Below are 144,179 nucleotides of genomic sequence, written 5' to 3'. Positions count from 1 at the left end.
CTGGAAATACCTTAAGTGGCTTTTATTTTTCTTGATTCAGTCCAAACTGCTAAACACCTACTTCTCGTCCTAACCGTTCTAGCCTTAATTCATATTCTCAGTTAAACATGTATTTAATTCATATTCATATTACTTAGTTCATACTCTAAATTCTATAGTCTCTCTAAAGGTGGAGAAGAATGCTACACCATAAGCATTCTCAAGAAAGCCCTCTCAAGGGGCTCCCTCTAGCCAGCAATCCTCTATCCTTACATTATGTAAGACATCATCTGTACCTCACAATTCTGTACTCAGTTCCACACATTGCCGTATTTTACTCCACAGTTTTTCTTAAATAAAAATGTTCAGTCTCCAATTAAATTTTAAGTACCTGGAGGGCAAGCCTTGGAGTTTTTTCTTTTATCTCTGGTAATACCTATGACAATGTCGGGCATGTTGTCAGTACCCGATAAATAAACATGCATTAGTTTCACTTGAAAGAGATCAAAGAAAGGGTATTTTTCACATCAGTTCAGTGTGGAAGGCCAGTGATTTGCTCACAGTCATACATTACAGTGTCCTACTTATCAAACTGTCATAAACTGACTTAAACCTTAGTAATTGCTGGGCTCGAGGGCTTGGGAGAAAGTCAGCACAGAAGAACTGCTAGCGGACCGTGGTTTTACATGTGAAAACTATTCTTTTAGTTCACTAAAGATGAATCTACTAACAACTGCAGCCTGAAAACTGTTTTTAGCTAAGTTTCACACCTCTAAAACTTGCCAAAATGTCTCAGCATCCCATCCAAATTTCTGGATAAGTAGCAGATTAGCCTACTTCACCTCAACTACCTTGATTAGTAATCTCAACATTTGCTTATTTTTATCCATTATTGTCTACTAGACACAGATTGTGATGTGATATCAATAATCAGTCTCTTATTATTTTTGTTTTTTGTTTTTTTCCCCAGAGGAAATTATTCCAAATGTAGCTGTAGATGTGGTGCATACATGGGAGGAGGCAAGGTCAGGATCCTCCTACTTCGCGATCTTGAACCGGAAACCTTCAGTCTCTTATCATGATCAAAAAAATCATTTTCTGAATGCATAGTTGAGTCTATTAGGATGACCAGAAAGTTCGTTCGTTCATAACATCTTACAGAAAAACCCAAACAAACTTTTTGGCCAACCCAATATTTTATAGTCAACTCAATTGTGTAGATTTGGACAAAAAGACAAGAAAGCTGTTAACAAAGAAAAAACCTAAAAAGAAGAAAATGGAGCTACACAAGTCAGGTATCCTCTGAGAATTTTGGAGTAAACTGTCAAAATGCCATCTTTGACACTCCAAAGAAAAATCAGCTAAATTAAGAACCAGAGGATAGGTCTGGAAACTTGGAAACACAGACAATTCTACCCCAGTTTTAGAAGTGGGGAAGGGGGGACTTAAATCAGAAAGAATTGATCTGTTATTCAGTGAGCAGAGAAAAAGTCAGTATCTTCTTATTACTAATAAAGCCCTGAATAAGCTACTAATTTGGAACTGGGGAAGTATCCAGCTGAGGAGCTGAGATATAAAGATTTTATTTTTAGTTTCTAGAGAATATTAGGATCGGGTTTTTAGATCAGGTCTTTATGCTTTATTTCCTTGATTAGAGCACTGCCGTGCTGCTTTTTAAACACCGATGCATGCCCGTGGCTTTAACTTGGCTCTCCCAACCAAATTAGATGGTCCTTATTGTGATAAATTACATTATTCAGGGTTGTTAGTTGCTAACAACAGCAGATTGGCTATTGAAGCAGAAAAAGAATTTAGTCAAGGATAATAGGTAGCTCTCAGAATCTTCAGATGAGTCAGAGGATAGGTTTATAGGCTGGCTAAGTGACCAGGCACAAAACCTAAGTTACACCATCCTATGGCCTACAGGCCACTGACTTTGTCCCAGATCAAGGGCCTCAGCACAGCAGCTCACACCTCAGAGACCAGCCATGCTTTCCACCTCTGCATTCCCAGTTGGCAGCTTCCCAGCCAAGCCAGGATGAAAACCACGTGCAAGGCCTCTACTTCCTTTGGGGTTCATTCTAAACCCAAGTCCTGCACAAGTGCCTCTCATTTCTATTTTCTAGGTCACATGCCTTTGCTTAGGATACTGTTGCAAAGGACACTGTCACGCTGAGCCATTTTGGACCCAAAAGGAAAAATCTGTAACGCTAATCCTGTCTTTATTTAAAATTTTGTCCATCATTGAATTTTGAATGTTTTACTTTTTAGAAATTTTTTTGTTTTTTTAAATTAATTTTTATTGGAGTATAGTTGACTTACAATGTTGTGTTAGTTTCTGCTGTACAGCAAAGTGAATCCGTTATACATATATATATATATATATATATATATATATATATATATATATATATATCTCCACTCTTTTTCAGATTCTTTTCACATATAGGTCATTACAGAGTATTGGGTAGAGTTCCCTGTGCTATACAGTAGGTTCTTATTAGTTATCTATTTCATACATATAGTAGTATATATAAAATCTTTTTAAAAATATCACATTAAGGACTTCCCTGGTGGTGTAGTGGTTAAGAATCTGCCTGCCAATGCAGGGAACATGGGTTCGAGCCCTGGTCCGGGAAGATCCCACATGCTGCGGAGCAACTAAGCCCATGCACCACAGCTACCGAGCCTACGCTCTAGGGCCCACGAGCCACAACTACTGAGCCCACGTGCCACAACTACTGAAGCCTGTGTGCCTAGAGCCTGAATTCTGCAACAAAGAGAAGCCACCGCAATGGGAAGCCCATGCACCGCAACGAAGAGTAACCCCTGCTCGCCGCAACTAGAGAAAAGCCCACATACAGCAACGAAGACCCAACGCAGCCAAAAATAAATAAATAAATAAATTCATTTAAAAAAATATATTACATTAAAATATGATCTATCTTGATTACTGAGTTTTTTTGATTCTCCCTTAAATTTGTTCCTGGAGGTGAATGCCTCCCTCTCCTCATCTTGGTCCCAGCTCTGACAAAGAAAGCTGGGAGGGTGAGCTTCTGGATAAAAGTCCAGATTCTGGACTGAAAGGTGATGTGGGCCACAGAATGATTGTCCCCAAAGACGTCCATATTCTAATCCCCAGAACCCACGAATGTGTTACCTTACATGGCAAAAGGGACTTTGCAGACATGATTAAGGATCTTGAGATGGGAAAATCATCCTGGACTATCCAGGTGGGTCTTATCTAATCACAAGAATCTTTATGGGAGGAAGGCAGGAGGGTCGGAGTAAGAGACAAGGAGACGTGGCGATAGAAGAAGAGGACAGAGAGAGAGTTGGAGACCCCGTGCTGCTGTCTCTGATAACGGAGGATGGGGCCTCGAGTGAAAGAAAATGGGCAGGCTCTAGAAGCTGAAAAAGGCAAGGAAACAGATTCTACAGATTCCGCAGAAGGAATGCAGCCCTGCCAGCCCCTTAACTTTAACCCAGAGAGACTGATCTTGGATTTCCAATCTGCAAAACTGTGCGACAACAAATTTGTGGTTTTTAAATCACTGAGTTCGTGGTAATTTTTAAATAACAGCAACAAAAAACTGATACAGGCAGCAAATTCTCCAGACGTTATAAGAATGCTCAAAATGCATGAGGCAGTCAGAGAGCATGACAAGTGCCCAAAGCCTGAAGATTTTACATTTTCAACTTATATTTTCATCTTTTTACTCAAAGTCCCATATACTGCCATAGTGCCGCAGTTCTTGCAGCAGGGTTACAGACAAAGAGTATTTGTCAGGTGAAATGATGAATTCTCCACTTGGCTTCTATTGATTCACCAAGTGTCTTGAGTCATTTTGTGCATATATGTTCAATTTTCCTAGGTTGATTTTCAGTTGTTCGAGCGCAGGAGTCTTGTCTCTACTGCTTTCCAAACATTCAAGACAGAAACACAGAGTCTAAGCCTTTAGTTTCTTCCCAAGAACAGCAATAGCAACAAAATGTCAGAGTAGTTTTTCTCCTGTTTTTTATTAGAAAATAAAGATTCTCTGTACTTATTAAAAAACGGCTTTAATCTTCTCTGAGTCTCCTTACTGGAATAATAATAGTAACAACAAAACCTACTTTAACTGCTTGCCTAAAGCTTTGTTTTCCATGAAAAACTAAAACATTGTAACACTATAAAAGAGAATTTTCCTGTTTCTTAGAAAAAAATTGTGTTCTTCACCTCAGGATAAATAGAGTACACTGTGCTTTCAGCAACTAACTGAAGCCTCCGTTTGTGCATTTAATAAAGATGGTCTCTAATGTAAATACAGATTATATTCTGAAAGTTCATTCATTGGCCAGTCATTTAGAATTCATTTTAACGTAGCAACAATACAATTGTTAACATATACCAATTTTTGCAATCTCATTGTAAAAACATGGAGAAAGTTTTATCTTTGTAGATGTTCCAGCGCTAATTGCATCTCAATGAGGGATCCAGTTTGTCCAGAACATAATTTGAAGAGTGCATAGCATCATGTGCCCTGAAGAAGGAAACAGTTTTGTGTGATAAAGGAGGCTGAATGAAGTGAAGCCAGGCTCAGGGCTGCCTGAGGGAAAGTTTCTCTGAATGCAGAGATGAGAATGACTCAGGAAGGACAAATATCTTCTGGAGACAACATGTTCAATGTTTCACAGAGTTCGCTAATGCTGTTGCTGTGGGTGCGTTATTTGGGGGATGGGGAGGGATGAGGTGAGCAGGTATTATGTGCCACATCAAACCTGGCAAAGGGCAAAAACACATCACATGTGGAAACTCCAGGGTTATACTCTTTTATAACCAGATTCACTAAGAACAAACGAGAGCCTCATTTCCTGGCTCCAAGCCCCACCTGAAGGGTGCTTCTTATCCTTGAGACCTGAGCTCTCAGCTCTCATTTGAGGGAAAGGGATGGAAGGGGGTAGGGACAGAATAAACCTAAACTGGAGTCACTCTAGTAGAAAACACTCTTGAAGATACACACACACACACACACACACACACACACACACACAGCACACACACACAAGTAGCATCTTCTCAATATAAAATTCTGAATGTTTCAACTCCATAAAACACAACTCTAGAGAATATAATGCTAAAGGTGGCCCCAAGAATTGTGCAAAGAGGTGACCCGGACATGAAGAGAAACTTGTTTTCACTTGAGGAAATTTGAGTCATGTTGTGTGTGAAAGTGACAAGAAAACAAAAACTCGAAAATTGTTACATCCTCATTCCTAAGTCAGGAAAATCCTACAAGCTCCCTGGGGTTGGGCTGTGTCTTGAGCCGTGTGTATCCTTGTGGTCCCACATGGAGTCTAGCACAACCTGATCCATCAACAAATCTTGTTCATTTTACCTGCCAACCTTATCCCAAATGCATCTACTGCCCTTTATCTCCACTATTACTGCCAAATCCAAGTCACAATCATCTGACCCGTAGACCAGGGACTTCCAAAACTTTTGGATCACACATGCATCAATAAAATATTTTTGAGCACACACACACTCCCGTTATGTATGTTGGTTTATTTATGAATAACATATCTACAATGGTAGATATGCATATTACAGAATGGAAACCTATTATAATATAGAAACAGAAAGTTGAAATTTAAATATATACATATATGTATATGCACGTGTAGACATATGTGTGTGTATCTATAGATATAAATATATAATATTTTCTTTCTCTAGTGGTTCCCCACCACCACCACTCTCCGGGCTCTGTGTTCTCTGCATTGCAGCATAGTCTACTATAATTGCCCCTTAATTGATCTCCCTACTTCCACTCTTGTCTCCTATCATTCATTTTCCGCAGAAAAATTAAATTAGGTCATGCCATTCTTCCGCTCGTAACTCTCCAATGGCCTGTCATTGCACTTAAAATGAAATCTAAACTCCTTCTGCTGACCTACACAGTAGTCCGTGATCGAGAACCTGCCCGCTTCCCCGAATCCCTGTGCCTGAGCTTTGTCACATGGACCTTCTTTCTCTTCTCCCAGTATGCCAAGGCAGTCCCCCCTATGGGGCTTCTGAAGCAAACTTCTCTCTGCCTTGAATGCTAGGTCAATCCTAGGTCATCACAAGCCTAACTTCTTCTGGTCATATGGACCTCACATAAATGACTCCTCCTAAATGAGACTACTTAAGTCCCCTCAAGTAGGGTACTGACCCAGTCTAGCCCATCACATTGTGGGGATTTTCAGCCTGGCACTTTGCCTGCTATCTGACGTTCACTGGTGCAGATATGTTCATATGTGTATGTATTTTCATTTTCCATTTCCTTGTTGTCAAATAAGAGTAGAGAACTTACCTATCGCATTGACTGTGGTGCTTGACTCATAGTAAGCCCTCAATAAATATTGGTTGAATAAGTGAATTAATGGAGTACTTCATTAATAGAAATTGGATGAACTCTTGATATGAAGTCAGTTGAATCAAGCAGAGTACAGTTTTATTAAGCCTATTTTTACTGAATTCTTTCTTGTCAGCCACCTATGAGGAAAAAAAAGTAGGTGGTTTTATAGAAATAGCCTGACTAGGGCTCAGATTTCTTTGAACACCTACAATCAAAGGAGTGTGAGTCTAACAAGGGAATCACAGATTTCCAAAATTAAACATCTCTTTGAAAATAGGCAGCCTGCCATGCCTTGGAATGGGAGCTCTGAAACCCCATAACTGAGCCCTTTCTAGGAAACCTCAGTGATGTGAGTATTATTCAATGGTCTCTAATTGGCTGTGCTCTTAAAGGACCTTAAATAAATAACAGGCCTTATCTGATTTGAATTGTAGCCAAAGGTTGTCATTTGAAGGAGATAATGTTCTAGTGAAAGATATCACATTGGGAAAGGAATATTGAACTATTCTCTGCTCCTCAACAAAATATTTGAGGGGAAAATGTTAACTCATATGTTCCTATTGAAAAGAATTAAGTTTTGAAAAAACTAGGCTCACTGGAATGCTAATATTGAGACAAATTGTTAAAATAAATCATCAAAAGACAAATATTCTGAAAGGGTCCAATGTCTGACCCTATGTTATTATTTTGCAGACAGAATTCCCATTCAAAATCATGACTTGTTTGTGGTGTGAAGTAGAATGAGAATTCACTATTGTAATCAGCTCTAAGCAAAATTGTGTATTAGGCAGAGTTGGAAATCTAAGTCCCTAACCTAATTCACACACACACACACACACACACACAAACACACACACACACACACACATACACGTGCACATGCCTCATTCAGTTTTGAAAAATCCAGGAAAGCATTTGGTATGATTTATTAACATTTTAATATAAATTTAAATCAGTATCCTAACTCTTCCAGAAATATTTGTATCTGTCTCTTTTTTTTAACTATACAATAAAATATTTTGTCTCTTTGACAAAGATATTTTGATATTGAACAGTGAGTTGAGGGTGTTATTTTGGAGTTAGAACCCTACCGCTTTCCTGAAATCATGTCATTTGAATAGCCATTTAGTGGTTCTAAGTGTGTCATTTTGGAAAAACAGCTCTACGCACCCAGAAGAGAGTTCTGCCCACATCATCCAGTCGGATAGAACCATTAACAGAAATACAGACTCAAGAACTTCCACCTGTCGTCTGGAAAGCAAAACACACCCACGTCCTCATCCACCTTCTTTTGACTAACAGCTCAGATAATGCTGCTGAATTCAGTATCAGTTTCTTAATTATTCATTCTGACTGTGCCTCAGTGAAAACAAAGACATTTTTATCCCCCTTGCTTTCTCACATTTTCTTTCAAAAGAAAGATCTTGTCAGAAACTATTATGACTTGTTAGAAATCTAGTGCTTTTCAGCGAACTAGGTGCTACTCAGAACACAGCCTAGGAAGGGCTTCTTATGCAAAGAACTGGCATCTTAAAGAAGCAACCTGGACAGAACCAGGTAGACCCAACTGAATAAAAAAAAAAAGAGAGAGAGAGAGAGGAAAAAAGCAGAATTTTGGAATACACTAGAAATGACACACAGCCTCACACAATCTATGGGCTCACCCCGCTCTCACTGCCCGCCTTTTATGCAGATCTGCTTGCAGTCAGAGCCTTCTATCTGGGGTGGTTTCAGGCCTACAGATGAGCTTCTTAACTCTCCTGCTCTCTGACTGCCAATCACCACCATATCTTTAGCAGGGAATCTGCTTTGTATTTTGGGGGTTTTTTTTGTAATTCCCACATGCATCCCAATGCCTGCCACAATGTCAACACCTGATGAGGGTTGGACAAAGTAAAGTATGGATGCTGACTGATCCAGGAATCAGTTTGATCCAATCAGAGCCCTTCCCTTAAATTCTAAAACTTGAAACTGCACACAGCCATTACCTTCTACATAGTACAGCTTCAATATGTAGACCCAGAGCTGCCAGAGCTTTGGGGATTGCCATGAGAAAGAAGCCAGTCTGAGTGAATGAGGCCAATACAGAGAGAGTAACAGAAATGGGAAAGGGGAGGGAAGATTCCTGGTGGGATTTGTGTCTTGCATCCACTGTGTCTGCACCCCTGCCCTTCCCGTAGCTACACAAGCCTTACAGGAAATCCCCCTTTTTGCCTAAGCTATGGTTGAGTTCATTTTCTACAGTTCTCCATGAGAAGGGTTCTAAGGATCTTAGCGTGTGTTCTGTTTTCTCAACTATACTACGAAGGTCTTGAGGATAAGAGCTCACCTCCTATTGTTTCAGAATCCTCCATGGTACCCACTATGGCATTTGGTACACAAAAGGCATTCGGTCAGGGTAACAGTCAGTCAGTGTAACATTCACTGGATTTGGTCAGTGGACACAGAAAATGTGCTCAGGGTCTCTCAGTGCCATGTTGAAGCAGGATAGATAGATGTAGGAAGCATCTAGATAGGCATGGAGCTGGGACAGTTGAACAACAAAACTGGGGTAAAGGCTCCTATGGTGGCCAGCCTCCATGGAGGCCCCCAATGATCCCTGCCTCCTGACATTCGTATCTTGTATAGTTCCCTCCTGCTTTGTGCCAGGGATCGTCTATGTGACAAAGAGTATACAGCAGAGTGACGGGCTGTCCCTTCTGATAGTTGGTTATAAAAGGCAGCTTCCATCTTAAGTGTTCTCTGGCTTGTTGGCCAACTTTCTAGAGTATCACTGGCTCTGGAGAAAGCCAGTGAGGAACTGGGGCCTGCCGCCACCCCATGAGTGAGCTTAGACATGGGTCCTGTCACCCAGTCAAGTTCTGAGATGACTGCAGCCTGGCCAACATGGTGGCTGAAACCGCGTGAGCATCTCTGAACCGAGCCCTTGAGCTGAGCCTCTCCCAGATTCCTGACCTTCAGAAGCTGGGAAATCATAGATGATTTTTGTTTTGTTTTGTTTTGTTTTTTTAAAATTATTATTTATTTATTTATGGCTGTGTTGGGTCTTCGTTTCTGTGCGAGGGCTTTCTCTAGTTGCGGCAAGCGGGGGCCACTCTTCATCGCGGTGCGCGGGCCTCTCACTATCGTGGCCTCTCTTGTTGCGGAGCACAGGCTCCAGACGCGCAGGCTCAGTAGTTGTGGCTCACGGGCCTAGTTGCTCTGCAGCATGTGGGATCTTCCCAGACCAGGGCTCGAACCCGTGTCCCCTGCATTAGCAGGCAGATTCTCAACCTCTGTGCCACCAGGGAAGCCCCTGATTTTTGTTTTAAACATCTAAGTTTAGGGGTAGCTGATAACTAACACAGCTTCCATGATCCCATAAATAAGTTAAGGGACCAAAGGGCTCCAAGATGATGATACAGCTCCAAGGGATTTCACAACCTCAGCTGTCAGGGTTACAGTGGGAGCCAGAGAGGGAAAAACACACAAAACAACAACAACAAGACTAGGGAAATGACGGCAGTCAGAGGTTTTGGAGATGAGTAGAAATGGAAAATCTCAAGGCCATTTTTGTTATGAGCCAAACAAGGATTTTGGAACCAGGAGATCAATATCGAAGCGAGAAAAAGACCTCTGAGGTCTCAGTGGCTCAGACTGGCAAGTATCTAAAACCCCAAAAGGGCATAAGCAATCAGAATGTAAGAGAATGCTTCCTCCTAGGATTGGAATGCTTTGCTCTGGACCCCATTGCATTTTGCATTGAGTGTGTGTGTCTACCAGACACCACAACAGAAAGTTACAATTTATCATCAGTGGGTCATTTACTGCTAGGGCAGGGGCTGGAGACCTTCAAGGCTTTTCTTTAAAATGTTTTTGGTAATTTACATTTTCTACCTATCTAGTATCTGACACTCTCCAGAACCCACCAACTCCGTATCTCCTCAGCGCAGGGACTTCACCCCCGTCAGTTCCTCGCCACGCTCCCTCTTGTGTTTTCTAGGCCTGGATCTCCTGTCCTGTCTTTCTTGACTTCTTCAAATTCTACTGATTCTTTTAGACTCAGTTCAAGTTTCTTGTCATCATGAAACATTGACCAGCTTTCTAGCCATAGCGGTCTTTCCATTCTCTGAAAGCCTCTAGCAGCTAGAATGTAAACCACAGAATTTGATGCTTGGTTATATCCTGTATTATTGACTTTTCCCCAAAATGTCTTGCCTTCTCTAAAGACTGTAAGATACAGTTCTTTGGTAGCATCAAGGTCAATGTTTTCCAAATCCAACCACATGTCAGATTCATCTTTGATGCCTTTTAAAACGCTGCTTTAAAAAAATGCAGATTTGAAGTCCCTACCTCGGATTTAGTGACTAAGAATTTGGGGAGTGAAGTTCAAGGAAATATTATGTTAACAAACTCCCCAGATGATTTTTATGATGCTAATTTAGGAACATTATTAAATGCTCAGAAACAATTTTTTCTGGTGAACTGACTCTTTTGATATGTCCCACTGATCTTGCTTAGAAGTAATGGTAGATGCTACAGAAACAGGAACACAGAGGCATAGACCTAACCAACTGAAACTCTGTATAAAATCAATTTAGCCATTCCCTACATAGTCAAAATTAAAATCTTTAGACATCCAGGGTAGAGGGATGATGGATAGGTATATGATAAAGCAAGCATAGTAAAATGTTAGTGGTACTATCTAGATGGTGGGTATATAAAGCTTAAATTAAAATTCTTTCGGATTTACTGTCTGTTTAAAATTTTTCATAATAAAATGTTGGAAAAATGAAAAAAAAATCCCACACATTCAGAATATCTGACCCACCTAAATTTAGTTTCACTGGATCATTTCCCTTCCTTCCTTTATCCTGAACACTCTTGATTATGGTCACAAAAAAAAAAAAAAAAAAAAAAATCTTAGAAGAAGAAGCATTTGTCATGAAGAATATGTCTCTTGGACCTGAGCTTAGTTGGATATTTTATGAAGGAAATATTTTAATCTTGCAAAACATCAGCTTGGACACTTGGGCTGTATATGCTGCTTTAGATGCTTTGTTGTAGCAGTCAATCTGCCTCAAATAATTCCATACTAAAGGTAAAAATTATTTTAATTAATTTGAGGGGTTCAATGAAAGATGTGACAAATAGTATGTAAATTATTTATGTTGTTCAATAATATTTTAGCATCAGCACCCACGAAAATGATAAGCTGTGACAACAGTGGGTATGTTTTAATAGATAGTTAAACTTAATATAAGTACTTATCTGTTGATCCAAGACTGAATATGTTCTATTGCTAGGTCAGTAAGTAGGTCCCATAGGCTAAAATGGACGGTGCCAAGAATAAGCAATCTATCAAAACAGATAAATGCTGTGTGATGTCAGATAAATACTGTATGATATCTGATTAGCTCGAAGTGCCATTTAAAAAACTGTGAAAGCATGCACCCCAATGTTCATTGCAGCACTATTTACAATAACCAGGTCATGGAAGCAACCTAATTGCCAATTGACAGATGAATGGATAAAGATGTGGTACATATATACAATGGAATATTACTCAGTCATAAAAAGGAACGAAATTGCGTCATTTGTAGAGACTTGGATGGACCTAAAGACTGTCATACAGAGTGAAGTTAAGTCAGAAAGAGAAAAACAAATATTGTATATTAACGCATATATGTGGAACCTAGAAAAATGGTACAGATGAACCGGTTTGCAGGGCAGAAATTGAGACACAGATGTAGAGAACAAATGTATGGACACCAAGGGGGGAAAGCCGCGGGGGGGTGTGGGTGGTGGTGGGATGAATTGGGAGATTGGGATTGACATGGATACACTGATGTGTATAAAATGGATGACTAATAAGAACCTGCTGTATAAAAAAATAAATAAAATAAAATTCAATAAACAAATAAATAAAAAACTGTGAGAGAAGGCGTGAAGGGGTTCTCTGTGGAAAGTTTAACATGTCCATGGCTCTATGCTGCCTTGATTATATTTATGAGTAGCTCATATTAATGACCATATTAGGACCATATTGAAGAATTAGATATGTGCTCCCAACGGAAATGTTAGCAGACATGTTTTCGCAATCTCACTTACAAGATGGTTCTAACAAAAATGTACATGTGCCAACAAGTTTCCTCCCTGAAATGACTCTACACATTTTTTCTCACTAAATATTCACCAGTAGAGTACTTTCCTGCCAACAAACTAAGTTATTTAGTATTCCTCAAACACAACTTGCACGTTCTTGCCTTGGTGCTTTCAATTTTTTGTTCGGCCAAATACTCTATTACTCTCTCCATGTTCTCCCCACCTTCACCTCCTCCAGCACATTTTGTACCCATTCACATGACTGCTCCGCTGTGACGCCTTCCAGACCACTTCACTCCAGAGTCACTGTCCCCTTCGTGGATTTCTTTCTTTCTTTGTTTTATTAAAGTACAGTTGATTTACGATGTTGCATTAGTTTCAGGTGCAGAGCAAAGCGATTCAGTTATACATATATATATATATATATATATATATATATATACACACATATATGTATATATATATATATATATGTTCTTTTTCAGATTCTTTTCCCTTATAGGTTATTACAAAATATTGAATATAGTTCCCTGTGCTATACAGTAGGTCCCTGTTGGTTACCTATTTTATATATAGTAGTGTGTATCTGTTAATCCCAGACTCCTAATTTATTCCCCCCTGCTTTCCCCTTTGGTGACCATAAGTTTGTTTTCTATGTCTGTGAGTTTATTTCTGTTTTCTATATAAGTTCATTTGTACCTTTCTTTTTTTAGATTCCACATATAATCGATATCATATGATATTTGTCTTTCTCTGTCTGGCTTACTTCATTTAGTATGATCATCTCTAGGTCTCTGAATTTCTTTGATGCACATTCTCTGCCAGCCTCATTTGGAAAATCATGAGAATTTCTTCCTCTTATATTTTCTAAATCATCACTTATTCATGATTCATCTTGCTAATCATTTGGAATCTTTGGAGAGAAGACTTTGTCTTATGTGTCTTGGCAAGCCCAACATTGTCTTACAGCTGCGAGGATGACAAGGTATATCTGTTGCTTGATTATTTGTTTATTTGTGGAAGAAGGAATAGGAAAGAGATGTAGAAGTAAAAGGTAGCAGATACGAAGTGTTTGCTATCTGCCAGGTACTTACTGTTCATGCTACTGTTTGAATTTTATATCATTTAATCTTCTCAGTACAGTGTCTTATGTGATAGATTTTCTTATGATCCCCATTTTATGAAAAGAAGCACGTTCTCTAAGGAAAATTTGCTTCTCTGCATCACTGCCCCATCCCACTCACCCCAGGTTGAGTTCAGCGTTGCCCAGGGCTTCTGATGAAATCTGTCCTACATGAAAATCTGGTTCAACTGAAAATGGTCTTATCAGCCTTGTGTCTAAGCCATGAGGCAAATGCGAATAGCTTGGCCCTACTTGTTCCCATTTAAAGATTTGTGATAAGGGACAATAAAAATATCAATGTTAACAATAGGTAGGGAAACAAATTCAACTTTTAAGAGAATAAGATATTAGAATATATATAATATTTTGCATAAGGCAAAATACATTGAATTATTAAAACCAATTTCCAGGATAACCTCAACTTTAAAAAAAAAAAAAAGCAAACGTATTTGATTGACAAATACCTGTATATTTCCTGCAATAACTGAGTTAAATATCAGAAACTCCATAGCAATCACAAGTTTTGTTCATCTTGCTTCAGGCTACAACCTAAAAATGCAACCAAGGACATTAAACTATTCTAAAAAGCATAGTAGTGATCATTAATCATTTCCATTTTAAAAGTAGAGCTATTCAAGGCTCTAGAAAGCCACACAAGAAAGTGAAACTCACTTGTAGCCTTATATATACGGCTAAAAGAAGAGCCTTTAAAAACAAAACCACTTTAAATGAATTGATCTCTCTAACCCTCCTTTAGGAGTTGCCAGGATATTCATAACATATATGGAGATTAATTATGAAATAATGTATCCAGGAGTTTCCCTATATTTGCATAAAAATTTATATTAATAGTGGTAGTGTTCCCTTCTACAGCACCTGCCCCTGACTGTCCCAGTTAATTAAAGCTTACACAGTGACCTTAGCCTTGGGCAATCCTTTGAATCATATAGCCTACCGGTGTCCTCTGTACCCAGAGAGGTTGTGCTGACAGTTTTATTTCCCTGATGAACTGAAGTGATTGAACCAAAGAATGCAAAATAAGCGGTCCTCACCCTGTCATTTTCCCTCACAGTTTGTCCTTTGGTGAAGATGTAACTATTCTCTCTAGGTGGCTCAAAAGAAATTAAGAACCGATAAGATGACAGTGTTTAACAGGAATATTTGTTAAAGTGACAATGTGGAGAGGGGTCTTAAGAAATAATTTTGGAGCCAAAATTTAAATTTATTCTTAAATGACGCATGATGTGGTTGTAGTTTCATAAATGGTTAAACCGATTGCAAAGCTGCATGAGGAAAGAAGGAAGGAAGGAAGGAAGGAAGGAAGGAAGGAAGGAAGGAAGGAAGGAAGGAAGGAAGGGAGGGAGGGAGGGAGGAAGGAAGGGAGGGAAGGAGAGAGGGAGGGAGGACCACAAGTAACTATTGCTAATGACCTGAATTCTCTCAGACTATGTTCTCATATGGCTTCAGTCAGCACAGCAGGGCAGCAGGCCTCCAAATCCAAGTCTATCTCCAAAATTTAAGGAGAAAGGATATTTTGCAGAAAGAACAATTGAGGTGCTGGTGTGATGTCAGCGTCCTCCACAAAGCAGAGTGATGCAGGACTAAGATGGCTCTAGACCTTAAGCTCTACACTGACCATGGCAGCCCACTGGGCTTCCAGGGTCCTATGCCTTGTTCACTAAGAGCACTAGGACCCAGCCAACGTTTCAATTGACTTGAAAACCACTCTTTGCACTGGTGAAAAATCATTTCCTACATCCTAGCTGCTAATTGATACATCTCTCAGCCTAAATTTCCAGAGATTTGAAATAGTAAGTAAAGGAAGAGTTGATTCCTCGTTATGACACTTCAAATGCTAACTATTCAACCTAGAATGTGGATTCTGAATAAAGTATTTCAACTGCCTCTAAGGTGTAGATTAAAGATAAATTTAACACAAGTGCATTACATTATTTGTACACTAGGAAACATTATTATAACAACAAGTTATGGATTCCTTGGGATCTAGTGAGAGAAGAACCAAGAAATCTGAGTGTCAGGGTATCAAACTCAAGAACTATTCAAAAAAACCTCTTTTAACAGCCAGTACTGCCTATCTGAGTAGAAATATTTGTAGAATATAAAGGGGAATTTGTCAAGCTACTATAGTTTCTTGGCAATATCCATTGGTGTAATTCTCAGCACACCAAGCAAGCCCCTATTATTTGGTCTCTTCACATGACCAATGTCCTGGCAGAAGTGAGGGTCCTATGTAAAAAGGTAATTCCAGTTATCCTACCAGATATCTGAAGATTATACATTATAAACTGCTGTTCCGGTTTTTAAATCAGCATATTTTGAGTTTGGTTAGTGTGGCAGGCTCAATAATGTTCACCCCTCCTCTCACCAAAGATGCCCGTGTCCTAATCCCAGAACCTGTGAATATGTTCCCTTACATAGCAAAAGAGATTCTGCAGATGTGGTTAAATGAAGGATCTTGAGGTGGGAAAATTGTCCTGGATTATACGGATGGTTCAACATAACCACAATGGTCCTTACAAGAGGGAACCAGGAGGGCCAGCATCAGAGAATTTGATGTGATGATGGAAGCAGAGGTCAGACAGTCAGAGAGGACTGAAGATGCTACAGGGCTGGCTTTGTAGAGAGAGGAAGGGGCTATGAGCCAAGGAACACAGGCGGCCTCCGGAAACTGGAAAAACCAAGGAACCAGACCCTCCCCTAGAGCCTCCAGAAGGAGCCAGCCCTGCAGGCACCTTGACTTTAGCCCAGTGGGACTCATTTTAGATTTCTGACCTCCGTACTGTAAGATAATAAATTTGTGTGTGTTTTTTTTTAATTTATCTATTTATTTATTTTTGGCTGTGTTGGGTCTTAGTTTCTGTGCGAGGACTTTCTCTAGTCGCAGCGAGTGGGGGCCACTCTTCATCGCGGTGCGCAGGCCTCTCACTGTCGCGGCCTCTCTTGTTGCGGAGCACAGGCTCCAGACGCGCAGGCTCAGTAGTTGTGGCTCACGGGCTTAGTCGCTCCGCGGCATGTGGGATCTTCCCAGACCAGGGCTCGAACCCGCGTCCCCTGCGTTGGCAGGCAGATTCTTAACCACTGCGCCACCAGGGAAGCCCCTAAATTTGTGTTTTTAAGCCACTGAATTTGTGGTAATTTGTTACAGCAGCAATAAGAAACTAATACAGTTAGTGTGATTTATTTCACAATCTGATAACTTCTGGGAGAACTAAAAAACTGGTTTTCTGAACGACGAAAACTGGGCCCTGGGCCTGTGATGAACCCCTGTGATGTTCTCTCTTTTCACATTCTCTCTCCTCTCTTTTTCACTCTCTCTCCTCTCTCTCTCTCTCTCATCATGATCATCCTCACAGCCTGAAAAAATTAGAATGTAGGGATTCATTCTAGAATTCTATTCTTTACTTTGAGCAGTCAGATATTCAGGTGTAATGAAAGAACACATCACTTCCATAGAGTTTTCCTATCCTCAATTACTTATAACAGAAAAGCAGCCCAGAATTTTAAAAACTAGCCAAATCAGGTATAAGACATTCCACTTACGAAATTTCCTCTATCTTATCCCTAGGAGGATATCTCTGGGCCTAATCAGTCTTACGTAAGATTGAACAAGCTTACTGATCTAATTGTCTAGCCCATTGTAAAATCTGAAGCCACAGGTTCAAAATAAGGAATGGGGAGTGGATTGCTAAAAGAGATCAAGTATTTGCAAAAAGAAGGGGGAGATCACAACCTGATAACACGAACGAGACATAAAAACTCTTCCTAAGAAAACAGACCCCAGAATTTAGGAAGAAAAAAAAAGGCAGCGGCCTGGAGCCATTTAGTGAAGGACCAGCTAGGGTTCAGTTCAGCTACACAGCTCAGCTAGGGTTCCAGACACATGAATGTGTTAAATCACAGTGCGATATCTGGGGTTTCTTATGATGAGTCTAAGTTATCAGTATGGCATTACACCGTGGCTTTTATAAAATGCTTAACAGGGTAATTATAAATATAATTAATTATATTACTTAATGCTTAACAAAGTAAGATCCCTTAATAATTCACTTTAATTATATGTCTTAATGCTTAACAGTTAAGACCCATCAATAATTCACTTAAAAGGAAGTCTCTCATTCCCCAACTATGCCAAATAAAGTGTTAAAATATTATTAAATTTATTCTATGCTAATTAGTAATACTGAGAAATCAGAAGTCCTCTTACTCTCCCCCTCACCTTTTTTTCTGACTCTCAGTAGTTTTAAAGATCGAAGAAATCCTGACGCCAAAAGCAAGCCCCTCCTCCATCCATCAGCTCCTTTGTGGTATTGCCACCAGCCCCGCAGGAGATGATTTGAAAGCACAGCATCACAGGCAGGATTTTACTCAGCCTAGAATTTGGAGAATTTACCTGGCAAGCTCTATAAAAGAGGTCTGATCCTGCCCACGGAAGAGGCGGGAAAGGTGTAGCAAAAAGCACTTCAGGATAGCTTCAAGTACGCACCATGGCTGAAAGCAGAAAGCGATGAATAGTGCTGAATCCTGGAAAGTTTAATCGGCTACTGAAAAAGCAGACTGAAGAACTGGAGATTTTCACACCAAGAGATGTATTATTTGAGCTCCTTACAAGTACAGCCCTTGGCTGGTGTCTGAGACCTTGGATTTCTGAGGAAGTGCCATCACTTTGACAGGAGGAACTCACCATGCTTAAACTGTTTGTGAAAACAGTGATTTATGTTGACCATTTGATTTCCTTCTGGCAGTCTGGAATTTTGATACATGCTAGGTAGAGGGTGTCTACATGACTAGCCCCCAGTAAAACTCTGAGATCTGAATCTTTAATGAGCTTCCCTGGTTGGCAACATTTCACAGTGTTGTCACAACTCACTGCTAGGAGGAATGAGTGCATTCTGTCTGACACCACTGGAAGGGGACCATTAGAAGCATGTACCTGCTTTCCTCCAAACTTCATTCCACGCACTTTTTCCCTCGCCTGATTTTTCTTCATATTCTTTCACTGTAATAAATCATAATTGTAAGGGGAAAAAAAAGCACTTCCATCATCAGTTCACATCTCCTGAGATTCTCAAGACTTGGAGCCCAAGATCAAATCATCAGCAGGATGCAGAGATGTCGTTTAAAGTCAAGTTTTTAAAAAGTCACTTTGAAAATTTCAGCCCTAAGCGTAACTTCCTTTTCCAAATGAAAGTTAAGCCAATGTACATGACCCAACGGGTTTGCAGATGACCTAAATCCTTCAAAGAGAGAAAATAAAGTCATATTTTTGGCAGTGACAGATCTCCACCACCCTCAGCCCCGAGTTTCCTCATGCAAGGATTAAGCCTATGATTTGGTAACCATCACTTTGCATATTGTAGAAAATGGTACGTTAGGCAAGTGCTTAATATTCCCCCAGGACTTTGCTGGAGGAAGGAAGTGGGTAGCGAAAGGGCACGGCAATAAACCAGAGTGAAAAGACCCATCAGACAACAACGTGGATAGCTCCACGTCTCGGAACCGCACCATCTAGTTTCTCATCTCCAGGCTCCAGACCTTGTCTCACTGAGCAGCTACAGTAAACCCAATATTAGAAAAAAGTGCTGTTTCTCAAGCTTCAAACTCAGAGGAGAATATGAGTGAAAAATCAGATATCAACTTGGCGTGCAGGGGTATGGGGATTTTATTACATCCTTTCTACTCAGGCTTACAGACTTCACGATCACATCGTGTCACTCCCCAAGATGATGTTGGAGAGCCCCTTATACATCAATTCATGTCACTTAACATGCGATTTTTTTTTTTTTTACAGTAGGTCATTTTTGGTTATTTTAAATATAGCAGTATGTACATGTCAATCCCAAACTCCCAATCTATCCCTCCCCCCAACCCTCCCCCCTCATAAACATAAGTTCATTCTCTAAGTCTTTTTGCATTCTTCTATGCAACCAAAAGTTCTGGTCACTGAAAATATACTGGTGAATAAGTGTCACAGAGTCCTTGCCCTCAAATAGCAGAGAAATTGAGCAAGAAAAAGAGGAAATTACAATAAAATGTAAAATGTGCTCTGACAGGAGTCATATGGGGTCCTATGGGAGTTTATAGGAGAAGCTGCATCAGATACAAGCTGAGAAGGATAAGTGAGAGTTACCAGCTGAAGGTGGAAGCCCGGGGAGGCTTCCAGTATGGCGCCTGCGGGCACTCGAGTTTGTGAATTTCTGAGATAAAACATGAAACGTTTTTGCCATTTAATCTACGAAATCATCATCATCCTTTTGGACATTTGGGCGACCATTATGTGAGTGACCCTATAATGTACCAGGCAGGCATTTGGGGTTCAAAAAAGTATAAAATATTATTCCTATCCCCGCAGAAGGTTTACTGTTGTTTTGGAAAAGGTGCAAAAAGGCAATCAGCAAAAGATTTGAATAAGCATTTCTCCAATGAAGGTATACATTGAAAAGAGGCTCAACATCAACAGTCATTAGAGAAAAGCAAATGAAAACCACAATGAGATATCACTTCACAACCACGTATTATACAAACAATAAGAAGCATTGACGAGGAGGATGTGGAAACACTGGAACCCTCACACACTGTTGATGAGATGTAATATAGTACAGCCGCTTTGGAAGATAGTGTGGTTGTTTGTTAAAAAGTTAAACATGAAGTTACCATATGACCCAGCAATTCCCTCTTAGGGAATTATCCAAGAGAAATAAAAACATATGTCTACACGAATGTTCATAGCAGCACTTCTACTTCATAATAGCCAAAACAGTAGAAATAATCCAAATGACCATGAACCAGTGAATGGATAAGCAAAATGTAGGCTATTCGTACAGGATATCTGTATGTATCGTTCTGAAACAGTGAATGAAGTATTAATGCAAACTACAATGATGAACCTCAAAAACACATGCTTAGTGAAAAAGCCAGTCCCAAAAGACCACATATCATATGATTCCATTTATATGCAAAGTCTGGAAAAGACTGATCTATAGAGATGGAAAGATCATTAGTTGCCTGGGGCTGGAGGTGCAGACAGGAAATGCCTGAAGACAGACACCCAGGAGCTTTCTGAGATCATAGAAATGTGCTAAAATTGGATGGTGCTGATGGTCTCATGACTGCAAATCTACCAAAAATTATTTAATTGTATGCCTAAAATGAGCGAAATGTATAGGATATATTATACCTCCATAAAGCTGTTTAAAAGGATAATCATGGGGACTTCCCTGTGGTCCAGGGGTAAAGAATCCGCCTTCCAATGCAGGGGACGTGGGTTCGGGCCTTGGTCGGGGAACTAAGATCGCACGTGCCACAGGGCAACTAAGCCCGCACGCCACAACTAGAGAGAGGAAACCCACATGCCGCAAGGAAGATCCTGCATGCCACAACTAAGACCCGACGCAGCCAAAAATAATTAATCAATCAATCAATAAATAGAGATAACCATATATTGTGAAACATGGTAAATGTCAAATCAATCGTTTAAAAAAATGGTCTCCAAACTTTTAATATCATCTGATCATGCACCCCGCTCATTAAAAGTGTTCATTGTCGATGTATATGCATTTATTTCTTTACAAATAATGAAATGAAGTAATGTGTTAGTATATTATATGGAGCATAGAATATACCCCAAAAGTAAAACTAAAAGAAGAGGAGATTTAGGATACATAACCAGGTAATATTTTAGTACAAAATTATTGATTTGATCACAAGATTCTTAAGAAGAAAGGAATCTAGGGGTTAGAATTAGTCAGCAAAGTGAATTCTAGAGTAATAAACATGTAAGTGTGGAAAGCTTCCAAAATTGACTGGGGTTTCTGTTATGGACAAGACCACCCATGCATGATAAACCCTCAGAATATTCATCAATTGAAAATCATGTCCAAAGTGATGCTGTGTTTGCATAGTGAACAATGGAACAGCCATCAAAATAAACCCAGCTGTTCTGAGGATGGCAAATATTCAGGAACATGGAACGGCGGGCGTTGTTAATAACAAATGTCAAAGGGGAGAGTTCAAAAGAAACGAACAGAGAAAGGAAGTTGGAGGAAGGATTCATATGAAGAGGAAGCTTCCTATGCAGTGTGAACTTTTGCTTCCAGGTGGGATGGATTTAGTCACATCACTCTGTCTAAACCACCTATTGTGACCAAAGATTTCAGTATAAGAAAGAATGGGCCAAATATCTGTGGAGTTACAACAGCTGTTAAATCTTTAAACGAGTTTGCTACATCTATTGGTCTTTATCCTTAACCTTTTCCCTTGAGGTTTCGCATTACAAAAATAATGATTTTTGTTGGCTTTGATGTTTATAATGTGGTACCCGCAGTGAGTTACAAACAATAAATGAATATAACCAAGACAGAGGGTTCTTATTACTAAGTTGTAAGAGACAGATAAAGTTGGATGAGGAATTTAGGGCCAGATCCTGAAGGGCCTTAATATTATGGAGTTTGGACTTTTTGTCTGTAGCCATCATGGGGGCCATTGAATGTTTTTTGAGCACATGGCAATCTAATTCGTGTGGCTTTTGAAGGAATTAACAGAGTGCCATACACAGTGCGGACAAGTGTGGGGAGAGATGAGAGGTAGTATTCTAACTGGTTAGAATTCTAACAACAAAAAGCTCAGTGCAGGCTGGAATTAAGGGCCTAGATCAAGATGGGGCACTGAGGACAGAAGGAAGAGAACAGCAGAAAGTGAAGAATTTCTAGATGGCTGTTGGTGCTGTAGGAGTTTATAAATCTTGGTGCCAAAAACTCTCCAGCACCAGGCGAGAGGGCAAGTTCAACTGAAGTGTACAAAGATACTCCACAAGCTCAAGCTCCACTGGGTTTCTCCGGGCTAGATAATGTGGCCCGGAGCACTTTGAAGCAGGCCCAAGAGCAGGAGGTGCTCTATCTTGTTTAGTTCAAAAAGTATCTGCTTATCCAGTCCTGCTTCATTGCTTCTCAGTGGACTCTTAAAGACACAGAGGAAAGTATTGAAGGACATGTCATCAATTTTTTTAAAGCACCAAATAAAATCATCTTACTTTGGAAAGGGGCACTTCCTCCCCATCCATATTTGAGGAATTTTGTAAAGGGGACTCAAGTAAGAATTAAAAGATCCATAAAATCCCTATCTAGTTGACTTGATTGTGTTGTGGTTGACAACTGTCTCCAGACACCCTGGGAGAAACAAGGGCTGTTATTTTCAGGAACCTGATATCTACATGTTCTGTGTGTGCATGGAGGCTGTACTCCAGTGACCAAAATAGATACAATAATTCCTACAACTTAAAAAAAAAGAAACCTAATTGTCCACCCATGTATTTCTATTGTCACTATGGAATCACTCTGGAGGAAATGTACTTGGAAGTCTGTCCTAATATTCCTTTTTCTTACTTGCATACATAAAAACACAAAGGTTTGGATTTTATTAGTGAACCAAACTGAAAGAAACAAACGTAAGAAAGGTAATGTTTTCTATATTACCTGGTAATAAAATTCCAATTTTTAAGGTCAATTTATCTACCAGATTTATTTTTCCACCTTCCGACATCTTTGTATTTTCAGGTTGGTTAATGGTGAAGGTCACTCAGTCAAATTGTAGAGCTTGGCTTCCTTCATCTGAGTAGTCATAGTTGCTAGACATTTGGCTTCTTATAGCGTCTGTTCTAAAGATCACAACCATAAAGGTCTCCTTCCATCTCTCACCTCCCTCACGGAGTCACCTCTCGGTGAGTCTAAAGAAACATTTTCCTGCTCTAAAGATCAAGAACAGAAACTTCTGGTTATTAATCAGGTCATTATTTAGTTTCCCTGGTTTGAAATGGGCAAAGCATCCCTTTTTGGACAATGTATAACCTCCACTGTTGCAAAAAACAAAAATTGAGAATTTGGTACATGGTCAGATCAAGTCATTGTTTGCTTAATGTTTTTTATTACAATAAAATAGAAAATCTTGGAGTGCAAGTCTGTATAACATCATTATTCTAGACTATTTCAAGATAGGAAATTAAACTCCAGCCTTGAAATTATCTTTCCCTACAGGAAAGTCAGCCATCATTTTTCTTGAATATTCTCCCTTCTGACCTTAATGAAGAATTTATAGGACACCTCCTTCTGGAAGTATGATCACCACACTACAGAGTGTCCCCCAAAAGGGGAACCCGGAAACTTGAAGAGCAACCAATCCCAAACTGGCTGTATTCTGGGGGTTTTGTGCTGAACCCTGGGGATATGATGAAGTCCAGGGTCATCCAAGCTGGAATCTAACAGGAAAACCTTTACTTAAAGCTGAGACCCCAAAAGAAAACAAGAAATACATCATGCACAAAAGGAGACCAAAGCCAAAATGAAACAAAACAAAAACTACACACCCATCTCAAAGTTGGTGTTGGGTAAATGAAAAAGAAATCTCCTTTAGGATTTTATAATGGTAGTCTGGCCCTTATATGAGTTTCAGTCTAAATGTACACTGTCCATGTGATCTAAGACATCTCAACAGAGAATTGGATTAAAGTAGTCTCAGTTTTATTGCAAACAGAGTCAAGATATATCCTCTCTAAAAGATCTCAAGTTCAAACCAAACCTCAAACAATTGCCGCTAATAAACTCCCAAGGGAAATGCGCAGCTCTCATTCAAACTTCAGGGTACACACAAGGAACAGGCACCTTAATGAAAATCAGCAAAAAAGAGGAAGCATCTGAAACAGACATACAAAATTTTAGATATTGAAATTATTAGACACAATATAAATAATTATATTTAATAGTTTTTAAGGGACGTCTTTAAAAAGAAGCTTTAATATATAAGCAGGAAAGAGGAAAATTTTAAAAAACAACTTCTCAAAGTGAAAAGTGTAATAATTAAAATGAAAGCTTAATAAATGTGAATATTTGATAATAGGAAGGAATTATCGTTAATGATTGTAAGTGTAATAGTAATATGCTGGGGAATGTCCTCATGTTGAAGCAATGCAGGCTGAAGTATTTATGAGTCAAGGCTGATGATATCTGCTACTTATTTTTCAAAGGCTCTAGAAAGGGAGACAAATGGGAAGATAGATCAATGGGTGGATGGATGAATGCACAGGATGGGAAGGGATGGATAGAAAGATGGAGAGATAGAGGGCCAAGGGATAGCTGGACGGATCGATAAATTGATGGGTGGATAGAGCAAATATAGGGAAATGTTAACAATCTGTTTAATCTAGCTGAGTGGATATACAGGGGTTCACTGAACTATCCCTTCTGCTCTCCTGCATCTTGAAATTTTTCAAAACAAACGTTGCAAGAAGAAATAATCTGTATGAAGAGAGCAAAGACCTCCTTCTCAGTCCTGGAGTCTTTTCTCCTTCCAGAATTCCCCATGCCTTTCCCGTTTCCTCGTCACCTGAGGCTGCCCTATTCTTTTCTTCCCAGACAGCAGAGAAGAAAAATGTAGTTTCCTAACTTCTCAGCGGGCACTTCTGGAAAGCCGTTCTTTACGGGGAAATAAAACTAAGTTGTCTAAGTTAAAACTTCTACTAATAATTATTGAAATGTAGACATTTGGCTTTGTATAGAGTCTGTTCTAAAGATCACAACCATAAAGTTCACCTTCACCTCTCACCAATTGTATTTGCTGCCATTGGAAATTTCCATGATGCTTCTCCTTCATTCTTTATTTTATTTTATGTATTGAAGTATAGTTGATGTACAATGTTATATAGGTTACAGGTGTACAACATAGTGATTCACAGTTTTTAAAGGTTATACTCCTTCATTCTTTAGTGCAAGTCTAGAACTCAGCCAGTCTTTCCCTCCTTGCAAGAGGGCACGTGTGCATGTACACACAAACACACACACACACACACACACTCACGCACACACATTTTCTGCTACTTCAAATCAAAGCCCAGCTGGTCCTATGAGAATTGAACAGAGTGAGGTGATGAAGCAGACCACACAGTATATTTGAGACTGGATCCCTGGAAGGGATGAGAATTCCTTGGCATCTCCCCAGGGAAAAGTAAAGTAAAACTGTCATTCTCAAATACTCACGTAATTAAATTCACGTAAAATTAAAACCAAAATGAAACCTTCCTCTTCATGTTAAAAGTAGTTCACTTAAGCAGTCCATGTACTGTCGGCTGCTTCTGCTACACATTATTAAGTGACTGAAAAGATTAATTTTAGCAGAAATCACAGTTCAGTGGTTATTAGGCTAGCATTAAGCAAATAAGCATCCTGCCTCCAAAAGAAGCTGATGGCTGCTTGGCAGAGGGAAAGAACAGAATCACCTTTTTCTGCCACAGGCAATACTATAGCATTCATATTCCATGTTTCAGTTTGCAGCTTGCATATGTGTCTTCAACTCGTGAAATATTAGGAGAGGACCCTTTTCAGGAAGTGAGAGTCTGAACATGACAGACATATAATCTCATCTAGAATGACAACTGCCTCGTTCCTAAACCACAAGTATTCATTTCCATAATTTGCAATAATCTGCCCTGTGCATACCAAAGCGTTCTAGACAGAACCAGCAGTAGCAGGCTGGTCTTCAGTCCCGCAGGCTTTTCTGTTAAAACCAGATCCATAATCAAATGCTACGAAAATATATGCCCTCAACCCGAAGTCAAAAATACGAATGCAAACTCTATGAAAGTAATGTTCTCCGGGAGAAGATACGTGTAAATCTAGTTTGCACATGGAAATCGAGGTTGCTTTGCTTCCCTGCACATTATGCTGGAACAAAGATAAACAACTTCTTTGACCTTGACCAGGAGCTGGGAGACTGTTGGCGACACCGAATGACACAAGCTGGCCTCAGACATGGGGCGGGAAGAGCGTGGTGGAGATGGAAGAAGAAGGTAAAGAAACAAAGGGTTTACAGCAGGGGTGAGCAAACTCTTTCTGTAAAGGGTCAGATCGTATATTTTCAGGCTCCGTGTACCACTGGGTCTCTGTGGCAACTCCCTAACTCTGCCCCTTGGAGTGTGAAAGCAGCCAGACACAAGCTGTAATGAACAGGCTTGGCCATGTTCCAATAAAGCTATTTACGAACACTGAGACATGAATTTTAGATAATTTTTGCATGTCGCGAAATAGTGTTCACTTTTTAAAAATTATTTTAAAATGTAAAAACCATTTCTATTCTATCCTTGATAATTTGCCAGGTTATGGCACTTTGTTCTAACAACCTGAACAGACTAAGACTGTATGTCTGTGTCCCAGGTATGGAGAACCACACCTGGCAATTTGCAAGCACTTAAATCTTCTTGAATGAATGAATGTATAAGTGATACCAATCTATTTGGGTTTAAAATAAGAAAATATGTGAAGACAGTCTGACACTTTCAAGGGCTTTGACACAACTTTTTACTTGTTCATAGTTCATATGGAGATCATAAAAAGAAATTGAGTATGCATGATTCTGTAAACTTTATGATCCTGCAGCTGCAAGTTTAGTCTCAAGCATCACGATTTAGGATTTTTAAAAAGCCTGGGAAGCCCTTTCATCTAACCACTTCCTGTCACAGAAGATAAAGGATTCTGTCATTGTTCTTAACTCCAATCCATCCAAAAACCCTAATTTCAGGGGTCTCACTCATGAACTCCGCTGTCTTGGTCTACTCAGGCTGCCATAACAGAATACCATAGACTGGGTGGGTCAAACAACAGAAATATATTTCTCACAGTCTTGGAGTCTGGAAATCGAGATCAGGGTGCCAGCATGGGTTTTGAGGAGGCCCCTCTTCCTGGCTTGCAGACAGCTGCCTCCTTGCTGTGTCCTTACGTGGGAGGGAGAGAGAGAGAAAGCTGGGGGTGTGGGCAGCTCTGTTGTCTCTTCTTATAAGGGCTTTAATTCCATCGTGAAGTCCCCACATGCATGGCCTCACCTAACGCTAATTACCTCCTAAAGGCTGAATCTCCAAATACAGTCACGCTGGTGGGGCAGGGGTGGGGGATGGGGGGGTGGGGCATGGCACAAACACTCAGTCCATAACCTCTATCTTTTGTGTTTCCACCCTTCTCCTTGTAGTACCAACTCAGGTAATTGCTCAACACTAGTTAACTCTACAATCCATCGATCCTACCACTTTTCAATGCCCTCCTTCTTCCTGGGGTTCTCATTTCCCTACCTAGCTTAAATTCTACAGTCTCTCATTTAAAGCATCCCCTTAAATACGTTCTCAACCACCAGAATCTCCTTCCACTGTCCTGTAAGTTGAATGTTGTCATCCTCTCCATCCCCATTTTAAGGCAAGAAAATCAAGGCCCAAGGAGAAGGGGCCAGCCAACATTCAAGCCCAGACTTCAAAGCCTCCACTGCTTCTTGTTTTATTAAAGTTTATTCGCCTGGTCATTTAGCACAGTTGGTTTACTAGTGAACACACTAGAGAGATGGTTTAACCAGTGCAACTCCTACCGTGGCCGGCAGACTAGTGCCCACTGGAAACATTGTTACCAGTCTGCCACCCGGTCGTTTCAGAAAAGCTGATGCTGGCATTTGGTGCATCATTTTTTTTTTAATCTCATTTTTCTGGTAGTTCATTTAATTGTATTTTATAGAAGTAACAGCCCAGGATGGATTTGAAATTAAGAAACAAACAAAACATTTTTTCAGAGATAATTTTTAAAGCTCTAGTTTGAACAACTAAAAATGCAAGTTAATTTATCCCAGTATGTTCTAGATTCCAATTTTATTAAAAGAGAAAATCTGTCCTCTGCAATTATTGCATCTATGAGCCAACCTATTCAAATTAAATGATACAGATAACTTCAACATGGAAACTCAATCCAAAGCGTTTTGAACTGAAAAATTATTAAATATCTTTCCCAATGTTTTTCCCCAACTCTTTATATCCCCCTTGTTAGAAGTCTTTTCACCTAACTATGTGAATGATGATCAAATGGCAATATTTTCAATTTCATGAAAAACAACAGTTTGACCTCTTTTTGCCTACTCTACCATATACACCATACTTTTTCTCATTATTGAAATTTAAATCTACTAATTAGAGCAAATCAATAGTACGTGATCTCATAGTTTCACTTGGATCAGGGCTTCTCAGGATACCTGGAAAACTTGTTAAAACACAGACTGCTGTGCCCACCCCTGGAGATTCTGATTCAGTAGGTCCGGGATGGGCCCATGAATTTGCATTTCTAACAGACTCCCAGGTGGTGCTGGTGCTGTGGATATGCCAACAATATTTGGAAGAAGCACCAAAAACACCAGGTTACTTTGTGAATTCAGCCGAAATATTCATTCATTCCATTATTTTCGTACGGTAAATATTTAAAAATACAATTTAACAACTTAAAAATGTTTTTAAACAAATTCAGATTAAAATCCAAGGTATTTGAGAAACATCAGGTCCTAAAGGTGACTCTTGCAAATGATGAACTTGACATACTTTCCAGCACGTAGTATTTGACACCTTGTAGATGTCCCATAAACGTTTGCAGAAAAGAAAGGAAGTCAGGAGTGGCAGAGAGCATGGGACCTCACCTAGTTCAATAAAACAACTGGGAATGGAACTACTGTTATTTCGGATCATGCGTGCTCTAATCTATTCCAGTATAATCATGAGTGCAATGCTACACCGGATTTTGCCAAATATTCTATTCCTTTAATTTGACTCCTCTTTCAGTTAAAAAATATTGCCTGGGCTTCCCTGGCGGCGCAGTGGTTGAGAGTCTGCCTGCCAATGCAGGGGACACGGGTTCGAGCCCTGGTCTGGGAGGATCCCACATGCCGCGAAGCAACTGGGCCCGTGAGCCACAACTACTGAGCCTGCGCGTCTGGAGCCTGTGCTCCGCAACAAGAGAGGCCGCGATGGTGAGAGGCCCGCGCACCGCGATGAAGAGTGGCCCCCGCTTGCCGCAACTGGAGAAAGCCCACGCACAGAAAGACGAAGACCCAGCACAGCCAAATAAATAAATAAATAAATAAATAAATAAATAAATAAATAAAAATTTAAAAAAAAAAAATCTCCTATAAAAATATTGCCAAAGAATATCCTCAGATTGTTCAAATATCACAAAACTCTCCGAGAATGGTGATTCTGAGCTTTCCCACGCCTCTTCCCCGGGAGCATACCAGAACACCCTGTCCTTAGGTATGTAGCTTTGTCTCCAGTTCTGGTAGCAGACACCCTCTCTGTCCATCTCCCAATAGGTGTAGTGAAATCTTCTGGATTAGCCCAATTTGGCAGGCTATTGTTAGGGTGTATTCAACCTAGCAAGCTGATGTCTGTATTATCTTCATTACTTGGTAATATGCAAAATACTTCCTAGTTAAATATTTTATTTTAGGCCATCTCAGATTGATCATCAATCTAAGACCTCCATTACAATTCTTCTGCTACCTCTTGCACGTCTGTGCAACTTAAATAAACATTTAGTTTATGCTAATCTAGGGTCAACTTAATAGCCTGCCACACACGTATCAGCCATCTGTGCCGTATTGCCAACATTCTTCCTGACATCTATGGGTTACACCTCAACCAAGGTTTCCAGCGATGAATTCAAGAGGTTACTTTTCCATATTTTACTGCCTATACCTTTTATAGAAAAGAAAATTGAGGCCTAGAGAATTTAACTAATTTGTACAATGGAACAATACTTACAAGCATTATAGCCCAGGTCTCACTCTCATTCTGTTTATCTGGTTAAAGAACCACATCAAATAGATTCAGCCAAAGTCCCTGTAGGTAGGAGCTGTGGAGAGGGTTGTGGGGCGAGGAGAAGGAAGTAAATTATAGTCCTGGGGAAAAAGGGAAAAAATTATATATCTATGTAATTATAAATAGTATGAAACAAAATATAAGAAAAAGTTAAAGTATGGTGAAAAATAATCATGCATATTTCAAGGAATACAGGACAAAGAAAGAAAATTACCTTCTATATGAGACTAAGGCAGAAATGTTCCCAAAAGGGAAAAAGAACTAAGAGCAAGAAATTGATCATATATTGGTCACATTTATACAATAACCTTTAGATTGTTTAAAAAAATCAACCTCATTTTTGTTTTCTCTACAAAACAGTATGCGTCCCAGAGTAGGTACTTAATACATGTTTGTTGAATTGAATTTAAATTACTCAGTTTGGAAAGATTATTCCTTTTTCTTAGTGCTCGGAGGGAAAAATCATTAAATGGATTTTTATCCTACCTTTTATAAATGATTCTATAGTGCTGGCCTAGTTGAGGATTTTCCTTTGTAAGATTATTACGTTTTGCTTCTAGTCTCTTGTACCTCCATTCTGTGTTTTGTACTAAAACTGCAAGTAAGAGAGATTCTCACTTGCCAGGTCCCTATTGTCAAATTTCAAAGATTTCCGCAAACAGGTTAAGTGTCTTGAAGCCAACTCATTTCTTCAAGGAGCCAGCTGAACCCTGATTTTTGCTTGTATGATATTGCTGCCCTTGTTCTATTTCAACCACCCCAGGCAGAGAATAAAATTTTTGCTTGGCCTTCAATTCCATGTTTGTATTTATTTAGAGTTTGCAAATGCCTTGCACATTATTATAAACAAGGAAAATCTTTGGGGAACTTTAGAACTCCAGTTGGAGAAATCATTTCAATCAGAGCTTTCTCTGGTGGGTAGGCTTAAAGATCCATTGAAGATCCCATCAACCTTTAAGAATTTTTTTTATACAGTGTTAAATTTCCTTGAAAAGTTTACATCAAGAAGTCAAACTTCATGTATTTGCCATTTTTCCAAACAAGGATTGTTGTCTCAAAAGGCTTAGACTATGTCTTAGAACTCATTCCCACTCATATTTCACAAAATTATCTTAAGCAACAAAATTTCACGTTTGAAGGAGACTTTCTTCAGCTTTCTTCTTCTTTAAAGTTGTCCCATGATCAGGGTGGGGGGAGAGTAGGTGACAATAACTTTCCCATCTTGGGTGATTTTCCATTTATTTCAATGCATGGGACTCTTTTCCTTCGCCACACACATGTGCATAATAATTAAAGTTTAGAATGGGTCAGAGAGGCCATCTGGTCCCAAATTGACTGATGAGAAAATTGAGGCCCAGAGAGATTAAAATCCTCTCCTCAGAGGAGGAAAAGAGCCAGAATTTAAAATGAAATCTAATGACTCCCAGATGATTCTTTCCTCTGCTTCTGCATTGTCATTTATCTTTTTGTTTACTACCTATGTCTCATCTTGCCAACTAGATTATCCTTAGCTTAGCCCAAAACTAGTCAATGAGCATCACCTCTGTTCTTGGTGTCATCCTAGATGTTGGAAGTAAAAGATAAATGACACCTTCCTTTCACTCAACAATGTTTTCCTTCACAGTACCTGTGATGATGAATGTTGAAGAAAATGAGGACCCAATCCTGATGTTCATTCATGCACTCCTTCACCAAATATGTACTGAGCACCTGTACTATGACAGGTATTGTTTTAGGTACAACAGTGAATAAAAATAATAAAATTCCTGCTCTTGTAGATTTTATATTCAACTGGGAGGAGAGGCAGGAGATATGTCTGTTGGTGAAAAGTGCTGTAAAGAAAAACAAAGGGTGAGGGGGAATAAAAATGATGGGGGTCCTATTATAAATGGGCCAGAAAGGCCTTTCTGATAAGATGACCTTTGAACCAAGACCTCAAGTAAGTCAGACCAGCCCAACTGTTTGGCTGGTTTCCATCAGGCCTGTGCTATGACTGGGAATGAAAAGGTGTGAGCATAGGGGGTATACAAAATTAGATTCCTTTGGTTTTATTATAGATTTAGTCTTTTTAAATTATTTATACAGATGAAATTCACCTAACATAGAATTAACTATTTCAACACATACGACTGGGTGGTATTTCACAGTGTTCTGCAACCATCACCTCTATTTCTAAAAGATTGTCACCACCCTAAAAGAAAGCTCTATTCCCAGCAGCCCCTAGTAGCCCCCAATCTGCTTTCTGTTTCTCTAGATTTATCTCTTCTGGATACATCATGTAAAGGGGATCATACAATATGTGAAACATTTTGTCTTGGGCTTTTTTCTCTTAGCATCATGTTTTCAAAGTTCATCCACATTGTGGCACATGTCAGTACTTCATTCCTTTTACGGCTGAATAATATTCCATTGATTGTGTAAACCACAGTTTATAGATTCATCCATAAATCAGTATTGGTCTGTTTCTACCTTTTGGCTATTGTGAATTATGCTCCTAGGAAATTTTTTGTACAAGTATTTGAGCACCTGTTTTCCAGTTTATTATTTTTTTGCCCCTCCTTAATCCATTTCTGAGTCTGTTCACAAGTCACCTTTGAAACTAAAAAGATATTTTAAATGACCCCACAGTGATGAAGGAACAAGTATAGTTGAAGCCTCTAAATGAATGCCTGGCACATAAGAAGCCCTCAATAAATGGCAGTTGTTATTATCAATAAAAATAATTAAAAGAACACTATGCTAAATAGCACACAGTGAATGCAGACTTCATAGAGAATTCTTCCAGTCTGGAGGGTAGAAGTGAGTGGGGACCCAGATCCTTGTGGGGAATCAAGCTTTTCACAGCCTGTCCCTATACTCTTCATCCACCTCATCTACCTCCCAGTAGCTGGAGAAATTGGCTGGAATTTTTTCTCAGCATTCAGGTCATTTATCTGCCATACTCTAAGATATTCGCTAGTCCCCAGATTTGCCAGTGGACATGCTCTGGGTTTTGCCCTGAAGTTACACAAACCTTGTTGTGAAAAGCAAATGGAAAGAAATTGTTGTGTTCCTGATTGTGTAACTTGGCATTAAGTGAATCTCTAATTTATTTATTTAACACGCAACTGCTGACATCATTGCCTGAAGCAATATCAAGCAGGTCTGATCCCAGCCTATTTGCCACCCAGAGTCAACACCATTTAAATGCATTGTGACAATAAAAATTCCATTTTTATCTAGAGCTAAATATCTGCTCAAATAATCACTTGATCATTTGAAGGGCTAGGACTTGGGAGATGCACTAGAGTTCAGGAGTTCCTAGTCCTTCTGTGACTTGTTTTGACCTCCAAGAGCATAATCCTGGCATTGTGCTACTTCCCCATTATATTAAGGTTACTTTATATGACCCTATGTACCTCATCAAAGGTTGCAAGGCTTATCCTGTATTTGTTTACCTAATCTGATCAATTCAGTCAACACGGCTATGAGTTGTACAAGTCGCTACTTAATTAAGACCATATTTTACTTTTTAACATCAATTATGCCTTCTTTTTTTAATTTCAACTGGTTTCTTTCATGCATTACAATATTAACAATGTTGGTGAGAGAAAATGGTGACAATTGGACTAACTCTGTAATGTGTAGTTACTGGCCAATGCCAATTTAATATCCTCACAGAAGTGGCAATTTTAAGAAAGCCATGTTTTTCTTAAGAAAATAAAACAGTTCTCTTTACAATAATCAAGATCCCTGTTCCTACATTTGCACTTAGAGCTCCTCTACTTGCAGAAACGAATTCTGGCTCTTCCCTGTAGAGCTGTCTACCTTCTCCATGTATCATATTGCAGACAGAAGGAAGCTTTCAGAAAATTCTCCCCAGACATTAAAAGAAAAACACAGCAACAAGAGGCCTTCACTATCTCAGGGCTGAGTGACCCAGCTGAATTATCATCAGAGCTTAGACCAAACTCCAAACAAAACAAATATCGTTATAAGCAAAATTTCTCTACAAGAAAAATATTTTGCAACTTTGAAACCTTGTTGCCATTGACTCAGTAAACTGTACCATGCAGACAAACAGAGGTACAAATTGACTCTGTGATGCTACAATCTCCACCTTCCCACTAGAATGTCTTTAAGAACAAGACTTTGTATCTCTGGAGCCTGGTGATTAATATAGTGATGCTGAATAAATTTGGAAATGAGTACGTTCTCAACGCACGTTAGTTGCAGAGCAAATAGGTTCAGTAAATTCCTCTTCCTATATGTATATGTATAACTGATTCACTTTGTCATACACCTGAAACTAACACAACATTGTAAGTCAACTATACTCCAATAAAAATTTTAAAAATTAAAAAAATTTTAAAATGGAACAAAATATAGTAATTTTCAGTAAAAAAAAAGAAAAAAAAGAAAAATTCCTCTTCCTAGAACTTGAAAACTCAAGGAACAGACAGTTGTCAGTATTGCCAAGACTATTAGAAGTATTTTAATCCTTTATTTGCAAATATTGAATAGATTGTTCTGGAAAAAAAATCATTTTGTAGAAAGAACTGTTTTCATTTATTTCAAACTTGTTCCACTATCTTTCTCCTCCCCTGGACAAAAAAATTGTTTCACAGAAGAAATTATACCTTATTCATTTGTTTAACTGCACCAGCTAGCATAGTGCCTATTATTAGTTCCAGGATAATTTCTAGCATTTCTAATTCCGTAAGAACTTCTGTTATTGCTAAACTGAATCTTTGAGAGGTTAATCAGGAAATAAGTCAGTAGGGTGGGATGGCAGCCCCACACCTAAGAGCAATTACTGCTTGGCTGAGGGTTTTGCACAGAGGCAACCACAGTCCCGCTGAATCCTTTGTTGAAGGCACTCTCTCCCATACAGCACAAGAGCGAAGGAGAGGGCCTGGGAGATCTGGGCCACTTGGATTTAGAAAGGCCAGAAGTCTTTTCCAAGTCCTGTCTCCATGGTGTGCAAACTCAGAGACATTATGTCATGTATTGGTTTCTCAATGGAAGTGAAGTTTCTTGATGAAATTCCACTGCTTTCCCCTGAAATAAAAATAAACATATTTTCTGAAGTGCAAGAGGATCTGCTAGGAATCTTTCACTATAAGGTTAGGATTTCTGAGACAGAGGACGTTGCCTACAGAAATGTTTCCAGGTACCAACCCACCCCTTCAGCCATTCTCAGCTTAGCATATCGGACTAATCTCAAAGCATCCTACCTAGTGCCTCTGGACCTCCTGGGAACGGTAAGGGCTACAGAGAAAGAATACAGGCCCGTCCTACACCAGGGACCCCGAGAAGCAGGAAGAGCTCCTTTGGAGGTGAATGAATTTTCTGAAAGTTGTGGTATAGTAGAAAGAACACTGGGAGAGAAAGAAAGGAAGAAAGTGGAAAGGAGAGAAGGAGGGAGGAAGGAAGGAAGGGCAGGAAAAGAGGGAGGCATGCCCACAGATCTGGTGCTCATAGAAACCTTATGAGTAAGGCAAGGCAGGGGGTTTATTTCCATTTTACTAATGAGGAAATTGAGCCTCAAGAAGGTTGTTCAGTCAGTATCTCACAAGTAGTGGAGCTGAGACTTGAACCCAAATCTTCTGATTCCTGGTCCTGTGGTCTTTCTGCTGCAGATACTACAGCATCTTTCTTTCTTCATTTTCCTTGTTTGTGTCTACTTAAAATTTCTGTTGAAGATCGATTGGCACCTGGATGAAATGGCATGGGTACAGGGACATTCACTCTGTCCCTGGAGTGTCTGTGATCAAGAAGTTTGGCAGCTCTTCAGGAGGAGAATGAAGAAATCAATTAACCCAGGGATTCCCTAAGACCACAAGACAACTTGATACAGCATGATCCTGATACAGCGTGATCCCAAGGTATATTGTCAAGTGTAAAGTAAATGTGATGCGTATCAACCTGCACAGTATCAACCCAAGGTCCCCAGGGGGGAGGGCATCTCAACCAAAGGAGGAAAAGTCTATGGTCTCCGCTATGACCTGCTGGAATCCACACTCTTTTGCCTCCCCCTCCAGCCCATTTAGGGTACAGGGCTGTGAAAACCACTCCACAGTGCTCCTGGAGCAGCTCTCGGCAGAAACCTGGGCTGTGTCTCCAGAGTGAGAAATCCTCTAGATAGAACACCTGGGAGGAGCCCAAAAAGAGTATATTCCTTCAGGGAGCAGTTTATGCCGGGTAGATGTCATAGAGTTATAACAAGAAAAGAGGACTCCTCGGCAAGAAAAGCTGGCGGCAAACAAACAACTCAGAGTTGTAAGACTGAGCAGAGAAAAGTAAGTGTCCGACACGTTTCAGCAGAAACCCTGGCACAGCAGCAGAAGTAGGGGTTTCAGAAGCCGGGTCTGAGCAGTGAAGAAGTGGCAACGCCAATGGGGACCTCAAGGCAGTGACTCAAGCTACCAACTGATTGCTTAGCAGAACAGTGGAGGACCCTTTGAAATCCCCAGAATTGCAAGGCTGGTGTAGATGCGAAGATTCAAGGCTGAGAGGGGTCCAAGGGGAAGTCATGAAAGAACATCCATGGTGAGCAAGGGCCTCCCTGGGGGTGACACTGGCCAGGCACCAGGCAGTGGGACTCTGCAATGACCGCATCATGGAGGTGATCACCTGAGGGTTCCCATCAAGGCAATGAAATGTTTTGCTTTCCTCCCCTCCCCTCAACCTGTATAATTAAACTAAATTTGGCACAAAGCTTAGTGCCACAAAGCCAACTCAAAGCTGATAAAAGATCCCCGAATAATAGCCTGGGAATTTTTTACCCAAGGCTAAATCTGGGGGTCCAAGGCCAACATCAGAGGGGATGAAAGGAAGTTATTAGCAGCAGAGTGGCTATGTGAGCATTCCAGTGTTTACTGAAGGCAAGAACTTTGCAAAGGGGTTCATATGAGAGGCTGACAAATTCATATTTGCCCATGGAAACTGTTGTCAGACCAAACGAAAATTTCAAGAAAATGTTTCTCATGACTGATATAATGCATTCTAACTTTCCTATTTCCATGATTTGATTAAAATGTGTGTTTGTTGTGCAGTAGGCATGACCATAAGTACATTTTATTTAATCTGAATTCTATTCCTAACATCCTAAATATGCCCCAGGCCACATCTTAATAGTTTAGGGAGGTTTACAACCGCTGAAGAATATTAACTAGAGCTTTCTTTTCTTCCATTATGAATTAAAGTTTTTAAGAATAAATTATGTATAAGCTTTCTTTTCCCCAATGTGCCATTTATAACTAAAGAATATATACAATTCTTTCGGGAAATACATTGCTGTCCAGGGTTATATTATTATAACACACTCCTATTATTATTATATTATAGTATATATTATAACATTTTATTGCACAAGACTGCTATCGTAATCTAGCTTGAAGTGGTGTCTTGATACACATCTTTGTCCTTAATACATCTTATTAGACACAGGTCAGGTGCGGGGAGAGTCAGGGATGGAGTGAATTTCTTTTTTTTTTTCTTTTTTCTCTGGTCACGCCACACGGCATGTGGGATCTTAGTTCCCCAACCAGGAATCGAACCCGTGCCCCCTGCAGTGGAAGCGCAGAGTCTTAACCGCTGGACCGCCAGGGAAGTCCCCTGGAGTGAATTTCAAAGATAGAGGAAGCCGAGGTGACAGACTTGAATCAATGGGCCAGATTGGTCATGCAAACTGTTACTTTTATCCCACACATTCTAAAATATTACATTAACTAACATAAAAATTCAGAAATCCCACATAAAAAACAAAATTGAGAAGCAGGCCTGGCAACTCTGGGCCTGCCTTCACTTATAACAACCATCTGTGGGAACTGAGCATCAGCTAACCCCGGAGCACTTTGTCTCAGTCCCCACTGGGCCCTACGTGGCTCCTGTAGGCCCCTGAGTCCGCAACCCCTGGGTTCACAACTCCTGAGCTTGCAACCTCTGAGCTAGAGGATGAAGCAGTGTTGTTAGGGTGTGAGGAGAGGTGAGGACAAAGTAAGAGCTGTGGTGGGAGGAGGGTGAAGATGAAAGTCCCAGGTTTTGTAGACTATATGTATACAGCATATAAGGCACATGATTTTACAATGTGTTGTGACACCAGAATGTTCTGCTTAATGTCAAAGGCTGGTTGGGGCTCTGCCCTGGTACCTAGAGATGCGAAGAAGAAACAAAGGTCATGCTCCTTCTCACAATGTAACCAACGGGAATGAGCATCTGGTGGAGGAAACGAAAAGAAACTGAGCTGGGAATGACACTGAGCATAATTTAAGTTCTCTTTATGATTTGCTCATCTTTACACACATCAAATATTTTATTGTGCCCCATAATGCAAGCTTGCTTTCAAGGGCTCTTGAGAAATGTTGGCAGAGATTCCTTAAATTCCCTCTCAATTCTTCTGCTTTTATCATTTCAGTAGAATACAATTCTAATAAATTCTTACATTTTATTTTTATTGAGGTATAATTGACATACAACATTATAGTAGATCCAGGTGTACCACATAATGATTAGGTATTTGTACATATTGTGAAATGATCACTGCAATGTGTAGTTAACCTCCGTCACCACACATAGTTACAGAATTTCTGTGTGTGTGATGAGAACTAAACTTATATTTTAAACAGGAAAAAAAAAAGGAGTTCCTCTAATTCAAAAAGATACATGCACCTCAATGTTCATAACAGCACTATTTACAATAGCCAGGACATGGAAGCAATCTAAATGTCCACTGACAGATGAATGGATAAAGAAGATGTGGTACGTATATACAATGGAATATTACACAGCCATAAAAAAGAATGAAAGAATGCCATTTGCAGCAACATGGATGGACCTAAAGATTATCATACTAAATGATGTAAGTCGGACAGAGAAAGACAAATATCATATGATATCACTTATGTGTGGAATCTAAAAAAAAAAAAAATACAAATGAACTTATTTATAAAACAGAAATAGACTCACAGACATAGAAAACAAACTTATGGTTACCAAAGGGGAAATAGGGGGAGGGATAAATTAGAAGTATGGGATTAACAGATACACACTACTGTATATAAAATAGATAAACAAAAAAATAGATAAGCAACAAGGACCTATTGTATAGCACAGGGAACTATATTCAATATCTTGTAATAACCTATAATGGAAAAGAAGCTGAAAAAGAATATACATATATGTAAGTATGTGTAACTGAATCACTTTGTTGTATACCTGAAATATTGTAAATCAACTATATCTCAATTTTTTAAATTTAATTTTATTTATTTTTTTATACAGCAGGTTCTTATTAGTTGTCCATTTTATACATATTAGTGTATACACGTCAATCCCAATCTCCCAATTCATCCCACCACCACCCGCCTGCCGCTTTCCCCCCTTGGTGTCCATGCATTTGTTCTCTGCATGTATGTCTCAATTTCTGCCCTGCAAACCAGTTCATCTGTACCATTTTTCTAGGTTCCACATATATGCGTTAACGTATGATATTTGTTTTTTTCTTTCTGACTTACTTCACTCTGCATGACAGTCTCTAGATCCATCCATGTCTCTACAAATGACCCAATTTCTTTCCTTTTTATGGCTGAGTAATATTCCATTGTATATATGTACCACATCTTCTTTATCCATTCCTCTGTCATTGGGCATTTAGGTTGCTTCCATGACCTGGCTATTGTAAATCGTGCTGCAATGAATATTGGGGTGCATGTGTCTCTTTGAGTTATGGTTTTCTCTGGGTATATGCCCAGTGGTGGGATTGCTGGGTTGTATGGTAGTTCTGTTTTTAGTTTTTTAAGGAACCTCCATACTGTTGTCCATAGTGGCTGTATTAGTTTACATTCCCACCAACAGTGCAAGAGGGTTCCCTTTTCTCCATGCCCTCTCCAGCATTTGTTGTTTGTAGATTTTCTGATGATGCCCATTCTAACTGGTGTGAGGTGATACCTCATTGTAGTTTTGATTTGCATTTCTCTAATAATTAGTGATGTTGAGCAGGTTTTCATGTGCCTCTTGGCCATCTGTATGTCTTCTTTGGAGAAATGTCTATTTAGGTCTCCTGCCCATTTTTGGATTGGGTTGTTTCTTTTTTTAATATTGAGCTGCATGAGCTGTTTATATATTTTGGAGATTAATCCTTTGTCCATTGATTCGTTTGCAAATATTTTCTCCCATTCTGAGGGTTGTCTTTTCATCTTGTTTGTAGTTTCCTTTGCTGTGCAAAAAGTTTTAAGTTTCATTAGGTCCCATTTGTTTATTTTTGTTATTTCCATTACTCTAGGAGGTGGATCAAAAAAGATCTTGCTGTGATTTATGTCAAAGAGTGTTCTTCCTATGTTTTCCTCTAAGGGTTTTATAGTGTCCAGTCTTACATTTAGGTCTCTAATCCATTTTGAGTTTATTTTTGTGTATGGTGTTAGGGAGTGTTCTAATTTCATACTTTAACGTGCAGCTGTCCAGTTCTCCCAGCACCACTTATTGAAGAGACTGTCTTTTCTCCATTGTATATCCTTGCCTCCTTTGTCATAGATTAGTTGACCATAGGTGCGTGGGTTTACCTCTGGGCTTTGTATCCTGTTCCATTGATCTATATTTCTGCTTTTGTGCCAGTACCATATTGTCTTGATTACTGTAGCTTTGTAGTATAGTCTGAAGTCTGGGAGCCTGATTCTTCCAGCTCCATTGTTTTCCCTCAAGACCGCTTTGGCTGTTCGGGGTCTTTTGTGTCTCCATACAAATTTTAAGATTTTTTGTTCTAGTTCTGTAAAAACTGCCATTGGTAATTTGATAGGGATTGTGTTGAATCTGTAGATTATTTTGGGTAGTATAGTCATTTTCACAATATTGATTCTTCCAATCCAAGAACATGGTATAGCTCTCCATCTGTTGGTATCATCTTTAATTTCTTTCATCAGTATCTTATAGTTTTCTGCATACAGGTCTTTTGTCTCCCTAGGTAGGCTTATTCCTAGGTATTTTATTCTTTTTGTTGCAGTGGTAAATGGGAGTGTTTCCTTAATTTCTCTTTCCAATTTTTCATCATTAGTGTATAGGAATGCAAGAGATTTCTGTGCATTTATTTTGTATCCTGCTACTTTACCAAATTCATTGGTTAGCTCTAGTAGTTTTCTGGTGACATCTTTAGGATTCTCTATGTATAGTATCATGTCATCTGCAAACAGTGACAGTTTTACTTCTTCTTTTCCAATTTGCATTCTTTTTATTTCTTTTCCTTCTCTGATTGCCATGGCTAGGACTTCCATAACTATGTTGAATAATAGTGGTGAGAGTGGACATCCTTGTCTTGTTCCTGATCTTAGAGGAAATGCTTTCAGTTTTTCACCATTGAGAATGATGTTTGCTGTGGGTTTGTCATATATGGCCTTTATTATGTTGAGGTAGGTTCCCTCTGTGCCCACTGTCTGGAGAGTTTTTATCCTAAATAGGTGTTGAATTTTGTCAAGAGCTTTTTCTGCATCTATTGAGATGATCATATGGTTTTTCTTCTTCAATTTGTTAATATGGTGTATCACATTGATTGATTTGCGTATATTGAAGAATTCTTGCATCCCTGGGATAAATCCCACTTGATCATGGTGTAGGATCCTTTTAATGTGTTGTTGGATTCTGTTTGCTAGTATTTTGCTGAGGATTTTTGCATCTATATTCATGAGTTATATTGGTCTGTAATTTTCTTTTTTTGTAGTATCTTTGTCTAGTTTTGGTAACAGGGTGATGGTGGCCTCATAGAATGAGTTTGGGAGTGTTCCTTCCTCTGCAATTTTTTGGAAGAGTTTGAGAATATATTTCAATTTTTTAAAAAAGATATGAGAAAATAGAACAGCAACTGCAACAGAAAAAAGAGCTCCTGAGACCTGTGGCACCACTTGCCCCATGCTTGATGGACTCAGACTGTGGTACTTCTGCCCATCCTTTACAGTTTTTCTGTCTCCTCTCTCTACGCACAACCATTACTGTGTAATTCACCATCTTTCTATTCCACTCCCTTATTTGCAGACTACTATCTAAGCAAGGAACTGAGGCCTTCTGGAGAGCAATGTCTTGCAGGCTGTGTAACAGGAATTTTCTTTGATTTCTGCTCATGGTTTTCTTTGGCTTATTTCTGGGTTCACATCTCATGAGCTTCCATAAGCCTGACCTCCCAAGGTAAGAGGAATGTCACAGTGCTAACACGTCCACGAATTGAACTGTTGGGTCTTCATAAAATGTACTTAAAATGCTTCATTGGTTGAAAAAACAATTATTTCTTTAAAACAAAAACTCATTTTATTGTTCAAAATATGCATGGGTGTGCCTATCAAAATGCTTCAGTTCTTAACTGTTTATGATTTTAACTCCATATATCTACTCACGAAGGATATTTCCCCCAACTTATGAGTGACCCAAAATAACAAATATACTTTTTTTCAAAGGCTAGAAAATGAATAATAAAAACAACTTTGGAAGGTCCAATCTTATTTCCATTCTTAGTTCTACTGTGGTTTGATAGAAAAAAATATGTAAACTAGTTCTTCTGGAAATTGCCATTAACACAGCAACATTCTTAGTCTGCCATCTCAGGAGAGCAGAGAGTTATGGCAGCAATGTCGCTCTTCCTATAATGCATGACTGTCAGTCAACACTTTGAAATGATCACTGGTGTTTTGTGATTATTGTGCATTCCTTCAGTGTGTTCGTTTCCCCCCTACTTAGATGAACTTACATGCACATGCAAACATACATACACAGAAACGCTTTCTACCGATTGTCACTTGTCCACATATAAACTTAAAATAACCTAAAGTTCGTGTCTGAATCTGCAATGTCTCAGTCTAATTCCTTTTTCCTCTTTTTATCTCTAATAAATATGGCATATCAAACACACTCTTATCTGAGCCCACTATCTATAAATAATAGCCCCTCCCAAACCATATTAGTACTTCTCTAGGATATTGCCCTTCTAGAGGTCTGATTAGACAAACAGGGCATGGAGTTCCAGCCTTATTTCCAACATGAAAAATAGCCTTTTGTTTTAAATTATGATTTTTCTCAGATGAAAACAGTGAATTTAACTTATGGTGACCAAAGCATAATTCCTCAAGGCAATAACTGAACATCTCCCTTATTCTGGAAGTCAAACTTTTGGAAAATCTAACCATCTTGAATACAGATATGATTGCAGAAATAAGTTAAGCATTAGTGTAGAAAAAAATCCAGATCATTAAATCAGAAAGTATGCTTAACATTGTATTTATTTAGCCTGCGGCTTGCCGAGCACACACCAAGCATGTTTATGCCCAGTATTTGTTGCTTCCCCCTTGCAATAATTCAGATCAGAGAAAAAATTACTTTCAAATAAAATGGCAGTTCAATCAAGAACAAGTAAGGCTTTAGGGCAGATTTAAACTAAGACACTAGCCATAAATCTACAGAAAGTCAGGATATTAGAAAATAGCAATGTAAGAACATATGGAGGCTGTCAAACATCCATCTGAGACTGAGATTTCTATAGAGTAGAAATATAGCAAAAATGTGAGCAGCACTTTCCAGGGGCCTGACACTCTTAACCCTATTCATCCCCACAAGAACCCCAAGGGATAGGTACTCATTTTACAGATGTGATTGAGCGTAAGTAACTGAGCCAGGATTATCAATGGTTCGAGTCAGAACTAGACGTCAAGCCCAGTGAGGTGAAACCCCTGCATTTGTTATTAACAAACTGTTACCATGGTACCAATGACCAAGAGAAATAAATCTTTTCTTTTTACCTGTTGATGTGGTTTTTTGTAAGGACTTTGAAATGCTAAAATATGGAGTGTGGTACTTTCCTGAAAAACACTCTGGCCGTATGTCCAAGACTTTATGTTTTATATTTAGGTAAGTTTCTCTCCTCTGGTATATAAGCACATGAGCTGAGTATTTAGGACAAGGCCTTACCATCAGACAAGGAAGACAGTCATCCCTGCAACAGGATTTGATATGTCCACTTCCCCCACATATCTCTCCCATCCACCGAGTACACTGCCTAAAAATTGCACCCCCTGAAAACTTGTGAAATGGCCATATATTCACAGTTCAATAGAAATGTGTCTTCAAATTGATTTTTCCCTTTCTTCCACAGCAAAGGGCACTGGAGGATGGAATGTTGTTACAGCAGTGGCACTCGAGAGTTATAGGAATGGTCCACAACATGCACCCGACTCTGGACAGAGGAGAACAACAGCAGTTTATTAGTCACGTGTACTCACAGTCTCGGGAGGGAGACGCTGCTCCGTGGGGCCACATGGGAGGTGCACTTGGGAGCAGAGCGAAGGAGCAGAGGCTGAAGAAGCGGGCTTTGTAGTAACAAGAGGGTGGGGTGGCTCCCACGGGAGGGTGCGATGGGCTCATCTGAACAAATCTAGGGGCTGGCAGGGAACTGAAGCCTGCCACTCAGGGAGAAGCAGGACCAGTGCCTGGTCCCCATGACAAGGGGGGCTGTTTGGCGAGGGCACCTTGCCCACGGGAGCAGAGAGCAGAGGGAAACATGCTTTAGGCCATTCAAGCACCTCCCAGTTTCCCCTAGATGTCAAGGCAATGCATAATATTGGGCCTTAATTTTAAGCCTTACACCACAAGTGGACGAGTATGGAGAGAAATGGAAGAAGAGAGATGAGAAAAAGTGGAGAGCTTAGTGCCTGGAAGCTGAATGACAAAAGGCTTGAAACTGAATGAAAAAATTGTTTGAAGGGGTCCTGGAGGCAGCTCCTAGCAAACTCTTCCGGGAAGCTCTCAAGGGCAGAGTCTGTACAGAGAGGTAGCAAATGATTTGTTTCTTCTTAATTATTATTGCTGTGTGAAGTAGCAACAAGCTAGTGACACAGCCAGCTAAAGGAGCTCTTTTATATTATTTGAAAGAGGACAGTATGTGATTGGATTCATCTTTCTCTTTTCAGCTGATAGTGTTCGCAGCTTAGGTACAATAGGAATTATGTTCAGAGTAGCAGGAACACGGACAGTTTCTGTTGAGCACAGACACAGTTTGGTCATTAATTTCCATGCAGTGTGGTGTCCACCCTGGGGATCGGCAAGATGATGTTAGGTGGTTCCTGGAACCAACATGAAATAAAACACACAGTGGTTGCCTTTTCAGGGTTCTTCAATCCAAATGAAAACCAGGTTAAAGTCTCAGTTTGATCTACTAGTTCTTCATCTCCGCTCTTGCACTGACTAATCTCCTCACTTGAGTCAGTATACCTCCCATCCAGAGGCTGTGTCAGCCCACGCCATCTGGCTAGAATTCAAGTCTTCAGGTATCTCCTATTTATGGCAAATTATAATGGCTTTCCATTTTGATGGTGAAATAAATGTTCCTCTTTAAATAAATATGACTCAGTAGAAATAAATATCCAGTGAACTAATTTGAAGAAAACATTTAAGTAAACAAGTCCAAGTGTTACATGAATGTAGCAAAACTATCAACTTTGTATGTGAGTGACTGAAAAAGAAAACATTGAGTTCGTTAGAGACATTTTTAATATATGTGTGTGTATGCATACATGTATATTTATTAGATACATATATATCTTGATCGATTTCAAATCTCCTTAGTTCTGACAAAGAATAGTGTTAAAACAAAAAACTAAGAAGGAACCAAAAAGTATCCAAAGTGCCTGGTTTTTTTTGTAAAATAAGCAGTCAATTCCCAATGATAGTACCAAGATTAAACATCTATTTCACAAAAGAATGCTTTTTCCTAACTAACTGAGAGTTAACATAATAGATGATCAATAAGTACTCTAAAGATGCAATGGTAAAGGAAGATAATAAGCTTTATTCCTCACGGTAATGGAATATATGTGGTTCATAGAGTCTGAGTTCTTACCCAGAGATTAGGCGAAGAACTCTTCCCCAAAACTTTCTATAACACCCTTGTTTCAAAATTTCAGCACATGGTTCTTCTGTTGGGTGACACCATCACCAAACACTCAGAAACGTCAAGAACATCCGTCTCCCTGGCGTTCACGTTTCATCTCAGGACATTATCAGGAAAAGTTAGATTCACTGTGGTGTAAAGATTAGACCAGAGGAGGGGGACCCAGAAACAGGCCGCCTGCCACTTAATGTGGGAAATGCTCTGATGCCTGTCAGTTCAGGGATAAAACTGAACAAAACTCAGAATTCAGAGAATTTGGTAAATTTTGACCAGTCCAGGCAAATAGTGTGAGGATGTATAGGGTGGAATAACAATAACAGGATTCTCTGCACAGGTAAGAGGGACAGGGGTCCAGGTAAAAGGCAAAGTTCAGAGATTCTAGAGGCAATCTCTGTAGAGTCTGTGAAAAGCCCCTTTTGGCTGCTGGCTGGGATCTCGCCACTAGCAGTGGGCTAACACCTGGCCTCCCAGGCAAGACGAGGACTGGCAAGACCTAGGAAGGACCTCAGTTCTGGAGGAGCACAGTTTAGGAAGGCATAGGTTCTGGGATAGGCTGCTGATTCTCTTATCCTAAGTAAGTCCAAGGGTAGACTGGGCTTCAAAACCAGTCTTCAAAACCAGAGGACTGGCCACAGTGCCATCATTAACCTCAATGTTAGGCTACGTCTTCCTAAGTCCCCTGACAGGACTGAGGTCAAGAAATGGTCCCCTATCTTGGAGGCAAAGGTGAATCTTCATGTGGGAATGAGGTCTTCCCAGAGGCAGGCAGAAGAGGGCTTCAGAGGATGAGAACCTGGCAGGGGCTGTAAACGAATGGAAGGTGACAGTGTGATCTTTCCATTATTACATGGAACAATCATGACCTGTGAGGGTCAGTGGTCCAACCTTCTAAATCTTGTAGGTTATGCTCTGAATCAGTGGTTCTCGTCCAGGGGCAGGGATGACATGAGAGTCTATTCTCCTTGAGAAGATCACTCAGTGATGAGGATTCTTACATGCCCCAGCATTCTATAAATCTCTGCTATGTACAAACCAGTTATGCAGCCTTAATTTAACTTTTTTGTTGTTTTTTTTTTTTTCCTTTGGCCGCGTAGTGCAGCTTGCCAGTATCTTAGTTCCCCAACCAGGGATCGAACCCACACCCTTGGCAGTGAAAGCGCTGAGTCCTAACCACTGGATCACCAGGGACTTCCCAATTTAACCTTATTTCTATTTTAGTCGTATGTGAATGTTGGGGGTGGAGGGTATGTTGGGAATGGTTAGCAATCCTTTGAGAAAAAGAAAACAAAAATTCTCTATGTATTAAAAGATACAGAAGCTGTCATTTAGCTGTCTTTTGTTGGAGGCCAAGCAATGTCCGTTCAACATCTCATGACTTAAGCCTAGCAATCATTCAGATACAGACAGCAAAGCAGAAAGCCTAGAAATATTGTTTTAAGTACCAGACTGGAAAAAATTAGATACACACTTATGACATACATTTCCAGAAATCAAGAATTTTCAATTGTATAAAATAAATAATATTAATTATTTGAAATCCCTTAAGACCTAGCTATTGATGTGTGGAGCAAGGACCAGCAACATGGGCATTCGTTGGGAGCTTTTTAGAAATGATGAGCCTTTGCCCCAGTGCAGACTTACTGAATCAGAATCTGCAACTGAATGCGGGTTCCAGGTGATTCATATGCAGGTTACGTTTGAGAAATACTCTGACATATATACTAGTACCTTCCCCTTTTCAGCTTGCTCAAAAAGGAAATTTTAGAAAATTACATTTATTTCTTATGCAGAAAACTCTCCATTATAGTCGCCATTAGTTATCTCTTAAGTATAGTTCTTAATTGGTGAAGGTAAATATACTAAGGAACTACTTCCTATCTCCACGCCTCCACCTCAACCATTTCAAAAAGGTGAAAATTCCCTTATACTTAGCAAACCCATTATCAGAAACACAAGTGGGATGAGGAATGGTGTGAACAGCAGGAGGGAAGCCCACACATTCAGGAAAAGCCCTGGGAGGACTGGGGAGAAGTCAAAAGGCAGGAAAGATAGGCTGGGGAGAAGTTGAAAGCATGCAGTATCCATGATAAATGCACATATGGTTGGGTGTTTGGCTTCATAAATCACAAAGATCTCTGATTTCTGACTTTGCCATTTGACTGGGTGCTCAAGTGGATAACCAGCTTCTTCTTCATCTGATTTGCTAGTCCCCAGTTGGTATGCTCATTCCTGGGCCCTGTTGGTTTTCAGGCATCTAGCCTGTCTACAACTATTACCCCTGCACCTTTATCTTCCTAAGTGATCTTCCTCAAAAGTCACACAAGACTCTTCTTCCAGCTCTTCCATAAACCAAATTGTCTCAAGGAACAATGCAGAACCATAGTCTAAGATATAAAAAAGGAGCCAGAATTCAAATGCAAGGTATCTTTAGGCTCAACCCAACAAAATCACCTGAATCATCGGCAATTCTTTGGCCTCCTTTTGCCTTTGGGAGTGGTAGTGGCTTGTAGCTGGTATGAAATCTCTCGTAAGTATGAACTTGTGCTTGCTTCAGAGAATTGGAAGATGGGGAAAGTTGGAAGAATTCTGATTAAAGCATCAAAAGGACCTCATGTGAGTGACTCTGAGCTATGAAGTATAGATGGTTGGGCAGCCAACAAAATGGTGACCTTTAAAAAGAGTAACCAAGATTTAATCTATCAACTTCTCAGTTGATAGATCCAAATGTTTCCTCGAGGACTAAGATTATAAGAAAGTATCAATCAAACTAGGTAGCATGACTAGCCAGAATTTCTCTCTAAAATCAGATGCCCAAGATAAATGAAGAAACTAGCAATGTGAATATTTTTTTAATATAATAATCCACATGCTTTATAACCTTATACAGATTATTTTCATTGTATTATACCTTTGATAAGTGAACAAATTTAAGGATAATAACAGGATTTTTTCTTTTTAAAAGTGCAACATAGATGGAGCACCTTTTTGTATGCTTTGTGTAAATGAAGAATAAGTTGTTTTTAATTACTGAAATATAATGAAGATACAGGCATATGCACAATACATGATATAATTGATGGAAATTATGAACACTGTACATTTTTTTCTGTCAAGGAAAATACTATATTTCATAAAAAGAAAATCCATAAGTGAATCATGTACGTTTCCACTAGAAGTTACCGAATCATCATGCATTACATATAGAGAGAAGGTAACATGTATGTTAGTTTACAGTAGGGGCTTTGCCAGAATAAACTCACTCTCTAGTTACTTAATAACCCTGATGGATTGATTATAGAATTAGTGTGTAAACTCCTAGTTCCTTGTTTTAAAAAGATAAAGTTATCCCATAATTATTAGTTGTCTTTAGAGAGACTTAGAGAATTAAGTAAGGAAATGCCAGCTCTTCTAGTTGAACTTCCTGTGGGACCTTCAGGAAAAGTCTGAAACTCAGAATACAGAACAGACATCAAATTTCCAGGAATCCACGAAGAACTCAACAATAAATGTTACTTTCTCCAAAGAATATCAAGCAAAGCAGCTTGATAGTCTAGTTGCTTTCTAATTTCTTTTCTTTTATCCAAATTTAAATTGAATAATAGTATTTTCAGCAAGATCGCTCTAAGGCCATCCGCTCATTACTGTTCAATCCACAGGAGGGCTGTTGGAGGTCTTTTGGACTCTGCAGAGATAGGAAGCTCAGGGAGGCAATTCCGTTCAACATCTTCATAAACTAATAACGCTTGGCTTCAATCTGTGGTTCACAGATGCATGGTTTTCATTTATAATATTTGATTTAGGACAAGCGCTTCCCTCCCTTCTTTTCCAAATGCTAGAGATTGCTATATATTAAATTATTAATAAGAAAACAAATTATGTTGTTATCGTGTCATGTACTTGTAACAAATACCAAATACAGAATTGGCCTTGTTAGTTGAGAAAGTCAAAACCAGCCATGCACGATGCAATTTCAGTGGTTCTAGGAAGATCCTCGTCAATAATGCTGCCCTGCCCACCCAAAGTCACCCCACTCTTCCCCAAACAAATACCTCTCCTCTGCCTGACCATTTACCTGAAATTGGACAGTTGAGATTAATTTTTTCGTAAACTTTCTGTCTCATCTTAAAAGGCAAATAGGTCTGGGAGAGAACATAAGTGGTCATATTATATAAGCCACTTACGTCTCAACAAATATTTTAAAAATACTAAGTGAGAAGCAACATTCAAAGTACTGGAGATAAGAGAATGAGAAATTATGTTTCTGCCCTCAAGTCACTCACAGCCTAGTGAGGGAGCTATACGACACAGAGGATTTGAAAACGTCCAGTGAGTCTGGATTTTAGGAAATATTTGGAGAAACAGAGACAAGGCTGCATATTTTCTTTAGTCCACCACTGGGTTCCAGGTACTGTGCTTCAGGTCCATTATATCATTGATCTTGGTGACAACCCTATGAGTTGGGTGGTATTATTATTCCCATTTTACAGATAAGGAGGATGAAACACCAAGAGGTTAAGTCACTTGCCCAAGGTCGCTGAGCTCAGAAAGTCTCAGAGACAAGCTTCAAACCAGGAGTCTGCTAACAGCTTCTCAGTGCAGGTTGTGAAAGAGGAAGGGTCAAGGAGCACAAAGGCACGGGAGGTCTTCGGAGAGATGAGAGGTGTGTGCCGAGCCCACATGGAAAGCAGGTTCACCCACGTGTGCTTTGTTTGAGGGCCAGCCTGCAAGGTCTACTGAGGCAAAGTGGAGAATACCTCTTTGGCCATTAAGGCCAGAACTTACTGTCCTCAAAGGGAATGTTAAAGCTTAATCTCTACATCTCTCATCTCCGGTTACCATCAGTCAACACACAGTGTAAGCTACCGGGGGGCCCCATTTGCTGCGACATCGTCCTCCCCATAATGCACTCTGTTTCCCTGCCTGGACTCAGCTGCGCTCTCCTCCCCACCTCCCAGACTCTGCCCCAGAAGCGCAGCGTCATAGCAAGCAGAGGCCTTTTGCCCTCCATTGTCTTTTTGGAACGTCCCTCCTCCCTCCCTGCCTTAAAGGGAGCCAATGAGGATGAGCTCCCTCCTTGCTTCCTACAGCAACTTCCAGAAGTCTGGTCTGCAATGGTCCTGTGCAACACAGCACCAAGTCTGCCTCGAGGCTTCTGCCCTTTGACCAAAGCATCCCCTCCCCCTCACATTTTCATGGGCTCCTGCTTACTCCTTCTCTTTCCCCACATCTTGGCCACCAGCCTCCTGGGTGGCATTGCCTTCCAAGCGGACAACTTAGCTCAAGTCCTGGCCTCTCAGTGTCTTCACTTCCTCTTATTCAATAACCCACTCACCCCCTCAGCGACCTTCTTCCTCAGTCACCAGGAAAACTGTCACTGTGCAAAACTTCTCCACTTCCAAAATTTCCACTTCAAGTGTCCTGCTCCATTTCTCAAACATGCTTTTCCAGCCACTCTTACCAAGACTGTGGTTCGACTTCCCCACGGTGTTTATCGCACGGACTGCTTTCCTTTCTCCCCATCCACCCACCCATCTCCTGGTTCTTCACTCTCTCGGTCTTACTTCCATAGGATCGCCACCATATCAACAACAATCTTGCCAGTTCCCTAATTGGGTTTTGAGGGCTGGGTTTCTGTCACATGCACCTAGAAAAATCCAACCCTGGAGGCCCCCAGCTGTGCTCTTTTTATGTGTCTGCACCCAAGTAGCCAAGGAATTCTGGGGAAGAGCAAGCAACGGAGCATCATTACTCATCGTTCAAGATCAGCCGTCTCCAATGGGCCCTCAAGTGTGTCTCACCACCTTACTAAACTTCGAGGGTCACCTTGCAGATCTTCCTTCTTCTGCATCTTCAAATCTCCTACTAAGCTTTCTGCCCAGCACCCCAGCTGGCCCCCCTCAATCGCAGTAAATACTCTTGCCTCAGAGGAATAGTCATGACTTTTTTGAGAACAGGAGAGTAATTTGGACCCAGACCTGATGCAACACTCCTTTTCAGTAGTTGTATGGCCTTTTCTGGCTGTCGTCATGGCAACTGTCAACTCTCATGGCACTGGTGGGTGTGTCTTTAGCATGCTAATGTATTACAATGGGCATATAATGAGGCTCAGGGTCTACTGGAAGTCAAATCTTTCACCATCTTGGGCCTAGTTGGTTCTAACCAGTTCTTGTTTTGTTTTCTTTGCAGCTTCCTCCTGAAACTTAGATAAGAGTAGTTGGTTTCCATTTGAGGGAGACGCAGGGGTATGATTCTGGGGCAACAGCCTTGGTAACACTTATGTACTATGTACTGTGCTAAATATGTCCTTTGATTCTCTCCACAAGCCCCCAAGACAGGCATATTCTCTAGTTTTCAGATTAGTATATTGAGGCTTTGAGAAGTTAAAGCTGTCCCAGGTCACAGAGTTAACTAAATAATAGAGGTAGGATTCCAGGTCTTCACCTGCTATACACAAGGCAATTCATTTTCCCTCCTTGAGTCATATCTTAGTTATCTCAGTAAACTAATTCGAATATTCTCAGGGAAACCATCTTGGATTTTGACATTTCCCCCCCACCCCACCCCCCAAATGGTTTCCATGCCTTGCATGTGTGTTTTATTTTTTTCCTACAAACTAGGCTGTCTCATCTAGGATAATTTGGGTCTCAATTCCACAGTCATTGCTTTTGTATTTCCAAGGAAACATTAAGAAATGTCTTCCCATTACATTTTCCTTTACAATTTAAGTAGGATAGACAAGCCAGAGCTTACAATCCCAGCTTTTTTTAGGAACTGAAGCCTCTGTTGTGGTTCATTGAGTATCTATCAAGAGCTGGTTACTTCCAGCTCTTATTAAAAATATTCACAGCAACTTATTATTACTCCTTTTTTCCCTAATGAGGTAAGGGAGCCTCAGAGATGTTAAGTAATTTACTTAAGATCAAATAATCCACAAAAACAGATTCTAACCCAAGTCTCTTTGCAAATCTTGTCAAAGTTACACTATCTCAGTGGATTCCCAAAGAAGGGCTTTATGAAACTCTTCCCCTCCCTCTACCTCCCATAAGAACTACTGGTTCAGAATCATGGCTTGGTGCCTGGAATGTTTTTATTTCAATACCTTAGAAAATTTTATGTAGTCGGGTTTTATGGCATTTCAGAACCACTGCCCTGAATTCTGGAATAGAGTTTCTGGAGGTGAAACCTTTAGGATTCCCTTTTAATAAGCACTCTACATCAAAGACTGCTTCAAATTATGTTAGATTCTGAATATATCTTCCCTTAATCTCCCTGTTATTCTTATAGATAAATAGGGGTGGGAGGGGGGAGAGGAGACGTAAGTAAAGTATAGGTAAGTTCCAAGTAAAGTATATTGTTCTTCCTGAACAAAGAACAAATAAATAATAAGCATTGTGCAAAGTAAAAAACAAAACAGTACACTTAAAGTGTATTTAAGGAGTACACATTTAAAATGTATATAATTTTTATAGTTCTGGCCCAGTGTATGTATTTGCCTCAGTGTGAATTCAGTGGAAGGAAGGTAGGAAGGAAGGAAGGGAGAAGGGGAGGGAAGACAGTGACCATATCACTTTAGAATTTGATTAGTTGACCAAAAAATGTAGAAGTAGGAGACTTGATAGGAAAGACAAAACGCAGAGGAAACAGAATAAGGAAGAGAGGAAATAAAAGACAAAAAGAGCTATAATGAAGTTCTGACAAGCATCAGAAATGTAAGCAACTCTTCTTTGTCTTCTAATTATGTTATTTTTCGTTTTTTGTTTTTTTTTTTTACTAGTGTATGTGTGTGTGTTTTATTTTTATTTTGAAAAGGTAGAATTTGCTCTGAATGTCAAGGCATTTTCAGCTCCTGCCAAAGAAGGCAGTTGAATAGGTAGCAAAATATAGTCTCTATTATGCTCAGCAAAAAAAAAAAAGAAAAGAAAAAGAACCAAGAACCCTCTGGGGAATTTGCATACTAGCCAGACTCTGGTGGCTGCGGTGGGTGGCTCTGGCTGACAGGCAGCTCTATTCTTAGACGTCTGGGCTGAGGCAGAGGGTAGCACGGAAACTGTTCACTGCTGCTCTAGGACCTTCTTCTAATCGGAGATTTTAATGGGGTTCACCTGTCAGATCAAATTTCCCAAACCTGCGCAAAAGGCAATTGGAATCAGACATGTCATTTCCCTTCTGCTCATGGCAAATGTCCAAGCAGGGTCCTTTCTGTCAGTAAAGTACTAAAATGTAGTCTTTCTCTTCCATTAAGAGGATTGCTTTCTTTTTAAGGGCTCAGGGATTTTTTTTCTTTTTTTCAATTTTCTTCGGTGTCCTTTTTGTTAACAAAAGTGTATTACAAGTGAATGTGTTTTCCTCCAGGTTAAAAAAAGTGCCTTTTTCCTTTGAGTAACAATGTCATGGGCCTGACTTTCTGGATGTGTGGCTCTTAAGTACAATCCAATAGACATTCAGGATTAATTTAGTCAATTATAAAGCAAGCGTCTTTGGTACCTATTCCAACATATTTTCTACTTGAATAAAGTCATAGCTTAAAAAGCCAAAAGATAGTGAGGTTGCCAGTAGGCTTTCTAATGATTGAAACTCAGTCTTTAAGATATATTTTTTTAATGTATCAGATTATTTATGTAAGTTAAAAAAAATAGATTTCTTTTTAAGTTTTAGTAGACCTTCCCACACCCATGACTTCAGGGAAGCCCGCAGCTTGTCTGGCTTTCTTTTTGTCATCTGAAACTCTGCCTCAGAATTAGGGAAATACATATAAAGCCATATTCAAGATGAGAATTCCCCAATACATCATTTTTGAGACACTTTTACTCTTACTCTTTTAAATCCTGGGCTATATAAGCAAAAACATATGTGAAGAAAGCAAATATGAAAGCTTTCTAGATGATTCTAAATTGGTGCTTATTGCGCTATCATTTTGTCATTCGACCATTAAAGACATGAACCTGAGGGAGTTAAAACAAAAGAGGTGGATACATTATAGAAGGTTAATTAATTTATAAGTGAATGATATTAAATGTGAATTTTCCTGGACTCAGAGGGAAACTTGGGGGAAACATAAAACTACCTTCAAAGGGAACAAAATGAGGAACAAATGTGATATTTGGACCTTAGGAGAATATGAAGGTCAAGTGTACATGAGATAGAGATATATGATATTGCTATTTGATTTTTCTATTTCAATGTGTACAGTTGTACTAAGTATTCTTTTTCAAGAGCATAGTTCTTCTTTAAATAGATATTCCCTCTAGGAATTCAAATATGCAAATGAGTGGAAGTATACAGCTTCAGAAGGAAAATTGCTTTTAATAAAATGAAGACTGAGAAAAACTTGTAGAAATGTACTGAACCAATGGTTCCTGGATTTCGAGATTTCATATGCTAATAAAATTTCTATCCTTAAAAAGGCATGCAGCATATAGGCTCATAAAAAGAAATAGCTTTTTTTTTTAAATCAAAGACATATACCTTTATGAAAAACTCTCTACATTACTCTCTTAACTTTTTCATGAACAGAAAGGGTAAAAAAATGTGACATCTTAGCCAAATAGCAGTCCCTGAGCTAAACATTTAAAATATGAACTACTTGGCTGACCAAAAACAGTGTCAGTTATAAATGAAACAAATTTTGCCTCCTTTTATAAGGATGCATAGAAAAGCTCATCCGATTAATCCCACAAATATTAGTGGCATGGCTATTTGGTATATTCTTAAAATTATCTTCCAAGCATCTGATTTCCATTATTGTGTAAATTAGTTAAAAATAAAGATCAAAATAACTGTGCTGTTACTCTGGAAAATAGAAATCAAAAGAATGGAGATCAAGCTCATCAATCTTGAGACAAGAATTGGATAACAACAAAATAGTTAATTCTCTAAATAGTAGATTATTTTCCCATAAATGAAACTTGACTGAAATTGCTGTATGTCAAAGCTTTATATATGTAAAGGAACAACATAAGATGGGTGTCTCAAAGCCAGCTCTGACAGTGGACATCAGTTGATATGCTGAATGTTTCAATGAAGAAACATTTGTGTTTCAATATACCATGGTATTTCATTTAATGAAAATTAAGCTTTCAGGATGCTTTATGAGAACAAAGTGTGTAGTTGCTGGCACCTAATCATTTTCCCAACTTAGGCAGCTAAAGAATGTCTAGATCCCATCAGTACCTGGCGGTTGACAATATACACTGGACCTGGGTCCGACCCCACTGAAAGGAAGGACGCCCTCTAAGAATGACAAATGGCATCCCTGGATGGTGGCCATGTGTGGCCTCTGCCTCAGTGGCCAGGGACAGGCTGAAGATGGCCTGCTCTTAGGGTTGAGGCCAGGTAGGATCACCATGGCACACCCCAGCTCTTGAGGACTGGGGTCCATCCTTATCATGCAGAGGCAGTGTCAGCTGCTGGACAGGACACCCAAGGTAGAGGGACAAAGCTGGTCACTGTGGACAAGTTCATTTCAATTCCTGTTACGTTTCCTACCTGCAGTATGTCCATAGGCACCCAACAAGTGTTAGGTCCTGGAACCCTTTCTTCTTCGTAAAGCAGACGTTAAACACGCATGAGGTAGTTAAGCCAAACATGTGGGGAGTCTCCAAATAACTTGCCAGTTAAGCAAAGTCTGTGCATTACCTTCACTTTATTTAAGATCATTCATGAGAAGGGAGCAATCGAGGTTCCTCCGAAGTTGAAATGGATGCTCAATGTTGTTCCTTCCTGACTAAGCCCATCACTCCCACACGCAAAACACATTCTGCTGAATATACAATGTCAAACTAAGTTTTTCTTAACTATGGTAAAATTAAATGTCATGAGCCACAGTTAGGTTAAAACTCTGATTTAAATATTTGGAGGACCACATTTCTGATACTTTTTAATTGCTGGAACACCTACTAGAGGTAGAAAAAAGAAAAACCGCTCAGATTTTAATTCTCCCACAAAACAACTTTAAGTGTAAACAAACTAGGAAAAATGCCTCCTTAGTTTCGTTTATCCCTAAACAGCAATTTATAGTGATAAACGCTAATCCAGGAGGCTGATTTGATTGTTCTAATCACCCAAAATCCTAGTGAATTTTTTTATTAAAAGATGAAAAGAGTGAATTTATATGACTTCCATCAAGCACATCTATCTGCAAGAAATGCGTGGTATTTAAGTAACTATTTAAATGTCCTCCATGGTTCATAGAATCTGTTATCTCCCCACTACCACGACCAACCCACCCCTGAGCTATTTTACATCTGCTAGGACACACCAGTAATAATTTGGACATTCCTCTGCTATTTTGCTTACCTAAAACAGTTGCTTGGTGGTTAATGTGTTTACATATTTCTTGTTTGTTGTGCTTTCAAGCATTAAGAGTTCAAATTTATTTCACTATAGAAACAAGAACCAAAAGTGCCAAAAGTTGATCACAGATATGAATTAAACCCAACAGGGATATTGGCCTAGTATCCAGTTTCACCATTTCTTCTTCGCCAGTATTACCCACTGGCAACATCTCAGGTGTGGTACATACTAGACTACTGAGACGATAATTGGAGGGGACTTTTTTCTCCTTTTTTACTTCACCATGTGTAATGTAACCCGTTAAGAACCGAAGAAGGTTCATCCTCACCCACTATATCACTAGTGTCCATCTGAGAATTAATTCCAGTATATTGGCCCTTCACAAATTCTAAAGAAAATTTTCTAGGTTACAGGGTGAAACTGTATTTACTACTCTAGGTAATTACCACCCAATCCCACTCTCCCCAAAACCTGCCATTTAGCTGATTCAATCATGAGAAATCTTTGTAGTGGCTAGCATTAAATTCATTTTTAAGTGTTTTATATTTGAGATTTGGTTTCTAATATCCAATCGGAAAGACCAAAATCACTACCGAGAGATTAGAGACAATTCCTTCTTTTCTTACGTTATAGAATTGATACGTGTGCCTGGCTTCCCCATAAAAGCCACTGCTGACACCAATTCTCCAGCCCCTTCCCCACCTACAGAACACATGAGCAAACTGAGGGTCACTATTCCAGCTCTGCGGGAGAAACCGAGGGACAGAAGTGACATCACATCTGTTGGTATATACCTATCCATCCTATAAAGTCGTCATCAGACATATATACAAACTATTAAATATTTCAGAAGTAAAAGGGGCTTTGCCTTAACCCTCTTGTAGGTAGAGCAGAGAAGCCTGCAGGTTGGATGTGACTTAAAAGCCATGAGTCATCAGTCAAGTCATTAGTCAAGGCAAAATGTGAACAGGAATCCGGTCACTGTAAAGGCCAGTTCCATGCTTGCTTTCACCCCACTGCTATCTCATGGCCTGCTCACAACACTCAGGTCCCCTTTCTGGGCTCTGTCATGACTACGGTACATAAACAGATAAAACGAAACAATCTTCAGTGGCTTCACCACTTACATACGTGTGATGTTTCTATAAGACCTTATAATTCTCTTCTACCCAGCCTTCAAGTTCAAATCCATTTATTGTCTTATAATGTATTTTATTCAAAATATCTGTGACTTTTAAGTAAATTTTAAATTAAATTAAAACACCCACATTTTTTAATAGGGTGTATCTCCACAGACACAGTAAGTCTTCAGTTTACCTTCTTCCAAGATTTACTGACACAGATCCAGCTAATTTTTTAAAAAGATAACATTGAGGATCCTGCTTTATACTTCTATCCAAATATACCCATGAAAATGCCCAATACATTGTTCTGTTCTCTACTGAGGCGATTACAGAGCAGGGGGCAGCGTGCCGGTGGTAAAAGAAACCAGTAATCCTCGTGACTTCAGTTTAATTGTTTAACTTTATTACTGTTGCACCATTTATACAATTACATATAATTTCAATGCATCCATTGTACATTTTTTTTGTTTTTTTTTTATTTTTATTTTTTTCCATTTTCCAATGAGTGGTGTGTTGGTGTCTGTGACACAGAATGGAAGAGAAAACTGGAACTGCAATGAACGCAGACTTTTTTTTTTTTTTTTTTTCATTTCCACTGACCAATAAACAGAACTACAGGTGCACCCAACCACGGACATGCATTAACTCGTCATGAGAAATCTAGGGAGGCTAAGTAGGATGAGAGAATGTTTGTTACTCCCAAAAAGACCTGGGAAGGAAGAATGGAGTATTGGCATTGAGATACATGTGGACAGGCTACGTGGGCTGTCTGAAAGTTGGCATTCATCCACAACATTAAAAAAATATCAAAATAAGAAAGGCTGTAAATGAAAAAGAACACACAGAAAATACTGCTTTCATAAAGATCTGATTGCCTCGGCACAGGCCCTGCGGGCAGAATCAAACGCATCACTCCCAACTCCCCTTGCAGAAGACAAGATGCTCAGATCTTAGTGGCGGAGTGCATGTAGCAGCAGTTCAGGTACAAAAGATGTACTGTACTTTCAGACATCGAGCTTTCAAATCCAGGACTGATTGGTAGAGTTGACCGAAGGTATATTAGATATTTCCCCACAAAAATACTATTTGGATTCTCCCCCCCCCCCTCCCTTGATGGGAACACATCCTTATTCTTGGGCAATACATATCATTACTTCCAATCTGAAACAAGTTAGTATAGGCGAGAGAGAGAGACAGAGAGAGAGAGCGAGAGAGACAGAGAGAGACAGAGAGACAGGTCGTCGTTAAGCGGTATTCTTCTTTTCCACAGGCTGTCCTTGTTACTCTTTCACTGCTACGGTTTGATCAGAATTAGCTGCCGGGGTCTCGGCGGGTTTGACCTCGTCTGCGGGGGCTGCGGGGGCCTGGGCCTTGGGCGTGGGACTGGGCGCTTCCGTGGCCGCCGGGCTCTCCTTGGAGGATGGGGCAGCCTCAGTGCTGCTGGGTTTTGAGTCTGAAGCTGGGGCCCCGTCACCTTTCGTCTCCTGCGCGGCCGGAGCTGCGGGGGCCTCAGTCTTTGCGGGTTCCCCTCCCTCCTTGCTCTTGTCATCCTTGCTGGGGGCCGCGGGCTCCGCCGCCTCGGTCTCCGCAGCCGTGGGATCGCCGCCCGCGGCGGGGCCCGAGGCGGCCGCCGGCTCCTGCTCAGCACCCTTCGGGGGCTCGGGCTTCCCCTCGGCTCCCTCCACCTGCTCGGGCTCTGCCTTCGGGGCGTCTTCCTTGGCCGCCTCTGTGTCTTTCTCGCCTTCCTTGTCTTCGGGCTTGTTGGCAGCGTCCTGGGCATGCTCCTCTGGCTTCTCCTCCGTGCCCTCCTTCACCTCTGGGGTCTCCGCAGCCGCCTGGGTCTCATTCTCCTTCGGGGTTCCCTCCTCTTCTGTCCCGGCTCCTTCTGCCTTCTTGTCTTTGTCCTTGGGCTTCTCATCATTCACATTGTACCCCTTCTTCTTCTTGCTCAGCTTGCCTCCCATCTTGGAGTTCTGTAACAAAACATAACACAAAACGAAGAGAGAGTTACTCGCGGCTCTAGACCAAATGTCTGTGTCCTCCCAAATTCATAGGTTGAAATCCTAACCCCCAGCGTGAGTGTATTAGGAGGAGGGGCCTTTGGGAGTTGCGGGTGGAGACCTCATGGATGGGATCAGTGACCTCACAGGAGATACCCCACCACAGAGCTCTCTGGCCCCTTTCCCCATGGGCCCACGCAGCCAGAAACCAGCCATCTACAATCACAAAGCAGGTCCTACCAGACACCAAATCTGCCTGCACCTTGGTCTGGGACTTCCCAGCCTGCAGAAGTGTGAGAAATAAATTTCTGTTGTTTACAAGCCACTCGGTCTATGGTAATTTGTTATAGCAGCCCCAGTGGAGGAAGCTGCTTGTTCTGTTTACAAAGTAAACAGCTCAGAACACTACTGAACTGTACACTTTAGAAAGGAAAACATGGAAAATCTTATGCTACATGTATTTTGCCACAATTAAAAAAAAAAAAAAAGGAGTCATAAAAAAAAAGTAAAGTGTCTAATCATAGTAAGCCAAGGACATACCAAGCTGAGATCAAAGAAGCAGTGATTAAAAGAAGACTAAGCTTGTCAATTGTAAAGAGAAGTGGTGCAGTATTTGTTTTATCTGCTTTCCGATGTCCGGCTCAAACACCAAGTCTTGAACAAAATGGCAGTGACAGCCATTTTAGGTCTATAGTAAAGCTAGTAAAAGGTGTCATAACTTTAAAACACTTTGCAAAGAAATGGCACAGCTGGAAAATCACAAATTTCAAGAAAATAATCTCTAACTCCAAACTCCTTTCAAACTCCATCATTCATATATATGCACATATATGCACACACATCTTCAAAGACCAAATGCAAGGAGGATTTAGTCTATCTCATTATTAAGAAGGACCCATTAAAGGAAAACTATCACGCAGAAAATGAAAAGCATGGTGTTGCCAGTTACATTTGGTTTGTTAGTTGTGTCATACTTGTATTCATTGCTTTTCAAGGTATTTTCGGCTTAAAAGAAATAGTTCCATGGTAATATACAAGTGTCCTTCATTATCAATTTCCTGATGAGAAGTCAAACTAGATACGCAACTTCAATGGTCATTAACAGCCTATTTCACTCAAAGTTAAGTCTCCAACTTCCTGGAGGTTGACACTTTTATTCTATGAATATATTTGGATCCTGAATTTTTCTCCTCTGGTACTAAAGCATTAATCCAAATCAGTAATCAATTATAAATTTAAAAATAATAAATTCAATCCAGGACCGTTGTCGGAGCTAAACAGGCACTCCATTTCTTTTTGTTCAAGTGTATTTTTACGGCATCATATATCAGTGGGAATCCACTGAAATGTTGCTCTTTAGAGGAAAATCTGTTGCCTTTCCTTGATGAAGCATGGCAGAAATTATATGGCAATATCCTCTTTAGTCCACACAAATAAGTCCAGGAGAGAAAGAGAGAGAAAAAGAGAGAGGACACACGCCTTGCCCTGTGCCCCATGTACTGGTGTACAGGTGAGACCTCTGGTTCTGTTCTAGTTCAGGGCTGTCTCCTGGCAGAATTATACTGTACTCTTTGACCAATCTTTTTTTGTGTTTTTTTTAAAGTATTTTCCATTTAGAACAGAAAATTTGCTGCTTATACATTCCATTCCTTGGAATCATGACTCAGGACAGTGATAACCTACAAAATATCTTATTTAGAAGCCAGGTGTTAAGTAGAAGAGTGCTATTCTTCAGTCAAAATTTGTCTCACCACTCTATACGTGAATCTCCTGTTGGAAACTGGGGAAGAAAAAAAAAAGGAACAAACCGAAGGATGACGAAAATACTGCTCCAATTCTCAAGGAAGGCCTTTATTACGTTATCAAAGTAAGAATTTCTCTTACACATTTCTTTCTAAAAAGAGAGTGGCTTTTGGTCATAACCTACTTCAGACATCTGACAGGCTCTATTTGACTTAATTTTTGGTTATTTCTCCCTCAGAAGTGGGAGCAAACATATATGGTAAAAATACTTTAAATGCACCTTTATCCTGAAAGCAATCACAAAACAATAGATGAAAATCTGAAGAAATAAACTGGAGCAGTATTTTAAATTGTAGTTTATAACTCTTTCATTGAATTCTTAATTACCCAGTATGCATGAATGGTGCACGTCAAAATGTCAGCTCTGATATTTCAAGATATTTTGGTACATTAGTTTAGAGCTAAGAAAGAGAAAACCTGACGGGCCTGCCTTTAGGATCTTCTCCCAATTCTATAATAGAAACCCATGCACCAACTTAGAAATTATAGAATAGAAAACAAAGGATAAATGTAGTGTGTGTATGAACATAACACATGAGTGCCCCTTTCTGACCCACAAGGCATGAAATTCTATACAGCTATCCCCAGAGGCTTAAAGTCATGTTGGTTTACAAACCTAAAATCTACTTTACTAAAATTGGTGTTCTGAAACACAGTTAGGGCCACTTTCTATTCTTTATTTCTGGGTAGGAAATGAATGTACATAATCAAATTCTAAGTAAGAAAGTGTGTCTCCATTCCTGTTTGCCTTTCAAAGTTAATAAACACTCCTACTTTTGCAAATTTTCTCTTGTTAGTTATAGTGAGGTATCAGAGGGAGGCTTATAGAATCCACTAGAACCCTGGAAAAGCAGGGCAGTCTGGTTATTTCCCAAGACAATATGGGTGAAAACCTTGCCAAGAGCCAGGGATAAATTAAAATTATAACTTAAAATCTATTAACTGTTTCCAGGGGTCCAGCACAATCCTAATTCCAAACACATTACTAAACTATTTTATTTAGTCTTCTCAACAGGACCATGAGGTCGTAAGTATACCATTAGTGTCCTCCTTTTACCCGTATGGAAATTCTAACTAGCTGAGTTCATGCAGCAGTGTCATAAGCAAAAGGCCAAGCCAACAAAATTAGGTAAGGCAGGAGGGCACTATCTAGGAGGTTACAGGAAACCCCACCAAGAAGTTGGCAAATGGGCAAAGCTCTTGTCTCAGGAATGGTACCCACCTTGGGTCACAAGTTTGGTGCAGATGTAGGGTGATTCAAAACTCAAGATGTTGACAAGACAAGGATGAAATTCAGAATTTCAAGTACCCTTTGCCCCTAAACTTTTTACCACCCCATTTGCCAATGGAGATTTGTATCAAATCCTTAAGAAATAAGGAGAGTGGTGGGCATATATTTTAATTATTTCTCATTTCTATTACTTCTAATTTTGAAAGAAATCAGTTGGTATAGAAATTCAGAAGCTGGAACTTCTAAGTTAAAAAAAAAAAGGCAGTTAAACAAACAAAACAAAACAAAAACAACACAGCAACTAGTAATCCATGCTGGAAGGCACTTAAACCCAAATCTAAGCTACAATGAAAGGGCTGGGATTACCTTTGCATTTCTCCACATTTGGGACATTCACTAGCCATAGAGTGACACAGCAAGAAAACTCACACCCAAGCTGATGCACTGGAACTAAAGCTCTCCATGTTGATACAATAACCAAACACTAAAGTTGATTTATTAGTTACAGCATCTCAAAGGAAAGCAAACTCCGGAGTTGCCCTTTGAAATTACAAAAGAATTCTAAGTTCCAAGGGCCAAAACTATTTGAAGACTGATGGCTTCAAATCGGCACAGAACACAACTAACAACCAACAGCAAGAGAGAGGAACTTCACTGTGTTTAATCTGGAAAATGTTGGACAGGAATTATTTCATGGAGACTTTGCACATTGCATCATGGTAGATGTTGTTACGAATCCCATCTCCACAGCACACCGGCCCTGAATCCTTGGGCAAGTTACTTACCCTCATTGTCCTTTCATTTCCTGTACGATAAGAAAGGTCAATCTTAGGAAAATTTTATGTGAGGCATCAGTACAACGTTTGACATTTCATGCGCCTGCAATAAATGTTAGTTCCTTTCCCCATCATTTAGTTTTGCAATTCTTAGATAATTCTGTGCTTCTAAACCCCAAGAGAAAGGTAGAACACAGGTTCCACACCCACAAACACACACAAGTTCTAGAATCAGGAATTAGAAGCACTGTCATTAAAACATTTAAAAAATATTTTTAAATAGCATCAAGAAGACTTTCGGCAATTGTGTTCCAAGCATGCTCCTGCTGACTGGATATATGTGGAAAAGACGTTTGTACAGTTATCTGTTGTCACCATACTACCACCATACTGCTAATATTAAAATCAGTCTACTTCTTTGATTTGAATCTTTTATGTACTTAAGATTCTCGAGGTTCCAAGTCTTTTAAAAATATAAACAGTCTTATACCAAGAAATCATTTTCCAGACAGAAGTAAAAATTATAGATCAGTCATCAAATGTAACTCCTCCCAATTTGATCTGATACTGGAGTGATCACAGAAGAAATATCATTTCATCTTCCCACTACCTCTCCATCACCTGGTCCAAGGAAAGAAGAAAAAAAGTCCCTTTCAGTCATCAGGATGAAAAGAGAACCCAAATTCTTCAATTAAAACTCATTTACTGACTCATATTATATACATACGTGAAAGACACAAAAAAAATTGATCTACACTTTATCTTGGCTAATAAGCTAAACATAGAATGTCTGTGAGGGAAGGTAACAGTCAAATTTCACCACCTTTTTTTTTTTTTTTTTAATTTTCCACAGATGACGTTTTTCTTGTATTAAAGTCCCAAATCATTTAATATTTTTTAGGCACTAAGAAACAGTGTTTTAAATCTCCCACATCTGTCTTGTGACTTATTCCCCCCATCTTATCAAAGTGAGCCTCTATCTAGTTAATTAATCCCACTTGGCTATAAACAAATAGTCCAGAAGAATTAAAATTCTGCTTTTTGGTGAAGAGAGAAAGTGACATTCTAGCACCGTTATGTGATCAAAGCAACCTTGGATGGTAGGTGGGAAAACAGAAGAGAAGCTGTGAAAGTTAGAGAGAAGATCCGTGGCAGTATGGAGCCCCCAAGCCCAGTTCTCCTTTGCCTACATCTCCCGTCAGGGTCCCAGAGAGAGATGGCATCCATGTGATGGCATCCATGTGATAGAGTAAATTCCTAGCTAGGCAGGCTAGGTAAGGTGAGGAATTTTTTGTCCTCAGAAATAAGTAAATGAAGTAAATAATAAGTGGCCTAAATACTAGATTTTAATTTTTTCTCCAAAGCAAATATTTGGAGGATTTTGTTGAGTCTTAGAGCTAACAAGTATTTCTTTTCTTGTAAAAGGAAATCCTGTTTACAAGCTAATGTTCAACTACCAAGTTGAATACAAATATAGATCTATAAGGAAAAAAAATATGATCCTACATATGCCACCCTAGCAAACCTAAAATTAAAAAAAAAAAAATTTCTTTGGGGGGTTCTGGGCAAGAAATAATTTGAAATGCTATGCTGTAATAAAGACACTCTAATAGACAAGATAATCACCTCTACAAAGCTCTTCAAATTCTTTGTTCCTTTCGCTCCAGGAAGCCCGTCAGGGAACACGGAAGATGGTCCGGAGCCATTCAAATCAGCTAAGTTGTGTTTATTTTGTACACACAATCCCAGGACACAATGGGCAAAATCACCTCTGTATAAGCTGAGTTATCATGGGGTTTCACTAAACAATCACCATTCTTGCAAATTCTAATATGATCAACTCATCCAGAACTTTCCTAATATGCACCTGATTGTTTTTCTCACCTTGAAATAAACCAATCTATCAGCATAGCCTACTGAATTAAAACTTAGTCTTTCATTTTGAGAAAATAAAGGTAGATAGGCAGAGGACAAAATGTCATTTAGAAAAAATTAAATTATAAATATTTTCTTTACGACTCATGTCAAAAACAAGCCACCTAGCACTCACTCAGTATGAAGTTTGCTAAACATAGCATGCACATTGAATGCTGCTCCCAGCTGTCAATAATTTGCTATAAAACTCTGAGCAAGTCACTTCCCCCTCTGGGTCTCAAATTTCCCATTCAGTAAAATGAAGATATTTAGTTTATTCTTTTTCTGAAAAAAAAAATTACGTATATATTATGGATGCTTATAGCACTAAACAATAAGGTATGTGTGAGAAAAATGTGCTGTGATCAATGCTATGGTCTGAATGTTTGTGTCTCCCCAAAATTCATATCCTGAAACCTAACCTCCAAGGTTATGGTATTAGGAACTGGGACCTTTGGAAGGTGATTAGGTCATGAGGCGGACTTCTCATGAATGGGATTAGTGCCCTTATAAAAGGGACCCCCATAGAGCTTTCTGGCCCCTTACAGTATATGAGGATACAGCAAGAAGATGGCAGTCTACAACACAGAAAAGGGCCTTCACCAGAACCCAACCATACTGGCACCCTGATCTTGAAATTCTACAGCCTCCAGAATTATGAGAAATAAATTTCTATTGTTTATAAGCCACCAAGGCATGATACTTCGTTAGATCAGCCCAAATGGATGAAGACAATCAATAAAGTTCTATACTCCTGTTAATTATTACCATAAAAACTTACACCATCTTTCACCCTGAAGATCAAATTGCCAACCAGTTGGTTTATTGGTATGATTGGATTTCTTTATACATAATTTTAACATGTGTGAAGCTTGTTAAAAATCAGAAATAAAAATTTGTAAAACAACATCCAAATGTTTATCAAATACCAGACTTTTTAATGTTTTCAATTACGTTTAGGAAATGTTTTCAGGATAATGTGTCAGTTCTGTAAGTAATGAATGGGAATGGAAGTGAACGCTGAAGACATCTTAGATGAAGATATCAGTGCTAGAAAAAATCGGTTTCATTAGCTTTGCTTATGCAGAACTACTTCATAGCGTTGTGTTTATAGAAGATGCTCAGTTGTTTCCACTTTACTTCCTTTTGATGGGTAACCTACCAACTACTGGTGGTTCTGCTTGGCAAGATTTGCTCTATGTCCAAATTTTCTGTTTCCTATATATAAAAACCAGTTATGAAACATAAACTGGTGCAATGTAGAAATTATTTTCTTGCCCTCACCATCTCCACTACCTCATCCAGAACTAGTCGATATAGCGAACAGTGTCTGCAAATCCTTTGGGAACACACGTTCAATGCAAATGCAAGTCTTGACTTTATTCTAAAGCAAGATTTGCCGTTTCATAGGGCACTAACACTGAGCACTTAGTCATGTGTGGCCTCCCGACAGGGTGTATTTTGTCTGCCAGAAACCAGCTTTCACCCACTTGCTACTGGTGAGAAAAATTATCTAAGTAGAGGCTGGATTCACTTGTTCCTCAATAAATGCTAAAATTCTCAAGTTCCTAACTAGAGACTCCTTTGTCCCCCAAAGTTCGCAAGGGATCTTTAAAGTATGAAGGGTAATTTTATTTATACCTAAGTTAATCTTCTCATGGAAAAAAAATATGATAAAGTATCTTGAATTTTACGAAGAAAGTGGATTAAATTCCTGAGCAAGAATAAGTGTTAAGATTGTCTGATACCACAAAAATGGTCTCAATTTTGCCAAAGTTGAAGGTTTTAACTGTGGCATCATTCCCTTTTCCTTCCTTCAACAAGTCTGAAGAGGTGAACACATAAGCAAACACTATTGGAAGGAACAATTTTTGTTTTGTTTTGTTTTGAATTGAGCCCAGAAAATGGAATATTTCTTCTAAGAAAAAAAAATTTTCACTTGTTCATAAAGGCCTGTATCTTTTCATGGATTCGCTTGTCTGTTCAGAACCTGATTAAATAGTTTTATCTAAGAAATCTCTCATGAATTGCTTATTTCCAAAGTCAAGGGGTAATTCATTTCTACATCGATTGTATTGGAAAGCTACACCAAACAAAACTAGGACATAGAACCATTTTTACAGAGCTGTTAGAATGCAACATAGAAGATTTTGTTTGGAGTTTATCATAAGTTGGGAAAGAGTTCGAGGCCAGCTATAGGTTTTTAATACCAACAGCTTTGCTTTGGGAATATCAGCATGAGGTCACGGTGACTTTTAACACAGTAAGGGCAAAGATTCATTACTCACACATAAAAGAGAGAGGGAGAGAGTCTGGAGAAAGAGGAAGTCTCTCGTTTTGAATAGTCTCTCTTCACCCTCCCTATTCTGCTTCTGAATATCTGCTCCTCCACTGGAAACAATCTTTTTCTGCATTTTAACTTATAGAAACTGAAGCCAAATATTCAATCCCATAAGCTTCCCTAGCAGGACACCTTCGGAGGCAAGACAAAAGTATCCAGCAGTAAAGGATTTAAACCTTGACTCCATTCTGCGCTAAAGGTAAAGCAATGGTATTAGGAATAGAAGCCCATTGGAACAGTTTTCCTGTTCCCCAGTGTTAAGAAAGGAGCCAATTAGCAGACTGTGGTGAGTGGACCCATGGAGCTGACCTGGTCCTCAGTGGTCTCTATAGAAGACAGTTCTGCCCCTTCGAGTGACTGAGGCTCTCAAATGCTCTGGCTACCAAGTGAAAACACACAGCTCCGTCCCTCTCCCCATATATTCCTTTGGTTTCGGTTAAGACAACTGCCAGTGTTTTACGACATAGGCACAACCCTACCTACCAGGATAGAATCTAATCAAAATTTTAGCCGTTACGGAAGTTGTTCTTATGGCTTTCCAATAAAATGTGAGGTTTCTGGGAGCTATCATTTACTGTTTCCTTTCTTTAGTCTTTGAAATAAAATACTTGCTAAGTAGTCTGATTGAGTGCAAGTGAGGGAGAAGGGGGAAGTGTTGGATCAAAAGGAGTTTTGAGTAGGAGAAACAACAAGAGAACAGTCATCACCAACTTTAAAATTTCAGTCCTCTGAGGCAGGTCTAAGTAATAGCATACCATCAGGCATCCTAGAAGAGTCCCTCTAGAGAGCTGCATTATCCAAAGAGCTTTCAAGAACCATTCTGCATTCTGCTGGCAAGCAAAATTATTGGTAATTAAATGTTAGTGTTTATCTCAGCCCATGTACTGAATTTTAGATGTTTTGGTGTGCAGATGACCACCATTTGTGACTGCTGAATTTTCATTTAGGTAGCACTTTGTTGGTTATATCCATTAGTTAAAGCTTCCCACATCTTCAGATTAAAAAATGCAAGCCCCAATTATAGCACTGACCCTCTTCAGAAAATGCAACCTTGCATAATGACACAGTTTCCAGGCATTAACTACCCCAAAACCACGGGGATTACATGCACCGTATTCTTCCTTCAATTAGTACGTATTCCATGACATCTCCCAATTCCATTTCTCATTTGCATACTTCTACATTTTTGCTACTCTGTCAATGAACAACAATGCAATTCTGTGACAATGAAAATCACTGGCATACGTTAACTGGTGTATAAAACAAAACAAGAAAATGACTGATAATAGTATTTCTCCATATGGTCTGAAAGTTACTATATTATGGACTTCCAATGCTATTCCTATTTATATCTTCTCTCTCTACACTAATATCTAGGCATTTTCTATATAGGACAGTTTGAAACATACAAAGGGCCCATCCATTGCCAAGTTTCTATTTTGAAAATACAAATTTGGATTAATTAACCATGTCATCTAGAACCAGGAGACTAAAGTTCTTAGGGATGATGTCAAACAGATTACAATGAAAAAGATGACTCCAAGTCTGTAGCAAAACCCAATCTGAATATGCAACAGTATGTGTCAGAGACTGAAGTGTTATTTCTGGTTTGATTGCTGCTTCACAGTGTGATCAAGACAAAAAACAGTCTCCTTTTGATTCTGTTTCCATCTGTGAGGCAGATATATTTTCTTCTGATTATAAGATGGATACAGAATCAAAAAGAGACTGTTTCTTGTCTTGATAACATATGAAAATGAACCAATGTTTCCTGACAAAGTTAAACATGTGACCATGGCACATTAACTGTGTCACTCTGCAAATTCAAGCTGCAGAGGTTCAACAGGTTTAAATACAAGATAATCCGCTACTGATTTTTTTAAAGTAACATACAAAGTTAGAACTGACTCATTAGTTGCATCTGCAGACAAACATCACCAGACATGTTGGCTTTACAATGACTCAGGCTGAAAGAATCCAACTTGTTGGTCAAACCTAGCTGAAGCAAATGTTGGGATAAGAGAAAGGAAAAAAAATTTTTTTTTACCTTAAGGAAAGAATTTACAAAGTATGGAGAAACACAACAAATTCAAAATACATTTTCAGTGAGAACACAGGGAAAAAAATCTAAAACATACGGTTGGTTATGTCCAACAATTTCTATTTTCAACAAACAACTGTCCCTTTTCTTTCAAATATCAAAACTTTTATTCTAAAAGAGGAAAATGAAATAAAGATAATGTAGCCTATGTGTATTTTTGGTATTCCCATCAGGATGCACTTTGTCATAATGATTTGCTCTCAGGTTTTATGAATGCCTGGTGATAATTTCTATTGTTGGAATTATTGTTGTCAGTATCTGATTCAGTGAAAGCTTCCATTCAGCAATTGTGACATCACCAACATTTAGGGTATCGGAATGTCCTCTGGGGAGAGGGTACTATAGTAAGAGCTGTCAACCCATGTCAAAATTTCTAACGCCAACCTATTAAATACAAGAGTAAAATTTTAAAGAAAACATTTTCAAGATAATTTATTTCCTTGTCACAATAAAAATGTTCAACATTGTAAAAATGTACTGTAAAATGTGCAAGAAATATTTGAAAAACACAGAGATACACATACACTGCTACAACCCAATCTTCCCAAAGAGGTGGGTAAGATGAGTTAGAGCTACACAGTCAGAAAGCCCTCCTATAGAAAAGGAAATTAATCACAAGTGACACTTCCATTATTCTCCTTCATGAAGTTCAGGCTAGCCCTACAGGGCATCCTCAAAGTATCTTTGGGGATCTCTCATCAAAAATTCAAAACACAGGATAGTCTCAAGACCTTCAAATCTTCAGAAATTATTTTAGGAAAAAACAGACTTGATCTTTAGTAGGAAAAGAAAATTTTTTTGAAGTTAAGTAAGATATGAGAACATATGAGAGCAAAAAGCCTACTCTAATCTAGGTTAAGACAGAGACAATTAAAATTAGAGTAAGTTAAGCCTCATAAGAGAGGAAAAAAACCCCAGTTTTCCCAGAAGAGATGACCTTTAGTTGGACTCAGGAGATGAGAAAAGTATTATAGACAAGGTGGAGTTCGAGAGAGTAGAAATAGCGAAAGTACTCACACACACAGAACTTACTCTGTCTAGAACTGTCTTACTATTTAATCTTTACATATATTAACCCATTAACTGTCTCATCAATCCTACAAGGAAGAAATTATTACTACTTCCACTTTACCATGAGGAAACTAAGGCATGTTGGAGCCAAATAACTTACCCAAGATCAAATACTAGTAGTCTGGAGATGTGGTGTGAACCCTCGCACTCTGGCTCTGGAGTGAGGTCTCTTAACCATCGTGATAAACTGCCTTGAAAGATGACTAAGCTACCTTTAGATCAATATAGGGAAGTAGGAAGTATTTATGTTAGAGCAAACCAACAGGAAGAATCCAGTCAAGAGTATGAGAAAACCTGATTTATATTCAGGAGCTCGGTGAGGAAGGACTCATCTACCTGGAGGGAGGTATGATGGAATATAATCTATCAAGGTTGCCTAATCGAATGTTTGAATTTAGGTGGCAGAAAGCAGAAAGCCAGCTTTTTTCCAGAAAGGGAAAAAAATAAATATGTTTCAGAAATCAACAGAGAATTTTAGGAAGCAGCTTGGAGGAGATATATTCTGCTATAAAAAGATGAAAAAAGAAACAAGAACAGGAATTGTGCGATTTGATCTTGTGACGAGTTGTTAACTACTCACCCTGGAGTGACTCAGGTTGAGGAGTGAAGACACATGCCTTTTTGGAAAGGCTCAAAGAACACATGAGAAGCCAGAAAAGATATCCACAAAGGCCCACGCTGAAGAGCGTGAGTGAAGTAAAAGCAATGTCAAGGCAAGAATTTGCAACTTTGTCAAGACTGAGTTTTGTCTATTTGTTTATAAGCAGTTGGAAGAAGTGAAAACATATACGGGAAGATGGGATGAGACAAAGAATAAAGAGTGAAACGAAAGTGGAAAGACAAAGGACAAATAATTGATAAGGCAAGGTTCGGGAAGACTCAGAAAGGTCAGTCAAGATTAACCTTGGTAAGGAGGAACCCTTAACTATACAGATGGGGGAGGGCAAGAGAGGAGTGAAATGAATTCCAAATCCAGTGGTTTTCCCAGCCTGGCCACTGGCATCACTGTCTTTCAAGTGCACGCAGTCAAATCTGAATGATTCCAGACCAAAGACTCAATAAGGTCTCTCTAGAGTAAATGTTTGATCATGTGTCTTTGAAACAGTCATTTACCTTTTGGTACTTTATCTTCTCAGTTCTTTCATATAACAGTGAGGATTTCTCAAGTACTGGGAGGAAAAGGACAGACATTTCATCAACCAAAATGCTTTAAAATGCTAAAGAATTAACATAGTGACCACTAAACCAGGAGAGGTCTTATTGTGAAAGAATTTAATGTGCAAAGTAGAGCAAATAGGCTTAGTGCATTATGAAGGGGTTTAAGAGTTTCTTAGATAAGAAATGCATAGCTGACATCTAGACCTGTATTCATACAGTATTCATGTATGAATTTTTCAAATTCTTTTCCCATTTAGGTTATTACAGAGTATTAAGCAGAGTTCCCTGTGCTATACAGTAAGACCTTGTTGGTTACCTATTTTAAATATAGCAGCGTATACAAGGAACATTAATTCTGAAGAACTTCATTACTATCCTTATTCTTTCCTTATTATGCAATCTAGTCTTGGTTTTAGATAAGCCTCCATCTTTGGTTATTTACCTGTATCATCATTGCTTAACCCTTTTATATTGTGATTGTGCTGGAAGTTTTAGCAGTAAAATAGATCTGACCCCACTTCAACATCGACCTAAAGTCTAACTTCAGATTTATTCAATGTAAATATGATGACCCCAGAACAAAGATTTTGTTTTTAAGATTGGTAAAGCACGATGGGTACTTGGTAAGTACTACGGACTCACTATCCACTGAAACATGCAATTTTCAAGTTTTATAACTAACTTGAAAGAGTTATAAAACTCAGAAGATGAAAGTCTGTACAACCATATAAATTGAGTTATGTAAACTCTGCTTTCACTTAGCAGTAGAAGTAAGTATGCTAAATTAGAACTGAAACGTCCATTCCATTCAATGAGACATGGCCAAGTTCCAGGGATCATCCATGATGGCAAACTCTAAAGCACTAGAACCCATCACATAATTAAAACAAGAATACACAGAAATCACTACAATAATATTGACAAGACATTTTTCTTTTAGGTAACTACGTGCATATCGTAGAGACCAATTCTTCAAAGTGTATCTCCTAATTGAGTCTACAAGTTTTGAGCATAAAACTCTGAATTGATGCTGCTGTTATAAATATGACAGATGACAGTTAAGCTTGTCTTGGAATATAAAGGTTAACTAAATGCAGACCTCACACAGAGGGGTTTTTTCCCCACTTTTAAAATATCCTGCCACATGCAGCAAACACTATCAGAAAACATGTATTATTCATTCTCATCTATAGTCTAATATGCTTTTAGAGTCTGCTGTACATTCACATCGTTATTTATTTGCACTTAACGGGTAAGGTGGCCCTTTCCAAAGCCCTGGTTACAGCATCCTAACATATGACTTTACATGAATCACCTGGTCTTTTATTCAATAAAGCTACTAAGTGAACCACAACCAGCCCAGGAAATTCAAGCCCCTGAGATCACTTCTGGACCTTTTCTCTCTTCCACAGAGTCAGGAAACTATCATGTCTTATCACCACAACTAATTTTGAATTCTCGAAACAGAGTTAAAATAAAGCACACGGAAAAAAACCTTACAGCAGCTGAGATTATTAATGCACTAGACAGACCATCATGGGCTCTGGAGCCATAACAGGCTTGCTCAGTGTAGCTCACTCGACAAAGACAGGCTGGTGGCCCAGGAGACGGGGAGGCGGCCCACCTACACCAAGAGGAGCTGCAATTTTACTTCTAGTAATTTCTATATCCAATCAAGGGAGGTTCACACTTTCTATGATTGCCTAAAATCGTGATATATTGACATTTGAATGTGTTTTTCCTGCCCCCCACCCCTCCCCGGCACCAACAGCAAATGTAGCATTTCCAGTCCTAAAACTATTGCATATTTTAATCATTTTTGATGAAAACCTTTCCAAAATTCTTCATATGTGTCCTGGATTTTTAAACAAAGAATGTTTTTTTTTTCTTGGTGGTGTGCTTGGCACAAATAAGGATTCAGTAAATGGATGCTGAATTAAGAAACAATGCATTAAATCCACAGGCAGAAAATATGTGCTATGTCTATCTTCAAGAGGCTACTACAATGTTGAGTTTAAGCAACACAGTGTAACATTTAATGTCCTTTGTCATCCAGCCTCTCCTTACTCTGATCTGTAGGACATTGCTAAATGGAATGTGCCGGTGACAGCGTGAGTCTTAAGCAATCCTGGAGTTGTGACAGATACATTTGATGGGGTGTACTGTCTTAATAAAAAAGTCAAAGACAAACATAGTGTCCACTGAAAACAGAAGGTGGAGGTGATAGAGATGTATTTAACGTGACAAAGTTCATCTGACTTACACAGGCAGGAAAAACTAAGCCTCAGTAAAGATCCCGAAGGTTCTAGCACTCATTCCCACCACCCACCTTGCGCTCCCACAACTTCCGACCCTGTAACACCTTCAGGGTAGTGGGTGACAAATTACAGCATTTCCTGATTGACGCTAGGCATCAGTGTGGAGCAAGAGATTTCAAAACACACACCAGCCTGAGACTGGCACAGCTACCACAGATGCCATAAAACTCTTCAGGTGTACGGAGAGTATAGAATCAAAGCTTGGAAGGTAACACTAGGCTATGACTCATGAGTCCGTTTTAATGGGAAAATCCTAGTGAACCGATTATAGTATTAAGTGGGTAAATTATTTTACTATATCATTACCAGGAGACCTAAAGTAGATTAACTTGAACCAAAGGGAAGGAAAATCTTTGTTAGAACGGCATCCTCTAGCCCTTGAGACTGTCCACCCGTCCCCGACATTTCTGGGCCTACAAGGTTTTCCTGTAAAATAAAGGGCTCGAGCTATTTCATCTCTAAAATGTCATGTGTGTAAAACACTATTACAATAAATACCAATATAGAAAAATTTGCATGTCCCAAACTGTTTACTTGTTTGCAAAAATGGGTGCAAATAAGTACATAAATAAACGTTGCTGGTTAGAATAAATTATCATGTAACATGAAGAAAAATCAAAGCTATACCTTTAGTCAGTTGGAAGGCTAAAAAGAAGCAGAATGTGAATTAAAATTACCTAAGACCACCCATAAAAGAGGGAGCATCTAATAAGGTAAAGATCAGTGTCAGAACATTGTTATTTCTTTTGGTGTCAACTGAAATAGGCCGTCCAAGGTGCCATCTACTGAAATAAGGACATTCAACATAGACAGTGCTTTAAGATTTATTTCCTCCATTTTAGTATTGGACCTCTCACTAATTTAAGCCTAAAGTATCTTAGGGATCATTACCAAGCATGCTGTACAGTAAAAATTCCTTGCTCTAAATCACGATTCACACTTTGTGATGACTCAAACATGGGCTTCGCGATTCTTACCAAATGCTTATCTGAGAAGTGAATATAGTTATTCAAAAATTATTGAATTCTTCATTAAATACAGAAGATCCATTGCAAATTAAACATTTCTACCAACCTACCTCACTTTACTTACTCACACAGATTTATTCTGTTTATAACGCAGCTTTGAAAGCAGACTACGCTAACATCCAAACCATCCTCTTAGGTCTCATTTTACGTGGAATTAGTGAAACTTGACTGTCACAGGTGATTATAACAGACTGAGGGGATTCCCCAAACACAGTCACGACATCTCAGTTCCCCCAGGCACTCGAATTTCAAAGACTTTCTGCACGAAGAGGAGAAATATTTTATTTCCTGTAAGTCACAAGGAGAGGCAAAGGCCAAACACAGAAGCAGAACTCAGCAGCAGTGAGAGGGGACATTCACCAAAGGTGCATCCTGTATTACTACTACAATGCATGCAGCCGGCCTTGCCTGGGAGGGGAAGCGCACTTTGAAATGAACAGAAAGGATGAATGACAATTATTTTAGCAGAAATTTGCCTTTTCAATTACAAATAAATGAGAAGTGCTAAAGAGAATCAAGAATCTGCTTACGATTCTTTTACAAATTAATTATGCTCATTTGTCATAATCAGCCCTTATTTGCATCCAAGATGTTGAAGTCCTCCTAGTTTGTTCTTTCATGTGAAAAGAAGTTATTTCCCTTAAAAATTCCATCTACTTCATGTTACCAAAACATTCAACTACAAAACAAATGCAGCTTTGCAATTTGAACCTATCAGAAAACTATCTACATGCAAATTCCACTTAGAATGCTTTCCTAAGATAGCTATGTATATCTGCATAATACAAATAAAAAACAGGAGATAAAGTAACTGATGTTGAAGGACTTTTCTATTCTATAAATCCCCCAGAATGTGCTAGTTGTCTTATCATTGGTGAGTAAAATGCGTGAAACTCTGCTAATAATGCACGCAGAGGAACCTTCTCACATTCACAGATTCCAGTCTGTGAATCCACAGATGCTGGGGTCCACACACACATGGATGAGGATCAAAGCAGCTCAACGTCTCAGCTTGGTACTCAAGCATCTCCACGATTTAGGGGTTGACTTGAAAGATCGGGATTATTTTGAGAGATGTGTGAGGCACCTTGACAACTCAGAATTCCATCAAGACTACCCAGGAGAAAACAAAATAGAGAACAAAATAAGGAAATCCAGTTTCATACTTTGCAGCTGCTCTCCCAGAACTGTCCTTACACTTATAAAAGATCATTACGGAGATAAGTTAATTTTAAAAAACAAAATTAGCCAAATACTTTGAGTTTTGGAAATGAAAAAGAACAATTGCCTTTTTTCACAATTTTGTCAGATGACTTTACTTGCAGGATTAAACGTGGAAATTCTAGAACTTAGCTTTCTTCTAGAGCAGGGGTCAGTAAACTGGGCCACCTGCTTGTTTTCGAAAATAGAGCTTAATTTGAACACAGCCATGCCCATTCATTTACATATTGCAGCTGCTTTCATGCCGAAAAAGCAGAGTTGAGTAGTTGCGATAGAAATTGTAGGGCTGGCAAAGCCTCAAATATTTACTATCTGGTCCTTTAAGAAAAAGTTTGCTGACCCCTGTCTAGAGTCTTGGATGAACATACTTCACCGGTGACTCAGTTCCTACTATCGGATGAAAGTGTGATTCAAGCCTAAAAGATGCTGCAAAAATTAATCAGGCTCTTTTGGGTTTGCAACAATATTATCAGTAAAGAAGAATGTCACATGGGAATGTTTTAAGATTGGGAAACAAGATAGTGTTTTTTGTTTTTTTAAACCTCTTATCACTTACTCTCTGTATTCTGAGTGCCTGAGAGCAGGGAGACTTAGGTTTGGAATCAACACAGCACTTCCAGGTCAAAAACTGGACAAGCCACTGAACCTCTCAGGAGGCATGGTGCCCCAGCACAAAATCCAGACGAGAACCAAAACACTTGCTTAGTTTCCAAGCTAGGGCTCCATTCCTTTCTGCTGCGTAGCGTAGAGTGAGTTTCCTATCCTCTGTGAGCCTCTTTTTTCAAAAGCATAAAATGGGGATAATACCTTTACACGAGAGAGGATTTATAACAAATCAGACAACAAAGACTTCAATGCTCCTCTTGAGCAGAGCACGTGGTCTTGTGACACCCTCCAGATTCTATCATGCTCGGCCTTCTCTGAAGTGAAAATGCTCAGCTTTGTGATGCTTCCATAATATCAAACAATGGTGAAAGTGAAGCTGAAGGAAGCACAGCTGTTGATCTCCTTCCATTCTCCCTGGACCTGTCTTTCTCATCTTCAAGCCTCCTCCAACCTCTGTCCGTAACTTCCTCCAGAGGTCCATGGGGGAATCGCCCTTGATCCTCATCAATTCAGCTGCCTTGCTTTTCCTGGGAGATCCAACCACTTGCACACTTCCAAGAGCCTTCTGGGATGCTAAGGTTCCCTCTGCCGAGTGTCTACAGCTCGCTGACTGTTATTTCCCGAGCTTCAGACTCACACACAGTATATATACCACTGACCCAACATGGACGTCCCTTGGGGATTTCAAACCCAACATCTCCCCAAGTGAGCTAGCTCATTGCTACCTTCCCCACCTTCCTGAACCTACTCCTTTTCCTGTGTTCCCATCCAAGAAACTACAACCACCATCCATCCCACTGCCTGGGCAGAAATACAGGGGTCTTTGTGGACCAAGCTGAACCACCACGACCAGCACTTTTGTATCCAATTGCTGAAAACAGTCCATCATTCCACAGCTAAGTGCTGGAAAACAAAATATGATCTAAAGTGTTGTATGTACTTCTGAAGAAAGATAGCTTGGAGCGCCAGCAGCCATTCTGAACCATGAGGACAGAAAGACAGCCTGGTATCTTGATGGCACTGCTTATGTGATGCCACATAAGCCCCGGGGCCCATCTCTGGAATTTTACGTAAGAGAGAATTCAATTTCTCTTTCACTCAAGCCATTATAATTTTGGATTTTCTGTTCTGTCTATGCAGCAAAATCTAATCCTAACAGAGAGTAGATTTCTCAAAATCACTTCTCAAGCACCAAAAGTTCAGGTTAAAGTATCTCAACACATTTGGCAATAAATCATTCAGATGACTCCCTCCTCCCCATGACCATCTCTCAAATAATACATACATACATTTCTAAATAGGCAGCGTTCAGAGTAAGGTATCACCTGAAAATACCAAGTCTGCTCAATGAGTTCGCCACAGAAAATATTACTGATGCTGTAAAAAAATAAAACAGTAACAGAAAATTAGGTTGACTTGTCATACTTACTACAAAGTCAGTGCAGCTAATCTCACAAAAGAAGAGACAAGCTAATCAAAGAACACACTTTCTGTAAAGTGCAAAGATTTTATAAAGAACAAAGTGACTTTTTATAGTCAAGCAGACCATATATCAAATTGAAACAGAAGGGGTACTTTAGTAAAGATGGACCAAACAGCATGAGCAAGAGTGAGTCTTAGCAATAAGTCAAAGCAAAAAGGAGCCCTAAAAACACACTCGCATGAGAAGCCTTAAGGATGGTCAAGAAAAAAAGTTGTGGGTTGAAAAAAATTAAGTAGGAAGGAGCAAAGCAAGGAAACATAGAGACGTGTTAGTATGAAAAAAGTGATTTATAGAAAACAGGATAGGATCTAAATTGAAGTTTTAAAAAGGTAAAGAGGCTATGTTTAGCAAGTGGTTTTAAGTAGGGTTTAAAAAATATGTATGATGGGAAACTGCCTCGGCATTGATTGAACAGGACCAAGAGGGTCTCATGGAACTAGTCGCTGAATTTGGCTTTGCAAATTTTGCATCAGTTAATCACATCCATTTAGACTTTTGCCAGCCCCTCAGCACAGGAGGGAACTACCATAAAGAAGGGCTTGAACGCTGCAACTCAGGATGACAGCTCTGACTTGTTGCTACAGGCTTGCAGAAGAGAGGCGCAGACGGCTTCTCACCTATGACCAAATTTTCTTCAGGGTGAGAAACAAAAGGCTTCAGGGACACTGGCAAAAACTGGACCCCATACAGGTCAGACCCACCCATCAAGAGGTGAAGCAGTGCAGGCCAACAGCAGGAACGGTTTGTGCATCAGGCCCTGCAGGTGCAGGGCAAGGCTGGCTGAGCTCACAAGGGCTCTGGAAAGTCTAAAAGTTTGAGATCTCGAAGAAATAAAATAGTTCCTCCAAAGCGCAAAAAGAAGACCTCCAGATTTTCACTAATAAGTGTTTAAGTGTCGCTATAGACTGAATGTTTGTTTCCTCCCTCCTCCCACCAAAATCCACATGTTGAAACCTAATCCCCGATGTGATGGTGTCTGGAGGTCGGGTCTTTTCGAGGTGCGAGGTCATGTAGGCAGAGCCCTATGAATGGCATTAGTGCTCTTATAAAACAGGTCCCAGAGAGTTCCTTGCCCCTTCCAGACACTGAGTCTGCTGGGGTCTTGATCCTGGACTTCCCAGCCTCCAAAGCTAAGTGAAATTAACATTTATTGTTTAAGCCACTCTACATTATTTGTTCGAGCAGCTCAAATAGACTCAGACAAATGCGTCTACAGTAACACTTAAGGCCAGTGAGCTCCTACAACTCAACACAGAGAGATTTATAGTTATGCAAATTATGTTTAATTTGGGATGAAAGTGTTCTCATGTTTAATATGATGTGGAGTAAGCCTTCCATAATTAAGAGATGCTAGAACTTGTGGAATGATGGTATGCAAATAGAAAAAGGTAATCAAGGAGCCTAAAGAAAGGGCAACAATAGGTAAATGTGCTTAAAAGCTACGAAAAAGCACAATTGCAATGTTTGAAGTGTATTTATATCAAGATATTATGGTGTCAGAGTCATCCAGTGCCCTCCTGTTTGATGGGGGCCCCCAGACATGCTTGTTTTAGGACATCATGCTCTACCACAGGCTACAAGCTACTCTCATCCTATACGGCAACACATCGCTCCCTTCTTCTGAGTTCAAAAGAACACTTCTGTGACTGAACTTGGTTTTATTAATCCTCTAGTTTATGCAATGAGAATGTTCCATCTAGAAGAGACATTGGACAGAGTAATGTCCAACTCAAGCTGAGACAGATCTTTTCAACAGTCTGCTGAAGTGACCTCCCATTTAAATTCACACAGCCAACTACAGCATCAATATGCACTGACGTTCAGAAGTAAATTTTAGTTACAAAATCCTTATCCGGCACACACAGCAACAGCATATGATGAAAACACCTCTTATTTTAAAGTATGATGGAACTGTTTTCACACCAAATCAATAGATTAAGGTCACAACAGAGGCTGCTCTGAAATGCACACTTGTTGGTCACTTTCTCCAGGTAACAGATGCTGGATGTGAACTTGGTCCTTTCATTGCAATAGTTTATAAACAATGGCTACATTTAAGTGTGTGCCAGAGAAACTATTGCATTTATAGCTGAAGTGAGAATTTCTGACAGGCAACCGTCTAAAATGTATTTACTAGAAAACTGACCAGCATGAAACCATCTGTTCACTATCCCAGACCTGGAATATTTAAATGGTTGAACTGAAATAATCATAAGCAACTGAGAACAAGACAGAGAAAACCTCATGACTGTGGGGCTATTGGCCAGCCTATGCCTAAGACAGCTTCGTGGTGGCCCAGTTGCAAAGAAATTCACAATTTCTCTGATCACTAATGTTGCTTTTCCAGGAAACAGTGGGGCACTGCTGAAGAGACCACAAAAATGCTAACTATTTTCCAAATCCTCTGCAATACATTTATCCCCTGATTCTCATAACACAAACTCTACTGATTCTTTTAAGCTAAATCTGGGACATGTGAAGGGCCAGAAGATTTACTCAGACACACTCGTGTACTTCATTCCTGCCACTGTCTTATATGCTGAAAGAGATACAATTTCAGTCACATTGCTGAAACGTGACTGAGGGGCGATTCCATCAAAGGCAGGCTTAAGTGCTGGTCCAGGAACTTTATAAGCCACATCAAAGCTGATTCCCAACCATGGGTACCTTTTGAAGAAGCAGCATCCATGATACAGTTATAGCTTTGGATCAGTCTCAAAAGCCGGACAATAAATGGGAACACACACCCCCTGGGCAGTCTGGTATTCAAATGATTTCTTCCATAGTTGAATGAAGACATGGTAACATTTATGTTTCCCCATCCTCTGAACCAAATGGAAACATCGCAATAACACAGTTGTAGGTATGAAGTCAGGATCCACATCCTTTAGAGCCCGTGGAGCCCTTTTCCATGCCGAGGGCCCCTGGATCAAGGGCCTCTCAGATCCCGTGACCAGTACTTTCTATGCTCAGAACTTTAATCCCAGTAAGAATCCAACATTCAGAAATCCAGATGACTTTTACAAGGTGATATAAAATCATGGATAGAAGGCAGGGCAATTCTCCTCTATGGTGACAGCCAGAGTTCAACTCCCCAGAGGCTCAGAGGTAGAAACATGCAATTTTGAAAAAGACCCCTCCTTTAGATTTTGCCAAGTTACAAATATCTGTACAAGCTTATACCTAGACACAGAGATGTGAGTTGACCCAAAGCACAGCACCGTTTCTCTCATAATGAGTTGTATTTAACAAAGTTTGAACTAAAGAGCAATAATTGAAATAATAACCAGGGTTCGATTCTAAACCTAAAAATCCTCTCTCAAGTTTACTAGTTTGCCTGTAGGTTAGCCCCTGGCACACGAGTTTCTTTCTCCCCCTCCCATGTGACAATGTTGTGCACTGGAGAGCTGTGGGTTTGGAACCTGCTCCATTAGTGACCAGTCTAACTCCCCACTGCCATCTTGTAAGCCCAAGTTTCAACCTAGTTTTCAGGGTTGTCTTCTGGGCCCTCTGATCTAGAATCTCTCCCCCTTCCAAAGGCCTTTTACAGGGAGTCTTTTATTCTTGTCAATACAGTTGAGACTGTCCTCTGAAGAGGCTAAGCCCGTCCTCAAAGCTGAGACAAGTCTTGCTGAAAAACCTTCTTCAAATACCTTGGAATGTGATGCGGCTCTACCATGAAATCTTCTCCAATAATTCTAGAAAATTCCAGAAAAAAATCTAGAAAAACATCTATTCCCTTTCCTTTTCTAGCGTCCTCTTCACATTTTTTCTCTATCCATACAGTCCATTGATACTATTCAACGTTATCAGTTACTCACTACTGCCCCCCAGTTTTGTTTAGACTCCATGAAAGCAAACACACAAGCTTAAGCACCACACACACACACACACACACACACACACACACACACTTCTGAATCCTGGTGCCTCCATGTAACACCTGAGTTATCCTAAGCAACGTATTTATTCACTCTGATCTCAGTCTCTCCTTTTCCTGTCTTCCCTCCCTTTTCCCTTTTTCTATTTTCACCTTTTCCCACCCAGCGAGCTTTCTCTGTATTTTTTTTTCAAGTGAGACAAACAGTAAAGACCGAAGAGATTCTCTGATTAGAGGAAAAAAAAAAAAATTATGTAACTTTCTATGAGGAACCTAGTAAATTTTAAAGGCCTATAAAACTATAAATTTATTTATCCTTAATCTCAGAATCTCATATATTAAATTGCTGAGGTGAGAATGTTTATAAAAGAAATGAAATTAGTAAAGGAGGCAAAGTGGTATTTATAGATTTATATGATTTATATACAAATATATCTGGCATTTAGATTTAGTGTTTACAAATGTCTAGTTAACAACTGAAATACTGAAACAAAACAATGTTAATCAAATACCTGAGACAAAATAGTATTAGTAATGATAAAATAAACTCCATCTTCAAAATGAGAGTAAAAAATAATTTTTAAAAATTAAATTTTAATTTTAAATAATTTAATATTAAAATATTAAAATTTAAGATAATTTTTATATAGTTTATTTGACATCCACTATAAGAAAAAAAATGTTGTCTTAACTACCTTTTTAGAAACTGTAATTAGAGTATTTTGCACATAAATGTAAATATATATTCAATGCCTATACACCTATCAAGCCCCCTTTACGTTAAAACATAACTTTAGGATCTGACAGTATATACAATAGCAGCGTGCTTATGGGTAACTCATAGACCCTTTCGTCATCAGTTCCCTCACCCCTAAAAGGGAGAGTTGGAAGAGATGGCTCCTAGGATTCAATGTCAGACCCAAACTCAGCAGGAGTTACTGGCTAGAATGTAGGTCCCCAGATATCCATGGATAACAAATTTCTAAGCCATTATGTATTTTCCTGATAACGGGCAACACATGTTTTATTCATGTTTGTGATTCAACATAATTTTTACCTGTACACACAGAGCAAATCAAACAAAAACTGACACTATATAATACTCAGTCTGAAGTTAAAGCAGATCACTGATAAGCATAAGTCCAATTATACTGGCATGAGTTAAATTACTTGTTTGGAAAAAAAGCATGATGTTGGACCAATCTTTCACCTAATCTTGCAAATGTATAATGTATATATTCTTATCAAGAGGGCATATATTGGAAATATTTAATATAGAGATTCTCACCAAATAGAAAGTTATCTACCAATATTTGAGAATCTAAAATATCAAAATAGAAATCTTCAACTCTGTGTTACAGTTCAGTGTAAGGATACATTTGCAAGGAATTAACTTTACCTGATTTCACGTAGTACCCAGCATGTACTGCACTGGAGAAACTGTGCCTGATAAACACTTTGGCAAGAGCTCCAGTGCTTTGTTTTCTGCTGGCAGTGAATAATTATGCATTGAGGACATGCAAGGTGCAGAGCGCTGGAGAGAGACCTGGGCTGATAGCAGAGAGCTTACATTAGCGGCTAGCAGGGAGATAGCATCATGCACATACAGGACAAGACCACCAACAATAAGGTCATATGATCTGACATAGTCCACAAACAAGACAAATTCCCAAACAAAATAATTACTATGTGTCATAAGTGCTATAAGGAAACCAAGATCTGGATTAGAGCAGGGAGGTGAATAACAGTAACTACCATTCCTTCTTGAGGGATTACTCCAGTGCCTGGCAAATCCTCGTAATAACATGAGGTAGATACCATTCATGTCAAATTAGACACAAAGTATCTGAAGCTAAGAAGGATGGAGGAGTTGGATATAAATAAGGCATAGAACAAAGATTTAAGTCCAGATGGGTCTATCATGATTCCCTTTCACCATCTGTCGCATGAGCCTGGTGGAGACAGTAGGGTACAGGTGTTCCAGAATGTTCCTTTCCCCTTTACACACATGATCCACTCTTATACTCAGATTTTAAGGAAAAGTGCAAACTTCTGGGGATGGAAGGGCTTATAAAAATGTCATCTTACTAGCACATGTTCACTTAAAGATATGCCCTCCTCCCCCCAAAAAAATTCCTTTTAGGAGGAAAAAGATGCTTACCATTTTTTTTTAAACCAAGTTGATTTTTTTCCCTAAACTTCCACTCCATTGGAATATTAATAAGTTGAGCAAATATGTAGTATTATAAATAACATTAAATTTTTTTTGTTGTTTAAAGATTTTAAAACATATTAGTAGTCATAATGACATAACAAATGCACTGACAATCACTTAATCCCCCGTAAATTAAATGAGGAGGCCTGACTTGAACATTTATTAAGAGACAAAGGTATGACACAGTAGTGGTGGATACATGTCATAAGTTAGTCCAAACCCACAGAATGTACGACACCAAACTATGGACTTTGGGTGATTATGATGTGTCAATGTAGGTTCATGGATTGTAACATACACGCCACTCTCGTGGCGAGGCGTTGATAATGAGGGAGGCTATGCATGTCTGGGGACAGGGGACAGAGGGGAAATCTCTGTGCCTCCTGCTACATTTTCCTGTGCACCTAAAACTGCTCTAGAAAGTATTCAAAGAGAGACAGAGAAAGACAGAGCCACAGGATCGTTCTCAACCCCATTCACTGCTGATATGGACGTATCCTAAACTTCTCCCTCTCCTTGCTTTTTTATTAACTGAGTCATCGATAAAAGTAAAAAAAAAAAAAAAAAAAAAAAGGAACTACAAATTCAGTGATTCAGTGTAGTTGGTAGTAATTGCCAAAAGTATGAAGGGTGCATCAAGAATGCCTTCCTCTCTACGGAGCAGCATGAGAAGATAGTGCCTTACCGTAATTGTACTCCCTTCTCTGCCACTCAAGAAAGCACACAGAATACGAGGGAATGAGGTGTCTTCTCTGAGATAACCACTTTCCCTTAAAACTCAGCACATCTCATATTTTGTGGGGAGACCAAAGTATGGTTTAATAGTTCAGTTAATAGTCCTCTGATTTAATTTTCTAAGCTTAAGTTTGAGTCTCAGAAAATCCCAAGTTTGCATCCTGACTCCATGTACTAGTTTTGCAGCCTGGTCCCCAAATCCCCAGCTCCTGGTCAGTCGGGGGGTTGGAGCCTCTGTTTTGTTTTGGTAGATTGACCCACAGGACCGATTCCCACCCACTGCAGCCAAAGGGACTGGAGGAGGGGCGTCGGTGACACTGGTGGCCCTCAGGGATTCACAGGCAGGCACAGCGGCTCCGCTCCAGTCCCAGGACAGACATAGGAAAGCTTCAGAGTCTTGTTCATTTCCAACAAATACAGCTAATGCGTGGCACTTATTTAAAGAGGTCAAAGAGAAGTGACCCAAATTGGAAGCAACAAATTAAGTTCTTCTATTGACCGCAATGCTTTTGGCAAGTTACGAGCCTGGAATGTGGCCCAAGAATGGCTGGTCACACTGGCTGTGTGACCTGTTACTTATTTCTCTGTGTCTCAGTCTCCTCATTTGTACAACGGGATGACAACAGTACCATCAGTTTGCTGTATCTTGTCAGTCTCTGTAAATGTCAGTCTCTGTAAAGCTTGGTGCACTGCCTGCCTGGCCCATGATAATCTTGTATTCAGTAGACTAAAAGGTTTTATTTTATAATAATATAACTTTAAAGATTACAAAATGCTGTGAAACGCCATTTAAACACTAGATATTTGTATAGCTTTGCCTTCCCTGTAACGATGGTTTCATGTTATCAACTTAGAATCAAAATCATAACCATCCGGGCCTTTTATTTAGTAGAATCTTTGAAACTGCATCTCTATGAACAGTGCCAAATACAGGACTACAGGCTGAAAAAGAAAACGCAAATACCACCATACTACTTTTCCAAAGACTCCACCACCACCGTGGTGGTTACCAGTAAAGAGGACTTTGAAAAAGTACTGTACAGATTCACAGATTGGGGGTGGTGGAGGAGGGGAAATCTAAACTGGGGAGGTTTTGCTTCACTAAGTGAAGCTTCTGTTTTCAACCCTTAGAGGACATTAGCAGATGCAAATATGCCGCACACATCTAAATCCCTAACTGAGTTCAGACTAGGATCAGCCTTATATTGCAAGGTCCTGGAAGGAAGGTAACCAAAGCTGTAATTAAGGTGATGGTCTAGGCTGTCTAAACACATCCTTCAGGACTCTGAGGCCTAGGTCCCAGGGTGCGTACGGGGCCAACAGTTATCGCCAAATATACAGCCCTCTGTATATGGACCAACAATGACCTTCTTATTTGGACCCTGGGTTTGGCAACTTCAAAAATGGTTTACCTGTAAATCAACTATACTTCAATAAGGAAGGAAGGAAGGAAGGAAGGAAGGAAGGAAGGAAGGAGGGGAGGGGAGGGGAGGGAGGGAGGGAGGGAAGGAAGGAGGAGGGACGGAAAAGAGAGAAAGAAGGAAATAAAGGAAGGAAGGAAGGAAGAAAGAAAATGATTTACCAAGAAAAAACAGAGTAAGGGGACTTTTCATCTATGCCATCCATACCTTCTTCAGAAGGAGCTAGAGTAGTGTGTAATATTCAGCCAAGTGCTGACTGATTATTCAGGTAAGAATAAGGAGTTGTGTGGCTCTATTCCCCCCACTTCTTTACACGTTCCTTTGGCTCAAGCCAGCTAAATTGGCTTCTTACCCGACTGAAATGAGGAAGCACTAAACCAATCCTCCTTTTCCAGGCATTTATCAGAGAGCTGGGCAGTCTTCATCTGAGTGGAAAGGTCCTTAAAATTTACCAAAGATAACCAAAGTTGAACAGAAAAGTAGGTGATTAATAGTTTACACTCAAAAAGAAGTCTCCACGTATTCTTTGGAAAATCATCGCCATATCAATATTTAAATACAATTCATAATGAGTTACGTTTAAAGAGTCATATCCTTTATGCCACACTTCAGATATTTATCAGAAATTAGGAGCAGCTCGTGGTGCTGGATAATGGGATGGCAAACCGGAGATGGCCCAAGGCAGCAAGAAGAGACAGCAGGAGATGAAGAAAAGGTGGATCAAGTTCAGATGTGAAATGGCTGTGGCTGCACTTCAGTACATTTGGTTGAGATTACTGAGGAGTAAGGCAAGCATCTACTCCTAGCTTTCGTGGATTCCATAGAAACCCATGACCAAAGAATACCCAACGCTCAACAGAAAATATCCAAGGTTTCTGCACACCGTTCTGAAGCTTGACATTAGTCTCCTTTAACACTTAACTACATGTTTCATCAAATAAACATCAAATTACTCCCAAGATAAACCTCGGTATCGTGTTAGTTGAAAGGGAGAGAGGGGACGCTCAAGCTTCTTCAGTTTCTTTGAAGTTTTATTTTGCTTTCAATAAAAACTCAGATAGCCAGCTATGTAAACTGAGTTGGTTGAAAATGGTGACCACTTTTCCTGTATTAAGACTAAGATGTTGAGGAGAACCAAAGGAATCTGGACTGAGTTTAAGGAGAAGGGAAGTGCAATGCCGTTCTGAAAAGAGAAAGCGATTGATATAGAGAAAAAAACAGAAAGGCGCCTAGACAATAGAATAGGTACAATTCACGAACATATTCCAAGTTGCAAACCAAATAAAGTGTTAGTGGAAGTGTCAAACTGCTCAGATCCATCCAAGAGAATATGACTGAGAACTGGAAAAGACAAGACTTCCCCAAACAAGCATTTATGTAATTAAATAGCCTCTTCACACACGTTCCATTTTGTAGTGGCTTGGTGACACCCCAAGTACTCTGACTTCAGAAAGTAACATCAGGGAACGCCCAGGAAAGGCCAGGTTACAGAAGCCTCATTTAAACACCTCATTATCCAAGGTCTACACTGTAATGCCTGCAAGTTCAACCCCAGGTTTAGGCAGTTTTCTTTCTTCAAAATGAAAATTATCCAAGTCACTAACGTTAAAAACAGACCTTTAGTCTGTGTTTTAATTCAGAAGAGAATTCCAGATGAGCTCAAGGAGGGGTCTTTGCTTCCCTACCAGAGAGCCTTATCGGGTCTTCCTTACAACACCTCCAGGAAGAATTCTTGGTTGTTTACTGCAGGGTGGGCTGGAACATTCTATTAACAAGCTTTCAAAGGTATACACAAAAATTCCAGCTCTTGAAAATTTCAGAGGAATTACACAGTAGCTTGTTCGATATGAAGACATGATTTATTTATATCAAGACGCCTCTTAAGAAGTTTTTCTTAAGATGAATTTAATTAGAAGTGTGCATTACTTGCCACGTTTGACCTACGCAACTTTTTGATATTAGGAGCTACAAAGATGATATAAATCTTTAATTCCTATTATTAAAATATTTGGGTTTTTTTAAACGATGACATGAAAACTAAACTCTTAGGATATGGTCTCAGGATATATTCAGTAGCCATTTAACTATTTAGGAAAGAACATCAACAGAGCATGAATACTTTAATTCCCATTTATCAGCCAGGAAACTAGCTCTCTTGAGTGATTTGCCCAAGAGACCCACAAATGTATCACTGGTTTAAACTCATGTAGTAATAAATTTTTAAAATGTAAAAAGTAATCATTTTTGCTTTTCTCCCTGAAGGTAGAATAATCTCCAAGATTAATACACTGATTTATGTTGAGCAATTATTCTGGGCCAACTATTGCCTTTAATTTTAGGAGAACATTGATTTATGTTGAGCAGTTATTCTGGGCCAACTATTGCCTTTAATTCTAGGAGAACAACAGTCAAGCAGACAGGGCTCCTATGTCCAAGGAGTTTCCCCATGAGGTTGAGAAATAATCGTTTGTCAGTCAGCTGATATAGATGGCAGGTAGTACAAATCAGACTAGAAGGTGAAGGCTAGAGGAACAATATGAAATTGGTTACCAACCTTGCCATAAATTCATTGAGAGATTTTTTTTTTTTTTTAAATCATGTTCAAGAGTCTCTGTCAGCTCCTGAATTGCAAATTTCAGGAGTCAAGAGAAACCAGCACTTTAGAGCAAAAAGGACTAGACACACAAGGAAATATAATTCCTGTGACAAAACATTAATGGAAAAATGATCTGCTATCAACCTTAGCACTGCAGACTTACCCAATCCAAGAAAAAACTCGAATTTACATTTTTCAAAGCACAGTTTATCAAAATAAAATGTTTTCTTTGTATAGAGACACTCCTCAGTCGCATGTCAGTCATTTCCACGCACCTCCCATTGTGTTCCTAGGGATTCCATCTCTCTCTGGAACAAAGGACCAGCACCATTCATTCCTGGAATCAGGGAGTAACTTCCAGAGAATAAAGACTTGAAGGATCCTGCAAACCATTGTGTGCTTTTCTGAGACTCTTGAAAAAAGAACAACAGAAATTCTTCACTGTTTCTCAAGCTGAGTACCCTGTCTTAAGGCAGTCAGGCCAGCAGGAGGGAGCACCAGCTGGGGACGTTTCCCCAGAAGGTCCTCAGGTACTTAGGGATGCTGTTCTGCTCGAGATCTAAAGCAGATCCTTAGTGTGTTTTAAGAACTAACTATTCTTGAAGGCTTTTCCTTCAATTTATAATCCTAAAGTACTTTGTTTTTGATGAAAATGTAAGATATGTAAATGACTTTTCTACCGAGTGCTTATAACCTTTGAATTAAGTGAAATCAATCCTGAATTCCATACTCTCAAAAGAGGTAGTTACATAAAACTCTTTTTAAATAATAGCCAGTTGAACTTGGAATATCCCACATGGCTTAGTCAAGTGGAAGAGATGGATCTACTGACAGCAGAATAGAGAAAGGACAGAGGTAATCATTGATCCATGCTATTAATTCAATGATTATCTGCTAATATCTCTATCCTGTTTATACAGACCAACGCTTGTCTCACTGTAATTACTGGTGTACTTGTTTGTCTTCACCAACTGTGAGCTTCTTAAAAACAAGGTAACAAGTCTTTGCATCTCTCAGCTCAGTCAGTAAACAAACATTAATTCTACAAGATTTTAATGTGGTTTGTATTTTCCTACATTGCATTTAACAGAGTAGAAAACTCCCACATCCGTTGCTCATTTGAACTGCTTTTAAAAAGCTCAGTCTTAAAAATATGCTTACCAAAACAACCGATCTTTTTTTTAAATTTTTTAGAAAACCGCTGATCTCTAAATAAAGAATGAATTCATCACCAAAGCAATACTTGCACCTTTTAACTATATAAAATAAATTTTTAAACTTACATCTTGTGCATCCAACCCAATAATGCATTTATAGAGCAGAAATAGAATTGTCTTCACACAACTGAAGGGGAGTTATGTAGGTACCCACAATAGCAGAAGATGGAGGCCCACAGAGAATGTTTTCCTGGAGTTGGGGGTGGTGGAATTTAAACATCTAAGCCAATCATGCCCTGGGCTTCCTTACTGCAACCACACCAACTTTCCTGTTTATATTCCTCAATCGCAAAACCAAAATGACACCTTTACCCTAGCAAGTCACATGAGAGGACTTTTTAAAAAAATAAAGTAAGGAAAATATCATCTAGTAAACTGCTTGGAAATACACATCCAAAGGTATACCAGTCGTCCAGTTACTCATTTGTCATAAATTGCTGCTCAACCATCAATACCATGTCATGCCAGCTGATTACACATTCCAAGTACATAATCTACGACCTCAGGGCTCCAAAACAAAACATGAAGTTTGGTAATCAGCCATCCGTATGGTGAGTTAGGGATACTCAAGGGTGCATAAGATAAAAAGTTAGCTGCAAAGAGCTATCACGAATGGATAAAGAAGATGTGGCACATATGTACAATAGAATATCACTCAGCCATAAAAAGAAATGAAATTGAGTTATTTGTAGTGAGGTGGATGGACGTAGAGACTGTCATACAGAGTGAAGACAGAAACAGAAAAACGAATTCCGTATGCTAACACATATACATGGAATCTAAAAAAAAAGGGTTCTGAAGAACCTAGGGGCAGGACAGGAATAAAGACGCAGACGTAGAGAATGGACTTGAGGACACGGGGAGGGGGAAGGGTAAGCTGGGACGAAGTGAGAGAGTGGCATGGACATATATACACTACCAAATGTAAAATAGATAGCTAGTGGGAAGCAGCTGCATAGCACAGGGAGATCAGCTCGGTGCTTTGTGACCACCTAGAGGGGTGGGAGAGGGAGGGTGGGAGGGAGACGCAAGAAGGAGGAGATATGGGGATATATGTATACATACAGCTGATTCACTTTGTTATACAGCAGAAACTAACACACCACTGTAAAGCAATTATACTCCAATAAAGATGTTAAAAAAAAAAAAAAAAAAGAGCTATCACTGCCCTTTTTATTCTACTACCCAATTTAAATCCAACTGACTTGACCCTACAGAGTAGATGATCCCTAGCTATGCTCTCCCTTCTGAGGGCCGTTCCTTTAGATCCATATGGAAGTGCCATCCTCATATGTTAGTGGGGAGGGGCGCCAGGGGAAGGGGGGGAGATAAAGGAGCCACAGCTGCAGAGAATGCCGTTGGCTAATTCATAAACTGAATTCATATAAAATGAGACCATCTGAGTAATCAGCCACATACAACCGGAATGTGTCCCATCTTGTCTAAAATGAGACCATTTTAAGACAAAGTATTGATTTAATAGCAAAAGTAGCACATGTTTATGGTATAAATCTTGGAGAGGGTATGAGAATGTCCTAGAGCCCAAAGCAGCTCACAGATATAGACAATAAATACCCGGCCATCACCTCAACTATAACCACACTTTGAATATGTAAAAAGGAAGCTTATTAAAATAAAAATTTTGCAAATAAAGTATCAATACCTAGAAATGTTCTAGAATGAGTAAGTTGTATTGCCAGATTAGACTTGCCTACTGGAACCCTGCATTATTTCTTAACTACAGGTTATTTCAGAAATCAATTCCCTATCACTGTAAAAACCTACAAACTTATTTTATTTAATAAGAATTCGATCATTAAGAATCAGCTTTAAAGCACTAGGCACTGTCCTGTGAGATCCCAGGGTTGACACGAAAACACTTATCTCTAAGAATCTTAGTTCCCACTAAGGCCGGAGACACTCAGGAATGAGACAATAAAAGTTGAATACTGACCGCCAAGGATGACACGTAAATGAGGGGGTAAGGATTAAATCACAAATGTTGTCTTAACTGTATTCAACCCCCTACCCCCAAAGAAAACACTGTGATATTTACTAAAGATTCGTTACAAGCTGGTTCTCGGATGTGAAAGTACAGCGAAGGGCCAACACTCTGAAATATGCCTTATCTGTATCGCATGATGTCACACAGCCACAAAACACGCCCTTCTGTGCCTTCAGCCCTTACTGGACCATAGGTTTTGTGCTAGAAACTGACATCCAAAGATGAAGGAAGCAAAGTCCTGGCATGGATGAACTCACCATTTAGAGTAAGTGGTGACAGCACAGAACCAGGGCTAAATTCGTATCTACTTCATTAGGTTTATAATCCACTAATGTGTTAAGATTTAAAATCATATGCTCATCTGGAGGCCTAATACTCCTGACCTCACAAAGACTGTTACAAACATTCATTGGTTAAGGTGCTGAATACTATTGATCCATGACATTCAGTGACTTGCAAGTATGGATGAGAAATATAACCACAGCCAGCCCCAGCTTTCACTCACTGCGGTTTATGTCTGAGAAGACCTCACAGTGTAATAACACTATTTGTTTCCCAAATAACAATACGATTTCATTCTCCCTTTGACACTCTACCTTAGAAGGAAGCTCGGGTGCAGGAGCCATTAGCACTAATTACTCCAGAATGTCCCAGGGCTTTAGTACAATTACCACTAAGGTTACCGCTTGGAGACAGAATACTTACACTAATTGGAGTTCATCAGATATTCATCTTCATGGTAAGCACAACTGATGAGCTGAAATTTCGTGTCCATAAATGGAAGTTACCTCAGCTAGCAAAGGACCTCAGCCTTTCAGAGGATGTGTGCGCTCCATGAATATAATGTCCTGTAGGCAACCTTTGACACTGAACAAATACGGAGCGCTTGCTAAGTCCCAGAACTGTTGCACAGCCCTGTTACGGATCCACCAAACTGACACACCCCTGCCTCCCAGGTCTTTCCAGCTAGAGGAATGGAGACATTAAATAATCACATCAGTTTTGATAAATGTGGGGGTAAAATTGCCAAGTGTTCTGAGAGGCGTGGGGATAATCAGGAAAGGCGTCTCCGAGAAAGTGGCATTTTTAAGCCGAGGTGTACTCGGACAATGGGAAAAACGAACACTCCCGGCAGAAGAACAGTGGGAAAGAGCTTGGAGCATTGGGAGAACTGAGAGGCAGGCCGTGAACAGAGGGTGGGCGACGGTGAGTTTGAGAGGAGGCTGAAGAGGAAAACAGAAGGTGCACACGTGGGAACTTACAGATCAGCAAAGGATTTTTATATTTTATTCTAAGTGTAACAGAAAGTCATGATAGAAGAGTCTTCAGCACAGGAATGCCATGCTTAGACTTAGCAGAGGAAGACAGCAGTAAGCGAGGAGAGGGATCAAACTTCGACTAGGCTCCTAGCTTAGTGTAGAGAGGAATGGACGGATGTGAGGGCTAATTATAAGGTAGACGCCATAGAGCTCTGTCAGCAGGAAGAGCCCAGTTTTCTGGAACGAATGGAAGAAGATGCTATTGACCAGAAGTCGAGCACTGAAAGAAGACCACAGACGTTGGCTCGAAAATAGATGTGGCTTAAACTAGTTAAAATAAAAAATTCAACACTAACTCACATTGCAGGTTTTATGCAGAAAGTAATTTACCAGTGAAATTTTTTATAAAAGATATTAAACAGTACCAACTTTCAATTAGTTTAGGGCTGCTGGTTCATCTAGAATCATCACAGTGAATTACTGTATTCAATTAGACTGTGGCTCAGTGAGGTAATATTTTTACTGCCGTAGTGAACACAACATGACGTGACCTGCAGCTTGAAACAGAAAGGCAACGGCTGAATCACTTGAGAGGGCACTTTCAAAAGTTGTAAATTGCTTTTTGAAAAAGAGCGTCTCCAAAGTGTTCAGTGAAGACATACCCACATCCACATTTGTTCAGAATGCCCCTCAAAAAATCCCTTCAGTATCACTACTTGTTTTATTACTTGGAAAGGCCCCAACATTCATGAGCCTTGATTTCTGTTGTCATCAAAGACTTCATATGACTCCTGACACTAACTTCCCAGTCTTTAACGTCCCACTGTGCAGAAACCTATCAAAACTCCAACCATTCTTCCCACATTTGCTTTCTGTTAAAGCTTGTATCTTCTAATGTCTTCAAGTCTCCATGCAATAAAACTTGCCCTGTAGTAATACTCTGTATGGTGAATCCCTACCAACAAGCATGGATGCTAGAATAGGATTTTAAACTGGCTTACACATCTGGTCAACTCTTCCATCTAGAGTAGGAAGGGCTCTTTACCAATGCCACTATTGGTAAGAGTTTTTTGTTTGTTTGTTTGTTTTTTGTTGTTGTTTTTTCCCCCAGAATACCTCTATTTTAATTTACCCAAGACTGGCTAGTTCTTTATACAACATGGACTAGGTAAATCCTTCTCTCTTCCTTTATTCACTCTTGTCAGTTTTAGGTATATGGATAACCAATGGGAAATGCTTCAAGCAGAGGAAAAACATGATCATACAGTGCTAGAATGAAAAATAGGCTTCACCACGTATTAATGCCTATTGATTGGTGGCAACTGCCTAGAGCACTGTGTTGAGAAGGATTCTGAGGCCTCATCCATAGACCCATGTCCATCCTGAGTACAACAGAGGGAACGGTACCTGCATACACACTCTGCCAACCCCAGCCCAAGGGAGCCACAAAAACAGGCTTTGAATCCCACACAGGCTCTACCTTTTCCAGCAATGTGAATCTCAGGGAAATTAACTTCTCTGCATCTCATGTTATCCAAAGAGAATGCTACTTAGGCTTGCCTCACATGGATTTGTGAGGATTAAACCACAGGCTCCAGGGTAGCTCATTCTCCCCACCCCCTTCATCTTGAGGGCAGGGAAAAGGGCACTTTGCACAGGGGCTTCGAATGTTCCTCACTGTAAACCACCTTTCCTAATATGAAACCTGAATTGTTATGAGCTGTGTCCCCTCCTCCCCCAGATTCATATGTTGAAGCTCTAACCTCCAGTGCCTCAAAATGTGACTGTATTTGGAGAGAGGGCCTTTAAGTCCAATAGGACTGATGTGTCCTTATAAAAACAGATTGGGACATATAGAAAGAGACACGAGGGGTGCACGCACGCAGATGCAAGACCCCGTAAGGACACAGCAAAAAGGCGGCCATCTGTAAGCCAGGGAGGGACACCCCAGAGGAAACCGAACACCTTGACTGTCAACACCTTGACTTTGAAATTCTAGCCTCCAGTCTGGGGTATTGTGTTATGGCAGCCCTAGCAGATGAATACAGGAACAAAGCATCCCTGCCTCTGCCATTCCTATCACTGCGTGAGCATCTCCACCTCTCCCCTCCTGTTCCTCCCCTTCCTCCTCACATGCTCTAGTCTCCTTTTCTCCCCTGAAAACTCTAGAAGGAGGGGGTGGTGTGGGGCTTGGAAACGAGGTCACTGACTGCTGATCTAGAACAATGTAGTTTTGCTTCCTGTAGCGTACTTACCAGAAATCCTGCCCACGCAAGGGGAATCCAGACACTCTTAAGAACTGAAAGGAATGGCATTCCCCTCTCTCCATCCAGAAATATAGCTGCAAAAGTACCTCGTTGAAACTTCCCTCAAGTATAGCCATTTGCTCCCTTTCAGAAGGATTTTACAAAGCTCAGTATTTCACAAGAAATGCTATTGTATCCAAATGCCTCTCCCTCTCTCAAGATGAGATGGTTTAATTAGCTAGGGTGGTAGTTAAATGTGTTATCTGAATCAGATTTCAATGGAAATTCATCCCCAGCCAACTCACATCTCACACTAACCATGGTGCATGTTAGTGATCTAAAACATTTATTCTAGTAGTTAGATATTTTCTCTACTAGGTAAACTATGCAAACAATTGCTAGCATGTCAGGGCCTGCTTGCTGGTTTGTGCTGCTAATATTAATTGTATTATATTATGCTGTCTAAATACCCTAAGGGTTTGGGAGGTTTGGGGGTTGATTTTTAGATATATCTCCCTCAGGTCACGCCCTCTTCCAAAAGAAATCATGCTCAACTCAAAACTGGCTTGAGTTTTTTTTTCAGTCCCCTTAGAAACAGCAGTAACATTTTTTGCAGTATTACATCATTCTGGACTTCTTTACCCTTTATCTGGGATTCTTGGCTATCTCACTACAGGTATGACAAAGGATACTCCTTAGGTAGTATGCCTAGCAAAGCGGATCAATAACAGAAAAGAGATATGCAAGCAGTTGCTCTTGGTCTTAAAGAAGGCAAGTTAAAGGGAGTAGCATGGATACAAATCCTAATTTAACTGGGGACAAATCCTAATTTGCCAACTGCTTCCTTTAACCACCACTTCTCCATTTAACATGGTAATATTTGTTGCTGGAAATAAGGATACAGTCCAAGAATGTGTTACTATTGACAACATTAAAGTTTAAAGTGCAACAATGTGATATTTTTTAAGGAGGAAGGACTAATTAACAGGGCTGATGAGGCAGAGAGATGTGAAGCCTGTTGACATTCAAATTCAGTTTTTCAGGAGTTCATTTTTTGGTTATATTCTCAGCACTCAGAGTTAGTAGTAAATCAAACATCAAAGCTTAGAAATATTAATGGAACTCCTTTCCCATTTAAAACTACAACTCTTACCTTAGTGAAATCATGTGTTATAATCCCATCATGTAGTTGCTTCTCTCTGCATTGTAGCCAGTTGAGTTCTCCTAGGACAACCCTCATACCCACCTACCCAACCACCCACCCAGGAGACTTTATTATAGATGAAATCAAAGCTAAGCTCTCTGGATAGTGGAAACAAAACCAGTAAGAATAGAAAGGGTGGAGGTAAATGGAGTGAGCTACTAGTTCTGTCTCTTACATCAATGAAACTTTCAGTGAGACTTTTCCTTAGTCAACCAGATTAGGTGAGGAAGAAGACTGATAATCATGTGAGTCACATGAAGAAACACATACCTGGGAAACCATCAATCTTGTATTAACAACCTTCTTGAGAACATTGCTACAAACACTTGTTACTATTTGTCTGAAAACCACACACTGAAAGTGCTGGAAAAGTCCAGTTGGGTGAGCCCTAGGAATTCAAAGCTTGAGGTCTCAACAAAAGATCACCAGGGCTACTGAGGAAACCCTAGTGCCACAATAACCTCTGGTCAATAAGGGTAGTATTCACTGAGGCTGGGTGATCACAAGACCTTCCAAGAGCTATTGTCACCACCAACTGTTAACTGAGACTCTTCCTTAGGAAAATGAGTCATTCAGAAAAGATTCCAGAACACCTCATTTAATCATTTAAGTCTTTGGTGAATACCCAAGTGGTCATATAACCTCACCCTACCTTCTTGATGGAATGCAGGATAAAGGAGGAGAGAAAGTCATCTCAAAATCTCTCCACCTGTAAGTCACTGATTTCTCTCAATTTTCCTTTTACCCAATAGTCTTAAATATGCCGAAAGCAAATACAGATGATGTTATCTTGTATTGAAACAGCTGAGAACATTTGTAAAGGTCAGAGACAGCAAATATTCCTACAGCTCCTACAGTTTCCAAGACAAGCTCAGAGAAGCTTAAAACAGTACTCTGTGACTACCCAACAATTCCAAGGAGACGCTCTTCTCTACAACCTTAAGAAACTGGGATGTCCTCAGTTATTAGATGGTTCCTATTGTTTTCTCTTTTGATATACTATTTTCCCAATTAGATCCTGTTACTATTTAACTTGGCTATTGTATTAGTCTATGTGGCAATGGTGTTTTGAATGCCTGTCAGTGGGTAAATGATGTGGGTCTTTGCAAAACCACTTGGCCAAGCAAACCAGGAAACTTGCAATTTAGAAAGCTCAACCAGGAAAAGCTGTTCTCTGACATCTTTTTCTTCATAAACTTACAAAAAAGTTTTAATTTGGGTTTACTTTAGGAATATATCCACTTCTGAACCTGCAAAACTGTAATAATTAAAAGCATTACGAAAACTGTGACGCCAATTGTTTATTGCAGGTTTCCCTGGGAAACAATATAAATTTATCTAAAACTTATTCTCCACTTATTGAAATGTCTAAATAGATTATTTTAAATATGAAACTAGAACTCTCTTATCTAAAACTAAACTTATCACAGTTTCTCCAAATACAGTTGCACATAAACAGTTCACATTGCTAAAATCCGTTTCAAACATCTGAATATGAAGCTTTATGAAGTGTTTTAACAACTTAAGTACTTAAGTTCCATATCTTAATGACTACTTCAGAAACTTACAGCCCTTTTAAATCCTCTAAATCGGCCCAAATACTATAAATGATCATTTTAAAGAAAAAAGATTAAACCTCATGTTTCACGCAGCTCTCAAACCAATAAGCCAGATAACACTAGTAATCGGCATAAAAGCTCGTGTCCATCACCTCTCCACAGCGCTGTGCGCTCTGGCTTTTCCAGGAGATTCCGGAGCATTTCGAGAGTACCATGCTTGACTGCTCCACTCACTCTACAGCCCCCAAATTAGTCGAAAACCAACTGGCTTTCTTTTCAAAAACTCCTACCCTCCATGTGCAGGCTGCAAATCCTGCAACACTGTTTATTCTAGGAGGAAAACAAAGATATGACACGAAAATTTAGTTTTCTGGGCGAAGTTGTTTTAATGCATGCCATAAATTCTTTGGCATCTAAAGGAAACCACATGCCTATAATGTAAGAAAAAAAAAAAAAAAAAGAGAGAAGTTGAGGGGGAAAGATGGCGCGTAGATAAAGCAGTAGCAGGCAGTAAGCACAAGTGGTGTTATCAAAAGGCAGAATGGCTTCTCTCTGCTGGAGAGGGGAGACAGGGCATCAGGGAGAGAAACAGGATCAGGACTGGATTTTCAAAAACTGGTATCAGAGTCAAAGAATGGTAAGAATTTTTTTTTTTAAGTTACAGACAGTGAGTAAGAGCTTGACTCAATCAGACAGAAGGGAGGGCCCATAGGAGTGAGGCTTTATTGAGAAATAATCTGGGTTTCCACTCAGCCACTAACCAGCTCAGGGGACCTTGAATAAGCCACTAACTTTTCTAAGATCCTTTTGAGTTCCAAAGAAGTGTTTTAGTCATGAGCTTTCAAACCTTCTGTTACAATCAGGCAAGTATTTACAAAGGACTGAGGTTGAGTTAGGATAGTATTTAAAAGCAGCCACCAACCTTCTGTAAACGAATCCTGTGTGGGGGCAGAAGGAAAATGGGGTCACAAATTTAGGACTTGGTTTATTTCTAATCAGGCAACCCTAACTACATAGCTGGAAGAGGGCTGACGAGTATCTCTGATTAGTATTTCAGAGGTAGAATCACAGGTACGGCATTTGAATGATTCCTTCCACTTGGGAAGTGTAATGAGGAAAGTGAAGGGGGCAACCAAACCCACGTTTCTCTACAGTCCTGAAAAGCAGCCCTCATCCTCACCATCGTCATCCCAGAAATAATTTAAGGATATCAGCCCATGTTCACTATGACAGGAAGCATTTCTAATCTAGAGATCACTTAATGTATTTACAGATGAAATATTTATTAGACACTGTATCTCTTCTAAGACAAATAATTTTTCATTGAAGAACTTAGTACAACTCTCTCTAAATGAATATTAAAGAAGTTAATGTGTTACAATATGTTATCCATTTTCTCTTCAAGTGTCCATAATTACATGAAATAAAATGGCCATGGCTTATGGGAAAGACAGCAGCATTGGCCAGCGAAATAGGGCTATCAGACATGGATTCAAATTCTATCAATTTTTATTAGCTCTAGGATCTTATGTACATTGTTTAACCCTCTATTTTTTCCTTTATTCACAGGTAAAATGCATCTTACAATTTGTTTCAGGGCATAAATTTCAATTAGAGCATATGACATACAATAAATAGTCAAGAAGTGTCCAATTTCGTCCCTTAACTTCTCCAGATTTAAAAGAAAATAAAACCTTTGATGGAGGAAATTTCTTAAATGATACAATCACTATATCCAAAACCTCTTTCCTATAGTGAATACCTGACAGATAAAGTAAAATATAATTTCCTTCCTGATTCCTTAAGATTCAAAATCCTGTTTAAAGAAACTATTAAAAAAAATTTAGCCAAAATGAGAATGATTTTACCTTCACTCAGCAGCAAAGCCCTGTGTCCAGAAGGCCAAAAACAAATCACTTAGGCAGATCCCTGAATTAAATGCCTGAAAGGTCAAACTGATTCCAAAGAACTTCCCTTTTTTTTTTTTTTTTTAAGAGGCCACAGTGACTAAGGTTGCCAGAGAGATAATTATTTCTAAAGATTTTGTCAACAGGTGACAACACCTTCAACATTCCTGAGTAAGACAAGCTTTAGTCTTTACTCCTGGTGTGGGTGGTAGGGATGTAGAAAAGTGAAAACTTATTCCTGGTGTGTCCTCAGGATTTTAAATATCTAAATTGGTTTATATCAATCTTTGCACTAATGACTAAAACACTCCTTTCAGATGCTGATGAATGCACCTTGATTCAGGACACAACAAAGCCAAGCCTCTTCAGGAATATGAATGAATTATGTCTACACCCAAGGTTATCCAGTGGAGTCCAGATCTCAACATATCAAACCAGTGAGCCTTTCTCTGAAGGTCTCTCAATTTCCAAGGACTTGCACATTATTGTTTTATACTGTAATACCAATCAATATGGAGGCTGGGGTTCTATGACTCTACCTACTTTGGACTTTCAAAACTAGTACAAGTGTCCTGGCAACATATTCAAGGTATCATAGCTACACCTGGAGGATTTCTCTAAACCACAGACTTCTATGTTCTACCAACTGTCCAGGGTACTACCACCAGCTTGTCTTGCAATAATAATCTTTGAAGTAAGCATATAAACAGCTATAAATGTAGAGGATAAAGTAAAGAAAGCTGGTCCTCTCACAACTTTATAGTGTATGTGCATTATAAAGATGCACAGAATGTGTGTGACGCATTGTCCTAGGCCTTTGACTATTTTACTTAATCCTTACAATAACTCTGTATTATAACCCCCATTTTATAGATAAGAATTGAAGCACAGAGAAGCTAAGCAATTTGCCAAAGGTCACACAGCTAGTAAATGGTTGAGACAAGATTCTTAACCCAGTGCATCTGGCTCCACACCCAGCCCTCCAAGTCACGCTTTCTAAATATCACACTTCCTACACAATGTACAGTGGCTGAGCCCTATATTTCAAAGAGAAGTTCAAGGAACAAACGCATGAAGTCCAGTCCTTCCTCCCTCATCCAAAATGAACAAGAAAATAAAAAATCAAGTCAAAAACAGGTTCAGAAAGTGTTTAAGAGATAAGAAGGAAATGTGTAAATACTTTGCCTTTCTCACTGAACACCATTTTCTTACATTATCTTGAAATGTTTCCTTATGACCTGGTTCCCTGTTGTGCTTGCAGATGACTTCCATTTCTAAGTCTCTAAAGCTTTCAGGAATTTATTCCTAGACTTCGAAGCACGCTCAATCATAACCTCCCCTCACTGACTGCCTTCGCTAGTCAAAAAAATCTCTGCTTTCCCTGTTTTTGTTCAAAACTTCTACTGCCTTTGGAAAGCCTGATTTTTAAAGTTACTTAAACCCTCAGGGTGCAGAAGAGGGAAAACACACTATGAGACTCTCTGCGTCCGTCTTATCCCATTTCTGAGTTCCAGAGGGAAGAAAAGACTGTGGTTTAACCTCATTGCTTCTTAGGCTTGTGTCTTTTCAAAATTACAATTTCACTATATCCTGGTAAGACTCTGATTCCCTAAATGATTACCTTTTACTTTTTATAAGGTTTACTGGACATTTTTTCTCACATGACACTTACCTAGATGTCTGTCTTAATAGCAGCGGAGGGAATGGCATTTAACAAAAATCTTCCTTTGGCAGGCTGGGAACTTCTGTGGTTTTAAGACTACCCCTGTATTTTCTCAAAAGAACTTAAATGCCATCTCTTGAGTTACATAAGCAGCCATGGGAAACTCAGTGAGGGTGGCCATCCCAGCTTCATTCAATCCACTTTGGGGCAAATTCCCATACGGCGTCTCACAGAATTTCAAATATCTACATGAGGTTTGAAATATCCTATTTCTGACTGAATACACCGAAACCCTCAGGTCTTAATCAGCGTGGAACAAAAATACAGCTCAATATACAGAAATTAGTTGCCGATGTCAATCACACTGATGACTGCTGAAAATGCAGACTGAGAGGTTAGGCCGGCCCCTAAGAGCCAGCCACTGTACTTACGCACTCTTCAGACATATGTGTGGTCCTTATTACAGTCTAAGATTAGGAATTATTACTCCAATTATACAATTGAATAAAGTGAAATTCAAAGAGGTTTGAAGTAATTTGGCCAAAGTGGCCGAGCCAGTGCCTAGAGATTTCTCAAACTGACTCTCTTCCACTAACTACATCCTAGGAAACCTCCCCATCAAGAGTATTTGCTCTTTTAAAAAACATTCTGGCTATTCACAACCTCCGTTATTTCCTGATACTAATCCACCAGAATTAAGCTGTAAAGTTCACATTGCATTGTATTATCCAAAGTCTTAAGAGGCAGAATAAATGCAAAGGATTCAGTGAGTTGAGAAAACTTGATAAAATGCCAGATTCCGCACCCATTCCCCCCACCCCCAGAACTTCAACCCAGATACATGCTCGGTTTTCCCTCAGAAGTTACCTGGTTTCCAGTTTACCAGCTAAAACAATCATTAAGGAGATGTTAATCTTTTGATAAACAGGGTGTAAAATGAGTAGGTAAAAACTACCTATTAGAAAGATAAAGACCTAAGCAAATGAGAGCATTGCCCTCAACAGAAGCAGACACCAAAGGCCGTTGCTTTTGACAAACAACAGTCAGCACGCCTTTCCTGAATATTTTTCAAAACAAAATTTTACAAACGATAACAAAAATAAGGCAGAGCAACTTTATTATAAATCTTTTATTTAGTAAGCATTGTTTATTACAGCTTTTAAAGGGCTTTACGTAAATGTTTAAGCCCATAAACGAACATGTTAATTTCAGATGCTCAATGCAACCCATTTGTTTCAGGGGTACATGGGTAAAAATTGGAAATGAGCATCTCAGTAGACTAGCTAGGCTGTCCCATCTATATGTATACTGAGAAAAACAGAAAACTGATTACTTTCCGAAGACCATTATGAAGCACTGTAAAGTGATATTCTACACCAACTAGTTTAGTTTCATATCATTAATAAAATTTTATTTCGTAACATGAGGATATATGTATACATTGTGTATGTGTATATACACGGCACCTTCCTTGCTTTAAAAATGGTTTTGGATTTTGCCATTTTTTACAAAACTACAGTGACTATTACAGACATCCGTTGCACAGTGACCGAATCTCCTCCAAAGCTAAGTTTTTCATACTCCACTTATCTTGACCACGGAGTGAAAATGGTTTGAAATTGTTGTTAATGTGAAATTTTTTTTAAAAAGACAAAAATTAAAGAGAATATGTCACATCTTAGATTATAATATGGTTTGGTCTAGTAAATCCAGGAAGATTTAAAGATACCTCCAAGGAGAGGGAGCCAAAGCCCATAGGGTTCTTCCATTCAAATTAGGGTGTTCAAATTAGATGTTCAAATTAGGGTGGTCTGTGGGGAGAAAAGGTCCTCCTGTGCCCACGTAATCAGAGCGCGAGCACCAGTGAAGGAGAGATGCGCCACTGGCGCCACTGATAATACTGTGCAGTCATTGTTGGCGCATTTTGTCAAAAGGCCCAACTCCCTTTCTCTACCTGTTAAAGCTTGCCAAAAAGCTAGCTGGATAAAACAAAAAGGTAACTGATCATTTATGATTCAATTTAAGAATTATCTTGCTCAAAAACCTAAGATTCATTGAATTGGGGATATATTGGTGTATATTTGCTATTGCATGTGGTCTATATTGACTCATCCCTTCCACAAAAACATAACCTAAAGGAAAAGAAAAACAAAAAAAAAAACAAAAAAACCCTACATCTAGCCCTCTAAACCATAAAAAAAAAAAAAAAAAACACTCAATACTACGGAGTAGAGACGATAGCAGGCAGCCACTCTACCAAAGAAAGGTCCTGATACAGTCAACTTGATCAATATCAAGTTTTATTAAAAGGAACAAAAGAGATGATTTCCATTTTCCTGCCACGTGTTGTCTTACCAGGGTGTACCGAGAATACTTAAGCATAAAATTCTCTCAAGCATAACGTACCATTGCGAAAATATTATTAATATTTAGCTCCTTTTTATACACACAGTAAGTCTCCTTTTAGTTGGTAGAACAAACTAGCCCAAAAAGAGGCCATAATCTGGTTACTGCCTCACTAGAAGAAAAATCAGTCATCAACCATCAAATGTGTGTGTGTGTGTGTGTGTGTGAGAGAGAGAGAGAGAGAGAGAGAGAGAGAGAGAGAGAGAGAGAGAGAGAGAGAGAGAGAGAGAGAGAGAGGATGGCTCATGGCTTCTGTTAGACACAGAAAAAAAAAAAAAAAAAAATGAAGAACTTAATCAACCATCTTCACCCCAGCAGCCCCAGCTGCCTTCTTCCTCTCCTATCAGTGGATTTCCATCTCCATGGGGTTCGTCTTTGGGATTCCTAATGAAACAATGAGGTACTAGGAATCAAGAGAAAACAGCGTTAGGATCCTGACAAGGTAACCCTTTTCTCAGCTCTGGGTTTTGTAGGCCATCTTGTTCGTATAAACGCCAAAATGTCTTAATTTTTCCCAAGGAGTGACACTAGGGGCAATACCCACTGTCATTTCTGAGACCAAGGTCCCTTAATCAAATGGCCAGCAGCAAAAATCTGTCAGACAAACGGTTAATTGATGCACATTAAGACAGCCGCCATCACTGCAGAGCAATACTTTACAGGAAAGAGAACAATGAACAGCACGAGAAAGGAAAACAGCAGTGTTCGTTTACAAAAATATTTAATCCCCAGTTTGCCCTCATCGTCAAGGCTAATCTTATTTTTCATCAATTGAAATCTCTAAGAAAGCAAGAGATGAGATAGCCTGGAAAAGAAGAAATACACACACAAGGGGGGGAAAAAAATCCTGTCATCTGTATCCAGCGGTTTCACGCAACATTTAGGGCAAACGCCTTTGTTCCTGGGCTTGGGAAGGGAGTGGGGGGGTGGGTGATGGAGAGATCAGATGGGGCTGCCTGGGCCCTCCACTCCCTGTTCTCCGGCGCATGCGCCAGGCCAAGACAAAGGAATAGGTAATTACAGTCCCGATTCATTCATTTTGCCCGCAGTACTGAGGATCTGCTGGCCCCGGCTGTAATCCCTGGGAGGTTGATCCACACCCCTATAGCAGGAAGACCACCTCTAGACTAGTGTTTGATTTTTAGCCCGCCAAAGATGTGCTAGTGGCCTCGCGGCAGACCGAGGTGTGGTGTCAATCCTGGTCAAGGTACTAAAAATGCACCCGTGTGCGCTGTGCTAATTTAAGCAGAGTGAAAATTACACAGGCAAAGACTGTTCACGGAGTCCGTTTCAAGGCGGACATGTCTCCGAGGAAGCAGATCAGGAGGCCAGCCAAGCGTTCGATGAATATTCATGAAAGAATGCGGTTTGTAGCCACGCATTGTGTGTGTGCGCGCGGACCCAGGGATTCTGCAATTTTCTTGGGGGCGGGGGGGGGGCGGGTAGGCGGGGGCGATTGGGCGAGGAGGGCGAACAAGGGCCGGGCGTTGGCTTTCAGTGTTAGCGCTTTAAGCAAAACCTGCTAAACCCCAAACCTTCGCTCACAGCCGGGCTGGGCGGTCAGGGGCCGCGCGCTGTCAGGTCCAAGCTCACACCCTCCCGGCCGGGCCCGCGACAGGAGGCGCTCAGCGCATTCTCCGAACCGAATACTCGAAAACATAAAATGCTCAGATGTAGCCCACGGGTTCATGGGAAGGCAGTTCAGCCACGACCGAGGCTGGGGCTCTGCTCTGCTCAGCTGTGCTTCTGGAGGCATGTTGTCGTGTGAACCTCGCATTTCCTTGGCCACCCCAAGCCAAGATTCAGGAGTCCCACGGGTCAAGGAAACCCATCTGCTGAACCAAAAAGCCGCCTCCTCCCTTCGGATCACACCAGATTCCCCGTATTCCTTCTCCCCTCCCTCCCTCCCGCCCCACCGCACCCCACCCTCCATCTTCTGCTGCTGCGCCCCTCGCACCAAGCGCTTTCTTCCCGGCTCTGGACGGTGCCGGTGGCAGATACTCTCCCCTCGGCCTCACAAAACCGTCTCTTCGGGACGCAATTCATTTAAAGGGTTTCACATTCGGCAATTTCCTCCTTAACCAGCAGCTTCCCTCCCACCGCCCACCCCCAACTCCGTTTATCAGGCTCACCAACCCCCCCCCATCCTCCCCGCCCTGCGAGCGGTCGAAACCACCCACCTCGGGGCCCCCCATCACCCCAGATGCCCGAAGCGCGACGGAGGCCTCACGGAGGGACCGCACGACCCGCGCCGTCTAGTGGGGCCCGCACCACTCCCTCCCCGCCCCGGGCTGCGGCGCCGAGAGAGAACAAAGGGCCTCGGGGTGGGGCGGGGGCAGAGGGGGGAACGGAGGCCCCCGGGTGGTCGGCACCCCGGGTCCGCGGCGGCAGCTGGGCCACCGGGGCGCGCCTCCTTACCGGATCTGGGTGCCTGTGCCGCCCCTGGGTGAACGCGGTGCCGCGGAAGGGCCCGGGTCGCTGGCGTCGTCCGGCCGGGTGCCTGGCCGCTGGCGGTGGCTCTCTCCCCGGCTCGACGGCGGAGCCCGGAGCGAGGAGCGAGTTGGAGCGCTGCCGCCGCCGCCGTCGCCGCTGCCGCTACTGCTGCCGCCGCCGCCGCTGCAGCCTCTGCATTTCTCGCGCTCGCGCTCCCCCTCCCCTTCCTGCCCAGCGCCCTCCCCCGGCGCGTCCGCCCGCCCAGCCTCCCTCCTCCCGCTCACCCCGCCCACCTCGCTCCCCTCCCTTCGCCTCCGTCCCGGTGCCCCTCCCGCCTCCCCTGAACTCCCCGCCGCGCTGGGGCCCCGCCCGTCTCCCTTCAAATCCCCTCCATCCCGGTTACCCCCACCTCCCTTCTCCTCCGAACGGCTGGTCCCCTCCTTTCCCCCTCCCCTTCCCTCCATCCCTGTGCCCCTCCTGCCTCTCTACATCATATCTGAACGCCGGTTTCCCACTCCCTCCCCACCTCCCCTCCCCTCTTCTCCGGTCCCATGCCCCCCACCTCTGTCGCCTCCCCTTCCCCGCGGCGCCGGAGATGTCCGTGGGCACTACTCTCTGTTTTTCTCAATCTCTCTCTCTCTCACTTTCTTTCTCTCTCTCTATTTGGAACGGTTGGATAAGAAGTGCTCGGGCTCTCGCTCAGACTCCAGGGGCTGCCTCGAGGTGGTGAATGACGCCCCCTGCCACCTGCTACCCTTCTCAGCATCCCCACCCGGCCGCTCGCGACGTCCGGCTGAGATTCTGATCCCCGGGCAGGCAGTGAGGTCGGGGGTGACCTGGTGGCTGCCCTCAGCCCATCAGGACAGATGCCTGCGCGGTTGACAGTGACCTCCAACTGCAGGCGCGTCTGGGCGGCGCCCCGGCGGACTGAGTGCGCTCGGCGGGCGGCGGGCGCACACGCTGGGCTGAGCCGGGAAGGCTGCGGCTTTGGGCAAGCGCGGCGCTAAGGTTCAGCTGGCCGGGCGGGCGGCGTAGCCCCTGCGAGGATGCTCTCAGGACTTGGGAGAGGAAGGAGGGAAGACAAGAGCCCTAGGCAAGGAGCCGTCGGGTTCTTTTTTTTTTTTTTTTTTTTTTTGATGCCTGTGCTTTAATGGAGGCACCGGTTCTCAGGAAGACTGAGTTAGCCGAGGCAACCTGCACAGTGCCGCTCAGAAACGCACAGGTCAAAACCGTAGCCAGCTGCCGTGTGTCGGCGTGGCCCGGGGGGCTGCCACTTTGTTTAACACAGGAATACAGAGTAACCACCAGGGTGGGGAGATATGCTCACCTTGCTTATCTTTTGGCAAGAAGCAAATACGACATCGTTTAGAACGGTAGCTCTTTCACTAGACAAAAGCCAATTTTTCCTTCCTGCAAAACCCATCTGAACGTTGGAACTTTCATTTGCGGCATTTGGGCGCCCTCTGGCTGTGTCTGAATTGCTCTTATGTTCGCCTACGTCGCAGCAAAGGAAAAAAAAAAACGATTGAGCTGATGTTTCCCCTCCAGGATGGTTCTGCCCTCTTGACCTGGGCGTGGATTCAAGGATAGAAATGTTATCCAAAATCGGGGTGACAAAATGTAACCGTATTTAGGGAGGCAGACGCCAAAGGCAAGTGCATCCGCTTTCAACTGGGGTAAGGTAAGTCCATTTTCGATGAACAGGGAGAAAACTTACCAGAATCTAATTACTATATTTAAATTCAGCGGGGTGGCGGTGTCAACCGCATACTAGGCTAGAAGTTTTGCAGTGGAACAAGGCTCCCCGACTGTGCAGGTATTTACAGTTTATACAGACCACACCAAATCAGACAAAGACATGCAAGCTGGATGTTCACACATGAAAGCCAAAGTGGCAGGGGAATTTTGCTGTCTTTTTCATTTTTTCTTTTTTCTGTTTGCCATTTAAATGAAATAGCAAAGAAGTAAATATGGTACAAAAACAGGGAAGCAAATTACAGCTAGGGTTTCCTCCAAAGCATTTTATTTATTTGGACGTAAATGTTCAATAATTTAATATGTTAAGTATACATCCCTCTTTCCAGCACATTATCTATGAAGCTAGATGTAGGGTTTCTCAACCTCCTGTTTTGGGCAGATAACTTTCCAACGGGGATGGGGGTGAACCTGTACTGTTGGCCTCTATCCATCCACTAGTTACCAGTAACACACACACACACACACACACATATCACCACCACCACCACCACCACCAGTTGTGATAACAAAAATGTCTCCAGACATTGTCGAATGTCCCCTGGGAGGTAAAAATCACTCCAGGTTGAAAACTACTGGGCTATAATTTTTTTTAACTGTCGTGAGCAAGTCTCTAAGTTTTTACCCTATTAAATTAAATGAGCACTTACAATTTTATGCTCAAAACCTGTACTAAGTGTACTTGTTAGTGTATCTGTGTAGTTATTTCGTTTAGCATTTGGTTTTTATCCCTGTGATCTTCCAGGCATGTAAACTCATCTCAAAATTAGTAAATATATGTTCCCATTGTGTTTGCATGATAAGCCTCTGGATGTTATCTTCTTTCTATCTTCTCTTTTTTCAGTTTTTCAAAAAAAGACATAAAATTTAATGTCTTCGGTGCTACTGGCTAAATTTTCATGATGGAGAAAACAAGCCTTTTAAAGGTGTGATTAGAATATAGATCATAGGTTATCATAGAAACAGGAGGCAAAAGCTTACATCAGTGAGACTGTGGGTCTCCTCAATTTTGTCTTCCATCAGATTTATTTGTTTACTTAAAAAATTTTTAAAGGAATTCTTCTTTAATAAAATAATGTAACTGGCTGATAGTGCTATTAACCTTAAGAATGGAAGGTTTTCCAGAATTTATAGACATACATCAAATGGTACCCAAAATGTTATATCCCAATACATTACTACATAAAATCCAATTTGATTAAGTTTTTAGTCTCCTTTTTAGTTGTTCATCTAACGTCTTACATTTTTAAGGTGCATTCTCTTGAAAGTTTTTTTTTTTTTTTTAAACACACACTTAGGAAATTAATGAATAAGCATTTAAAGCTCTGGAGTTGAGAAAATTTTTAACATTAACTATTGTGGATGTCACTAGCTGTTTAGATTATAGATGAATGAACTTGAGAGTAGATGTTAAAGGTGCAATTTATGACAAATTTAATTACCTTTCAACATTATACTCCTGAAAATAAAGATTGCTTTATTCTCCTAAAGGAATGAATAATTTTTTAATTAATAAAGCTAGACCTCCTGGGTTGTAAAATGAATTCCACTGTCATTTTCAATTGCCTACATATTTTGCTTCAGTGAGGCATAACCTGCATTATGGAAATATTAATCAAAAAGATAAATGATTCAGTGACTACTGATTTTTGCTAAATGATTTGCTGTAGAATTGCTTGCAATGTATTGGACTCATTGTCACCTAAATTAGTAGGTTTACAAAAACCTCAATATGTGTTCAGCTTTTCAAATTGTATCTATTGTCAGTTGAGACGTATATAATAGATTATTATATAGACCTCATCTCACCTCCAAATCTCACCCACATCTCTGCTCTCGGTACCTCTCATATCACCCACCAAGGCTAAGCATCTTCCCAGTTCCCCATCCTTTCCTCCTAAACAGTAAAAAGAGAATTAAGATCCCAAATAAAACATGTAGACCAACATGGATGAAGCAAAGGCATGGTGACAGTAGTGTCACCCCAGTATTGCCCTAGCCACCTTTGCTTGACATCTTTTTGACTAGCTCCTGTTCAAGGCCACTGAATTAACGCAGACCCGCAGAGACCCATGTAGAGAATTTGATCAATTCAGCTCGACAGCTAAGTATTGGGTGAAGGACTGAACTGCTATCATTTGCTCACAAGATCTCTTCTACAAATTGCAAGCTAAAGGCCAAACAGCCAATATTACATATGAAAGCAGATAGCTTTTCTTTCTTAAATATGTTAATAGTTTTTAATCAAAGGAAAATATTTAAATCTGTATATTTACCTCATCTCTCTCCTTTTCTACCCTCCCTCTGGTGTTACAACCTCACCCTTCCCATAGCCAAGTGAAAGGACTTTGTTTCCATCAGTGGTTCTCAAGCAGGGGCTCTTCTGCGTCCCAGAGGACATGTGACAATATCTCCAGGCTTTGGGGGAAAAGACTGTAAGGGGAGACATGCTACTGGCATCTAATGGATAAAGATCAGGGTTGCTGCTAAACATCCTACAATGCACACAGAACAGCCCCATAACAGGCAATTATCCATCCCAAAATGTCAATAATGGTGAGTTGAGAAACCTTGGTTTAAAACTTGATTTTTCTGAAGAGCACATGCTGCCTGGGGAACCGCCTCTTGCTGTGGTTCAGGGTGTCAGTAACAGGCAGCAGGTCTGGAGATGCAAAGATGTAACAGATTTTCCTTTTAGCAGGGGCTGCATTGTGCCCCGAGCCCTTCATTGCCACCTTCTTTGGCTAGAACATAGATCTAGGCGGTGGCTTCCAGAGCAATGACAAAGGTTACCATCCGGGATTATGAATTCCACTCTGTTACTACACGCTGAGTAACTGGAAGAAAAGAGCTTACCCGGTCCCCTATTTCACGCTCCTCTTTATGTCCTGTAAGAGGATAGTTGGAAACCTGAGCCAACGTGTGCTTATTACCACGAAGCATCGGACTTGAAATGCAAGGAGCAACCTGGCCTTGGTACCACATTGGGAACATTTTTGCCCAAGATAAAAGGTGGATAAAAAATAATCTTATCCTCCACCTGAATAGTTCTCATTCCCAACTCCTCCCTTTCATAGACCAGAATTTCCCCACCTATCCTTTCAATCCCAAAGCACTTTTTCTACTCACCAGCATTTTCTATTAAGAAAATACATACAACTAGGCATAGAAAACAAACTTACGGTCACCACAGGGGAAAAGGGGGGAGGGATAAATTAGGAGGTTGGGATTAACAGATACACACTACTATATATAAAACAGATAAACAACAAGGACCTACTGTAGAGCACAGGGAACTATACTCAATATTTTGTAATAACCTATAAGGGAAAAGACTCTGAAAAAGAATATATATATATGTATATATACATATGTGTGTGCATGTGTGTGTGTATGTGACTGAATCACTGTGCTGTATACTTGAAACTAACACAGTATTGTATATCAACTATACTTCAGTATAAAGAAAGAAAGGAAGAAAAGAAAATACATAAAACCAGTGATCAAAGGGTGTTTGCCTCACTAACCAGGGAGGGCTTTTTTCCAGGCAGTGCTTACCTGTTTCTACAGACACAAGGCAGGGGATTAGAACAGGGAGACCTTCGTCTTGGGAGAATAGTCCTTAATTCTTTGGCTTCCCTTCCCCCATAATCACCAGTTAAACCCTTCAAATAACATGTGACTTTCCAATGGCATAAAGAATGTTGTAGAACACTTTTTCACATGGCTTCCTTTTTGAGTAAATGAGACTGCAGAGGTTCCAACGTTAAATAGTGTGAACCTTAAGTCTAGCCCCATTTCTTGTTACCACCTGCTTCTCTCTCAGATCAGCCTCTACCGGTAATGAAAATATTTTTACTTTAACTCCAATGCAAGAAATGGTGCCCAAAATCAATTGGTAATTGCAAAAGCACGTTGCCAAACAGAATGCAGAGCATGCACTTTTTGCTGTAAATTAATAAAGCGATGCTGCTTTGCCTACTTCTCCAAGTGCAAATATTGTCAAATTCCAACATCTCCCTAACTCCGCTCTTTGGATAGACTCCCTAAGACTCCTGAACAGATGCCCTAAGCCTCTTGCTTCTCAAGCCGAGGAATCTCCTACTCAGCTAAGTTCAACTCAATGTCAGAAAGAATGATTTCTCCCCAAACAAAAAAAAAAAAAAGTGAAACAGTGAGAAATGAGAGAGCCAGACTTAAAATGTAGTAAGGAAAGAGCTGGCATAAATAGTTGAGGATAGCCACAACCAAACCAGCCAACCACAAAAGTAGCTATCGTGTCAGTAGTTTTAAGGGCACCCAAAAGCCATCGGTGAAAATGAGTGATGGGCCAGGGTATTGGACACAACAAGAAAATCATGGCTCCCGTCTTAAAGCATCAGCGTTTCTGGAGGACATGGGACAAAAAAGAAAAGCAATCTCATTGTAGTAATTAAAATATTCATCTGATCAAAATCAAACACAAGGAAAGATGTCAAAAACAACTTCTTAGGTGCCTAAAGGAAGTTGCTGCACAATATAGAGAGTATTATTGCCCCTATATTATGCTATAAATAAATATCAATACATGGGAAGCGTCTGCAGGATTTTAGCCCAAACTGTTAATCGTAGCTCTCGCTGGGGATTGGTGTCATTTCAGAGGTGGGATGGAGGGTTGCCCAGCTTTCTAGTACTGTGTTCTAAAGTTCTATGTTGAATGAATGTTTCTGCAATGAACGCTCATTACTCTGGGAATCAGAATATATAATTTAGTACATAGCTCAGGAGACCTAGGCTGAGAAATCACTACTTGGAAACTGCTTTCTCATCAGCTTTCCTGACACTCTGTCTTTTAACACTGTACTTCTGCTTCTTGCATCTCTCTGCTTCTTCACCTCTGAATTAGTGGCTCAGGTAGGATGAAGAATGTGGCCGCAGCCCTGGCACTCCCCTTTTGGCTGTGGGCCTGGGTCTCTGGGGTACCCTAATCCAGTCCACTTCTAATGCAGAAGACTGCCTCCTATCCCCAGCTTTTCAGGTGATTGCAGGAACAAGAAGGTTTTAGTCTACAGTTAGCCCCTGCTACTCCATCCTTGTATTGACCTAATTTTTGCACTGATGGACTCATAATCAACACAAAGTTCTGTTTTCTTTGTAGCATTGCTTTTCATGTTTTCCTCAGTCTATCAGTGAACTTCTAGTACACAGCATTGCTGCTGAATCAAAGATCACTTAAGCATTTTACCTTCTATTGAAGATCAATTATCTCCTTTCTTTTTTTTACTCCTAATAATACTGCGGTGACATCTTTGAACACATAGCCCTCATCTTTTAAAATATTTCCTCAGGGCTTCCCTGGTGGCGCAGTGGTTGAGAATCTGCCTGCCAATGCAGGGGACACGGGTTCGAGCCCTGGTCTGGGAAGATCCCACATGCCGTGGAGCAACTAGGCCCGTGAGCCACAATTACTGAGCCTGCGCGTCTGGAGCCTGTGCTCCACAACAAGAGAGGCCGCGACAGTGAGAGGCCCGCGCACCGTGATGAAGAGTGGCCCCCGCTCGCCGCAACTAGAGAAAGCCCTCGCACAGAAACGAAGACCCAACACAGCCATAAATAAAATTAATTAATTAATTAATTTTAAAAAATTTAAAAAATATATATTTCCTCAGCTTCAGCTTCTGGAAATGGGACCCATAAATCAACGCTATGCTGATTTTTCTGACTTTTGCCCTCCAATAAGATTAAACAAATTTGGTGCAACCAAAAGAACCTAAGAGAACCCGTCTCCCCAGAGATTCAATGCCAAAACATTTTACAACTTTTCATAGGTGCAAAATGGTTTTAAGTTGCACATATCAATATTTAATTACTGACAAGATTAGACTCTGTTTTTCCAATGTTGATTCACTGCTTGCATTTCGTTTGGTGTAACAGTCTCCTATGAAAATGTTACTATCAATTCTATGGGTAAAAGTCTTCTAACTGTTTATCCTTTTAATCATTGTTCAATGGGAAAATTGATTCCATTTTTATAGAGCCATTCTCTTTGACATCTGTTGAAATCCACTGGAGTATGACTAGGGGAGATTGTCCATCTCAGTGGTTGACAAGCTTGGCTTTTAGATGATAATGGTGTCAAATCCTAACTTTGCCTTCACTTTCTAGCTTTATGAGTTTGAACACAATCCTTCCTGTCTTTTAGCCTTGGTCTTTTCATCGGAAAAATGGGAAAATTACCAACTTCATTGGGTTGTTCTGAAAATCATATAAGAAAATGGATTTAAAGCCCTTAGCCAGTTCATAAAACACACTCACAAAATGTGTCCTAAAGAAGCTAATTTTACAGCACCACCAACAGGACCATTAAGGAAGGGATAAAATAACAAGAGTTAAGTACTGAATCAGGGAGGATGGGAGGGCTCAGATAGCTATAACGGAAAACCTGAAGTATGTCGCTATGTTTCCATAAAGAATTTAGCTCTAAGCTTCCTGGCAGCCAAGAGAAAAAAATCAAAATGTTATAGGCTATTAATTTTTCTAAAAAGGGAAACATTTCAAGTGTGTCAGAAGGGACAACTCTTCCTAGCAATCAACCTTAAGAAGAATTTATCACTATATCCCTTTCTGTAAAAGATGCTGAATTTCACAAAGGACAACTTTTCAATAATGACTTTTACTGGAGATACAGCAATTTTCTCATAAGGCCATTTATTACATCCACCTGTAAACTGCAGAAACCGTCTCAGTATAATTCTGCTAAGGCATTTTTATGAAAAGAGTAAAAATCATGTGGTCCAGACCAGCAACTCTGTGTTGGAGCACATAGACAGATTCTCCATGTGGATGGAGGGTACAGGGAGGAAGCAGGGCGCCTCTCCTTGGACTGGGCAGAATGTCCATTGCGGGAGCAAGGTCTACTCAAGATACGCGTCCACCCTCACCCCCAGGCTCTGATGCCGCCTCTCCCCTTGAGTCTCACGCAGAAGTTTTCAACCTGGGACTCCAGACTCCCCGGGGACCTAGGGGTGGCCATCAGGGAACTCTTCACCCCTCTCCCTTAGCTTCTTCTTACTAAATGCTTACTAGATATTTTCATGTGAAGTTTAAGCAAACACTGCAGCGCAAAAATTGACTTCTCAAGTATTGTTTTGGCAGAAAAATAATAAGAAAATATCTGTATTTTAAGGTTTTCTTTTTCTTCTTTTCAACTTAAGCCCCTAGCTTGTATTTTGGCACAGGTAGAGGGTTCCCCGATGTCTGCCAGAAGGGGTGCTGTGGGAGTCCGGAAATGGACACCCCACATCTTGTTGCCAGCTGCTTAAAATCTGCTCAAGGGCCTGCAAATTGCTCCAGAGGCTGAAAGCCTGAGGATGGAAGAGGCGGCCTGGGCCGGGAAGACTTTTGAGGGCAGTTGTTTCCTGCCAACCAGAATGGATGGCCTCAAAGATGCCATAAGTGGCTCCTGGGGAATGTTGGGAGCAGATCCAGGCTGGAGGGTGATGGCCCTGATGTCCTGCTGCGCAGAACGCCCTTCCGGGTGGGGCTTGCTACAGACCCCAGCTGAGGGCAGAGAAGCAGACGGCACAAGCCTTTCTCTGGTGGCTGAAAAAAACAGGGTTGGCCTAAAGGACACACGTAATTACTGATACAAAATACCACCCACTGCATAAATTTGTATTTTATACTCTGTTTCTTAAGGTTGGTATTAACTGATCATCTTAAAGGGATTGATACGTTTTTAAAGAGAAATTACAAACTGAAGTTAAACCTAGAATCCCTGCCTTCAAAAATATACAATCTAATGGAGAAGCTTATAATCCAGAAAGGGCCAGGTAGTAAATACTTTAGGTATTGCAAGCCATGAGATTTCTGTCTGCCACTGGGACTCTGCCATTTCACAGCAAAGCAACCACATAGACCATAAAGACAAATGGACATGGCTGTGTCCCAATAAAACTTTATTTACAAAAACACATTGGCAACGCAGGGGACACGGGTTCGAGCCCTGGGCCAGGAAGACCCCCCACATGCCGTGGAGCAACTAAACCCGTGCACCACAACTACTGAGCCCGCGTGCCACAACTACTGAAGCCTGCGCTCCTAGAGCCCTTGCTCCGCAACCAGAGAAGCCACCGCGATGAGAAGCCCATGCACCGCAACGAAGAGTAGCCCCTGCTCGCCGCAACTAGAGAAAGCCCGCGTGCAGCAACAAAGACCCAACGCAGCCAAAAATTAAATAAATAAATTTATTAAAAAAAAAAAAAGAAGGCGTGTAAGCCATTTATTGAAAAAAAAAGAACACATTGGCAGGTCAGCTTTGACACAAGGGCTGCAGTTTGCCCACCCCTGCTCTAGATCATTAGTAATTTCCTCCTGCTAAAATCACCAGTCACTGTATTTTCTTTTCACTAAGATAAACCCTACACATTCTTTTAAGTCTCCATGTCCATTCAGGTGTTTTTTTCATCCACTCAAAACATTTATGACTGCCTGAGTGACCTATAAAGTGATGAAAATTTGCATTTAATCCGGATTTTCATTAAAAGGGGGTTACACTCCCTTCTGGGGTTCATTTTCTCTTAATCTCATTAATTTCACATTTATTGTTCCCATAATTGAAATATGGCTTGAAATATTTGTCAGGCTAGTCTGGAATTATCTCCTTGTAAAGAAGCAAAATGGAAGAAAAGAAAGCAAATGAAGCCAGCCAAATAGAAGAAAAGATAACGCATCTAGGGAAATAAAATAATAGGCATAATAAATACTGGACAGTGCAGGACATTTTTCTGAAAGGAACATTTTTAATATACAATAAAATGCTTTTCTTTCGAGATATAGGATATCAGATGAACACTGGCTAAATAAATAGATGCAGATCCCTTTGCATTCATCTCAGATTTATTCCTGGAGATTGTAGTTTATCATTTTGCATCTGAATTGAATTCTTACCCTATCATTAAAAGTTGAGAACTGCTCAAAGGTTTAAGTCTAGTTCAGATCTAAAATGCAGTTAAAACGACAATGTTTTGACAATCTGTCTTTTAAAATCACATTCCCTTTAGAGCTGAAGGAAACCATGTGACCCAGGAATGCACAGCCAACACTCCCTTCCACGTCCAGGTGGGCATGGCTAATCAATCAATATCAGTCAACCACAGCATTCTTTTCCTGGCCAAAAAATTCGTTGTAATACTATACCCAAGATGCCACTGCCAATTAGATCATACCCAAGGCTGATATGTAATTGTCATCTGCAATGTATTCCAGTCCCTCATTTTACAAATTGGGAAGCCATAAGGTTAAAGCATCTTCCCAAGTGCTAAGCAAGATCCTCATCAATTTAATGCCTTTTCGACTTCTATTTTCCATATACCAGATTACCCAGAGACCAGGGTCGGGTGGGAGTCGCCATTCTTGAAATATGAATTCATATGCAAACTAAACATTTATCAAGCAACTACTAAATGCCAGGAACTCTGCAAGAGTGCTGAGAATTCAGCAATAAACAAGGCGGGTGATGGTCTTGTGGGCACAAGAGATAAAAACAAAATTTTGAAAAGTTTTATTGTGATAGGAAGCAGAGAAATGCAGCATTAGCTAGAGAGAATTTGCAGTTAGGGAAAGTTTTTTTTTAATGGCAGTTTTTGGAGCATGTGTTATGTTGAAGGAAATGTAGAAAGGAGGAAAACAGAAAGTAGGAGAACAAGGGGCTAATTACAGATGTAAAGTCCTTGAGTCCTTGGGAGGGCAAGATGTATTTGGATCCAGAGAATAAAAAAGGGACGAGCTGACCTTTACAGCAATAGGGATATTTTGCTCACATACAGCAGGAAGAATCGTAGAGAAAATGGGCACACATGCCGGTAGGATATAAGGTTAGCAGGTTATGAAAGGGGGTTACATTTCCAAATTTTAACTTATATACGCAAGTCTTTGTGCTTCAAAACATAAGCTCCAGGAGGGTGGAGATTCTTGTCCATTTCATTCACTGTCATAAGCTGAGTATCTAGGACATCACTTGGTACACATTAGGAGGTCAAAAAATACTTATTGAAGGAAAAGTACTGCAGAGCACTTTTTTGCCAACTCTGGTTTTCCAAATGACCACAAGGTGGCAGGCTCGTACCAAGAAAACACTGTCCCCTGGTTAGCTAATTGCTATAGTGTGATAAATGCTAAACCCAGAGAAATGGTGACTTTTTAATGAACATTCAAATAAACTAGAAAACAATTTCTAGTATTGGGATGTGTATGAACTTACTTGTCTTGGCAAGCACTTACTTGACAGATAAGACTTTATGTAACCATGAGAAAGGAAATAAAATGCAAAGATTGGCTAGGTACCCAAGAGTTTAAGATATGCTTCTGATGATGTAAAATTATTTCCTTTTAAAATCATTTCCCTTTAAAACAAAACTAAATAAATAAAATAAAATTATTTCCCTTTAAAACAATAACACTTAACTGCCTCAGCTATTTCTCAAATTTGGCAAGTTTCAGAGTCACTTGATGAATGTAAAACACTACAGAACCTCCAGAGTGAAACAAGATCCTCTTTGAGACCACCTAAGCTGTCTGAAATCGAGATTCTAGAACCTGAATTTAATTTGTAGAAATAACATTAGATTGGCCCTTTTGTAAAGAACTCTCTTGGTGTTATTCCTCACAGATAATATCTTAATATTTTCTTTTTCTTTCCCAACTACCTCCTAGAATAATAACATACAGGGGAAATTTAATTCTTTCTCTTTTTAAAAAAGTAGCATACAGGGTTTGATTCTAACATTTCTGCATGATTAAGCCCTCGATATTGTGTTTTTGTTTTGTTTTGCTGGTTTTGTTTTGTCTATGGTAGGGTGTATTCCTCAAAATATGTGCTGCTCTTCCTGATGGAGGATAGGACTTCCCCACCCACTGATAGCAGGCATGGCCACGTGATTTGAGATGTGTCTCCATGAAATAGACTAAAACTTCCATGACACATAGAGGTCAGGAGTGACCACGTGACTCGCTTTGACCATTGAATGCAGGGGAGAAGTGACATGTATCGCTTCTGAATGGAAGTTTTAAGAACCAGCTCATGGTTTACCATCTCTCCTCTCTCATCACCTGAGACTACCACCACCCACCCAGATGCTGCTCTAACCCCTGGGTCCCTAGTGATGCAGCCCCACAATGGACATGTCACGTGAATAAAAAGTAAGCGAGTGTTGTCATAATCCTCTGAGATCTGAGGGCTCTTTTCTACTGCAGCATAACTTAATCTAAATTGACTGATACAATATCTTATATGGTGATTGTAAGAATAAGTGAACAAATACTTATAAAATGCTTAGCCTCAAGTGTGGTGTATATTAAACAATGAATAAATGTTAAGTTATTAGTATCATTGATCATTTCCATTCATCCACTTTACCTACCATATTCATGATAAAAACATACTTAGGCTTTATTTAATTTGCCTTAGAAAGTGTTAGCATCATAGAGAGGTTTAAAATGAGATTTAGAGTCTAATAAAGAGACTAAGACATACTTTACATGGAGAGCGATGGAAAGCGTGGTTAAGTGCCATCCACGGGGCGCACATACTCGAGAGTCATTTCTTGAACAGCTAGTGTTAATTTTCTTGATGCTGCTACTCTGCCTTTACAGCCCGTTCTTCAGAAGCTGCACATTTCTTTGACTGCTAAGTGCATTCGATGAAACCAAATTACCTAACCTGAGATACTCTGATTTTAAAATTCCATTCCATTAAATAATTTTGTGCTCTTCACTTCTGTTCTCGGCATCAAGGAAGGGAAAGTACATACTCCCCTACTGGTTCTAACTGGTAACAAAGCAATGTCTGTTTGGTGCCAAATTAAAATTATTTTTACATCCCCTTGATGTTTCTGCAAGAATGGATTCTAATGTCCCAAAGAATACAAATTTACTTTCCAGTTGGTGACAACTTAGTGTTCTTAATACAGCTTTTAATGCGTGCCTGTTAACAGCCAGCGTGCTGGGTCACGTAGAGTCTGGTCTGCAGCTCCTGCTGATTCTTTCAGCCCAGATCAAGCACCACCAATTCCACCCCGTCACACAATTCATAACAATAATTCTTCAGCTGGTCCCTTTAATGAAAAAGAAAGTGGTTTAAACTGTAATTCTTTTCCAGAAGTATTGGAAAGCCAGCTTACCTTACAGAACCTTCAAAGAGCCACAACTTCGAGGTGGGAGATACCCAAAGGCAGAGGGGCGGTGCAGGGGGGTGGTTGACAGTCTCTGCGTAGAACAAATGCAGCCCCAGCTTCCCTCCCAACCATTCAACAGAGGCAACCGCCTCCAAGCTCCCTGCCCCCAGCCTGGACTGGAAACTTGCTCTAGAGAAACTGACTCCGAGAAGCACCAGCCTAATGGTTACTGGTGAGCACAGAAAGAGGATGAGGCAACAGGCCTGAAAGTGCGGGAATTAACTGAGAGTCGCCCCAATGATAGTAGAATACCCAGCCCATTTCCCACAACCTGATGCCAGAAACGTTTTCTAGAACGTGTTACCTGTCTTTTCCTGCAGCCATAAAATACCCTTCAATAGGAGATTGGAGTCTTCTCTGGAGAAATGGCTCCCTAATGAAAAGGCCAGTTGGCCCTCTAGCCAAAATTTTAGTTTGACACCATTGTGAAGCCCATTTGCCCACAGCTCTGCCCACACAGAGAGCTGTAAATCACTTTCAAGTCTCTTAGTCTAAATTACAAAAGGACAGCCAAGGATTACCAGGTATTTAAGAAAATTTGTAACATGACTTAGAGGAGAGTGATAGGAAGGACTCCGGGGGAAATAGAGATGATGCAGGAAACAGATGTGTGTGTGTGTGTGTGTGCGTGTGCGTGTGTGTGTGTGTGTGTATACCATCAGAACTGTTTTTGTTTGTTTGTTTGTTTGTTTGTTCTTGGCCACGCTGCACGGCTTGCAGGATCTTAGTTCCCAGACCAGGGATTGAACCCAGGCCCCCCGCAGTGAAAGTGCCGAGTCCTAACCACTGGACTGCCAGGGAATTCCCCCATCAGAGCTATTAGAGAACAGAGTTTGTTCATAAAATAAGAACAGGAAGATATGAAACAAGCGTCAAAGAGCAAGAGAGATTTCCTGAGAATTAAAAAAAAAATTATAGCCAAGAGATAAATTTTAATAGAAGATTAAAATATAATATGGAGCAAATTCTAGAAAGTAAAACAAAAATATTAAGAAATAGAAATTAGGAAAGAAAAGAAAGATAGGTATGGAATAAGAGGTCCAACATTTCTGAAATTCCAGAAAAAGAACAGAAAGTAAGAAATTGTCGAAGAGTTTACAGAAAAATTTTCCCCAGAACTGAGGATCACAAGTCTCCAAATAAAAAAGGCACACTGAGTGCCAACCACAATGTATGAAAATATCACAACAAAGCAGACTGTCTTGAAATTCCCCAGTGATAAAGAGAAGATGCCAGAGCCTTTCAGAGAGGAAAGAAACACATGGAATCAGGAATAAGAATGGAAACACCAGAAGTGAGAGAGAAAACTTCTTAAATTCTAAAGGAAAATTGTTCTCAGTCTAGGATTTTATACCCAGCCAATCTATGCACCAAACGTAAGAGTGGAATAGACATTTGCAGACTTTTAAGGACCCCATCAGAATGGGGACCAACACCAAGGAGAAGTGAGACATGGAATCAAGAAAGGAGGATGCTGAACATAGGAGAGCATCAGAGGGAAGTCCCAGTAGAGCAGCAGTGCCGCCAGTTCAGTCAACAACTGGTCCAGGCTAGATCAAGTGAATTAAAATCCAGAGGAGGAAGTTCTCCCAGCAAAACCTGAACCGAAAGCTTATATGATGCATTTGAGAATTTGGAAAATAATACTGACAGACACTTGTTAGTTCTACGAGAGCATTTGGAAATAAAATGTAATGACAGTTTCAAAGACAACAAAAGTTTGGAAAAAGAAATGAGCTCGTATACTCTACTTGGCTCAGTTATATAGTCATAAGTATGTAAATACTGACTAATAATTTAACAACAAATTGTGACTTATTAGGAAAATGCAAGGTTGAAAAGGGGGAGGAAAAGATGGGGAGAAGAATACCCTATGTTTATATTCCTTAGCAGAAATTCAATAGATAGCCTATAAGTGACAATTCGAGACCTAGAGAAAGGGCAATAATACAGGGAGGAATTTGCCAGGAGAACCAAATAAGACTAGAAAGGGAATTCCTGTAAGGAACATGAAAAGAAAGATGAGTGAGTAGAAAAATGGTATTTTTCATTATAAACTTTTTCTTACTTGTGACATCGTAAATTATGTGCACCTATTACCTTGATTATTTTAAGTTAACTAAAAAAAAAGATAAAACACAGGTTCATCATCAAGGAATTACCAGTCCAGTTGGGGAGATAAGACAGAAGCATGTAGAACTAGAATAATAATAATAGAATTCTCAATAACAGTTAAAGACAATACTAGAAGATAACTCAGCAGGCAGTTTGCCTAATCCCCAAAAGTTTATTTCCAGAGTCAGAGAGAGGAGCTCTTGCTGCAGCCTTGAGGTTGTAAGGAAAGACTTTGTGGAGAGGTGAGATCCGGCCCAAGTTTCCTTGGAAAGGTAGAATTGTCTACTTGAACATGGGGAGGGTGGTCCAAGGACTTTAGAGGCAAAAATGAGGGATACTTGAAGGGAACAGAGAGCAATCCACTTAGACAAGTCTAACTGTGTACATCCAGTATGGCCCCAGCTGTCTGACCATCTGAGCAGGAAAAGCCAGTGGAGACCAGGTCTTGGAGGGTCTTGGAAGTGAGGCTAAACAGTTTGGACTTTTTATCTGTAGACAGTGGTCCCCAAAGAGATGCACGTTCACCCTGAAAGTACACAAAATGGGAGGCAACAAGAGCATATGGGGTCTTCTCTTTTGTCAGCATTAAATATAGCAATGGACACCGATGTCCTCACTCAGCCTGGGTGTCAGACGGCCCGTGAGTGCGAAAGTTTATCCCAAAGGGGAGTGGGTGACCAAAGGGGCTCCTCTTTGTTTCTTCACTTCCTATTTATTGTCACGTTTTGCAGTGCAGACAGTTCATGTTTTAGCTTAATTAACCCTCAAAAAAACGGACAAGTGGCTTAAATAGATTCCCAGAAAGAAATGGCATACTGAACATAAAGCCAACACAGACAAGCAACAGGAAAATGTCAGGGCAGATATATCTCTACTTCAGCATGAGGTAAAAGCAGCGGTAATCAGATCACCTCTGATAATACTATGCACAAAAAGTTTTAAGGCGCCAGGAAGATGCATTGTCATGAGGATTTGCACCCACTATTATTAAAGAGGAACCTCGCCCTAAAAGTAAACCGTGCCTGGAGGTGACAGCTAATGGCGGGATTGAGCAACATGATTAGCAAGACATCTAGAAATACTTTCTATTTCTGCATAGATTTATCTTTTAAAGCTTCCTGTTGTTGTGTGCTTTATCATGTACCTATGCTTAGTATAATTGTATTTGCGTATTATGTATATGACTTGTGAATTTTTTTTCTCCACGGATTGTACGCAGGATCAAAAGAGCTTTGAGCCCGCTACTGTAGATGATGGGAATTTCATAAGGTCTGGGGACCGCAGAAGGCTGTGCTCAGAATTCTGCTGGAGGGAAAAGACTTAGTCCCGTGGGGATGGGTTCCATGAATATTTACAAGAGCGCAGTCATGTAACCGTAATGAGCTAAATGAGATTAATCTATTAGCCCTTGAATTGCAATGATGGAATAAATTGGAGGAATACTGCAAAGGACCAAGAAAAGAGTCCTGGCTGGTTTAATAAGGGAGGGCATTTGTCATGACACTGCCTGGTAAAAACAACCATCAACAGCATAAAGCACGATAATACTACTAACTTTATGACTATCATTCCTTGTTTGTCCCTAGGCAACTGTATTCTGCTTAAAACTTTATTTTCAGTTATACACAGGGTTATGTACCTAGGGGCACTCTCTTTTATTTTTTTAATTTATTTTATTGAAGTGTAGTTGATTTACAATGTTGTGTTAATTTCTGCCGTACAGCAAAGTGATTCAGTTATACATATACGTACATTCTTTTTCATATTCTTTTCCATTATGGTTTATCACAGGATATTGAATATAGTTCCCTGTGCTATACAGTAGGACCTTGTTGTTTATGCATTCTATATATAATATAATCCTGCTAATCCCAAACTCCCAATCCATCCCTCTCCCACCCCCTCCCCCTTGGCAACTACAAGTCTGTTCTGTATGTCTGTCAGAGATCTTTCTTGATGCTCTTAGTCTAAAGGAATAATTTAAGGTTACGAACACTCAGTCCTTCCCCGTTTTTAAGGTGCTTTCACACTAATTGGATGTTTGAGGTATAAAGACATGAATAGTTAAGATTTCTGTGGCACTCAGCATGCCTCTGCTGGTGTTCTAAGAACTTTACACAGGATTAAATGTGTAACTTAATCCTCACCAAAATCCCTGTAAGTTGGTACCCATTTCTTAGCCATCATCATACCCATTTCCCAGATGAGGAAATCGAGACCCAGAGAAGATAAATAACTTGCCCACCATCAACTGGTAAAGCTGGATCCCAGTCCAGCAAGTCTAGCTCCAAACCACACTAAACTGCTACAAGAATGTAATCAGTGTAATTGCTCACAAATACCTTCACAGGACATGTATTTCCTTTTGAGCTGTCAAACCATTCAACTCTATAAGTTTCCCAGACTTTTGCTCCAAAATTTGCGGATCAGAAAATAAACCAATTTATTTTCTGTTGACTGGTAGAGAGACACTGAAGCCTCCTCCAATCCTAGACACAGCTCATAAGTTGACACATAAATAGTAATGATTAGGGGATTCCCTGGTGGCGCAGTGGTTGAGAGTCCGCCTGCCAATGCAGGGGACACGGGTTTGTGCCCCGGTCCAGGAGGATCCCACACGCCACGGAGCAACTGGGCCCATGAGCCACAGCTACTGAGCCTGTGCGTCTGGAGCCTGTGCTCCGCAACGGGAGAAGCCGTGACAGTGAGAGGCCCACGCACCGCGATGAAGAGTGGCCCCCGCTCGCCGCAACTGGAGAAAGCCCTCGCACAGAAACGAAGACCCAACACAGCCAAGAATAAACAAATTTAAAAAAATTAATTTATAAAAAAAAAAAAAAGTAATGATTAGAATACACAAAGGACTGAGATCAGTGACCAAAAAGGTGCAGTAAAATGTCGACAGTTGGAAAATAGCATTAAATGTGGGAATAGTGAATGACTAGCACTATATAGGAAATGTGTTGAACATAGTCTTAGAATATTGGCGACTACATTAGTTTTCTGTGGCTACCTTAACAAGTGACCACAAACTTGGTGGCTTAAAACAACAGAAGGTATTCTCTCCCAGTTCTAGAGGCCAGAAGTCCAAAATCAAGGTGCTGGCAGGGCCACACGCCCTCGGCAGGCTCTGGGGGAGAATCCTTTCCTTGCCTCTTCCAGCTTCTGGGAGCTGCCAGGATTCCCTGGCCTGTGGCCGTATCCCAGTCTCTGCTCCCATCTCCGTATCACCTTTTCTGTGTGTCTCTCCCACATGTGTCTTTCATGAGGACACTTGTCACTGGATATAGAACCCACTGAGATAATCCAAGATGATCTTCCATCTGAAGATCCTTCACTTAATTAGATCTGCAAAGTCCCTTTTCCCGAACAAGGTAGCATTCACATGTTCCAGGGGTTAGGACGTGAACATTTCTCTTTTTATGGGGGGTGGGGAAAAGGGCATCATTAAGTTCACGACAGAGACACCAACAAAATCAACAAACTGAGTTAAATAGTTGAAAGATACAACTAATTCAAAGGTTGGCAGCCTAAGACAAGGCAAATGGAAGGATGCACAACCAATAAAAAGATGAGGAGTGTGCAATGCACAGACACTCAAAATGGACAGAATAGGAAAATGCCTAAATTGTGTAAATGTTCAACGTCAATTGGACATTAGGACACTGTGGCCCATTTGGAACAATACATGTGAAGAAGGAACTAAATTTGAAAAAAAACAATAACTAACAAATATTTGTAAAATAATGGCTTTAAAGAAAGGATAAAAAGATTGAGCATCAATAAGAGAAACCTTAGACGATAAAATAACTGATCCAAGCCCAGGGGTAGAAGGCTCTCAAGAAAGTCCTCCGCTGTTGCCTTTTCTTCGGCTCACAGGGCTACTAGTAGGTAAAGGTTGTATCTCAGGGGGTCGGGGTTAGGAGTGAGGCTGGGTGTCAGGAGACCCCAGCCCAGGCACCCACCACCTTGAGGTGTTCAAGGCTCCAATGTTGGGCAGTGGTGCATACGGAGTAGTGCCAGCCCCTCCAAGAGCATTTTAGTGAACCTGTGCTTGTCCTTTGCCTCTTCCAGGTGAATGAGTGACTTCATAATATGGGGAAATTCAACTACGTGATTTTAGGCCCACTCTGGCTCTAAATTGCTGATTCTAAGGGTCTGTGGATTTCCTTTTTGAGAGCCAGCATGCCTGAGGGTAGGATTACCGTGTACGAGGATGCTTTGGCCCTAAGCGTGAGCACAGCCCATCTGTCTGGGATGCTTCACATGTGGTTCTGCACTAACCTGGAAGGATTAACCAGGCACTGTCTTTGGGTCCTGTGGTCCCCAAGGTTCTCAGAAGTCTGAACTTCTCATGTGCCCTTCACAGCAAGCAGAGCCCAGCAGGGAACAAGCTCTGTAGCCCTCGACGGCAAACTCTGTCTCTCACAATTCATCTCTCTTTACACAGCAGTGGGTCCTGAGTCCAATTTCAAAGAAATCAGGTAGTGGAGGTGCTCTCCAAATCATGCCAGGGAGGGTCAAAGTTCAGGAGCCAAGTTCCCACACCGTCCCCCAAAGCCAGTTCACAGACAGCTGCCAATTCAGGACAAACTTTTCCCTGTTCCGTGGTGAAATGAAAGACAAGGAAGGGCAAGTGTGTGTGTGCGTGTGTGTGTGTGTGTGTGTGTGTGTGTTGTGTCTATGCATACACATACACACATGTATAACATATACAGAAAACACAATTTCCACCGGAAGAAATGTCCTTCTATAATTATGTCTTATCTTTCGTATATAACTGTTCTCTCTTTTATGAACTAATGTGGATAATAGTTGTTTAATTATTACTTTTAATGCCATTCATTGGGGAAAACTTTTTTAATTAGCAGTCTTTTTTTAATTCCCCATTTAAAACTTTCTTTTATTTTTGGCTTGCGTGTAAAATCTCAAAGTCTGGGAATCTCTGCGATAGCTTTAGAGAAGACTTGAGAAACCTCACCCTAGGTCTGTTTCCCGTACAAGACAATCCTTGCTTGAATCCCTTGGCTTTGCAGCCGTGCAGTCTCCTGGACGCTACAGAGCCAGGAAGGGAGGCCAGGGCCTTCAGCTCCACCCCAATTATGGACCAGAAGGAGATGGAGCCAGCAGGGCAGCTGGAGATCCGGGTCTTAGCCGAATAAAATGGGGAAAAAGTCACAGGCAGAATATCTTTATGCAAAGCAGCAAGAAAGTGGCCTTTATCTGGGGACCTGCTGTTTCCTCCCCACACACTTGTTACAAGCCTTCTGGCAGAAAATAGAGGTCAGACTCTGGCTGTGTGAATTCATATCCTTATCCTGCTGTTAAAATTGTTTAGTCATGATAATCTCAGTTTTAAAGCTTCACTATAGGGCTTCCCTGGTGGCGCAGTGGTTAAGAATCCGCCTGCCAATGCAGGGGACACAGGTTCGATCCCTGGTCTGGGAAGATCCCACATGCTGCGGAGCAACTAAGCCCATGCGCCACAACTACTGAGCCTGTGCTCTAGGGCCTGTGAGCCACAACTACTGAGCCTGTGTGCCGCAACTACTGAAGCTCGTACACCTAGAGCCCGTGCTCCATAACAAGAGAAGCCACCGCAATGCAACGAAGAGTAGCCCCCGCTCACCGCAACTAGAGAAAGCCCGCGTGCAGCAATGAAGACCCAACACAGCCAAAAATAAAAAAATAAAATAAATAAATTTATTTTTTTTAAAAATCTTCACTATAGCCATATTTTCAGCATTTTAGTTTTCGAGGCACCTATATCACGTTACCAACCACAGTTCAGAAAGTCCTTATGGTCATTTCCTTCTGCGCTCATTTCCTTACATCTCCCTTCCTTCTCCCTTCTCTTGAAACAAGCAAGAGGGGACGTGCAGAGAATTTCATGTGAACAGTCAGAGGATTATACGTATACACAATCTGGTCATGTATTGAAGTGAACTTTCGTTGGAAAAAAAAGAAGAAACGAAATACGAACCCACTTTAGAAAACAATGAGTTTGTTAAAATGCATTCTTCTATTTCTGTCAAGTGATCAACCGTGAGAACCTTATTATAAAAGTATCCACTAGGGAGCACTGCAGTCAAAGCAGACCAGAATGAACTCTAAACCTTTCATCAACTGGGATAAACTCAAGTCATTTCACTAATATTGTCAAAAGCATATTGTTTTCACAAAATGAGAGGCCACCTTTTTCACATTTTGTTGAAGGGGAAAAAATCCATTTTCTGGCAGCAGAAGCTAAAAAGTCGCTCACTCTGGGCACCCAGAATTGACTCTGTACTAAGGTTAATATACATGAAGCTGCATGAGAATGTGAACCAAGCCGGTCAGGTCAGAGGTTAACAGCGGGTCTTGTAATTGTCGTACAGCACTGGCTCTGCTGAAAATGTCCTCCCCCCTCCTTTCTCCTCTCCCCATCCCCTCGTCACCCCTGCTGATAAACACAGACAAGAAAATTTAGGGGACTCAGAGAAGCTTTAAAATAAGATTTAGGAGTAGAAGGCATTTAATTTCATAATGCAGCTGACATCACCAGCTGCCTCCAGCTGAGTGAGGGCCTAATCTCGAGGGGGATGTGGTCCCTTTGCCTCAGAAGGTCAAGAGGGGCTCCTTTGTGGCTGCAGGAAATGCAGCGGAGGAAAATGAAGTGGAGTGCAAGAGGCCAGAAGCACGTATTCTGACCCATTTCTTAAAAGCATTTGACTTTTGCATTTAACTAACTCCATTTTTTAAAGTATTTGATTTATTTGTTAAACTAAAACTAAATTTATTGGGCTGAGAGCAGAACAGCTGAGGCTCGGGGCTAGTGGAGGGCACGATGGAACCCTGGGCAAAAGCTACAGCAAAGGCACCATAAAGGTACGTACAGCACAATTCAAGTCCCTACAGCTCAGTCCCTGGGCTTCCCGCCTGCCCTCTAAAGTGCCCTCAGACGCCTTACCCATGCAGAGAAGTTACCAGTGCCTCAATCACCCGGGCAAAGGGAAGATTCAGTTTTAACTTGGTCAGCGTTGTAGGTCGAATTGTGTCCGCCTGCCCCAAAATAATGTGTTGAAGTCCTAACTCCCCAACACACCTGAATGTGACTTTATTTGGAAAGTAGTTCTTTGAAGATGTGATCAAATTAAGGTGAGGTCATTAGGGTGGACCCTAATCCAGTATGACTGTTGTCCTTAAAAGAAGAGGAAGTTTCTACGCTGAGACACACAGAGAGAAGAGGCATGTGATGAAAGAGGCAGAGATTGGGGTCATCCATCTACAAGCTAGGAACCCCAAGGATTGCGGACAATGGCTAGGAAAGAAGGATGGCCCACATTCTCCCTCGGAGCCCACAGAAGAAACTAGTCCAGCTCACACCCTGATCCCAGACTTCCAGCATCCATAATTCTGTTGTTTTAAGCCACCTAGTTTATGGCACTTTGTTACTGCATCCCTAGGAAGGTAATTATTTATGACCAAACTCAGAAACAGTAGGATGGAATTCTGGGAATGGCAGTGAAGAGAGACTTAACTTACTATGTAAGGCTTTAAAGAATTTTTCCTCTGTTTTCTCCCTTTCGTTTCCTTTTTTGCTGTCTAACCAACCCCGCTATTCCAATTTTTTATGAAATATAAAACACTATTTTTATTTATCTTTACATGCACAGCTCTTAATGCTTTCTAGAGATATGTCCTTTTTTTTTCCTGGTACATTTTATAGTTCTCCTCAACTACCTAAAAACTTCACAGAGCAGATGGCATTTTTAAAGCATCTTGCTCCCTTGAGTTGCTCAAAGGATGACATAAATGTTCCCTTATTCTTCATGACATCTTAAAGAAAGAGTTTTTTTTTTTTAATGAACAGTTATTTTAAACCTCAGGAAATATAGAGCCAAGTTAAGCATCTTGTCCTAAATCACATAGCCTTTCAGTGGATGAACAGGGTTTGGGAGACAGATCTCCCAACTCCCTGTATACAGTAGTTTCCCCTTATCTGAGGTTTCACTTTGCATGGTTTTAATTACCTGAGGTCAACCACGGTCCAAAAATATTACAAGGAAAATTCCAGAAGTAAACAATTCATAAATTTTAAATTGCGCACCATTCTGAGTAGCATGATGAAATCTCACACTGTCCCACTCTGTCCCACCAAGAATATGAATCATCCCTTTGTCCAGCATACCCATCTGTTGGTATAGAAAAAAACATAACATATTGGATTTGTTATTATCTGTGATTTCAGGCATCCACTGGGGGTCTTGGAACGTATCCCCATGGATAAGGGGGGGGGCTACTGTGGTCTCTTTTAAATATTGTACAGTTCTATTTTATTCTTAATTAGCCACCAATAAGAGAAGAGTGCAGAAATCCTCCAAAATCAGGGTCAATCAAAAGTTGCCTTTTGGGTGCCTTTTCTGTATTTTGGATAGAAATGTGTCTGATTCTCTGGGACTTCATAAAACCTCAAGCCATGTGGTACAAGTACATTGTCATGTTCTAATTTCTCAGTATCCATGAGAGTTTCTTCTCCCTTCCTCCCCATTGCATCGCTGGAAAAGGGCCAGCCACCTCTCAGAATATGGGAAAGATCAAGCCGAGCTAAACCTTCTCCCCAACTTTCCTGGCTCCCCACGTCCCTGGCACAGGAAGATCATTAGCTTGCTGGTTCTGTGCGCCAAGATTGCTCAGAATGCCTTAGGCAGCCCTTGGTCCTATTCCCTCTGCCATCCCTATGTTGCCTCCCAAAGAGCAGTGCCATCTTCCAGGTCTGGCTCACGCGAGGACAGAATCCCTTATCCTTGCTGTGACTCAGCAGGGTTGAGTCAGACTGGAATTTCCGAAATTACCAAAGAAAAATTTAAGGGAAATCAAAGAAAGTCAAGGAAGCAGAGGAGCATAGCTGGGTTTGTCCCAGAGCTCAGAGGTCCTGTCCCATTCCTCATCGGAGCTCAGACAATGAATTCAGATGATGAAGACCACCTCCTGGTGTCCCAGCTACTGAGTCATTATCAGGTGAAGGGTGCCATCCTGCCTCCCTGCCAAGCCAGTGTCCTAGACGGATCACCCCCTGGGATCAAGGCCATTACTGGCCTAAGGCCCAATCTCCAGCTGAGAGGTAGAGAATAAGATTCTTCACATAGGGAGTGGCTTAGCCCCATATTCATCCTTTTAATGGAAGAATTATGAAAGTACAACCTTAGAATAAACATGAATCTCACACAAGATGAATTACATACACATCACAGCCTGTGTAGGTTGCAGGGAACGTAATTCATCTGACCAAGGCTGAAGGTTCCAGCTAGTGACACAGGAAGACGAGGGTGTGATGGATAAGAAGGCAGTGACACTGTCGGTGAAGGGGGGACACGTAGACCAGGACGTTGTCATTAGGATGTGCGATGGGCATGCGGCAGAAGGCAGGGAATCTCTGGTGGGAAACAGCTTAGGTTGTTCCAAAGAACACTGAAGTTTCCCCAGATGGTGGTGGATTTGGGAAGGAAAAGAAGCAGCCAGATATAATAGTTAATAATTCTTGAGTTATGCCTGAAACGTGCCAATCACTTTACTTGGATCTTCTCATTCCATCCTTTCGACAACCATATGCTCTAGGAATTCCTGTTATCTGCATTTTAGAGAGGAGTTCATAACCCTAAAAACACTCAGTCACTTGGCCAAAAGTCACACAAACTAGCGAGTACAAAGTGGAAATTAGAATCCAAGTCAGCAGGTATTGCAGCCGGGGTCTTGACACTATATAGGTACATACACACACACACTCACACACACACACACACACACATACTCACATCTTAATTGAACTGGGGAGGTGGGAGGGAGCAGTCACCAAGCCATCCCATAGGGGACAGTCAGGAGGAAAGGGAGAGGAACCACACAATGTCAAGCACCAAAGAGATGGAGGATATTTTCCAAAAAAGAAGAAAAGTGATGGATTGCAAGTGATTGGGGGAGGGGCGGGGGGGGGGGGGGGAGGAGAGGAGACTGACATAACCTTGAATCCCCACCCTGGCCGGTGGAAGGTGGAAAAGTGAACAGAAAGCCAGATTGCAGGTAAGGTTGGCATCCTTTGAAGGCTCTGAGAATGCAGAAGAGATTATCCGGCTTGTAACCAGGATGCAGCCAGCGCTGTGGGAAGATCTGGAGCACAGGCGGAGTCAGAAGTCCTTGCGAGAGACCCACAGAGCAGCAGGGAGCACGGGAGACACATTACCGGAGGGGCCAGCCCCTGGGCGATCCCTGGAGACAACAGAATGGCAGACACGATGGGACTCGCCGGCCTCCAGGAGCCCCACAAGCGTCCAGTCGGTTCCAGTCCGCTGAGCCCCCGGGGCACCGGAGCGCTCGGTGGGCTGGGCGCCACCCCAGGTGGAAGGGGGATCTTTGGGGCCGCAGATACCCTGGAGGAGGAAGCGATTCTGCTTCTCCCGCTGACGGCTGGAAGCCCTCAGTCCCGCAGGAGGAGAATTAACCAGTCTAGGAAGCTTACCCTGGCGTGACAGCGAAGGTAAAATAATCTGCCTAATATACATGCCTTTTTCCACTGGAAAATCTGAACCAGAGGACAATTTGCCTTAAAGCATGACTGTACCTTCTGCTTGTCTGGAAGGGGTGGGACACGGAGTCACCCAAAGGAGCCAGACCTGTAGTAATTAGGATAATTAAGACCCGGGAACGGAAGTGCTCTCTTCCGGCCCTAGGTAAAGTCGAGTTATGCAGCAGCCACGTGACTAATCTCGGGCTCACTGGTTTTAGGCTATTTTTCTAATCTTCCCTTTCTGTTTCTGCTTGGAAACGATCTCAACCAGCCGCTAACGGTACGTCATAGACTTTCTCAACCGTCTTGTTCTCCTGCCATCTCTGACCCCTCCCAGGCTGGATTGTGTTGAAATAGTTTTTGAGTGTGCTTTTAAAGTTCCAAGAAAACATTTTTTTTAAAGTCTCTTTAAAAGATGAGTTGGAACTGAATGGAATCCGTGCTTCTGTTAAGGTCCCCTTGAAGCCTCTTGCAAGTTGAGAGCAGTCCAGTACGAGGGCCATGATCATTTCTCTTGGCCACTGTTTTCTTTCTCTTTTCTCCTTTTTTGTTTTTTTGTTTTTTGTCTTTTGGTTTTTTTTTTTTTTTTTTTGGTAAGGAAAGTTCCAAACATGCACAACAGCATGGAGGAAAGAATAATAACGCCCTATGTATCCATCACTCAGATCCAGCAATCATCAGCTCATTTTAGCCACTATCTTCAGTATTCCTTTAAAAATGCATTAAAATGTTGCACACAGTTTGGAGTACGATCCCCCATTCCTTCCATATTTCCTCTTACACTGGAACCCAGATTTGAAATAGTTCTCAGCACAAATGACATATAATCTGTTTTTGCAAACTGTTCCTAGATTCTGAATTTCAAATAGTTTTCAGGGAAATCATTAGGTGATAGGAATTAGGAGCCTCCTTACAAAGGAATTTATCTCATTGTCACTTATTATTCTGAACGTGGCTCTAAAACAAACTGATTCTTTATGCCAGGCTCACATTTTACCTGGGGATTTTAACCACATGCAGCAAATTCTGGTAAGAAGCTTTAAAATTTTCCCAGCTAAAGAAATGCTGGTGGTGGCAGGATCGGGGCAGGAATAAGAAGGAGGGGGGGTTACAAATAATATTGGATTTCTGTAACCTCCAGCCAAGTTATGCAAGTTTACGTTTCAGACTGTTGAAAAGGAGTCCATGGAGGTCACTTTAGGGTGAGTCAACGGAGACTACTCTAGAGAGAGTCTGACTCTTCTTGAGCAAGGGGGAGAGGTTGGTCCGCCTGTTGAGAGTTTCTCAAATGTAGCTCGTCACTTCCTTCCTTCCTTCTTCCTTCCTTCCTTCCCTCGTTCTTTCTGTCTTTCTAAAGAGCCTGGCCTTATTAAGAAAAAGAGAATTCACATCATCAGTACTAGCAGTCACACAATCACTCTCCTGTTTTCTGTTAGCAGGTGAAATTGAAAAGAAAAAAATATAAGCAGTAGGTACCAATTCTCGCTCAAGATCTAGCCATGTAAGTTATTTCCAGAGTCACTGGAAACCTCCAATTGTGGGATGTGATGAACTCAAATGACGGACGGCCTCCAAATCCTGGCCATGTCTACGTAACAGCAAACAATAGGTTTAGCATGAAATAGATCCGGGCTGAAATCTTGGCCAGAGGCATCTCCACTTCCACGTGTATTCCTCCCTGGGAAAAAATGCTTAAGGCAGACACGTCTCTAAAATGAATGCCTTCCCACAGAGGAGGGTGGATTCCATAGCTTACACACACACACACCATACACAAATAGAAATAAGGAGACCCATTCTCTTGGGCCATGAATGCCCTGGAAGGCTCCTCACTGTCAGGCAAACATCCTGAAATGGAAGGGTTTCCTCAAGGACCCCAGAGGTGGTTGCATCCACTCGGGACGACCTTTCGCGATTCTTTACCATCTGCAGAGGTGCGAAAGAGAGGACCACCCTCCAGAGAGTTAGTGGCTGGATTTTGTCTGCACTCCCTCAGGGATTTAAGTTTCAGGACCTAATTTCTTCAGCTCTGATGTAAGAGGAAGTGAACCAGATGATTTCTGAAGGTCGAAAGGCAGCTCTAAATACATAGTAAACTATGAACACAGACCAGGGCTCGGACTTTGCCGGCATCAAACCTTAGCTCCACGCATCCAAGCTGTGTGTCCACGGGAATGTCACTTGATTTCTTCTGCCATCTAGAGAGAGGAATACCTATGTCACAGGTTCTTATAAGGACTGAATTCTTTCAACATATATAAAGCACCTGACCTATGGAATATGCCACATTGCTAGTACCCTCCTTCCTAAAATGCTATGATTTCAAACATCAAAGAATCTGGGAAGGTTGCCTTTCTGTAACACAACTAGATAATTCAGTCCAAAATATTTCCCACTCTAACTTCTTACTCATAGTAGCATGAAAATTATACAAGTCTGGGTCAGTACTACTGAAAAATACTCATGAGGTCGAAGTATTTCAAAGTTCGTGTCTTACATGAGATATTCTACATTTTTCCCCTTATTTGTTCCAAGTCACTCAGAAATTTAAAAAAATGATATATGTTAAACCAAGCTGAGAAAGTGAAGTCTTTACAAAGTTTATGTTGCTAATTAAATTAAGGTTTCTAGCAGATCAAGTCCAAATGACTGGGTTCAACCAAATATTTCCTTTGATCTCGAGATTTTTTTACTTCAAAGACTAGCCAGCAGGATTGCACAGTCTGCCAGGGGCCCCTCCCATCCCTACAATGAGGGGCTCATGGTGAAAGAAGAACTTCTGAGGGTCTGCTTCAGAGCAGTGAACCCGGCAGGGACTGGCCCTCACCCAGGGTGAGGTGTCTTGGGAGAAAAGAAATGAGTCGGAAGATGTGGGTTCGGGCAGCTTGCATCTGCCAATTACCCACATCCCGTGAGAAAGTCACTTGACCTCAACCTTCCTGTGAAATGAGACAATAAAGCCTAACCTATTTATCTTGCAGACTTGATATAATGTTGGGTCTTTGGATACACCAAATATTGAAATAAGATTAAGAAATAAAACCCCAGCGGGATCCTACAGCAGTTTCTTTTTTCTCCCAGGAAGAGTTTTTCCACCATTGTTATCTCTGGTGCCTTTAATAGTAGGTGCACATGAATTCTTTGCTGAATAAGTAAAGGGACAAATAAAGAGAGTGGTGAAGATTGGACCCAGGACTGTCTGCCACTTAGGTTTGCTCTTTCCTCCTCTCAGACCATCCCGTGCATCCTGCCATTGCAGCCCTGGCTCTACTTAGTCCTGGGATGTCGTAAAATTCTTTTCTACTACAAGGGTTGGGGCAGTGTGGAGAAAGGCAATGGAGAAGGTAGAGCCACCCAGCAGCAGGAGGATGGCTCTGGGGATGGAAGGAGATTTCCTGCTCCACCTGTGAATGGGCGCCTGCTCTGTCCCTGCTCAATGTGTCACACGCTGTCTTGGACAAGAGAGTCTCAGCATTATTCCCATAAACCCATGTTTACTTCTAACTGAATGAATCGAACATTCATAGCTTTCCAAATTTTCATCAGCCTGGAGAGACAAACACCGTACTTGTTATCAGTGAAACACAACTTCAAGTTGGCCTGAATTCTTAGTCACAGAAGAGGGCTTGAGAGGCTGGGGAGCCCAGATGCTGACTCCACGATGAGAACATAATGAACAGACTTGAAGAATTTGCGCTGCAGACTTGTATGCATGATTTTCAAGTCTCCCTATCTCTCTGAGTTTCTCTTTTGCACATTACCTCTGGACAAGCTTCATTTATCAGAATCAGAGATTAGGGCAGGAGCTGAAAGACAGAGCTTTGCTGTAATATAAGCTCCAGGGTAAGCACAAATGGAATCCCCCCGTGAGCATCTCTATCTAGATATTTCGACATCGGTGTTCCCAGGCCTCAGATGGATTGTTCCTCCCTGACATTGGGATGGTTTCCTAATCCGTGTCAGCTGTGAATCAGCCCTTGGTGGAGGTGTGATACAGTGGACCAGCGTGGTTGGGAACTCCAGATGAAGGAGACCCACTCAAAGATACAGTATCAGTTAGGATGTCTGAGGCTGCAAGTCACAGGAAACCAACCTTAAGTGGCTTAAACATAAGGACGTGTATTCGTCTCACATACCAAGAAGTCTAGGGAATTGGTGGTTTCAGGGTTATGCCGTTCTCTCGGTTCTGGAAAGGCAGGATGGTGCCGCAGTGAGGGGCACAGCCTCTGCCGTCAGTGTCCCTGGGTTCAAATCCCAGCTTTGGTGCTTCCTAGATGTGGGACTTCTGGCAAGTTAACTTCTCTGAGCTTCAGTTCTCTCCGCTGTGAAACTGGAGGTGACACAGTACCTCCCTCCCAGGGGCCTTGCTAGCATTACATTAGTACGTGTAAACTGCTTGGCCAGGGCCTGATGTGTAATAAGCACTACATAAATGTTGGAGGGGGGTGGTTGTTTTTTGTTTTTTGTGTTTTTTCTGGCCGCGTGGCTTGTGGGACTTAGTTCCCCAACCAGGGATTGAACCTGGACCCTCGGCAGTGAGAACACAGAGTCGTAACCACTGGACCTCCAGGAAGTCCCCATACATGTTAGTTTGTATTAACTTTATTTATTAATATCATCCTCTCATTGTCACAAGAGGGTTCGCAAGGCACCAAGCTTCACACTGCACATGACAACCTGCAGGGCAGGGAGGAAATTGTGGGAGGGGGATGGGGCAGGGGATGAGAATGACAGGTGCTTCCTAGGGCATCCCTCTCCTTTAGCAGGGACAAAAGTCTTTCCCAGACACCCACATCCCTTTTCACCGGAGCCTGGAGGTCAGGATTGGGCCAGGTGACCATGTCTGGCAACGCCTGGCAAAGAGGGCCGGAACTATCATGATTTGGAGTCTTTGTACGATCTGATACGGTAGCCATCAGCCACACGAAGCAATTGAGAGTTTAATGACAATCAGTTAAAATTAGAAATTCAGGGACTTCCCTGGTGGTCCAGTGGTTAAGACTCCACGCTTCCACTTGGGGGCGGGGGTTCAGTCCCTGGTCAGGGAAGTAAGATCCCACATGCTGCTTGGTGTGGCCAAAAAAAAAAAAAAAAAATTAGAAATTCAGTTGTTCAGTCACACAAGCCACATTTCAAGGGCTCAATAGTCACATGCAGCCAGTGGTCTCCAGAAGGGACAGTGCAGATATAGACTGTTTCCATCCTGACAGAAAGTTCTATTGGACAGCTCTGGAATCAGAGTTCACGCATGAGGGACCCACCTGCCCTAAGCACATCTTCGCCTGGTGTCTGAACAAATTCAGGGCTCTGTTCACAAGGAAGAAGTGGAGGTGGACACTGGGCTGGCAATCAACAAAAAAAGGAAGACCAGAGGAGGACCGGCATAGACGCTGGTGTGAACACTGGGGTGCGGCTGGGCGTACTCAGCGAAGTTAAGGAAGTTTCATGAGAGTTCAGGATTAGCACGTTGGCCTCTAGGCTCCCTTACACGCAGGAGCCCAGCTATTTGACTGTGGTGGAAATTGGGATTATCAAGAAGGATTTGGACTTCCCCGGTGGTCCAGTGGTTAAGACTCTGCGCTTCCAGCTCAGGAGGGGTGAGTTCAATCCCTGGTCAGGGAACTAAGGTCCCACAAGCTGTGTGGGGCACGGCCAAAAAAAAAAAAAAAAAAGATTTGCCAGACCTCCACCTGAGTCGTTTCAGATACATATATTATATTATAGGACAAAAATGAACCTCCAGCCCACCTATAGCCTGGACCCCAACCTAGTATTACAACAATGCTCTGCAAATCACCACACTGATGTTGGCTATTTTTATGATCATGTAAAATGCGGGTAACAACCATTTTCCACTTTGCATAATCACCGTGAGACACAACGGACAATATGACAAAGTCCTCAGGAAAGTTCTCCCATTCTACCTGCAAAGCGCAGCAATGGGATCATCCTTGGCTTACCCAAGGGGTCTTGGGCAGCAGTAAAAGTCCTCGGAGCTCCTCTAAGTGTTTGAGAAGGTGTTGGTTGACTGTAGAAGGAATGAAGCCTGAGTAATAATAATAACAACGGATATGCAGTTATGCTTAAGTATACGCCAGGCATTTGCCTAAGGTCAAGAAGTGGCCGAGTGCGATGTGTGCCCAGCTGTTCTGCTGTCAAAGTCCAGGCGCTCTGCTACACTTTCTCCCCGGATCTCTGGAAGACTAAGCTCTTTAGGGCGATGGTGGTCAAATTCCAGCGTGCATTCGAATCATCCAGAAAGCTTGTTGAAACACAGCTCTCTGGGCCAGTAGCATGCTAGAGCAGGTTCCCCTATCAGCTCAGGAGAGATGATTGTGTGTATCTCTTTCCAACTCAATAACAATGCATTCGATAACTTCACTTTGGTAGCTTGAAAGCAGTCACAATGGGAGAATTTAAATGACTGGAATCAGCAAACTCTAGGACATATCTTCCCCTGGTGAGCCAGTTGTTAAACCTTTATCACCACATCACCCAGAGTCTCTGATTCAGTAAATCTTGGATGGCACCTGAGAATTTACATTTCTAGTAAAGTTCCCAGGTAAAGCTGACTCTGCTGGTCCAGGGACCACACTTTGAGAACTGCTTGGAAAAACATTTCAGAGAGCCCTGAAACGGATGACAGGTTCTTATCCTGAAATAAGTCATCACTGACATGAAGAATCTTGGAAGTCTCAGCAAGGAATGTTGGCTGTAGATGACCCTAAGTCAAATTGATACTAGTAAGAGCTAGTGTTTACAGAGTATTGCTTGTAGGCAGCTACTGTCCTAGCCATGCCTTGCATTATCTCACTTAATCCTCCCAACAACCCTGGACAGCAGGTTCTATTATCATAGGTGAGCCTGAAGCACAAAGCAGTCAAATGACTTGCCCAAGGTGTACAGGGAATCAGTAGAGCCGCTGAGCTGTGGACATGGGCAGTCTGCTTCCAGAGCCCACAGGGTTAACTGGTACCACAAATCACAGATGAAACCACAGATGTGAGAAGAAGAAGGAGAAGAAGGAGGAGGAGGAGGAGAAGAAGGAGGGGGGGAGGGGGAGGGGGAGCTGGGGGAGAAAAAGAAGGGAAACTTCAAAGAACATACACACAAAAGGGGACCCAAATTTGTTTCTGCCAACTAGACTTTCTTGGCTTTAAAGGAAAAAATAGATAAAGATGTTTGCATTCCTCTCATCGTCCTTCCTCCAATATCCTGAACGTGCAGAATCACGCCATCAGTTGATGAGAAAGTCATTCTCCTAGATCAGGGGTCAATAAACATTTTCTATGAAGGACAAGATAGTAAATACCCAAGGCTCTGTGGCAGCTACTCCACTCTGCCATTGTCGCTGGAAGCAGCCATAAAGGGCATATCGGAATGAGTATGGTTGCACCCCAGGAAAACTTTGTTTACAAAAACAGGCATTGGACCTTATTCAGCTGTGGCCTATAATTTGATGACCTATCCTAGATTCATCTACAAGTTATTCCTTATTCCAAACTAACGAGCAGGAACTATACCCTCATTAAATTTAGGCAGAATTTTAACAAAAGAAACAAAAACAAAAAACACACCAGTATATCTGAGTAATCACTTAACAGATTCCACTGGAAACTCCTCAGAAGACCATCCTTTTCTCTGAGGCAACCTCCTCAGAAGAACATCCTTAGAGAAGTTCTTCCTTAGTTTTAGATTATGATAGTAGGCTCAGTTGGCTGGAAAATCATGCGCCTGAAGTAAAAGTCCACACATCCAAAGTCTGGCTCAGTTTCAGTTCCCTTGGTCAAGAGGGGAACCAGAGTCATGAACTCATTTGATCACCTCAAGTACATCATGACTAGCCTAAAAGCAACTCAGAGTGTAGCTTATAAGTCAGCAGCGTCATCTTTCTACTTCAAAGATAAAATATTTATTCCATTTTATACACCAACAGTAATGCCAAAGAATATGATGGTGGTCTGTAAGGAATTTGAAAATGATGGATCCCAGATCCATCTCCTCCTTAACACTGAGATTGCTGCCTTCTTGGTAAATGCCCCCCATAACTTTTCTCCTAGGCCCTAACCTGTTCTCCATGCCTCCAGGTCCTCCCTGCCCCTGATTCACTTTCTTAACGCACATCCTTGATCCTTTTGCACTCCTAATCAAGAAACTCTCTCTGAATTACCATTGCATATTAAGTTTGACTTAAGGCCAAACTCCTCAACCCAGCATTCAAGACCTGGTCTGACCTGGCCTCATTTTTCTCTCTCCCAGTTTATCTCAAACCCATCCAATTTCTATACCCACATAATCATGCCTTGAGTAAGAAGTTCCAAGGGCTTAGTCAAATGAGACAAGTGTTTCAACTAAAGCAACAAAAGCCACATAGCCATGGAAGAACCATAATCACAGCCAAGTGAAAGAGTCAAAGGCAGCAAGATAATCTAGAAATCAGAGGAAGAATGTGGGACAAAATTTCAGAAATAAGGCAATAGAAAATGACATGGTCCCTCTTCTCTGGTGTCTGGTACTTGGTGTCTGGACAGATCTGGGACCTTAAGAGAAAACTACGGCTGATGCACTAGGTCAGTGCTTTCCAAACTCACCTTTCTGTTAGAATCAGTTGGGTGGCTTTTAACCGTAAATATTAATAGTCCCTATCCCACACCCAGGAAAAGAGCCAGAGAATCTGAATTTTAATAAATGCTTAAGATCATTCTTCTGACTGTCCAAGGTTGGGAAAATGCTGACTTCAGATTAAAATCACCTGGAGGCCATACAGAGACACCACGTAGAGAGGCCACCTAGAGGAGTGCTGGCTGACAGCCCAGCTAAGGCTCCAGCCGACAGCTAGGCTCAACCGCCAGACACGCGTGAAGCTGCACCCAGATGACCCCAGCCTCCAGGTACCCGGATATCCCAGCCAAGGCCCTGGACGTCGTGGAACAGAGACAAGTTATCCCCTCTTTGCCCTGTCTGAATTCCTGACCAACAGAATCCAGGAGCCTAATAAATTGGTTGTTTTATGTTTTCTGAAAAAATCATCTGGGGAGCTTCTAAAAAATGCTGTAGCTTCAGTCCTGTCCCCAAGACATCCTGATTTCTTTTGTCTAGAGTAGGATCTGCTATTAATTTTTCCCCTACTTTTTGTTATAAAATTTTTTTAACATCAAGAAAAGTGGAGAGGGACTTCTCTGGTGGCGCAGTGGTTAAGAATCCG

The 144,179-nt window shown here is 40.7% G+C and overlaps 1 protein-coding gene across 1 annotated transcript; it reads right to left on the bottom strand.

Annotated features, from left to right (window-relative positions):
- Positions 1-58,936: 58,936 nt before the first annotated feature.
- On the bottom strand, positions 58,937-108,558 carry BASP1 (brain abundant membrane attached signal protein 1). The gene is made up of 2 exons (XM_059919218.1): positions 108,338-108,558; positions 58,937-60,528 (listed from the first exon to the last, which is right to left on the bottom strand). The coding sequence occupies exon 2, from the start codon at positions 60,517-60,519 to the stop codon at positions 59,836-59,838; it is 684 nt and encodes a 227-aa protein (XP_059775201.1). The 5' UTR covers positions 60,520-60,528; positions 108,338-108,558; the 3' UTR covers positions 58,937-59,835.
- Positions 108,559-144,179: the final 35,621 nt, after the last annotated feature.

Source organism: Balaenoptera ricei, chromosome 3 (assembly GCF_028023285.1).
Source record: "Balaenoptera ricei isolate mBalRic1 chromosome 3, mBalRic1.hap2, whole genome shotgun sequence".
NCBI lineage: Eukaryota > Metazoa > Chordata > Mammalia > Artiodactyla > Balaenopteridae > Balaenoptera > Balaenoptera ricei.
The sequence above is the reverse complement of the archived record's forward strand: the minus strand, read 5'-3'. Positions and strand labels throughout refer to the sequence as shown.

Coding starts and splice junctions, on each gene's coding strand:
- BASP1 (XM_059919218.1), bottom strand. CDS start 60,519: ATGGGAGGCAAGCTGAGCAAGAAGAAGAAGGGGTACAATGTGAATGAT.